The sequence below is a fragment of the Salvelinus fontinalis genome, chromosome 6 (assembly GCF_029448725.1).
Source record: "Salvelinus fontinalis isolate EN_2023a chromosome 6, ASM2944872v1, whole genome shotgun sequence".
Lineage (NCBI taxonomy): Eukaryota > Metazoa > Chordata > Actinopteri > Salmoniformes > Salmonidae > Salvelinus > Salvelinus fontinalis.
Genome location: NC_074670.1, coordinates 49,041,771 through 49,146,760, shown reverse-complemented (window position 1 = coordinate 49,146,760; position 104,990 = coordinate 49,041,771). Strand labels below are relative to the sequence as shown.

The window sequence follows — 104,990 nt, the reverse complement described above, 5'->3', positions numbered from 1 at the left end:
AGATATATAAAGGATGTTTCATGCTGAAAGCCTCATTTTAAACACAAATGGCATTCACTAAGCTGATGGTAAATATTTAGGATCATGTTTTACAGCTTTGTCATTAACATTTTTTATTCGAAAATCCTCTTATTTAGAAATTAGATATATTTTACACACACCTTTAAAAATCTGAAGTACGCATAAGGACCACTAGATTGCTTATGATAGATAACATAAAATCCTTGAAAGATACCAAAACGCTGGTAGTTTACTGGTAAACTTAGAAAGTTTCCAATAATATACCCTCTCTTTGCAACCCTAATCTGACCACACCAAAACAAATCACAGAAAGTAGTGTTTATTAGACACAAGTCAACTAATAAACTATGCATTGGTGTTTTTTTATTTTTATACATACAAATAATATAATAAATTTATAAAACATTCAATTCTATAAACATAAATGATACCTTAAAAAAGGCAAATGCTGGGAATACTTGCCACAATGCCTATACTTTCAGTTGTCATCACAGAAAATATTGAATAAAAGCAGTATTCATTATAAGAAATTATATAATACTGTAGAGGCAATGTTGCACTACAGTTCAATGCAAATAAGTTCACAAATTCCCCAAAAAACACAATAGTTTTCCTACATCCTCTCATTTGGTAGTTCAGAGTTCGGTAAATGGAACATTTACACAGAAAGGCAACTGGACAAAAGAGGCTATAGAATGAAATGAAATGAAATTTTATTAGTCACATGCGCTGAATACAACAGGTGTAAACCTTACAGTGAAATCCTTACTTACAAGCCCCTAACCAACAATGCAGTTTCAAAAATATGAATAAGAATAAGAAATAAAAGGAATAAGTAATTAAAGAGCAGCAGTAAAATAACAATAGTGAGACTATATACAGGGGGTGCCGGTACAGAGTCAATGTGCGGGGGCACCGGTTAGTTGAGGTAATTTAGGTAAATATTTACATGTTTGTTAGAGTTATTAAAGTGACTATTCATAGATAATAACAGAGAGTAGGAGAGTAGCAGCGGCGTAAAATAGGAGGTGGGGGGTGGGCAATGCAAATAGTCTGGGTAGCCATTTGATTAGATGTTCAGGAGTTTTATGGCTTGGGGAAGCTGTTTAGAAGCCTCTTAGACCTAGATTTGGCGCTCCGGTACCGCTTTCCGTGCAGTAGCAGAGAGAACAGTCTATGACTAGGGTGGCTGGAGTCTTTGATTTTTAGGGCCTTCCTGTGACACCGCCTGGTATAGAGGTCCTGGATGGCAGGAAGCTTGGCCCCAGTACTGGTCTGTACGCACTACCCTCTGTAGTGCCTTGTGGTCGGAGGCCGAGCAGTTGCCATACCAGGCAGTGATGCAACCCGTCAGGATGCTCTCGATGGTGCAGCTGTAGAACCTTTTGAGGATCGGAGGACGCATGCAAAATCTTTTCAGTCTCCTGAGGGGGAACAGGTTTTGTCGTGCCCTCTTCACGACTGTCTTGGTGTGCTTGGACCATGTTAGTTTGTTGGTGATGTGGACACAAAGGAACTTGATGCTCTCAACCTGCTCCACTACAGCCCCGTCGATGAGAATGGGGGCGTGCTCGGTCCTCCTTTTCCTGAAGTCCACAATCATCTCCTTTGTCTTGATCACGTTGAGGGAGAGGTTGTTGTCCTGGCACCACACAGCCAGGTCTCTGACCTCCTCCCTATAGGCTGTCTCGTCGTTGTCGGTGATCAGGCCTACCACTGTTGTGTCATCGGCAAATTTAATGATGGTGTTGGAGTCGTGCTTGGCCAAGCAGTCATGAGTGAACAGGGAGTACAGGAGGGGCCCCTGTGTTGAAGATCAGCGTGGCGGATGCGTTGTTACCTACCCTTACCACCTGGGGGCGGCCCGTCAGGAAGTCCAGGATCCAGATGCAGAGGGGGGGTGTTTAGTCGCAGGGTCCTTAGCTTATTGATGAGCTTTGAGGGCACTATGGTGTTGAACACTGAGCTGTAGTCAATGAATAGTATTCTCACATAGGTGTTCCTTTTGTCCAGATGGGAAAGGGCAGTGTGGACTGCAATAGAGATTGCATCATCTGTGGATTTGGCGGTATGCAAATATGATTGGGTCTAGGGTTTCTGGGATAATGGTGTTGCTGTGAGCCATGAACAGCCTTTCAAAGCACTTCATGGCTACAGACGTGAGTGCTATGGGTCGGTAGTCATTTAGGCAGGTTACCTTAGTGTTCTTGGGCACAGGGACTATGGTGGTCTGCTTAAAACATGTTTGTATTACAGAGGTATAAAATGTCAGTGAAGACACTTGCCAGTTGGTCAGCGCATGCTCGCAGTACACGTCCTAGTAATTCGTCTGGCCCTGCGGCCTTGTGAATGTTGACCTGTTTAAAGGTCAACTCACATTGGCTGCGGAGAGCATGATCACACAGTCGTCCGGAACAGCTGGTACTCTCATGCATGTTTCAATGTTATGTTAAGTAGTTTAGCTCGTCTGGTAGGCTCGTGTCACTGGGCAGCCCTGGGCTGTGCTTCCCTTTGTAGTCTGTAATGATTTGCAAGCCCTGCCACATCTGACGACCGGCGGAGCCGGTGTCGTATGATTCGATCTTAGTCCTGTATTGACGCTTTGCCTGTTTGATGGTTCGTTGGAGGACATAGCGGGATTTCTTATAAGCTTCCAGGTTAGAGTCCCGCTCCTTCAAAGCGGCAGCTCTAGCCTTTATCTCAGTGCAGATTTTGCCTGTAATCCATGGCTTCTGGTTGGGGTATGTACGTACGGTCACCATGGGGACGATGTCATCGATGTCCTTATTGATGAAGCCAATGAATGATGTGGTGTACTCCTCAATTCCATAGGAACAATCCTGGATCATATTCCAGTCTGTGCTAGCAAAAAAGTCCTGTAGTTAAGCATCTGCTTTATCTGACCACTTTCTTTATTGACCAAGTCCCTGGTGCTTCCTGCTTTAATTTTTGATAGTTAGCAGGAATCAAGAGGATAGAATTATGGTCAGGTTTTCCAAATGAGGGCGAGGGAGAGCTTGTACGCGTCTCTGTGTGTGGAGGAAAGGTGGTCTAGAGTTTTTTCCCTCTGGTTGCACATTTAACATGATGATAGAAATTTGGTAAAACGGATTTAAGTTTCCCTGCATTAAAGTCCCCGGCCACTAGGAGCGCCGCCTCTGGATGAGCGTTTTCCTGTTTGCTTATGGCAGAATACAGCTCATTGAGGGCAGTCTTAGTGCCAGCATCGGTCTGTAGTGGTATGTAGACAGCTACGAAAAATACAGATGAAAACTCTCTAGGTAGATAGTGTGGTCTACATCTTATCATAACATACTCTACCTCAGGCAAGCAAAACCTTGAGACTTCCTTAGATATCATGCACCAGCTGTTGTTTACATAGTCTGATCCCTTTGTCTTACCAGACGACGCTGTTCTATCCTGCCGATATAGTGTATAACCAGCCAGCTGTATGTTGATAATGTCGTCATTTAGCCATGACTCCATGAAGCATAAAATATTACAGTTTTTAATGTCCAGTTGGTAGTTCAATCTTCCTCGTAGGTCGTCAATTTTGTTTTCCAATGATTGCATGTTAGCTAGTAAACCGGAAGGCAGTGGGGGTTTAGTTGATCACCTACGAATTCTCAGAAGATAGCCCGACCTCTGTCCTCTTTTTCTCCATCTTCTCTTCACGCAAATTACTGTGATTTGGGCCTGTTCCCGTGAAAGCAGTATGTCCTTCACGTCGGGCTCGTCAGACTCGTTAAAGGAAAAAACAACTTCTGCCAGTTCGTGGTGAATAATCGTTGTTCTGATGTCCAGAAGTTATTTTCCATCATAAGAGACGGTAGCAGCAACATTATGTATAGAATAAGTAAAAAAATAAGTTACAAATAACGCAAAAAAACTAACAGAAAACACATTTGGTTAGGTAAAACATCAGCCATCTTCTCCGGCGGCATCCTACAAGGCACACAGAGTAACAGTCAGTTAGGTAATGTTCAATGCTTTGACTTTTCTATTCTATTCTCATTAAGTAAAATGTATCAAATCTGAAGGAGAGTGGTTTGACTAAATGTTTACCTGTGACCGGATGTGAGAGGACATGATGGGAACCACTGCCCTAGGCTGAGGCTCTGGTCGCGCGAGGACAACGCTAGTCTTCGTGAGCATGATTAGTTTAGTCACACAAGTCATCTTCCAAAGTCTGTTTACCCTTTTTTCACAATTAATAAAGAGTTGTGTAGAATGGCTTTTAGTGTAGGGGGAGCCCTTTCTGGTATGTCACTCCCTACAAATATGCGGAGGTCTCAATGTAGAGGTCCTGGGCTTGTGTGATTACATGTGGTCGGTAGATGTGAGGCCGGTTGGATGTTCTGCCAAACTCTCTAAAACGACGTTGGAGGCTTATGGTAGATAAATTAACATTCAATTCTCTGGCAACAGCTTTGTTGGACATTCCTGCAGTCAGCATGCCAATTGCACGTTCCCTCAAAACTTGAGACATCTGTGGCATTGTTTTGTGCGACAAAACTGCACATTTTAGAGTGGTCTTTTATTTCCCCCAGCACAAGGTGCACCTGTGTAATAACCATGCTGTTTAAACAGCTTATTGATATGCAACACCTGTCAGGTGGATGGATTATCTTGGCAAATGAGAAATGCTCACTAACAGTAAACACATGTGTGCACACAATTTGAGCAAAATAAGCTTTTTGTGCATATGGAACATTTCTGGGATCTTTTATTTCAGCTCATGAAAAATGGGACCAACACTTTACATGTTGCATTTATATTTTTGTTCAGTATAAAATCACAGATAGAAGGAGCGGTGGTTAGTTAGCAGTCATAGAGAACGATAGACAATTTCTAGTGCCCAAAAGTTTGTTTTAACATGGTCAGCGTCATTGAGGAATTTCACTATTTTGAAGTAGTCAACTGGGTGGGACTTCCTATGGGTTAAGGAAGGACCACATAATTCCATCCAGGGCATCAGGAGGGCTCACCCAATGAATTATACTTGTGAGCAAACATTCCATAACTGCAGGTGGCAGTATGCACCCTTTCCGTTTGTTTACCAACTCATAGAAGTAGTAGAATAATAACTTTTACTACTCCTCAGTGTTTCAAACAGGTGATAAGAGACAGAAGGTACTGTATGTAAAGACAAGAGGCAAGCAGAGATAGGCGTCTCTGTGTGTGTGTGTGTGAGAGAGAAAGGGAGTGGGGTACAAAGTAGTCCTACAGAAGGCACTATACTCATCCATTCAGATAAATGAAGCACTCAGCAATACCAGGAGAAACATGATTTTCTTGAGATAACCCTCCGTAGACTGTAGCCTAGTAGAGACATCCAGTTGGGTCCAGTCCTGCATGCGCTGTATATAATATCATAAACCCAATATCTGCAAGTGGGGTGATTTATAGATCAAATAATCTGCCAATCACTTTGGCAGTGTTTCGGGTCGTATTTGTATAGTGGCATTGCGCTTTTCTGAAAATTGCAATTTGCAACAGTCCGTGCGTTGTGTGAAATCAGTTATTTTAAATGCGACATGGAACGCTTCACTTAGAAACAAGTAGCAGCAAATGACGCAACCTCGCTCATGCGCATAGCAGACGAAGAAGCAATTAATTATCTTAACGCTGCTATGATCATCCACTATATGGGCTTGCAATATAGTTAATAATATAAAATAATAGTAGGCTATTGTGTTTTGCTGTCGTGCATAGGTGAGTGCAAATGTAGGCATATAATACATACTTTTCTCCATGTTGATTCCATGGAATAGCTAAATGTAAAATATGTTGTTGTGTGCTGTTGATAATAGCCTAATACAATATTAATTGAACATTTTGGTATCACAGGTAGTGTGGAATTAGGAGCAGTGCAACGTTCTAAATCGAGAGTATTAGCACCCTCTTGTGAAGTTGATTGATGGTGAATTGTGTTTACTGGCTCGGTAATTGTGGGGAGTAGGGCTGAATGACAATTCAGTGGCGGTTCTAGACCATTTCAACTGCGGGGGCCAAGCTGGAGCCAGTTGTACTGTTAGAGGGGCCAGTTACATTAGACGTTATTGTTGTCATATCGTTTTCTTCACTGCATTGCAGGCATTAGCAGGCAAAATACCATGTTCATAATCATCATCGTTGCAACTGTCTAATAACGGATGTAAAAAAAAAGAACGATAGCAAAAATTAGTTATGTATTTTTTTTTTCATACTCAATATTTAGGGGGGCCACAAGGGGGTCCAAAATTGTTGTCACTGCCCCCCCTGCCTCCCCCAGAACCGCCACTGTGACAATTATGTACAGTGGTGTTTTTAACTGACTGTAGGCTAGGCTACTGTTCTGGTCGTGTAGTGGTGTTTTTCACTAATCTTTCACAGTCGAAACTGCTTATTGTTGTTAGGTGAAACTCCTGGACAATGATTCAATGGTCATCATTCACTAGAGATACATTTTTTAATACCGTATTTGCTAGCCTATGGTGTTTTGTATTAAAACGAATGTTGCCTGTATATATGTTTGGGCTTCTTGCGGTCTATTTGCAGTCTATAAATGATATGTAATTATGTTCCGGGCCCCAGACTATTGCTGAAGAAAAATCTGCATGCGGCTGAATCTAGTTGATGATACCTGATCTATAGCCTGCTGCCAACCCCCCTGACCCAGTGGGTGTCTTTCTACAGCTGTCTTGTGTCTGTTCTCAGAACATGCACCTCTATATCCTAGTGAGTGCCCTTCTCAGCATTCCTGTCTCTTTGGGTGAGTTGGACTTTTTGCCGTTTTAGTATCATAGCATTTGCATCCAGTTGTAGATGGTTGTTTAACCTATGATTAGTTTACAGTAGTAATATGTTGGAAGAATTTGGTTTGACTCCAATCTCTCTCTCTCCCCCTAGCTTTCTCTTTGGGTGGGTCCAATGTCGTCGTTGTTGTTGTTGTCTCACAAAAAGTCACACATGGATGTGAAAAATTCTTTTTTTTCTTTTGATAGTGTCTGGCCATGTCCTCCTCCCTCCTCCCATAACTCACTCAATTTGTCCCTCTCTTTTTCAGGTTGGAATGAAGACTTACAGATAGTGTGTTCTGGTCGAGAGTTCCGCCTGCCGGTCTACTCAGGGTCAAGAATCGTGACCTTTACCCCCAGCTACCCTCCAGGACCAAGAAAAGTGCTTCTGGAGAACAACAATGTAGGTTGTGTGTGTGGGTTGGTTCTTCTATCCTTGTGGGGACCTCAAATTCCCAAATGTCCCCACAAGGATAGTAAAACATTCTCCCTTGTGGGGACATTTCCTACATCCCCATGAGGAAAAAGGCTATTTTAAGCTTAGGTGTTAAGTTCAGGGTTATGGTTAGAATTAGTGTAAGGGGTTGGGGGTTAGGTTCAGGGAAAATACGATTTTGAATGGAAATTAATTTTAGATCCCCACGAGGATAGAAGAACATAATGTGTGTTTACAGTGTGTGTGTGTCTTCTTCTATGCTAAACACTATTGTGTGTTTGTAGTTGAAGGACCCGCGGTTTGAGTGGACGAAAGATAGGACATTGCTGCTGAATGACGTCGCACACCGTGACCAGGGGCTCTACTCTATCAAACTGTCCTCTGGATTCACCTATGAGACCGTTCGCCTCACTGTCTCAGGTACAGGGGCTCAGGGGCTCCCGAGTGGCGCAATGGTCGAAGGCACTGCATCTCAGTGCTAGAGGCGTCACTACAGACCCTGGTTTGATTCCAGGCTGTATCACAACCAGCATTGATTGGGAGTCCCATAGGGCGGCGCACAATTGGCCCAGCGTGGTTAGGGTTTGGCCGAGGTAGGCCATCATTGTAAATAATTATTTGATCTTAACTGACTTGCCTAGTTAAATAAAATAAAAAATATATAAAAAACTCTGCCGCAGGGAATACCTCTCTCCATTTCTTTGTCTATTTTTTTATCTATTTCTTGCTCTCTATTCTATCTCTCTTTTTCTCTATGATATTGTATAATGATTAATTGTATCTGTTGAAATTGATTGTATGAACTTTGAAACATTGTATAACTCTCAAGATAATCTCTCTCTGTTTCGCTTTCTTTCACCCTTTCTCAGAATGTATAAAAACCTTCCGTTTGGGCTATGGGGAAACCTTTCAGCACAACATCCCTAAATATGGCTCCGTGTTGGAGTTCTCTCCCCAGCGTTCCCCCTCTGACTCCCAGACGGTATTACTGTGGAACCGGATGGACCCTGAGACCAGCGAGGTGGGCCGGGGGAGGCTAGGGTCAAGTGGGAGGGTCTGGGTGGCAGAGAGGGTGACCCAGGCAGACCAGGGAAACTACACCCTCCGAGAAGAGAATGGGAAAGTAATCTCCCGCAGCAAATTGATTGTCAATGGTGAGCACGAGAAAGATCAAAGATCTGGATGAAGGGGAGAGCGAAATGAAAAGGGTAATGGAGAGAGGGAGATGGGATCGGAGGCTAGGAGAGAAGAGATTGCAATATTAGATCTGACAAACAGTCCAAACTGACTCATAATCCAAACTGACTCTTAATTATATCTGATTCTTTCTTTCATCCTGATGCCCCTCATCGTCCTCATGTCCCCTCCTTAATTTCTCCTTTTTCTTTTCCTTTAAACTCTTTCCAATTCTCTCTCTCATTATCCCCTGTGTGGGTGCAGGGCACAACTTCAATGTCACCCGCTTCTTCAAGGAGTCTCTAAACCTTCCTCTTTTTCTCCCTGTCCCTCATGTCCACCTCATTTTTACCCCGTCCCTGCACCTCTCCAACCCCTCCAACGTGCCCCTTGAGTCCCGGTACTCTCGCCCCGTACAGCTGATCAGAGATGGCCAGATTGTGGACCAGGACCCCCGGTACTGGGGCCTCCTCTCTCTGGGGAGAAACGGGACTGTCAACGAGGTGGTCATCACCAGGCTGAGTGCAAAGCATGATGGGATGTATGAGATCCGAGATCAGGGCGGCAACCTAGTGTCGTCCACCATTCTCCATGTGGTCGGTGAGTGACAGTGGGTGTGTGAGTGAGCAGGAGCTTTCCCCTTTACATGATGCAGAGATATCTTTCTTGATCTCCCCGCTCCCTCACTCTTTCTCCCTTCCTTTTTCTCTCTCCAGATAAGACTGCTAGATGGAGAGCAGTTCTCAAGTCCATCAGCGTTCCTTCTGGCATGTTTGTGACTTTGGCTGGTTTCATCCTATTTATGAAGCGCTACCCTAACTGCAGCCTCACAATGATAATCCGAGGCCTAAGAGGTCACCATACACCGGCATCTAACCTTCCAAGAGTCAATGTCCAGGTGAGGGGATGTTCTGAATGAGCTTGACGGCTGCAGAGTGAGAGATGTTTGTGAGCTTGGTAGGTAGAAGAAATATGGTGGGGTTATGAGTGGTTATTGGAGGGTTTGTGTGTGCGCAATGCAATGAGCCTGTTGTCATGGTACTATGTTGTCCATCCATTTCAACTGTGTGATATTATAGAATTCTGTCAGCATGTCACAGTAAAAGTAGAACCAGTCCTTTGCGCCAGTTTGAATCTCCTCCTGCATCAGTTCCTTACACATTTAAATTGGGTCAATGGTCACATACAGTTTCATGCTTCTCTGTGGATTGTTTGTTTGTTTCGCTGTGCGTTCCCCTTTCTGTCTACACGATATATTTACATACTTGTTTGTCATCTGCAGGACTACAGTCTACCCAGCCTCCAGCCCTCTGGCATTCACAGTCATTCAAAGCAGATTGTAATGCCAAAAATGTGGAGCCCCAGACCTACACATTCGGTAGGTAGGCTGTGAAGTTGTAAATGTAGGCTCTTTTCACCATTATTATAGATTTCTACATTATGTGTCTATCTCAGGGTTACATTCCTGTCATGGACAGTGCACCACAGCCCTCCCCTGAGCCAGTGAGAACAGCGAGACAACAGGAGACAGCTAGACTTAGAGTTGAGACTGCCACTACTCACACTCCTAGTGACGAGGTACATACACACACAGTTTCTATTTTCTGTCTCACAATGGACAATTAAGTTATATTCTGCTCTTTCTTTTTATCATTGACTCCCTCTCTCTTCTCAGGAGACTGCTGACGGAGAGAGGGAGATCTCCTTTTCCATCGCTGGCACCTCAGACTGCCTCCACTCACCTGAAGACTGCTTTCAGTTCCAGATAAAGAAAGAGGGAGACAAGGAGAGCAAAGCAAAAGACTACTTCTCCACACTTCCACTGGACACAGATACCTTGGAGACTTGCAGCGTCTACACTTCTGAAAAACTCAACTTCTTATAGAGCATAGAGAAGAGGCGTGAATGGAGGTAAAGAAAGTGCGGGAGGAGAGAAAATAGTGGAGGGCGATATGATTAAACTGTTCACGGGTGATATTGTAATTATAGTGCCTTCGCTTTCAGAACCCTATTTGGATCTGTTTGGGTATTGCATATTACTTCATATAATTTCTTTATGATCATGTTGTTACGCACGCTTCTAGGAAGAGGGAACGCAACACCCTGCTACAACTCAACTCCCCGTGAAGTGAGAGTTATGGACTGTAGGCGTGAGAAAGGACGACAAAAAGGCAGAATTGACCGTTTACTAGGATTTTATTCCTTTACACGGTAATATGGGGAAAAGGGGCTGGACGGAACCAAAGCAAAGAAAGTAAAATGTCAAAGCCCCCCTCTCTCACCTGCCTACCCACTACCTACCTAACTTAGCACCACCTGGTGCACTAACTAAAATACAGGGGGTGGTCCGCCCAGGTCTTACCTAGTGTGCCTAGACAGTGAATATACTACGGGTATATGTATGCCCGCAGGCCTCTTGCCTAAGCACTCCCTAGGTGCCTTCCCCTTCCCCCCTGGGAACAAATGAAACAGAATATCAAACAATTACTCAAACAAACTAATAAACAAAAGACATCAAATAAGCTCTAGCTGAGCAACAATCTCACACGGAACATACCAACTGCTCCCAGCAACAACTAACACAGTACATACCAACAACCAACATGCTATGACCCTCTGCCATCAACCTCCTCTCTCAGCAATGATCTATATAACATTCAATCTCAGCCTGCAATGATCTCAGCCTGCAATGATCTCAGCCTGCAATGATCTCAGCCTGCAATGATCTCAGCCTGCAATGATCTCAGCCTGCAATGATCTCAGCCTGCAATGATCTCAGCCTGCAATGATCTCAGCCTGCAATGATCTCAGCCTGCAATGATCTCAGCCTGCAATGATCTCAGCCTGCAATGATCTCAGCCTGCAATGATCTCAGCCTGCAATGATCTCAGCCTGCAATGATCTCAGCCTGCAATGATCTCAGCCTGCAATGATCTCAGCCTGCAATGATCTCAGCCTGCAATGATCTCAGCCTGCAATGATCTCAGCCTGCAATGATCTCAGCCTGCAATGATCTCAGCCTGCAATGATCTCAGCCTGCAATGATCTCAGCCTGCAATGATCTCAGCCTGCAATGATCTCAGCCTGCAATGATCTCAGCCTGCAATGATCTCAGCCTGCAATGATCTCAGCCTGCAATGATCTCAGCCTGCAATGATCTCAGCCTGCAATGATCTCACTCTTCTGACCAACAGAACCCTGGCTTTTATAGCTTCAGAAGGCATTGTTAATTGGAGACAGCTGCGTCTTGACGAGGGGGCGGGGTGAGCTCTCCAATCATCAATTTGGGCCGACCAATCAGCTGCCTGGGGAGAATTTCAGGAAGCCATCTCCTGAAACACACACACTCAAATACAAACTACAACACAGAAACTGGGGAACGTAACACATGTCATTATCATTCCTTTTAAGAATGAGATGAGCAATATCCTCCATTTTGGCATATCACTCCTTTGTACAACTGGATAGGTAATGTTTCCAAAAATCAACCTGCCGATTACTTTGTGCTACCTACCAAGGAACCCTCAGGACCACACATTTAAACCTGTACTGTAAGCTATAGGTGACTGTATATATGTGTAAATATATGGAAGTTATGTTAGGATGGAGAAGAGATGTCAACGTTAAAGAAGAGATGAGGAATTGTCAGATTTTGTAATAGAATATGGGAATTGCCTCTCAATTTAACAGTATATCTAACTGCATGTGTTACCTACTATTAAACAAGTAAATTAACACAAAATAATAAAAATAAACTTTTATTAGATTACATATCTTTACATAACATATACGTTGTTTGCGAATGCCATAAAATGGTGTACATGATTAAATTACTGTTACATTATTTCACAAGGTATTCACATTGTCATTGAGGTTTTATAGAATGGACTATAATATGTTTGAAGTCATATACCTTTCCCAATGTTTTGTGTATTAACGTATCATTGGTTTGTTAGTCAAGTAATGAATGAAGCTCGAGAAAATAAAAGGAATTAAATCTAGTTATGAAAGTTGTCGTAGTCATGACAGTGGGGGAACGAAGAAGAGCTCGCTTTGGAGGACTGATGCTATCCCAGCGTGCACTGTTTTCGACGCGGCAATGAAACGCCAGCGTGCGAACTTGGAACAAAACAAAAATAAAGTAGGCACAATAGTTGCCTAAATAGTTGCAAGACTTTCAAGATAGTTTGCCATCAAGCGTAACACAAAAAAAATCGTGTTTAGCTACAGAGGGACGTGCACTTGAAATATGTCTTTGGTTTGCGCAAGTAAGTTGAATATGCTTCTGAAGTTGAATGAGCTAGATCGCTTACCTCGCACCCTGCTAGCTAACGTTAGTGTGGCTAACTTGCGAGCTAGTAACTGATGCCTTGTATTTGTAGTCTTGTCACTTTTCTGCAACATGGTATTCATGGTGGCTTACTAGTTATATTATCTATCCATGAAACAATAGCTAACAATTGTATGTATCCTCTTATGTTACCCCACTCAGTTTCCAATGAGGTCCCGGAGCACCCTTGCGTGTCCCCGGTGTCTAACCAGGTGTTCGAGCGCCGACTGATCGAGAAGTATATCGCAGAGAATGGAGTGGATCCAATGAATAGCCAACCACTGTCGGAAGAGCAACTTATCGATATAAAAGGTAAGCAGGGCAGGGAGAGATAGTTAACGTACTCGGTCGAATCGATTACATCAAATATGTATTTATGTACTGATTTTAGTTTTGGCTTAGAAGGAAATCGTAAGTAGGTTCCATGTATTAGAAGAGATGTTTTCGAGATAGATTTGAATCAATGTTGTGCCGCCTTCTGTTGCCCAGTGTCTCATCCTATCCGACCAAAGGCTCCCTCTTCTACCAGTATCCCTGCCATACTCAAGGCTCTGCAAGATGAGTGGGTGAGTGTCTAGGCAGACTGGTTTGTAGTCTACCTGTGGACAGTGTTACAACAGAATACTCTTCCTCTGTATTATTAAATCTTTCCCTTAATGTATTCTGTCTCTTTCAAGGATGCGGTCATGTTGCACAGTTTCACTCTGAGGCAGCAGCTGCAGACGACTCGCCAGGAGCTCTCTCACGCCCTCTACCAGCATGACGCAGCCTGCAGAGTCATTGCTCGTCTTACCAAGGAGGTCACTGCAGCCAGAGAGGGTAAGAGAGGGCCAAGGGATCTCTATAGTCTGAAGTCACTTCCTCACCTTCTCTCATTCACTGACCTGTGAAGGCAAAATGCTTACTCTTTGCCCATTCTCCCATTCAACAGCCCTGGCCACACTCAAGCCCCAAGCCGGATTGGTGGCCCATCAGGCTATGCCCGCCTCTCAGCCAGCCGCTGGGGTGAGTGATTAGCGCTGATTCCCATCCACCAAACAGGATTCCTGGCCATCAGAGATTGAGGATAGATGTTTTCTCTTTTCTAAGTATTGTACTCTCTGTTGTTTTGACTCCCTTTCTCAGGGTGGGGAACCAATGGAGGTTAGTGTGCAGGTGGGAATGACTCCAGAGATCATCCAGAAGGTAAGAGCTAATTTCCTCTTCATCTTTTTACCCCCTGTGATTAGTGTTCTCATTACTCTGAGACCCTCTCAATATGGGATAGGATTTGTGATTCATTGAATTCTCATTAGTCTCTTTCCTGCTCCTCTACTGTTCTGTTTTCAGCTTCAAGATAAGGCTACTGTCCTTACCACAGAGAGAAAGAAGGTAAGATTTTCATTCAAGAAAATGTCTGTCATGCGTTGTAGGCTTGCAGAGATGGATGATAAAACACTCAATCTTTTAATAAACTTATTTTGTCCCTTGTGTTTGCTCACTCCTCCCTTTCTCTCCCTAACCAGAGAGGAAAGACCGTGCCAGAGGAGCTGGTCAGGGCTGAGGATCTGAGCAAGTACCGCCAAGTGGCTTCCCACGCTGTGAGTACTGCGATCTGTAGGACTGTAATAACCTGTAGCTGGGCTGACTGTGCTGCTTAGCACTACTATCTGAGGTTGCCCTTAGCTGTCTGTCTGTCCATATAGTGACCATGTTCTTTTGAATGTCTCAGGGACTTCACAGTGCCAGTGTCCCAGGAATCCTGTGTATGGACCTCTGTCCTTCAGACACCAACAAAGTACTCACTGGTAAGTACCCCTGCTTTTTCTAACAGCTTTTTATTTTCTCTCTATCTCTTTTTCTTGCATATCTAAATAGAACTATCAATCAAATGTCATTGATGACTATCTTGTTGCCAGGTGGGGCTGATAAGAATGTGGTGGTATTTGATAAGAAGGAGGAGCAGATCATTGCCACCCTCAAGGGTCACACCAAGAAGGTCACCTCTGTCATCTACCACCCCTCCCAGGTAACAGACCTGTCTATACACCTGTCTAGCTCCTAACGTTTTATGGAAATTAACTCAATTATGCTTTATATGCTACTTTTCAACATCATGTATACAGTGAAATTAAAATAGAATATAAAGATAAGTTGATTTGTGGTATCTATATACCCCGGTCTAAAATGTGCTGTGTTGTAGTGTGTAAATCTCCCTTATTTCCTTCCTCACTTTAGTTTTTTTCTTTTATTTGTATTTTCCATCTTTCTTTCCTCTCCAGTCTGTGGTGTTCTCTGCCTCTCCAGACAGCACCATCCGGGTGTGGTCTGTTACTGGGGGCAACTGTATCCAGGTGGTGCGAGCTCACGAGGCGAGCGTGACCGGGCTGTCACTTCACGCAACCGGGGACTACCTTCTCAGCTCTTCCGAAGACCAGGTAAGTCCATTGTACTGGTAGAACACCTGAGTTCAGCATGTTGTTACAACTCCTGAGTCCACTGGTCTGTTGAATATAATGGCACCAGCTGCACTGTTGTCAAAAGTAAATGTAATGGCACCTCTGTGTTGGTGGATGTATGTTAATACTGCATTCTTCTTTATCTTTCTCAGTACTGGGCCTTCTCGGATATCCAAACTGGCCAAGTCCTTACCAAAGTCACAGATGAGGCTGCTGGTGTTGGTAAGTGGGTTTGTGGTCAGGTCTATGCGTATGGACACAAAAGATGGGTTACTATTTTTGTCTGTGTCTCATATCTCTGCCCCCCTCCTCCTCCTCAGCTCTGACTTGTGCTCAGTTCCACCCTGACGGTCTGATCTTCGGGACGGGAACCGCCGACTCCCAGATCAAGATCTGGGATCTGAAGGAGCGCACAAACGTGGCCAACTTCCCCGGCCACTCTGGCCCTGTCACCTCCATCGCCTTCTCTGAGAACGGGTACTACCTAGCTACAGGTCAGTCGCTCTCCAACCTCACAAAACAGTGTAAATAATGTTGGATTTCTCATGGATTCCCTGACCCAGTCTCTCTCTGTGCTCCAGGTGCCCAGGACAGCTCTGTAAAGCTGTGGGATCTGAGGAAACTGAAGAACTTCAAGACCATCGCCCTGGACAACAGCTATGAGGTGAGAATGAGAGACTGTGCGGAGTCTGTTAGCTACAGATATGGGTCAACTTCTCACTAATTTAGCTCATGTACTGCAAATAACATGGTTATTTCTTGCAGAGTTTTTCACTGGAATTTTATTTACTCTCTCTCAGGTTAAGTCTCTGGTGTTTGATCAGAGTGGTACATACTTGGCTGTGGGTGGATCTGACATCAGGGTGTACATCTGCAAGCAGTGGTCGGAGGTCCTCAACTTCAGCGGTGAGAAAAACAACTGAACAGAATATTTAACTCAACTTTCATCAGACCTTGTGTGCTCACTGTACAAATCATACATACACATGGTTAGGAGAAACTCAGTGTCCTATTGCATGCGTCATCTTACACCGAGTCACCTTAAACATATATCTTTTAAAACATTTTTCTTCCTCTTTTTCCCAGACCATTCTGGCCTGGTGACAGGGGTGGCGTTCGGAGACAATGCTCAATTCCTTTCCTCCGCTGGAATGGACAGAAGCCTCAAGTTCTACAGCCTGTAGATTAGTACAGACGGATGGATAAAGTGAGAGGAAAGAGAGCGAGGATAAGATGGGAGGGTTCTGGTTAGGCCTAATCTCGAATCTAGACCAGTGTGATCATTTTGACTCTGCTACACAGCTATCTGTTTTGTGAAATATAGACCGGTGACCAGGGGGTAGACGGTTGAATCCTTATGATTTATTTGATGTTCTTGTATTGGTGAGATCAGAATCCCTATCCGAGGTGCGTTCAATAAGGGAAATAGTTTGCGAACGTTGGCTAACGTTAGCAAACATATTCCATTTGTTTTGTGTTAGCCGCGACCGTTAGCTAACCGTCTGAGAATATAGTGTACGGCGAACGTAAGTGTCTGTTTCTGGTCTAAACTGCTGCTAAAAACAATCAAGTGGCCATGTAGACTTTCTACTATATTTAGTAGGAGTAGGTAAGTCGTTTTCAGTTTGAATATTGTTGCTAAAAAGCCACAGTAATCCTTAAAAAATGCTGTTTGATGTTTCACCGTAACCTATTGGAATGTTCATTCAAATCGTTCAACTGAAATTGTTACTCTGGCAGCAAGCCCTGTTTTAACTCGCCTCTGGCCTAGGCAGGAGCTTTTTAGTCAGAGTTACCAGCAGATTATGAATTTAGCATTTTGAAAATGGACCTGTAGTTATTTAGGATCCCAGGGTGGGTGGAGGAACGGGTGCTGCGGTATTTACTTTTCCCTTCATGTATTCTTCTTAAATCCCCTCCCCAGACGTCTGTTCTTCTCCTTTCAGTGGTTAAACCAACAACTCTCAGCTGTTGAAATATCATTTGTTGTAACTGTTTTCACATTGTGTAAGCCAATTCTCTATATTGCTGTGTTTATTCAAAGGTATCCTTTCCCTTCCACCCTTTTTACACTTCAATAAAGCAAGTTATTTTTGTAGTGACGGCCAGCTATTTGCTTGATCAATGGAATGTATTGTGTATGCCTCAAGTTGTCCTTTCTGCCTGTGAGGCACCAGTATGACTTTGATCCCAATAGACTGTGTGCTCTGCTTTGTACATGTTGTCTCTATGACAGGGGTGGATAGATCATCTAGCTGGTTGAAATTGACAATGTTTTATAAATAAAACAATGAAAAAGGTGACGGCTGGATAAAAAAAAAGTGAATATTTTCTCTGTTATACTAATCTATAATGAGCCTTTGGTTAATCGGTGGGCAATGGCAGGTGTGGTGATAATGATGATTTGTCACCACAGATGGTTTGTTAGTATAGCAGGTTAGGATCATTAACGTGGCTGGTTACTAATATAGGAGGTTAGGTGAATTAGCTTTGCGGTTAGAGCTTTAGGCCAGTAACCAAAAGGTTGTTAGTTCAAATCCCCAAGGTGAAAAATCTGTCGATGTGCCCTTGAGCAAGGCCCTTAACCCTAATTGCTACTGGGTTACTGTTGATAATGGCTGACGGGCCGTGATCCTACTCTCTCCGAAGGTGTCTCGTGAGTTGGGATATGCAAAAAAACACATTTCCAATTCACACGTGTATAATACATGCGAAATAGGACATATACGCACCCACCAAATTATTAACGTAGCAGGTTAGGAGAGTGAGGTTAAGGTCACAGGAAAAACATCCCCACAGCATGCTGCTGCCATCACCATACTTCACTGTAGGGATCGTGCTAGGTTTTCTCCAGACATAACCTTTGGCATTCAGGCCAAAGAGTTCAATCTTGGTTTCATCAGACCAGAGAACCTTGTTTCTCTTGGTCAGTGTCCTTTTTAGGTTCCTTTTTGGCATACTCCCAAGTGGGCTGTCATGTGGCTTTTACTGAGGAGTGGCTTCCGTCTGGCCAATCTACCAATCTACCATAAAGTCCTGATTGGTGGAGTGCTGCAGAGATGGTTGTCCTTCTGGAAGGTTTTTCCATCTCCACAGAGGAACTCTGCAGCTCTGTCAGAGTGACCATTTGATTCTTGGTCATCTCCCTTGATTGTTCAGTTTGGCTGGGTGGCCAGCTCTAAGAAGAGTCTTGGTGGTTCCAAACTTCTTCCATTTAAGAATGATGGAAGTTGCTGTGTTCTTGGGGACCTTCAATGCTGCAGAAATGTTTTGGTACCCTTTCCCAGATCTGTGCCTCGACACAATCCTGTCTCGTAGCTCTACAGGCAATTCCTTCAACCTCATGACTTGGTTTTTGCTCTGACATGCCCTGTCAGCTATGGGACCTTTATATAGACAGGTGTGTGCCTTTCCAAATCATGTCCAATCAATTGAATTTACCACAGGCAAAAATGAATTTACCACAGGCAAAAATTTCTAAATGGTTTTTGCTTTGTCATTATGGTGTATTGTGTCTAGATTGATGAAAAAAAAATGTTTTAATCAATTTTAGAACAGGGCTGTAACGTAACAAAATGTGGAAAAGGGGAAGGAGTCTGAATACTTTCTGAATGCACTGTATATTTTGTATTTCTCAACTTTAAATATTCAGCTCAATAGCCACTATTTTACAACCAAGATATTTGATATGGCTTTTGAGATCATATGGAGCAGCGTGTGCTCGGAATTTGCACACCGGCCATTGCGAGGTCTTAGGCCTAAGGTCTCATGGGTAATAGCTTACAACTGCACATTTTATTAGGACACTAAATTTACTGTTGGATGAATACATGGCTACTAGCAGTGGGTATTATATCTAGAGTTAGCGATTTAGTTACTGTTTTGAGTTTCCACTTCCTCAGGATTTGAACCCCAAATTATTTAGCCTATGAACAAAACAACAAATCGGGAAATTCTGGTGTCCTATTTTGACAGTAAAATATAGCAACTATATTCTAATTGTCAACCCAAAATTCATGACAAATTACTGAATTATGTTGCGCATCAAAATATCTTGAATCATGCATTCCTGCTTGGACGTGTTAGATGAAACAACTTAGTTATTGAATATCTCAGTAGCCTATTTATTATACTTCTTAATAAAGCATGAATGACTGGGACACCTCCACCACCTGTAAAAGTTATTGACACCAGTGGAAAATGTTAGTCTGGAGCCCTGTAATAGTAATTAACACTTAGGGTAGGTGTCGATTCACGGGAGCACAAATGACAGGCACTGATTTGCAATATAGCCTAAGTCATTAGCTTGGCTTTTATAACTTATATTTGTTACGCAGACAGATAGATGGTGAACAAGAAGAAGCACAGAGTGACAGCAGAGAAGATGCTGAGACAGATAGACAGCACAACATGGAGGCAACACATATGTCTAGAGCAGAGACCGTTATAGTGGTGAGTTGTATCTCCAGACAGAGACCGTTATAGTGGTGAGTTGTATCTCCAGACAGAGACCGGTATAGTGGTGAGTTGTATCTCCAGACAGAGAGACAGTTATAGTGGTGAGTTGCATCTCCAGCCAGAGACACAGTTATAGTGGTGAGTTGTATCTCCAGACAGAGACACAGTTGTAGTGGTGAGTTGTATCTCCAGACAGAGACAGTTAGTGGTGAGTTGTATCTCCAGACAGAGACACAGTTGTAGTGGTGAGTTGTATCTCCAGACAGAGACACAGTTGTAGTGGTGAGTTGTATCTCCAGACAGAGACACAGTTGTAGTGGTGAGTTGTATCTCCAGACAGAGACACAGTTGTAGTGGTGAGTTGTATCTCCAGACAGAGACACAGTTGTAGTGGTGAGATATCTCCAGACAGAGACAGTTGTAGTGGTGAGTTGTATCTCCAGACAGAGACACAGTTGTAGCGGTAAGTTGTATCTCCAGACAGAGACACAGTTGTAGTGGTGAGTTGTATCTCCAGACAGAGACACAGTTGTAGCGGTAAGTTGTATCTCCAGACAGAGACACAGTTGTAGTGGTGAGTTGTATCTCCAGACAGAGACACAGTTATAGTGGTGAGATGTATCTCCAGACAGAGACAGTTAGTGGTGAGTTGTATCTCCAGACAGAGACACAGTTGTAGTGGTGAGTTGTATCTCCAGTGGTGCTTTTACGTATTGTATTTGTTTTAAACATGATCTGGTTAAAAAAGAGGAGGATCAGATCTCGCCAGACACTGGAACAGAAGTGGTTGAGAAACACTGTACAGATCTCGCCAGACACTGGAACAGAAGTGGTTGCGAAACACTGTACAGATCTCGCCAGACACTGGTATAGAAGTGGTTGAGAAACGCTGTACTGTACTGCCAATGTTATGTGTCAGCACTACTGCCTGTCTAAGTAGGGTGTGTAGGGTCAGGGTGTGTGTATGGTGGCATGCACAGTGATGTGGGCTGGTGTGGATAAAATGCCAGGGCCCAATGCATGTCCCAGTCTGCAACTGCAAGTTTGTGTTTTTTTAACAAGGCTGATTGAGGAATTTGGGCTAAGATAGGGAAGAATAGAGAATAATATATATACTGCAGGGTAGAAAACTCAACATGTTTTTAAACGTCCACTTGCCATCTAACCAGTCTGTCTATAGGCCTCTGACCTATGTAAATAAAGTTTGGGAACATTAACAAATAACGTGACATGAAACCAGCGAACGGGAAGGGCGAGTCATTTCTCTCGCTCCTTCCCCTAAGAACTTCACCAAAGACAGTACTCGTGATTACCGTTCTCCTACCGGCAGGATATTATGCTGGCAGGATGATTGCAAAATGTATGTATAAAAAAAAGTCCCCCGGCAAAGACATGCTAAACTTTGACTAGCAATAAAACATTTTAAAAAATCCCAGCATTGCAACAACCTCTGAAGAAATATATGTATAATTTGACGTATTTTAATTTTGTATTATTTATACCAGAATTTATTTTGAAAGTTTACAAAAATACTGGTATATTGAACGCTTTTGTGTAGGCTATATTTAAAGAAATACACTTTTAATAAAATACAAATATATGTTATTGGAATTACTCAATAGTATCTGCAAAACTTAAATGGTTCTCTTGTGCTGGGCACCAGGTTTAATACAGAGTACTGGTGACTCCTTATACCTAGGTGTCTAGTTAGACTGTAAACTCTCCTTCCAGACTCACATTAAGCATCTCCAATCCAAAATTAAATCTAGAATCGGCTTCCTATTTCGCAAACAAAGGATCCTTCACTCATGCTGCCAAACATACCCTCATAAAACTGACTATCCTTCCGATCCTTGACTTCGGTGATGTCATTTACAAAATAGCCTCCAACACTCTACTCAGCAAATTGGATGCAGTCTATCACAGTGCCACCCGTTTTGTCACCAAAGCCCTATATAAACAACCCACCACTGCAACCTGTATGCTCTCGTTGGCTGGCCCTCTCTTCATATTCGTCGCCAAACTCACTGGCTCCAGGTCATCTATAAGTCTTTGCTAGGTAAAGCCCCGCCTTATCTCAGCCCACTGGTCACTATAGCAGCACCTGCCCGTATGTAGCATGCTCCAGCAGGTATATTTCACTGGTCATCCCCAAAGCCAACTCCCCATTTGGCCTCCTTTCCTTCCAGTTCTCTGCTGCCAATGACTGGAACGAATTGCAAAAATCACTGAAGCTGGAGTCTTATATCTCCCTCACTAACTTTAAGCATCAGCTGTCAGGGCAGCTTACCGATCATTGCACCTGTACACAGCCCATCTGTAAAAAGCCCACCCAACTACCTCATCCCCATATTGTTATTATTATTTTTTGCTCCTTTGCACCCCAGTAGCTCTACAGTCGTGGCCAAAAGTTTTGTGAATGACACAAATATTAATTTTCACAAAGTCTGCTGCCTCAGTTGGTATGATGGCAATTTGCACATACTCCAGAATGTTATGAAGAGTGATCAGATGAATTTCAATTAATTGCAAAGTCCCTCTTTGCCATGCAAATGAACTGAATCCCAAAAAAGCATTTCCACTGCATTTCAGCCCTGCCACAAAAGGACCAGCTGACATGTCAGTGATTCTCTCATTAACACAGGTGTGAGGGTTGACGAGGACAAGGCTGGAGATCCCTCTGTCATGCTGATTGAGTTCGAATAACAGACTGGAAGCTTTAAAAGGAGGGTGGTGCGAGGAATCATTGTTCTTCCTCTGTCAACCATGGTTACCTGGAAGGAAAAACGTGCCATCATCATTGCTTTGCACAAAAAGGGCTTCACAGGCAAGGATATTGCTGCCAGTAAGATTGCACCTAAATCAACCATTTATCGGATCATCAAGAACTTCAAGGAGAGCGGTTCAATTGTTGTGAAGAAGGCTTCAGGGCGCCCGAAAAAGACCAGCAAGCGCCAGGACCGTCTCCTAAAGTTGATTCAGCTGCGGAATCGGGGCACCACCAGTACAGAGTTTGCTCAGGAATGGCAGCCGGCAGGTGTGAGTGCATCTGCACGCACAGTGAGGAGAAGACTTTTGGAGGATGACCTGGTGTCAAGAAGGGCAACAAAGAAGCCACTTCTCTCCAGGAAAAACATCAGGGACAGAATGATATTCTGCAAAAAGGTACAGGGATTGGACTACTGAGGACTGGGGTAAAGTCATTTTCTCTGATGAATCCCCTTTCCGATTGTTTGGGGCATCCGGAAAAAAGCTTGTCCGGAGAAGACAAGGTGAGCGCTACCATCAGTCCTGTGTCATGCCAACAGTAAAGCATCCTGAGACCATTCATGTGTGGGGTTGCTTCTCAGCCAAGGGAGTGGGCTCACTCACAATTTTGCCTAAGAACACAGCCATGAATAAAGAATGGTACCAACACATCCTCCGAGAGCAACTTCTGCCAACCATCCAGGAACAGTTTGGTGACGAACAATGCCTTTTCCAGCATGATGGAGCACCTTGTCATAAGGCAAAAGTGATAACTAAGTGGCTCGGGGAACAAAACATCAATATTTTGGTTCCATGGCCAGGAAATTCCCCAGACCTTAATCCCATTTGGAACTTGTGGTCAATCCTCAAGAGGCGTGATGACTAACAAAAACCAACAAATTCTGACAAACTCCAAGCATTGATTATGCAAGAATGGGCTGCCATCAGTCAGGATGTGGCCCAGAAGTTAATTGACAGCATGCCAGGGCGGATTGCAGAGGTCTTGAAAAAGAAGGGTCAACACTGCAAATATTGACTCGTTGCATCAACTTCATGTAATTGTCAATAAAAGCCTTTGACACTTATGAAATGCTTGTAATTATACTTCAGTATTCCATAGTAACATCTGACAAAAATATCTAAAGACACTGAGGCAGCAAACTTTGTGGAAGTTGATATTTGTGTCATTCTCAAAAATTTTTGGCCACGACTGTACTTGCTCATCCATCTTCTGCACATCTATCACTCCAGTGTTTAATTGCTAAATTGTAGTTATTTCACCACTATGCCCTATTTATTGCCTTACCTCCCTAATCGGACTACATTTGCACACACTGTATATAGATTTTTCTATTGTGTTATTGACTCTACGTTTGTTTATCCCATGTAACTCTGTGTTGTTGGTGTCGCACTGCTTTGCTTTATCTTGGCCAGGTCGCAGTTGTAAATGAGAACTTGTTCGCCACTGGTGAAATAAAGGTGAAAATAAAAAATCCTTACTCCACCTACTCCTGCAACCCAATACACAGTTATACTTATTGTTTTGTAGAGAGAACCTTTCTACTTGTTTCAGCTAGAGTGGGGTGGGAAATTCTCAGTAGGGTCTCTACTAACCAAACTGTGTAGATTTTCGTATATACCTAGCAGCACTTCGTTCTCCACCCCATTTATAGCGCCCAATGCAGTATTCTGTAATAGACCGTACATGGGATACTTATTGGCTTGTAGAGAGAACTTTTCTACCTGTCTCAGCTAAAGGGGGGAGGGAAATACGCATTAGGGTCTCTACTAACCAAAAAAGGTTATCTTTGTATGGGGGCTTTCTCTCTATAAGCCAATATGTATCCCATGTACAGTCTATTACAGTGAATGTGTCACGGTCGTCGAAAGAACTGGACCAAGGTGCAGTGTGGTGATCGTACATATTCCTTTATTTAAGAATGACGCAGACAAAAACAATAAACCATACAAAAAACGACCGTGAAGCTAAAGGGCTATAGTGCCACAAACAAAGTTAACCTCCCACAAAGACAGGTGGGAAAAAGGGCTACCTAAGTATGGTTCTCAATCAGAGACAACGATAGACAGCTGTCCCTGATTGAGAACCCTACCCGGCCAACACATAGAAATACAAATAATAGAACTAAAGAACATAGAATACCCACCCCAAATCACACCCTGACCAACCCAAATAGAGACATAAAAAGGATCTCTAAGGTCAGGGCGTGACAGAATAGGGGCTATGGAGGGGGCCGGGAATTAAGTGCCCCTTGGTATGACACAGTCCCACTCCAAAACTAACCCTATTTGGTAGTAGAGACCCTACTGAGTATTTTCACCCCACTTTAGCTGAGACAGGTAGAAACGTTTTCTCTCTACAGCCCAATATTCTCAACATACCAGCTTCAACATTGTATTTTGTCATTATTGGTATTAATAAATTTAAAAAACATACATAATTTGTATCTGTTTCGTAAATTACCCAGTGCATTTTCTTATTGTCACAATAGAAGTGGTCATATAATTTTAATCAATCCTTTGAATTAATTATCCACATTGCAATGTTTTGAAATGCAGTTTTATTTTTGAAGGCAACGAAAGTGACGTCATCATTTGCGCTGCTGGCAGAATACTGGTGTACCGGTGACAGTAAGAATGTTAAGACACTGACTTTACCGTCAAAAGAAATTTGTTTGCCACTGTTTGTTGTTATTTTCTGTCATCTCGAGCTAACTCTCACAAGCAGCCATCACATTCGATCGAGCGGGACAGATTGAAGAGAACAGGTAAAGTTTATACATTTGCAACGTGCTTTGTTCTCAAAGGATAGATTCGTGTATGGTGGTCGGTCAACAAGTTGTCTAATTTCAGTTACAGGTATGTGGATAACTTGAACCTTCTGTTGTATGCTATTTGAGATACTGACATTGGAAAAATACAAGTTGCCTAATAATAACTGATTTATAGCCTAATAATGCACTATATGGAAACATCGTGGCCAAACAGGATCCGTTTTTTTTTGGTTTTGACTGACAAGAGAGGGGGGAACATTTGCCAACTTTTGCATACAATGTTGCCAACAATGTCTCATGATGACAGCAACTCTTCCCGCGAAATTGTTACATTAAATTCGTCTGGAATGATTGATGGTGGATGAATTCGCGGCATTTGTGGGTGGTGCATCTTTTTCTGGTAAAGCGAAACCGAACCTATCACTCATTGTGTAGTCTATTCGTTCAGTCTCCGAAAAGTCCTTGAAATTCCTCACTATGGACCTATTTTAGTTATCCACATGAAGGGTGGTCGTGTATTGAGACCCACGGCTAGATGTATTGACTTGCTGTCAGCATTTCATTAGTTGGGAAGCGCAGCTTGAGTGGAAATTCCACTGTTTTGCAATTCATGTGACTTTTTCAGTTAGGCAGAGGGGCCTGAATACATCCTTCCCTTTTCTGCAACTGCCTTCTGACACCTGTTTTTGAAGCCACGGGTGTAGGCCTATTGCTCTGGTGGTGTCCTACCTCAAGAGTTTAGCCTCTTGCCGTGCACTTTAATACAATTACCACAATATATCTCTTCTCTCTTCTCCTTATCTCGCATTACTCTTATCTATTTACTCCTTCTATCCAATCTGCTTTCCAACTGTGTCTCTTTCTCGACCTTACCCAACTTCCCCCTCTCTCTTGCTCTCTTCTCTCCCCCTTCCCCTCTCCCTCTAGGCCTATCTCTAGGTGGTGATGGGTTCTATGTTCCGTAGTGAGGAGGTATGCTTGGTGCAGCTCTTCCTCCAGTCTGGTTCGGCCTATAACTGTGTCAGTGAACTGGGAGAACTGGGCCTGGTCGAGTTCAGAGACGTGAGTTCTGTTCTCCCCTGATCTCGTTTGTCTCATATCTTCGCGTGACTAAAGATTCACTGGCTTAGAACTACTAGCTGCAACTAATATCTCAACCCGTCTTGCTGTGAATATCTATGTTTGACATTAACGACGTGGCAACTAAATAAAGCCTAGTGTGAATAACTTGTGAGTAACTAACTGTCTCTTTTGCTAATTCCCTCCGTGGTGAATCAGTTGAACCCCAATGTCAACTCCTTCCAGAGGAAGTTTGTGGGGGAGGTGAGACGATGTCAGGAACTGGAGAAAACCTTCAGTGAGTATCTAGATCTCTCACACTATCGTCTCCTAAACCACTCATTAAAACCCAAATCCTAATACAGGGAAAATTATGTTTGACAGTTTTCTCCTATGCATTTCTCTTTCTCTCTCTCCTTCGGTCTTTCTCTCCCTCCATCTCTCTGTCTTTTCATCCTTCTCTCCACTCAGCGTTCCTGGAGCAGGAGCTCAATAGGTCCCTGTTGCCCCCCTTCCATGGCCCGACCCCCTGCCCGACCCCCTCGGCCCCCCAGCCCAGAGAGTTGCTCACCATTGAGGAGGAGAGTGAGAGGCTGGCCAGGGAGCTCAAAGAGGTGTCCAGGAACAGAGACGGTCTCAGAGCCCAGCTGATCCAGCTCAGCCAGTACAAAGGAGTTCTCACCCAGACCCACTCCCTCACCGCCTCACAGGTCAAAACTACACCTCCCATCACCACCCTCTCTCAATTCAATTTCAATTTAAGGGCTTTATTGGCATGGGAAACATATGTTAACATTGCCAAAGCAAGTGAAGTAGATAAATAAACAAAAGTGAAATAAACAATGCAAATTAACAGTAAATATTACACTCACAGAAGTTCCAAAATAATAAAGACATTTCAAATGTCATATTATGTCCAAATACAGTATTGTAACGATGTGCAAATAGTTAAAGTACAAAAGGGAAAATAAATAAACATAAATATGGGTTGTATTTACAATGGTGCTTGTTCTTCACTGGTTGCCCTTTTCTTGTGGCAACAGGTCACAAAATGTCCTGCTGTGATGGCACACTGTGGTATTTCACCCAGTAGATATGGGAGTTTATCAAAATTGGGTTTGTTTTCGAATTCTTTGTGGATCTGTGTAATCTGAGGGAAATATGTGTCTCTAATATGGTCATACATTTGGCAGGAGGTTAGGAAGTGCAGCTCAGTTTCCACCTCATTTTGTGGGCAGTGTGCACATAGCCTGTCTTCTCTTGAGAGCCAGGTCTGCCCATGGCGGCCTTTCTCAATAGCAAGGCTATGCTCACTGAGTCTGTACATAGTCAAAGTTTTCCTTAAGTTTGGGTCAGTCATAGTGGTCAGGTATTCTGCCACTGTGTACTCTCTGTTTAGAGCCAAATAGCATTCTAGTTTGCTCTGTTCTTTTGATAATTCTTTCCAATGTGTCAAGTAATTATCTTTTTGTTTTCTCATGATTTGGTTGGCTCTAATTGTGTTGCTGTCCTGGGGCTCTGTAGGGTCTGTTTGTGTTTGTGAACAGAGGCCCAGGACCAGCTTGCTTAGGGGACTCTTCTACAGGTTCATCGCTCTGAAGGTGATGGCTTTGTTATGAAAGGTTTGGGAATCGCTTCCTTTTAGGTGGTTGTAGAATTTAACGTCTCTTTTCTGGATTTTGATAATTAGCGGGTATCAGCCTAATTCTGCTCTGCATGCATTATTTGGTGTTTTACGTTATACACAGAGGATATTTTTGTGGAATTCTGCATGCAGTCTCAATTTGGTGTTTGTCCCATTTTGTGAATTCTTGGTTGGTGAGCGGACCCCAGACCTCACAACCACAAAGGGCAATGAGTTCTATAACTGATTCAAATATTTTAAGCCAGATCCTAATTGGTATGTCAAATTTTATGTTCCTTTTGATGGCATAGAAGGCCCTTCTGGCCTTGCCTCAGCTCGTTCACAGCTTTGTGGAAGTTACCTGTGGCGCTGATGTTTAGGCCGAGGTATGTATTGTTTTTTGTGTGCTCTAGGGCAACGGTGTCAAGATGGAATTTGTATTTGTGGTCCGTGCAACTAGACCTTTTTTAGAACACCATTATTTTTGTTATACTGAGATTTACTCTCAGGGCCCAGGTCTGACAGAATCTGTGCAGAAGATCTAGGTACTGCTGTAGGCCCTCCTTGGTTGGGGACAGAAGCACCAGATCATCAGCAAACCGTAGACATTTGACTTCAGATTCTAGTAGGGTGAGGCCGGGTGCTGCAGACTGTTCTAGTGCCCTCGCCAATTCGTTGATATATATGTTGAAGAGGGTGGGGCTTAAGCTGCATCCCTGTCTCACCCCACGGCCCTTTGGAAAGAAATGTGTGTGTTTTTTGGCAATTTTAACTGCGTACTTGTTTGTGTACATGGATTTTATAATGTACAGTTGTGGTCAAAAGTTTTGAGAATGACACAAATATTCATTTTCAGACAGTCTGCTGCCTCAGTGTCTTTAGATATTTTTGTCAGATGTTACTATGGAATACTGAAGTATAATTACAAGCATTTCATAAGTGTCAAAGGCTTTTATTGACAATTACATGAAGTTGATGCAAAGAGTCAATATTTGCAGTGTTGACCCTTCTTTTTCAAGACCTCTGCAATCCTCCCTGGCATGCTGTCAATTAACTTCTGGGCCACATCCTGACTGATGGCAGCCCATTCTTGCATAATCAATGCTTGGTGTTTTGTCAGAATTTGTGGATTTTTGCTTTTCCACCTGCCTCTTGAGGATTGACCACAAGTTCTCAGTGGGATTAAGGTCTGGGGAATTTCCTGGCCATGGGACCCAAAATATCGATGTTTTGTTCCCCGAGCCACTTAGTTATCACTTTTGCCTTATGGCTAGGTGCTCCATCATACTGGAAAAGGCATTGTTCGTCACCATACTGTTCCTGGATGGTTGGCAGAAGTTGCTCTCGGAGGATGTGTTGGTACCATTCTTTATTCATGGCTGTGTTCTTAAGCAAAATTGTGAGTGAGCCCACTCCCTTGGCTGAGAAGCAACCCCACATATGAATGGTTTCAGGATGCTTTACTGTTGGCATGATACAGGACTGATGGTAGCGCTCACCTTGTCTTCTCCGGACAAGCTTTTTTCCGGATGCCCCAAACAATCGGAATTTACCCCAGTCCTCAGCAGTCCTCACCTGTACCTTTTGCAGAATATCAGTCTGTCCCTGATGTTTTTCCTGGAGAGAAGTGGCTTCTTTGCTGCCCTTCTTGACACCAGGCCATCCTCCAAAAGTCTTCGCCTCACTGTGCGTGCAGATGCACTCACACCTGCCTGCTGACATTCCTGAGCAAGCTCTGTACTGGTGGTGCCCCGGCCTAGGAACAGTGGGTTAACTGTCTTGTTCAGAGGCAGAAAAACAGATCCTTTCGGTTACTAGTCCAATGCTCTAACCACTAGGCTACCTGCCGCCCCAGGAAGATGCAAGAGCTAAGGATGATGTTAAAGATTTTAAGTATAGCCAATTGGAATTTCTTGTCTGTATATTTTATTATTTAATTTCTCTCGCTCTCTCGCTCTCTCTCACACAACCAGACACACTCCTTCAGAGAACATAAACTACTGTTTGGATGTGTTAAAGTCTCCCGAACCCTTTTTATTGTTTCCTTTTACAGGCTCCACCTCCTCTACGTGAAACAGTAGGCATATTGGAGCCTAACCGACAGGATGTCCACCTCCGGTAAACATCATTGGTCAAAGTGATTGCCAGTGTCCTTCCACCTTATTCTTTTTTTTTTACATTGGCTCTGGACAATGATTGATCTTCAACTTGGTCAACATCCTCTTTTGCCAACTTACCTATTTTTTTTGCTCGTCTCTCATCCTTCTCTCTTCTGCAGTTTTGTGGCTGGTGTGGTCCACCCCTGGAAAGTCCCATCATTTGAGCGGTTGCTATGGCGAGCATGCCGCGGTTACATCGTCGTGGACTTCAGAGAGATGGAGGAGCAGCTGGAGCATCCTGACACGGTGAGGAGAGAAGGAGAGGAGGAGGAAAGAAATGAAGAGAAAATGTATACTTAAAGTAAAACTCCACCCTATCTTTTGGTGTTTGTTTCATTAGTCCATAATTGATCAAGTTGCATCATATGCTAAATGCATAATACCGGCTGTATTTCTGTGTTTTGGAAGTTAAATATCTTGAAACAAATACTAAATTAAACAAAAACCAATTTTTTGGGGGGTGGAATTTTCCTTTTAAGTAAGAGTGGCAAACAAGATGGTCAATGCATCAACATTTCTAATATGTGATGGGATTGCAGGGGGAGATGGTGCAGTGGACAGTGTTCCTCATATCCTACTGGGGAGATCAGATCGGACAGAAGGTCAAGAAGATCTGTGATTGGTGAGTAAAACCTGTCCACTTCTTGTGGTGTCATTTACCACATTGCGGTGGTCCATGTACATGCTTGTTTAATGACCCTTGTCTTTCTTGCACCTCCTTGATAACTTGCATTTCCAGCTTCCACACGCAGGTGTTTGCATATCCTGACAGCCCCACGGAGAGAGAGGAGATTCTCCAGGGACTGCAGGGCAGAATTGAAGACATCAAATCAGTAAGTCAGACACTAGCGCTGTATAAAATGCACTCACCTTCAACTTTGTTGCTCTATCACTAAACTTCACTAGACATCCTTGGGTGCAGCAAACAGAGCGAACGTTTACTGTCTGTAAAGCTCCCCCGGACGCCATCTCTAATCCACACCTCCCCCTTTCGTCCTTCACCCCTCTGCCCTCCCCTCCTCAGGTCCTCTTTCAGACAGAGCAGTTCCTCCAGCAGATGTTGGTGCGTGCAGTAGCGGTGTTGCCCCAGTGGAAGGTGCGGGTCCAGAAGTCTAAGGCAGTCCAGGCCGTACTGAACCTCTGCAGCCCCTCCGTCACCAACAAGTGTCTGATCGCTGAAGCCTGGTGTCCCGTCAGCAAGCTGCCCGAGCTACAGAGCGCCCTGAGGGAAGGAGGGGTGAGCGAGGGGGAAGGAAACAGGGACGGGGAGGTGGGAGACACAGAAGAAGGGAGAATAGAGGAGGGACAGAGATTGTGTGCGGTTGAGTAACGCAACAAGAGCGAGTTAGTTGTATGTTGTTGTCACGCTGTTTAAGTATAGGCATGGATGTCATTTTACACAGTACCCTAAACGTGTATGACTTTAAGCCCCCTCATCTTCTCTCTGTCTCTACCCCTATCAGAAGAAGAGTGGCAGCGGGGTGGACTCGTTCTACAACCGCCTCCCCTGCTCCACGCCTCCTCCTACCCTGTTTCCCACCAACTCCTTCACTGCAGGCTTCCAGAACATTGTAGACGCCTACGGAGTGGCCAGTTACCGCGAGGTCAACCCAGGTATCAGCCTAATCAATACATCAACTCATTTAGCGGTCACTTCCAACCTCTAACCAGCCAACAACCCAGGGAAGAACCAGCTCCTCTGGTATATGTCAACGATCAGAACTATTATGCCCCCCGTTCTCTCGTTCGCCCCTCTCTCTGTTTTCTCCTCTCCTACTTTCTCTGGCTAACCTCTCTCCATTACCCTCGCTCTCCTTTCCCCATATCTCCCTCCCCCTTTCTCTTTTCCCCCTCTCTCTCATTCCCTCCTCCCCCCTGTCTCTGTAGCGGTGTACACCATCATCACGTTCCCCTTCCTGTTTGCCGTGATGTTTGGGGACGTGGGTCACGGTCTGCTGATGTCCCTGGCTGCCCTCTGGATGGTTCTGGAGGAGAAGGACCCCAAACTCAGGAACAACACTAATGAGGTCACACAAACACTCACACACACACACACACACACACACACACACACACACACACACACACACACACACACACACACACACACACACACACACACACACACACACACACACACACACACACACACAGTCACACCTTTTCATACACACCCTTTAAATTGTGAGACTGACAAATATACTGATTCAGAGGAACAGTCCTAATATAATGTCTCTGTGTGTGTGGTTTAGATTTGGCGGATGATGTTTGGAGGACGTTATCTGATCCTGTTGATGGGACTGTTCTCTGTCTACACTGGGGCCATCTACAACGAGTGTTTTAGCAGAGGACTCAGCCCCTTCAGCTCCGGCTGGCATGTAGGACCCATGTTTGAGAACGGAGAGTGGAAGTAAGGACACACACTCACACATGCATAACAGCGCCACAATCACTTTTCTGATTGTCCTGTATGTTATGTTTACAATATGAGTTTTGTGTCTCTCTCTCTCTCTCTTGTTCTCTTTTTCTCTCAGTCCAACAACTGTTAAAGAGAACAACTTCCTGTCCCTGGACCCTAACATCACTGGGGTTTTTACTGGACCCTATCCCTTTGGCATCGACCCGGTATGGAAATGCACCTCACACTGCCTCCATCTTTCTCTCACTCCTCCATCTATCTCTTCCTCATCTCTCAGTAATGATTGTTTCCATGACTGTTCTTATGAGTAACTGTGCTGTCTGTCTGTCCCTCTCAGGTCTGGGGTATGTCCAACAACCACCTGACGTTCCTCAACTCCTACAAGATGAAGATGTCTGTCATTATCGGGGTCATCCACATGACCTTCGGAGTCTGTCTGGCCTTCTTCAACTACATGTGAGGGAACGTGTGTGTGTGTGTGTGCCTGTACGGGTTGGGGTCAATTACATTTCAATTCAGGAAGTAAACCATATTCCAATTTCAAGCTTTTTTCCATTGAAAAGCATTGTAGAGAACTAGAATTTGAGTGTACTTCCTGAATTGACCCCAATCCTGGTGTGAATGGAACGGCAAAGGAGTATCACTGTAATCTAATACATTTCTCACCATCCCTCTTGCTATCCCTACCCCTCTCTCTCTACTCAAACCCATCCTTCTACCTATGCATTCCTTACTCATAAACCTACGATTCCCTCTCTACCCATCTCTCTCTACTAATCCCTCTCCCTCTACCCACCCACTTCTCTCTTTGTCTCTCTCTATTCATCCCTCTCCCTCTCTCCCCCGTCCCTCCAGACACTTTAACCAGTTGAGCAGTGTGTTCCTGGTACTGATCCCAGAGCTGTTCTTCATGCTGTGTCTGTTTGGTTACCTGGTCTTCATGGTCATCTTCAAGTGGCTGGCCTTCGACACGACCCACTCTAACTCCGCCCCCAGCATCCTCATCCACTTCATAGACATGTTCCTATTCGCCGAGAACAAGGACAACCCGCCCCTCTACGGAGGACAGGTGTCTGTCTGAATGTGTCTGTCTGAATGTGTGTGTTTTGTGGGGAAACCTGGTGCCACTGTACAGGACTGGTATGTTTGTGAAAGGGCACACAACGCGCTCACTCCAATGTACTTATTTGTCTAAAGTATGCTTAATGTTAGCTGAGTCATTGAAAATATAATCTATAGGTAAACAATAGTATGGCAGCATGCTCTCTCCAAAATACAACCTGCACTGTGTGTGTGTGTGTGTGTGTGTGTGTGTGTGTGTGTGTGTGTGTGTGTGTGTGTGTGTGTGTGTGTGTGTGTGTGTGTGTGTGTGTGTGTGTGACGTTCTAACTCCCTCTCTCTGTACTGTAGGTGGTGGTGCAGAAGGTTCTGGTGGTACTGGCACTGTGTTCTGTTCCAGTCCTGCTGCTGGGGAAACCCATCCATCAATACATCACACACAAGAGGAAGCACCGGCACATGGTGAGCAACTGTGTTGTGTGTGTCTTGTCTGGACGTGTGCTATGCCTATTGATTTGAGTGTCAGTATCTAGGATGACTTTGTTTAGTCTTATGTGTATAACATCTGTATGTGTAATATATGTAAACTCAGCAAGAAAAGTCTTTCAAAAGTCTTTCAAAGATAATTCGTAAATATCCAAATAAATTCACAGATCTTCATTGTAAAGAGCTTATACACTGTTTCCCATGCTTGTTCAATGAACCATAAACAATTAATGAACATGCACCAGTGGAACGGTCGTTAAGACACTAACAGCTTACAGATGGTAGGCAATTAAGGTCACAATTATGAAAACTTAGGACACTAAAGAGGCCTTTCTACGGACCCGGAAAAACACCAAAAGAAAGATGCCCAGGGTCCCTGCACATCTGCGTGAACGTGCCTTAGGCATGCTGCAAGGAGGCATGAGTACTGCAGATGTGGCCAGTGCAATAAATTACAATGTCCGTACTGTGAGACGCCTAAGACAGCGCTATAGGGAGACAGGACAGACAGCTGATCGTCCTCGCAGTGGCAGACCACGTGTAACAACACGTGCACAGGATCGGTGCATCCGAACATCACACCTGCGGGACAGGTACAGGATGGCAACAACTGCCCGAGTTACACCAGGAATGCACAATCCCTCCATCAGTGCTCACATTATCCGCAATAGGCTGAGAGAGGCTGGACTGAGGGCTTGTAGGCCTGTTGTAAGGCAGGTCCTCACCAGACATCACCGGAAACAACGTCGCCTATGGGCACAACCCAACAATCACTGGACCAGACAGGACTGGCATAAAGTGCTCTTCACTGACAGGTCGCGGTTTTGTCTCACCAGGGGTGATGGTCGGATTCGCGTTTATCATCAAAGGAATGAGTGTTACACCGAGGCCTGTACTCTGGACTGGGATTGATTTGGAGGTGGAGTGTCCGTCATGGTCTGGGGCGGTGTGTCACAGCATCATCAGACTGAGCTTGTTGTCATTGCAGGCAATCTCAACGCTGTGCGTTAGAGGGAAGACGTCCTCCTACCTCATGTGGTACCCTTCCTGCAGGCTCAACCTCACATGACCCTCCAGCATGACAATGCCACCAGCCATACTGCTCGTTCTGTGCGTGATTTCCTGCAAGACAGGAATGTCAGTGTTCTGCCATGACCAGCCCGGATCTCAATCCCATTGAGCACGTCTGGGAGAGCTAGGGTGAGGGCTAGGGCCATTCCCGCAGAAATGTCCGGGAACTTGCAGGTGCCTTGGTGGAAGAGTGGGGTAACATCTCATAGCAAGAATGGGCAAATATGGTGCAGTCCATGAGGAGGAGATGCACTGCAGTACTTAATACAGCTGGTACTGATACTGACTGTTACTTTTGATTTTAACCCCCCTTTTGTTCAGGGACACATTATTCCATTTCTGTTAGTCACAGTTTATGTCTGTTGTTGAATCTTGTTAAGTTTGCTGAAAATAAACGCAGATGACAGTGAGAGGACGTTTCTTTTTTTGCTGAGTTTATTATGTATTAATATATGTATTTATATACAGTATCTATTATAATCTCTGTGAGTGGGTCTGATGTGATTGTGTCTTCCAGGCAGGAGACAGACAACCCCTGTTGGCTGAGAACAATTCCATCAATGCTCATCAGGGAGAGGTGGGGAGTCACAGAGAGGAGGAGGTGGTGAGAGGGGGAGCTAGTCATCAGTGTTACCCATGCTAGCTCTGTTTCAATGTACTCATAGCCCAAGCTAGTGTCACAAGTAATAACATATTACTCCGTCCAACTTCTCTACCCTTTTTCCCTGTCTTAAAAAAAAATGCGTCTCTAGGATTTTGACGCTGCTGATGCGTTCATGCACCAGGCCATCCACACCATAGAGTACTGTCTAGGCTGCATCTCCAACACAGCCTCCTACCTACGACTGTGGGCCCTCAGCCTTGCACACGCACGTGAGTCACACACGCACACACACTTTCCCCACTGATTTACAGTGACTTACTGATCGCACACTGACTCATTTCTTCAAGAGTGCTAACTCATTCTAGCGCCTACTCAGTGTGTCCCCTTTCACCCTCCGTCCCTCCAGAGCTTTCGGAGGTGCTCTGGGTGATGGTGCTGCATAACGCCCTGACCTGGCAAGGCAACATGGGATCTGTAATCCTGTTTCTATTCTTCCTCGCCTTCGCGGTGCTGACAGTCTCGGTCCTGCTGGTCATGGAGGGCCTGTCTGCCTTCCTGCATGCCCTGCGTCTGCACTGGTGAGAGAAGGGGGACGCAGACAGGGAAGGGTAGAGTTGGGGGGTGAGAATGAGTGAGAGATGGTGGGAAGGAATTAGACGAAGGGGAGAGGAGTGTGTGAATGGAGAATAAGATAACATATATTATTCATGAAAAAAATGTAATGCAATATTGTCTGTTGAATTTTGAAAATGTTGTCTCTCTCCTAGGGTGGAGTTTCAGAATAAATTCTACAGTGGAACTGGCTACAAGCTGAATCCTTTCTCCTTCTCTTCCATAATCCACGCCTCGTCCGCTCTGTGATCATTTAAACGATCAATGAATTATGATTGCCAAATGGTTATATTAACTTGCTCTACACCTATTACACTGCACACATTTCAGAATGATTGCTGTCTTTTTTTGTACGCTTGGCGTTTTGTAAAATGTGTTCAATGTACAAGAATGCATTTAGGCCTTTGCACTATGGTATGGAGTGTTTATGTGCCTATTTCAGCATGCATGCTGTGTCATCAAAATCAGATTTTCTTTCTTGTTCCTTCTTTGCACTGATCATGGGGTGGGTCTGTAAATTCACTCTGGCTGTCTACTCTGATTTCAGGAATTTACAAACACGCAACACCCGTTGAATATGACTGGTGTCTGCAAAAAATAAATAAATAATTGTTGCCAGCAGCACAGTTAGTCACCAATGCCCTAGATAACACGGAAATAGTCTAACCAGCTCTGCTAGGGCGAATAAAATAGTCAGTGAGGTGTTTGTTCTCTCATTTGTGTCTGGATGTAGCTAGCAAGCTAGCCAACTTTAGCCAGTTAGCTCGGGTGACTGCCATTGTGAGGTCAGAACGCTCGGATAAACCCTACTCCTCCAGCGTGCGCTCTGAACACCCCGAGAGCAAAAAGCTCTGAATTCACGAAAGGGCAATCTAACAACGCTCTGAATTTATGAAAGCCCAGAGCGCACTCCAGAGTGAATTTACGAAGTGTCCCAACTTCCAGTAATGTACCCTTAGATAATATGTTGTTTAAATAATATATTAACAGTAATACATTCACAGCCTCCCTGTTTATCGTTCAAAGCATTATTTGAAAATGGTTGAATAACTCAGGAAATGGGTGCTATTGACTTTCCCACATGACCGTGATCTCAAAGTCAGTAAAGATAAGGCACACACCAATTGTCTTAACTCATCTGTTGTGGTCTTGAAGAGAGTCCACATAGACATGATTTTGCTATGATGGTGTAGTATTATCTAAAATAAGGTCGCACGACAACGAGGTTCTAGCTCCAGCATGTTTACTAACCTAACCCTCGCATGTCATACGTAGGTACGGATATCCCCAAGGGACATCCTACGACAGATGGTAACATGAACAATTCTTTATGGTACTCAACACCTCTTTCTTATGTCATATTTGAACACGGTTAATAATTATGGAAAGGGAAACTTGTAAACTCATGTGTCATTCACATTCTGTTTGATCTGAGCAGAGAACCATCTGAATGAAGATCATTGTTTTGCCAATGTTCTGCCGCATTCTCTGTATGATGGTTCACATCGTACTGTCTGTCTCTTTGCACTATCACTGTGTTAAACTCTAGGGCTGAAATGAAATTAAAGCCAGTTTCTTCCAGACGGTTCTTCTGTGGGTATGCGATTTGACTTGTTCCTATTGTAGAAATTAGGCAAGTCAGACATTTTCTTTAAATTAATTGTAAAAATATATAGAATTGTATTTCTTTTTTATTATCAAATCAATACAAAAAGTACATTAGAACACAAGTATATATAAAGTATATACAAGGACATTTGGGCTATGGGGTACAATATCACATTACACAAGGACCTTAAGGGGCACACATACACACATTGATAATTCTATCAGCTTTTTTGTTGGAGTATTTAATTGCCTTAAAATATAGTTTAATTTAATTTTGCAAGGTAATAAAATGTGGTGTTTTGTTTGTAAATTTACATTGGTGAATATGACATTTGGCCAAAAGAATAATGAAATTATATACATAAAATTGTTTCAACTTATTTCTATCATAAGTAAAGAATCCAAGCAACACATCTCTCCATAATAGTGTAAAATCTTCATAAATGTGTTCAATTATAAATCTACTGATGTCTTGCCACAGATTCCTTATGGATACAATGCCCAAAAAGATGCAACACTGTTTCTTGGTGGTCATTACAAAAGGTACAATTAAAAAAAAAAATTGGTTGGTAGGATAATATTTATGAATAATTTAAGAAACTTCCTTAATTTTGTTAATAAGTATGTATGTGTGTGGCAACATCCAAACTTTTTTCCAACAGACGTTATCAATAAAACCATTCCAATAAGGCATGACATAAGGTATACACTACCGTTCAAAAGTTTGAGGTCACTTACAAATGTCCATGTTTTTGAAAGAAAGCACTTTTTTTGTCCATTAAAATAACATGAAATTGATCAGAAATAGTGTAGACATTGTTAATGTTGTAAATGACTATTGTAGCTGGAAATGGCTGATTTTTAATGGAATATCTACATAGGTGTACAGAGGCCCATTATCAGCAACCATCACTCATGTGTTCCAATGGCACGCTGTGTTAGCTAATCCAAGTTTATCATTTTAAAAGGCTAACCCTTTTGCAATTATGTTAGCACAAGTGAAAACTGTTGTTCTGATTAAAGAAGCAATAAAACTGGCCTTTAGACTAGTTGAGTATCTGGAGCATCAGCATTTGTGGGTTCAATTACAGGCTCAAAATGGCCAGAAACAAAGAACTTTCTTCTGAAACTTGTCAGTCTATTCTTGTTCTGAGAAATGAAGGCTATTCCATGCGAGAAATTGCCAAGAAACTGAAGATCTCATACAATGCTGTGTACTACTCCCTTCACAGAACAGCACAAACTGGCCCTAACCAGAATAGAAAGAGGAGTGGGATGCCCCAGTGCACAACTGAACAAGAGGACAAGTACATTAGTGTCTAGTTTGAGAAACAGACGCCTCACAACTCCTCAACTGGCAGATTCATTAAATAGTACCTGCAAAACACCAGTCTCAACGTCAACAGTGAAGAGGCGACTCCGGGATACTGGCCTTCTAGGCAGTGTGGGCGTGGATGGTACTACCTACATCAGATGTAGGCCTCTCTCCCCAGACAAGCTGGAGATACCTCTCCCCACTTCGTAGGGCATGATCCAGATCCATGCAATGCCCTATCACTGCGGGGCCAATGGGTTTAGTCTCTGCCTCGAGTCTAGTGAGCGTAGAGGAGACCTCCCTACCTACAATGAGTGGTGTCCCGAACTCAGGCAAGCCTGAGGCCTGGTAGTGTCAGCTAATGGTAAGGCACATGCAATCTCCACTACATGCTCCAAGAAACGTGGAGGAGAGCTCCCACATAGAATGTATAGAGTCCCGCACCCAGGCGGACGCCTGAGACTTGGCAGTGTCCATAACCGCTAAGCACATTCCAGCTCCATTTAGTGCTCCACTATTAGCGGGTCCAGCCGAAGCCAGCGTTCGATTCAAACCTTCGCGGTTTAGAGTTAACAAAGTATACGGGGGACGCGTATTAAACGTTTCACCACAGCCGCTCTGTGATCAGACTGATGCCAGCAGTACACTTTCATCAGCCATCTCCCAGGACTTAACTCCCCCCTCCCAGCCAAAGCCAGGGATGCGTTCGAGCCATCATTCTCTGATTGGCTTCCTGTCAAGGTCAGGATTCGTTTACAAGAGCCCCACAGCAAATCATTGAGTCTGGTGGAACCTCCCTCACATTTTCATGCTTGACCGAAAGCCCCATATTCCAGGACTGACTTCCGTTTAACGATCAACAGCCATCACCATCTGCAGGACTCTCTTTGCGTACGGACTAGTACCGAGGTAACTCCCGTTTGGTTTTCATCGTTAGCAACACCTGAAAACAGGTGACATACAGGGAGGGATTGGAAGAGCCCTGCTATCTCCCTTATCTCCCTTACTAAGGCTAAGGACTCATTAAGAGAGTCATTGTTACTCCCTCCGTTTACCCGCGCTTCATTGAATTTCTTCACTTTACGAAATCACATCACGTCAACACCCACCTCGGGCCTTCACAATGCTTTGTTTTAATGAAACAGTCGGATTCTCTGAGTCCACACCAGTTCTAAGTCAGCTGCTAGGCGCCGGCCGATGCGACCCGCTGGAGACCCAACGTGAACGGGGCTGGCGAGCGCCGTAGCTGGGAGTTCCCCCACCCGGTCCACCTTTGGCCCGCCGACGGACACCACCCCGACGAACCACCACACGCAGCCAGCCCCTTGCGAGACCACGCACGATATACCGCGAGATGAGCCGCACAACGAACTTTCAGCGGTGTCGCGAGGAGGGCGACGGAGCGACTGCTCCCCCAGCAGCGACTCGATCCCCGCTTCGCACCCCAGCCCGACCGACCCAGCCCTTACACGGAACCCAAACCGGCTGCGCGCATGCGCCATCGTGCATAAATGTATTTTGTCCCCCCACACCAAACGTGATCACGACACACAGGTTAAAAATATCAAAACAAACTCTGAACTAATTACATTAATTTGGGGACAGGTCGAAAAGCATTAACCATGTATGGCAATTTAGCTAGCTAGCTTGCACATGCTAGCTAATTTGTCCTATTTAGCTAGCTTGCTGTTGCTAGCCAATTTGTCCTGGGATATAAACATTGAGTTGTTATCTTACCTGAAATGCACAAGGTCCTCTACTCCGACAATTAATTCACACATAAAACGTTCAACCGAATCGTTTTTAGTCATCTCTCCTCCTTCCAGGCTTTTTCATCTTTGAACTTATATGGTGATTGGCATCTAAACGTTCATAGTATTACCACGACGACCGGCAAAACAGTTCATCTTTCAATCACCCACGTGAGTATAACCAATGAGGAGATGGCACGTGGGTACCTGCTTCTATAAACCTATGAGGAGATGGGAGAGGCAGGACTTGCAGCGCGATCTGCGTCAAAAATAGGAATTACTTATATTTTAGCCCTTGGCAACGCAGACGCTTGTTGGTGCGCACGAGCAGTGTGGGTGCAATAATTGAATAACATGGATTTCTAAATTAATTTTGCAACGAGCACACGATGTGTCTGGTCTGGTCAGCATGTTAGAGCCAATCCTTATCCCGAAGTTACGGATCTGACTTGCCGACTTCCCTTACCTACATTGTTCTAACATGCCAGAGGCCGTTCACCTTGGAGACCTGCTGCGGATATGGGAATGGCCCGGAGTGAGATTTACACCCTCTCCCCCGGGATTTTAAAGGGCCAGCGAGAACTCACCAGATGCTACCGGAACACTTTCCAGGGCTTGGGCCCCTCTCTTGGGACAAATGTAACATTTAGAAAAATGAATGTAAAATCGTGTGAGATGAAAATTGAGAAACCAAAGGGTGTGCAATATAGAAGGGTAGTCAGTGGACATTCTGAACCTTGTTTCAGTCCAGTAGGTCACATGACCAAGGAGCTATTGAAATTAGAACGTTTTAAAAATGTATGTAGAAACGTGTGAGATGAAAATGGACAAACTAAAGGATGTGCAATATACAGTATAAGGCTTGTCAGTGGATATTATGACAGCAGTTTGAGGGTTGTAGGTCACATGACCAGAGAGCTATTGAAATTCGAAAAACATTGCAAATTAATGTAAAATCATGTGAGATGAAAATGGATTAACAAAAGGTTGTGCTACGTATACGGCTACTCAGTGGATATTCTGAAAGTAGTTTGAGGGTTGTAGGTCACAAGGAGCTATTGAAATTTGAATTGTTTAAACATTATTGTAAAATCTCATGAGATGCAAATGGACAAACAAAAGGGTGTGCAATGTATAGGTTCACTGAGTGGACAACCTTGTTTGAGGTGTGTGGGTCACATGACCAAGGCCCTATTGAATTTCAAAACTTTAAATAAATAATTTTAAATAGTGTGAGATGTAAACCGACGACAAAAAAGTGTGTGCAATGTGTGTCTATGGCATCGGGTTAGCTATAACCAGTTTTGAAAGTTTTAGGAGTAATGATTAAAGAGCTATTGAAATGTGAAAAATTTGATTTGTCACTATGTGACGTCCCTAACTGATGTTGGTGGACGTAAGGAAAACTACAGGCAAATATCCATCGAATATCCAGTCTGAATCTGTATTTACCCCGGTTACAGAAAAATCCCCAAAGCCAAATTTCTCAAGGGAGTGGAAGAAGAACTGATGCTCCACTGTGTTAAATGCTTTATAAAAATCAAAAAATAATATGAAGCTATCCTCGGTTATTAGGTCTGAGTAGTCAAGTATGTCTAATACTAGACTGATATTGTTAGAAATATCTGTCCCTCATAAAGCCAGACTGTGTTTCATCAATTATTGCATCCAGGACTTCTTTAATTATTTTTGCAATTAGTAAGGCTAATATCTTATAGTCATTATTATGAAGACAAATTGGACGCCAGTTATTGATGAGCAGCACTTCTTTTTTAGGCTTAGATATAAGTGTTATTAACCCCTGAGTCATTGTAGGAGGGAGAACATTGTTTTTAATACTCTCTAAGAGACGAAGTAGGAAAGGAGCTACTTGTTCAGAAAATAACTTGTAAAATTCTGCCGTAATCCTATCAGTGCCTGGGGATTTCTTGTTTTTTAGATGTTTGATAGAGCCGAGAATATCATCAACTATGATGTGTTCACCACACTGTATAGATTTTATATCATTGATAGAGTGAACATTATTCAGTAAGTCAACAAACATATATGTGGATTCCTGAGAGCAGGTAGAGCTATACAATGTCCTGTAAAAATTGCTACAGTAGTTAGCGATACACATTTGGTCATCTGTAATGACACCTTCAATGTTTAAATGATGGATAGTTTTATTTGCAGAGCGCAACAGTGTCTCTCTTTTGCGAGGAAGAACCGGATGTTGTCAAAGGTGACGAAGAAGGAAGTGGTCCATACAAAGTGTCAAAGATGGCGGCACACATGTCAAGGCTAATGCTGCTTAAATAATATACACAATTATACTGTTTTCTCTGCGGTATGAGTCGCTAAAGTGGATAATCAAGTATAGACGGCACGTTATTACTCATATATGACCACATAAGGAACGAGAGGATGGCAGTTTTGGGTGATTTAAGTCGGACCGTGCGGTTTTTACTAGGTCAAATTCAAAGGTGCGGGCAGAGTGGGTCTGCAATCAATCAATATCAGAAATCAGGTAAGAAAACACTGCTCCTCGTTGATGCGAAATGTGTTATGTGTAAATCATCATGTTTATGAAAATGTCTATTGGGTTAGCATGTTCCTAATGCTGCTTTATACACCACCATGCTCTTCTTTTGATCCCCCTTCTCTCTCCAGTCCGCTGTATGAGCCTGGCGGCGCCCAAGCTTCAGCCCACTGTAGATGATAATGAAGCCGTGAACCCGACATTTGTGAACAGAAACCCGCGGAACCTGGAGCAGATGGCTCTAGCGGTGAAGGACAGGGGCTGGAGAACAACCTGGCCCTCCCAAACGTTCTACCACAGGTGTGTGTGTGTGTCTCTAATCTAAATTTATTGGTCACATACACATGTTTAGTAGATGTTATTGTGGGTGTAGCGAAATGCTTGTGTTTCTAGCTCCAACAGTGCAGTAATATCTAACAATTTCACAACAATACACACATCTAAGTAAGGAACTGTGTGTTCATACTTTGGATGAAGAGATTGACACTAGATAGGCAGACATACAGATTGACACTCCTTTTATAACCCCTTTTGTCTTTACCCTACTCTTCTCTGCCATCTCTCTTCATGCCCTTACCCCTTGCTTCTCCACCGATCCCCCACTCTTCTCTCCTCCTTCAGGTTGGTTTTCTCTCGCTCCCAGCACTATGTAACAGCTGAGGTGTTTGCCAACGGTGATGCAGTCCCTGTGCTGTCGTGTTCCACCAAAGAGTGGGCCCTGAAGCGTGAGCTGGGTTCTACCCGTTGTGTGGCAGCCAGCCAGGCTGTGGGTGAGGTGCTAGCACAAAGGTGTCATCAAGCTGGAATCACTAGGATGGTGTACAGACACATCCCCTGGCAGTTTCGCTCTGATGCTGTAAGTACGGGTGGGGGGTTGTGACATCCCTTGACAGTACAGGTAGAAGTGTGTGTGTGTGTGTGTGTGTGTGTGTGTGTGTGTGTGTGTGTGTGTGTGTGTAAAACAGGCTTCATATTGTTCAGTGTTTGTTGAGTAGTTGGATACAGCCAAGGTTAGGAAGATCCAGAGCCCTATACTATGAATCTGGTTTGAGGAGTTAGCCGAGGTCCACCTTTTAGGCAGGTCAATTTCTACGGCAATGAATTCTTCATAGCCTTCCTGCTCTGGGGCAGGATAACTCCACTTATCCTGAATGAAGCGTTTGAGTCGTGAGTTCAGGACCAATCAAAGAATACTTAACAAAAATATAAACGCAACAATTTCAAAGATTGTTACAGTTCATATAAGGAAATCAATCAATTGAAATAAATGCATTAGGCCCTAATCTATGGATTTCACATGACTGGGAATAAAGATGGTTGGTTACAGATACCTTAAAAAAGGTTGGGGAGTGGATCAGAAAACCAGTCAGCATCTGGTGTGACCACCATTTGCCTCATGCACTGTGACACATCTCCTTCGCATAGAGTTGATCAGGCTGTTGATTGTGGCCTGTGGATAATTGTCCCACTCCTCAACAATAGCTGTGTGAAGTTTCTGGATATTGGCGGTAACTGGAACACGCCGTCATGCACGTCGAACTAGAGCATCCCAAACATGCTCAATGGGTGAAATGTCTGGTGAGTATGCAGGCCGTGGAAGAACTGGAACATTTTCAGCTTCCAGGAAATGTGTACAGGTCCTGCGACATGAGAGCTGCAACAAACACTCAAACTGGACAGTTTTATCTCAATCTCTTCATTCAAAGTCTGTCATGCACACTCTTACTGACAGTTGTGGCTGCTTTGCGTGATGTATTGTTGTTTCTACCTTCTCTCCCGTTGTCTGTGCCCAATAATGTTTGTATCGTGGTTTGTGCTGCTCTCACGTCTACTCTGAAGTGCAATTGTGCAATATCGCAATTCTACCATATTTGGTAGTGAGTGGAAACGCCAAGCGGATGCTTCACATTTATACTTCCAGTGAAATGTCTCAGTTCTGTGGATCTACCGCTTCGAATGTTATTCTGGTGTACCAAAATGCAACGTCGGTGTGATCGAAGCGTAACCCGGACGACACTGGGCCAATTGTGCGCCGCCCTATGGGACACCCAATCATGGACGGTTGTGATACAGCCTGGAATTGAACCAGGGTCTGTAGTGACGCCTGACTAAGATGGTGCCGTAGACAGCTGCGCCACTCGGGAGTAATGAGAAGATGCATTTGAAACTTCACGCACAGTTAAACTTTCGTATGACTTAATTAAATTTTGAATCGATAGGAGTGGGGAAAAGGGGACTTGTGCATTGATAAGCACACCAAAGACACTTTCAATAGCCCATTTCATACCATAGCATGCTGAATTTGCAGGTTAACCTTTTTCATTTTGATTTCGGCACAAATGAAAATGTGGCACTAACTGGCCCATGGATTGATGTTTCAGCATTGTCACAATGAAGCGTTTGGCGTTCGAGTAGCCATGTGCGACATGAATGCACAGTTACAAGTCCGGCTTGAGTAAGCCGGCGGGTGCACGATCAATATCTACATTCGTAACATGGATGAAGCCTGAGCTGGAATGTGGCACTAACTGAACCTAGCTAATTTCAGAAAAGCCTAAGTACATCTAGCTTGATTTGTAGTATACCCCTCAGGGCTCCCGAGTGACCCAAGGAACTGCATCTCAGTGCTAGAGGCGTCACTACAGATACAGCCTGGATTTGAACCAGGGTATCACAACCGGCCGTGATTGGGCATCCCATAGGTTGGCGCTCAATTGGCCCAGCGTCGTCTGTCATAAGAACGTGTTAACTGACTTGCTTAGTAAAATAAAGTGTTCGTGTGTGTTTCTCTTTTTCAGGTTCAGTCCTTCCGGACAGCAATGAAAGAGGGAGGAGTCACCCTCAGTGAACCGCGGCAGAAATTCATCGGGAACTAACTGCAAAGGTTCCTAATAGCCTATAAACAAAATATTCTCCCTGTTTGTCTTGACACAAATGGCCCATTTTCACAATTTTTGTTACGCATTGTGTATTTCAATAAAGGCAGACAAATTAACGTGACATGGTTTCAGTATAATCATTTATTAATTCACTCACAGTATAGCTGTAAACAAATGTAAACGCAGCCATAGATGACAGATACAGGTCATTTATCTATTTAATCTTAGAACAGCAGAGATTGGCTCAGGCAGCGTCAATGGCATGATGTGGTGGTGGAAACCTGTTTTATAATGGTTTAATTGTGAGTATAGAAAGAGTGTGCTCAACCTAAAAATGTGTAAACATCATTGGTGAATATACAAATCAAGGCCAGCTGAATACATTTTTTTTAATGATTGGATCGATACAGAAGCCAGCATAAAGAACAGAAGGTCCATCCAGTCAACTGCGGAAAGTTCAGAAACACCATAATGCTGAATCTACCTTGATCATCTCAAAAAGTCCCAAATAGACAAACACTCATAAAAAAAACTACCCTTAACACCCCCCCCCCCCCCCCCCCCCCCCCCCAAGCATGCACCTGGTCATAATCAGCAACGCCAGAGCATACACACAGGAACACATTCAATGCAAGTAGCTACATACTGCACAATGACATCATCCCAGTCAAGCAAGGAACAAGACTAAATACATTTAATCAATATGAAATAATGCCACCACCTCAGAAATAGCAATATACTGTAGATATTATAAATACTTTCAATTAGGGTCTTTCAGGAAAGAACTTGGTAATTTTGGTCCCACGTCCAAGGCACTCATACAGCAAGGCTATTTGTGGAATGACAGTGTGACAAAGAAATAAACATCAAATAAATTGAACACCCAATAATTCTTTTTTTAAATGGTAGAAGTTTTCTAAAGATCCTCAGTAAATATTTGGTCTTGAGATTAACTCAAGGACAACGTTGATTGGCACAGAGGAACACATTGGCATACAGTTTGGTGCCTTTGGATTAGTCCAGAATAACAGCTTAAAACAGTCACTCAATATTATATCTCCCAGTTGTTAATACTTTTGAATGACCCGCTATTTCGAAACATCTGAGAAAATTGATCATTGGGCCCATATATATTACCATGCAATCTTCATAAACTTTAAAAAGATATGGTATGTGCGTAATTAAAAATCGAATAAAGTAATAGAGAATGGCACTTAATGCATACAATAATCCCAATTGGCAGCACACAGCCTCTAATGTCTGTCTTCTCTGTGAATTTAAGGAATCATTGCATAGATATCATTAAACCATAGATATGCCCTGAGGAGAGAGAGGGCGGGAAAACTCCACATATGCATGTGGTATGATACGTACTGAAATACAGAAGAAAAATGTACATACATTCCAACTTCTATGGACCGTAGGTAAGTCTAACCAGAAACAACGTTTTTGTCATACACATATTGGTGTCATTAAAACAATGAGCCATCACTACCAATTGCGTGTAAATGGTTTGGTGAACAGTGATACATAAACACAGGTCACCAACCTTTGAGTCAAAATGCAAGCCGAGATCTACCGCTCAGATAACAAACAAATGAGCCTATGCAACGACCAATTAAACACAGTTCTGTAGCAATGACGTTTGTGCAGTAGGCTATAGGCCCAAAACATTATCACTGCATATTGCCTACCCTTGAATTGCCCAGCCAATGTTGTTCTTCTCAGACCATTTTTAAAATTATATTTCAACATTGTAGATATATGATCACACTGGTAATATATAAATTGTTGTTTTATTTATGGAGGCACAGCTAAGTGAGCATTATATATATACATTTTTTTTTTTACTGGACTGATGGCCTGTTTCTGATGGTTAGTCTGAGGGGAGGAAGGGAGCAGCGGACCCTCTCTCCGCTGAGAAAAAGGGACAGTCTTTATCCATCTGGTGGGAAATTTAAGTCGCACTGCATTCATGTTGACCAGAGAAAGTGAAATATTCCTCTATATTAAAAAAGACAAGTAGAAAATAACGCAAGCTTATCGAAACACGCATTCTTATGTCTTATAAAACGGTTGAACAACGTGTTGACAGCAGTGGAGGCTGGTGGGAAGAGTTATAGGAGTATGAGCTCATTGTAATGGCTGGAATGGCACAGAGTCAAACATTTGTTTTCCATGTGTTTGATACCATTCCATTTATTCCATTACAATGAGCCCATACTCATTCAAACAGCAGCTCTTTGCTGTATTCGTTGAGTCCCTCTAGTCATGGTTTGAAAAGTTTTTAAATCTCACATTATCAACTTTGCTGTGGGTTCGAGGCTTCTTTTTACAGTCTATGGCGCGAGGAAACTGCAGACACGGTGATCTGAGCTATACGATTGGCCAGCGGTAGGCCTATAACTGCACTTGATTTGCTCTCTGGGCCTGTCGAGTAAGTGGAGTTCTACCTTCAGACACATGAAATGGTTAAAAATGTGAACACTTTACCTTCCCGGCGCTCGGGCTGCTAAATCAAGTACACCTACTGTCAAAAGTGCTAGAGGGAGGAAAAAAAGGAATCCAAGGCCTTATCGTTGTTTTTCTACAGTGTTTGGTGATCGACTAGAATGGCTTGGAGATCAACCAGTCAATCGTGATCGATCGGTTGGTGACCACTACATTCAAAGAACCAAACAAGAAATATTGTGCAAAATGCATGACTGTTAAATAATCTATAATATAATGATGATAGTTGGAGTCTAAGGTCTATAACTATATTAGGGTAATTCTTTCATGTTTATAGCTTGAAAGTTGGCAGAACATTTCATCTTTAATCTTAGTGTCTCCTCTAGGCTTCTCATTCTCCATCCCCTCTCCCGCCGCCTCGTCTTCTGTTCCTCTTTACCGCACCTCCGTTGTCTTGGCATCTCCTTCCCCGGTCTCAGGTTTGCTTGGCTCCGCCTCTTCCAGTTTTCTGAGTCCTGATAGGCGGCTTGGCTCAGGTGAAAAGTCCACATGGGCCCTTTGATGCATGAGGCCTTTCCGTCTATAACTCCGCCTCCGTTGCCCTGGAGACCTCCGGTGACTGTTGGCAATCTACGCCAGCGAATGATAAAGGTTAAGAAAAACTGTTGCCCTTTCTTCTCTATCCTTCCCCGTCTTTTACCTTTCTTACCTGTTCATTCCTTAGGTCCTCGTCTTCCAGTTCGTTGATGGACTGCATGAGAGAGAAGAGGTTCATCCTGCCACTGCGACTGGGGCTGTGAGAAGCCACCTAGAGAGGATGGGAGGGAGGGTATTAGAGATGGATAAACAGGTTGGTTTTGACATTGATTCAGTGTAATACAAATGTTAAAGAAGCTATTGTCATGTCACTACACTTGTGAGAGAGGTCGCCCACCTGTACAGTGATGAAGGGATTGGGTACAGACGGTTCCGTGGATGGAGCAGCCGGTTCTGTGGCTGGAGCTTCTGGGTCAGTCTCAGACATTTGGGCAGGCTCTTCAAATACCTGGTCAAGAGAGGGACAGAGATTTCTGATTGCTTCAAATAATTAAAATATAATAAAATTGCCACAAAATAAAATTCATCTGGATCTTGACAATATCATCCTAACCATAAATATTTCCTAACCATCTCCATTTCAACTTCATCTGGACTTTCCAACTCTTCTTCTTCCTCTTCCTCCTCCTCGCTCTCTTCGCTTTCCTCCTCCTCATTGCTGTGTGAAGCAGCAGACTGCGCTCTCTCAATCTTCCGCTGCTCCTTCTCTGCCCGTGACTTCCACCTCCAGAGAGCGCTGTGGCGCTGCTGACTGGAATGGAGGGTACAGTAAACATACAGGCGATGTTAGGTTAAACACACACACACACACACACCCACGTTAATTAACCTGGCGTTGAGGATGCCGCTGTAGGTGTGGAGCTGCTTCATGAAGCCGTCGTTGGGCTGGACGATGGGCCTGCGTTCCGTGACGTAGGACAGAGCCACCTCCAGGGGCCAGCGCTGCTGCTTCATGGCGTAGGCCACCACCGTGGAACCAGAGCGAGACACACCCATCTTACAGTGCACTAGCACCGCCTGGCCACTCTGCCTATGGGGGGGGTGAGGAGGATGTGTTATCATTGTGTGACTAAAATGAACAGTGCCGTAGCCTAGTGGTTAGAGCGTTGGACTAGTAACCGAAAGGTTGTAAGTTCAAATCCCCGAGCTGACAAGGTACAAATCTGTCGTTCTGCCCCTGAACAGGCAGTTAACCCACTGTTCTTAACTGACTTGCCTAGTTAAATAAAAGTTAAATAATAATTCCCACAATGTTCTAGAATAGACTGATCGACGTAAAATCCATATCATTACAGTGCAATGCAGGGAGAAGGTCTAGGAGTGAGAGGAGGGTGTGACTACCTGGCTGTGTTGATGAAGGAGTATGTGTCTTTCCAGTGTGACAGCAGGTCTGTAGCCTCCACGTCGTACACTCTGATATTCATGTAGCTGAAGGATTCTGGGAAGAAGTTGTCAATCTCCCGCGTCACGTTCAGGATGTAGCCCACACTGCAATGTCATTGGCAGACAGTTATCCAGCAACAACACATTGGTTTGCTTACGCACCTTATACAAGTCAATAGCAAGTGTACACACACACACGCAGTGAATTGAAGGTTTACTTGTTTTTCTGTAGCTCCTCAAAGTTGGCAGCATTCCACTCAGAGCCCTAAAAGACAGACACACACAGAGCCTAATTCACCAGCCTGGAGAGGAGAGGGTCAGAGCTTTCTATTTACCAGCTGTAAACACTAGGCTCGAGTCATGTGACCGACTCTTGGCTACAGCACACTTCCTGTGTTGATCATCCCTGAGGAGATTTCGCAACTTAAATCCCCTAGAGTCCATTGATGCACCAGTGTGTCAATCTAAGTAACATAATTTAAAAAAATCCCCAACAAAATCTGTCAGTTTAAACTAGAGATCTGTCACCCTTCCGCATCTGTGGTGGAAAGTGGCAGAGCTACAACGCTGTTTATCAGACCAGGAGAAATCCTGAAAAATCGGTCTTCTCACAAAAACGTCTGCAGCATTTCGAAAGGTTTGGCCTAGAATATAACCACTCTACGACCCCCACAAGTGTCACGAGACGAGTCTAAAGCAACCCATCGAAATGAATGGAGGTACAGTACTTTTTACCGCTCCTCATGATCAAGGTTAGGGATTTGGGATCGGGTAAGCTGATCGGATCTGTGGTTAGGGGCTACTGCTGTGTGGCATAGGTCAAAGGTGACCGTATTAAAAGGGTCAGATGGGACTCACCAGGAACAAGTAGTCAAATATTTTGGAGGGCTTGTCCATCTGCGCCATGGTGACCATCATCTCGTTGTCGATGTATTCCTTGTAGTTCTTCATGTCCATGCCTATCCTGGTCTCCAGGGCACTGCGGACCTGGAGAAAGGAGGAGGATGGCCAACCGAACAACAGCACGACGCCATGTTTGCTCCCAATGAGCATTCAATCCATCCATGAGGTTAAACTAAACCATTGAGCTCTGGTTCTGACTTGACCGGTTTAAATGGCTTGTGTTAGAGATAAGGTGTCATAGATATGGACACAGACTCTACAAGTCATTTAGGTCAGACTGTAGACCGTAGACTCCCTGTACACTACCAGATGAATTATGATCAATTCTATCAAGCGATCTACTTCGGTTGCATTTCATTGGCAACTATTCCGTTCGCCTGTGACCATGACAAGTATCGGGATTACTTCATGAAATGTATTATGGATATTATATTCCATCTCCATCGGTCTCTCTCCGTGGTACCTGTTTGGAGGTGATATTCTCTAGGTCTTCTGTTCTCATGATGTCTCTGAGCTCCTCTTTGATCTGCCGCTCCACAGACACCCTCTCTGTCGAGCTGCATACAGACAAGACAGAGAGAGACAGAGTATGACTACCTGCATCCCCTTCCACATCTAGCTGACACACACACACACACACACACCTCTGCCCGGCGCTGTCCCTCCTGACTGACTCCAGGCCCGTCATGGCTCCCCACTCGTTGAGACAGAGACGGTCAGACTCCACATGACCGTAGTAGTATTGGGCCCAGTCCAGCCCACAGCCTGGGATCACTGCCCCCTTCACCGCTCGCTCGCAGCAGCCATGCAGCGCCTGCAGCACTGACCTGGGGACAGCGGAGACACACACATCAGGGTCTACACAGTGGAAGGAGGCAAAAGACGCAAATTCAGACAAGGCCATTATGGACGAAAGCGTAGAGGTTTTAGGTCATTCTATTACAGTACTGCAAGGGAGTATCGTATGTGTGTGTTTACTGTATGTCAGACAATATTCAACCGACCACAGTCTGTAAGGAAACAGAATTGAATAAAACCTACCACATAGTCTGTATGGAAACAGGCTTGAAGATTCTCGTCTTTTCTGCCGATGTGACACTGAAACCACTGAGAAGGTGAAAAAAAAGGGAGGGAGATTGAGAGAGAGAAAGAGTGCAAGACAGATGGTGTGTGTGTGTGTGTGTGAGAGAGAGAGGATCATTGCAGTGTGAAGGTATGATCCTGCTAATGGCAGACACCCAGTCAGTGGGTGTGAGAGAGTCATGGTGTGACAGAGACATCACAGAGACAGCATGTGAGCCCTATTACCTCTACACAGAACAAGACAGGGCTACAACATCAACTTAATGCGGTTTCTTTTTCCTGGGTAAAGATTGGAGTAATCTGATCCTAGATCTGTGGTAAACAGAATCTTCTCCCTTGAGAACACTGCCGACACTGCTGCACACCCAGGTCAACGAAGCAACACATTCCCACCACACACCAGAACAGCCAAAAGCTCTACATAATGACCAAAAAGAGCTTCTGGACATGAATACAACGATTACTAACCTCAACTTGGATGAGGAGCTCTATTTCAAAGAATCGGAGGCGAAGGACATAATGCTCATCCCAAACTAGGCCCAGGTCACTGGGAGGAGGCGGAGCTACAGAGGTCGCTGTGCAGGATATCTAACGAAACTGCGACGGCGAGTGGATAAGTCACCATTAGCCTCTGTTCTATTGGCGAACACCAACGTGATCTCTAGAACTGTAATAGCCTATGTTTCACTGAGTCGCCACTGAACAAGGACATGGAAAATATAAATCTAGTTGGTTTTCTATACATCAGTAGGACAGAACAGCTGCTTCCGGTAATCTGAGGGGAGTGGGAGTGTCTCTTGGTCAACAGCAGTTGGTGGGTAGGTGATTTCTAATATTAAGGAAGGTTCTGCTTGCTGGAGTTAGATTACCTCATGATACGCTGTAGACCACACTATTTACCAAAAGAGTTGTCATCTATATTTTTCATAGCTGTCCCTTTACCACCACAAACTGATGCTGGCACTAAGACCTCACTCAACAAGCTATATTTGGCCATATGCAAAGAAGAAAATGCTCACCCAGATGCAGCGCTCCTAGTGGCCAGGGATTTTACTGCAAATCCATTTTACCTACACTACCGTTCACAAGTTCAGGGTCACTTAGAAATGTCCTTGTTTTTGAAAGAAAATAACATAACATATTAATATAACATCAAATTGATCAGAAATACAGCGTAGACATTGTTAATGTTGTAAATTACTATTGTAGCTGGAAACTGCTGATTGTTTATGGAATATCTACATAGGCGTAAAGAGGCCCATTATCAGCAACCATCACTCTTGTGTTCCGACTCCGGGATGCTGGCCTTCTAGGCAGAGTTGCAAAGAAAAAGCCATATCTCAGAGTGGCCAATAAAAAGAAAAGATTAAGATGGGCAAAAGAACACAGACACTGGACAGAGGAACTCTGTCTAGAAGGCCAGCATCCCGGAGTCACCTCTTCACTGTTGACGTTGAGACTGGTGTTTTGCGGGTACTATTTAATGAAGCTGCCAGTTGAGGACTTGTGAGGTGTCTGTTTCTCAAACTAGACACTAATGTACTTGTCCTCTTGCTCAGTTGTGCACCGGGGCCTCCCACTCCTCTTTTTATTCTGGTTAGAGACAGTTTGTGCTGTTCTGTGAAGGGAGTAGTGCACAGTGTTGTACCAGATCCTCAGTTTCTCGGCAATCTCTCGCATGGAATAGCCTTCATTTCTCAGAACAAGAATAGACTGACGAGTACAAACTTGATTTGTACCAAATGCAATGCTCATAGCTTTAGAAATGTTTAGGACCAGTTTTTTACTGGCCACCCATTCCAAAACAGACTGCAAATCTTTGTTAAAGGTTTCAGTGACTTCATTAGCTGTGGTTGCTGAAGAATATATGGTTATATGGCCAGTGGCAGGTCATTGGTAAAAATAGAAAAGAGTAGAGGGCCTAGAGAGCTGCCCTGCAGTACACCATACTTTACATGTCTGACATTAGAGAAGCGTCCATTAAAGAAAACCCTTTGAGTTATATTAGATAGATCGCTCTGAATCCACATTATGGCAGAGGTTGAAAAGCCATAACACAAGTTTTTTCACCAACAGGTTATGGTCAATAATGTCAAAGGCTGCATTGAAATCTAACAGTACAGCTCCCACAATCTTCTTCTTATAAATTTCTTTCAACCAACCATCAGTCATTTGTGAGTGCCCTTCTCTATAAGCATGCTGAAAGTCTTTTTTAATTCCTTTACAGAGAAATAGCATTGTATTTGGTCAAACGCGATTTTTTCCCAACAGTTCGCTAAGAGCTGGCAGCAAGCTTATAGGTCTGCTGTTAGAACCAGTAAAGGCTGCTTTACCACTCTTGGGTAGCGGAATTACTTTGGCTTCCCTCCAGGCCTGAGAACAAAGACTCCTCTAGGCTCAGATTAAAGACATGACAGATAGGAGTGACTATAGAGTCAGCTACCATCCTCAGTAGCTTTCCATCTAAGTTGTCAATGCCAGGAGGTTTGTCACACTAACTTTACAAAATTAAAATTTGCAATGCTTTTCTTTCATCATTTGTTTTTTTTTAATGCCTGAATAGGATCACTCACTGTTCATTGTTGGCAGTAGTCATTAAAATAATTGGCAACATCAAATGGTTTTGTGATGAATAAGCCATCTGAGTCGATGAAAGATGGAGATGAATGTCTTTCTACCCATAACTTCATTTAAAGTACTCCAATTTTTTTTCATCATTCTTTATATCATTGATTTTAGCTTCATAATACAGTTTATTCTTTTTGTTGGGTTTAGTCACACAATTTCTTAATTTTCAGTAAATCAGTCAGTCAGATTTGCAGTCGGACTTATTAGCCACTCCTTTTGTCCCATCTCTTCAACCATACAGTTTTTCAATTCCTCAATCCATGGAGCCTTAACAGTTCTAACAGTCAGTTTCTTAACAGGTGCATGTTTTTTTAATAATTGGAAGAAGCAATTGCGTAAATTCATCAAGTGCAGCATCTGGATGCTCCTTATTAATCACATCATAACAACAAACATCCTCATAAGAGTCATAAGAGCAAAATCTTTTGTATGATCTCTTATACACTATTTTTGGCCCATCTGTTGGAACTTTGGCTTTCCTGGATATAGCCACTACACTGATCACTGCGTCCAATGGGTACTACAGCTTTAGAACAAAGTTCTACAGTATTAGTAGAAATGTGATCGATACATGTGGATGATCTTGTTCCTGTAGTGTTTGTAAACACCCTGGTAGGTTGATTAATAATCTGAACCAGATTACAGGCACTGGTTACAGTAAGAAACCTCCTCTTGAGTAGACAGCTTGATGAAAAGCAGTCAATATCAGGTCCCCAAGAAAGTAGACCTCTCTGTTTACATCACATACACTATCAAGCATTTCACACTTAGATACTGACTGTTCGCACTTGGTGGCCTATAGCAACACCCCAAAAGAAAAGGCTTTAGATGTGCCAAGTGAACCTGTAACCACAACACTTCAACAACACTTGACATAAGAGCTTCTCTAAGCATTACAAGGATATGGCTCTGAATATATACAGCAACACCTTCCTCATAACCATTTCGGTCTCTTCTATAGATGATATAGCCTTGTATTGCTACTGCCGTATCATCAAATTAGGCTTCTGGAAGGGAGGGTGGACAATGAGCCTGTCATAAAGGATGTAAGCAAATGTCCAAGTACGCTGGCAGCTTTCATGGCTGGGATAAATTCTTTCCTCTTCTGGTGAGCATCTTCAGGATAGTCCTCGTTGAGGAAAATATACATTCCTCTCAAGTTCTTGGCTCTTTCCAGAAAAGCTACCTTGTCCTTGAACCTCACAAACTTGGTGGGTTTTACAGTCCTGTGGGAGTGCTCCACCTCAATCTTCCTGTGGTCCATCTTCCATTTTTCAGAGATAATTTCCCTCACTTTGTCCTCAGACTCCATCCAGGTCTCATGTGGAGATTCTGCAATTCCATCCTCAACCATGTTCCACCTCGATTGTCCCTCGAGATTTCTGATTTATCAGTCATTGTTATCATGGATTCACACACAGAGCGGATGTCCTCTCTCAATGACTTACAGATTGCTGTGCTCCTGCCATTCTCCTGTTTGAACTCACCGAGCTGACCCTGGGAGAACTGCAAACTGTTCTTCAGGTCCTGGACCTCTCTGGTCAAGTATTCCATTATTTTATTAGTTGAATCCACCAGTATTTGGACAAAACACTTGAAGCTAATTTCTTGATGTTGTAACAACTGCTTATATAACTGTTTTTATTCGTTTAAAAGATCCTTCACGTGTGATAGACACATCACTGTCCTCAACGGTACTCCCGCCGGCTTTGGTCTTTGTCATGGTAGCTAGCAACGTAGGTTACGCTGTTACTCCTCGCAGTTCCAAACAGGGAACTCGGTGTCCACGTCACTAAGGAACTATCATGGTCCAAACCCACCAATACAGTCATGAAGAGAACATGACAACACCTCATCCCCCTCAGGAGGCTGAAAAGATTTGGCATGGGCCCTCAGATCCTCAAAAGTTCTACAGCTGCGCCATTGAGAGCATCTTGACTGGCTGCATCACCGCTTGGTATGGCAACTGCTTGCGTTCTGGGCCGAGCGCCCTGCCATCCAAGACCTCTATACCAGGCGGTGTGAAAAGAAGGCTCTAAAAAGTGTCAAAGACACCCACCACCCAAGTCACAGTCCGTTCACTCTGCTAACGCACGGCAAGCGGTACCGGAGCGCCAAGTCTGGGACCTAAAGGTTCCTGAACATCTGCCCCAAAGTCATAAGACTGCGAACAGTTAATTAAATGGCTACCCGGACTTTCTATTTCTCACCTCCTACCTACATGTACTTCAATCAATCAATCACCTAACCAAACATACAGGTACATATTACCTTAATCAATCACCCTAACTACCTCGGTACGTACCGGTGCTCCTTGTATATAGCATTGTTATTGTTTATCTATTTGTTAATTTTCTAACTTTTTAACTGCATTTTGGGGAAATGGCTCATAAGTAGACATTTCACTGTAAAGTCTGCACTTGTTGCATTCAGCACATGTGACAAATAAAATGTTATTTGATTTGATTAAGAAGTACTTATGCAGTGAATGCAGATGTTTTAAATGTTGCCCTAAGGGGTGACATAGGGACAGAAACAGAATGATCCAAGTACATAAACAGAAAGAGATTACTCATTGGTATTACTATGGTCTGGCCAGCCACCAAGATGCCAAGCCAACCGTGCTGTGACACAGGCTCAGCTAGCTACTTCCTAGTTTCCTCATTTGTCTCTTGCACTCTTTCAGTTCACCCCTCCATCTTTCTCTTTCACTCACAACACATTTTTAAACTCTTACCCATCTCCGTCCAGATACACTTGTGTGTCGCTCCATACCGGCACAACCAGACCGATAGTACACTGACATCTGAAAGATACAGAGACAGACCATTTTAATACATTTGTCTTAAATTTGGCAACATTTAATAGATGTAGTTTCTATCAACATAAGTCATTCTCTAGACTGGTCTAAGGTAGGGCGGGGCGAAATGGCCAAAATATATCACAGTATTTTAAAATTGGACTGTATGACAGTATTTTATGTTTTTGAATAATAAAAGTTGTACATTTGCTTTGAGTAGTGTGTAATCCTAGGGTTGCAACACGTATATTCTAAGTTATTTCAATGGGTCTTTCTCTATTCCGATTGTTTAATACTGTTCAATTCAACAAAAATTATTTTCAACAATTTCTGCATCCATTTGAGATCATTTCCACACTGCCACGTAGGGCTGCAAGATATGGGCAAACAATCTAGACATTATTTTTAACCAAATACTGCACTTACGATTTAGAGCAAAAACACTTGGGTTAACTTTTGGAATTATGGAACAAGAATGATTATTCTAATTCTATAGTTAGAATAGTATAGTGGGCACTTTGAATACGGTGTTGGTTGATATGACAACGAATGAAAATGCCAGGGAGGTGTTATTGTGACAGGGTAGGAACCAAAGTGTTGATAAGTGTTCACTATCGGACCCTATAATCTTTGGCTACATTGAATGTTTTCTCTTAACTACTTCATATAGCTAACATTTTCATGCTTTGCATATTCCTCTTAGATTTAGACGATTCGGTTGTACAAACAACATACTGATTTAGGTCTACACCATCACTGGTATTGTCAGGCTGTATAGCTAATTACATTAGCTCTGACTTAGTACATGTATTAGTTAGCTAGCCAGCTAACTAACTAGCGATTAGCGGCAAACAAGATTTAGGCCCATCTTGCTAAGACAAACAAGCTGTTTGTATATGTAAGAAACGCAAACTAAGTGTAATTATAGAACGCTATGAAGAAAAGTGAAAACAGCATCGTTGTCATCAACATTGCTGCATTGACCATGCAGACTGAACGCAAGTGTCTCGTGGTCGAGGAACAACAAATGCCCTCCTTGAGTGACAGGAGGCTGGGCTAGGTCTGTGTGGAAAGCGGCATACATATACATATATATATATACACATATACATATATATATATACATATATATATATATATATATATACACATATACATATATACACACATATATATATATATATATATACATATATATATATATATATATATATATATATATATATATATATATATATATATATATATATATACACACACATAGAGAGAGAGAGAGGAGCAACTTGACTCAAGTAGTGAACTATAAAAATGGACGTTACACACTGCGCATCACATTTAACAAACCAAACATTCAAATACCGTTATACAAGGTAAAGTAAAAACCCAAACCGGTCCGTGCATTAGTACCGGTATATCGTAAAATACGGAATACCGCCCGGCAAAAGGTCTAAGGTAAAAACAGCAACCGCTGTACACCTCTACTGAAACAATGATAACAGCACACACACCTGTCTGTGTCGGGGAAGTCCATCCCCAGTAGAATGCTCTCCTGTTTGTTACTGAAGGTGGAGACTATGATCAGATACCGTACCCTGACTGAACTCACTGACTCCAACCTCACCGCCTGCATGGAGATGGGGAGGTGAGAGAGAGGGGAGGAGAGAAAGGAGGGATAAGGGATGACATGTACAGGTAGGGTTGAGAGAGGGGTAAAGGGCATTTATACACTGAACAAAAATAAACAACTATTTCAAAGATTTTACTGAGTTACAGTTCATATAAGGACATCAGTAAATTGAAATAAATTCATTAGGCCCTAGTCATGTGAAATCCATAGATTGGGGACCACAGGTACCTTAAAAAAAAAAAAGTAGGGGGCCTGGATCAGAAAACCAGTCAGTATCTGGTTTGACCACCATTTGCCTCATGCAGCGCGACACCTCTCCTTCACATAGACTTGATCAGGCTGTTGATTGTTGCCTGTGGATTGTTATCCCACTCCTCTTCAATGGCTGTGTGAACTTGCTGGATATTGGCGGGAACTGTAATATGCTGTCGTACACGTTGATCCAGAGCATCCCAAACATGCTCAGTGTGAGACACGTGTGGGGCACACAATGGGGCACTCTGATCACAACATTGACATCAGCAAACCGCTCACCCACATGTCTGCCATCTGCCCGGTACAGTTGAAACTGGGATTCATCCGTTAAGAGCACACTTCTCCAGTGTGTTAGTGGTCATCGAAGGTGAGCATTTGCCCACTGAAGTGAGTTACAACGCGATGCTGGAGGCAGCTTACGGTAGAGAAATGAACATTCAATTCTCTGGCAACAGCTCTGGTGGACATTGCTGCAGTAAACATGCCAATTGCACGCACCCTCAAAACTTGAAGCATCGATGGCATTGTGTTGTGTGACAAAACTGCACATTTAATGGCCTTTTTTTGTCCCCAGCACAAGGTGCACCTGTGTAATGCTCATGCTGTTTAATCCGCTTCTTGATATGCCACACCTGTCAGGTGGATCGATTATCTCAGCAAAGTAGAAATGCCCACTAACAGGGATGTAAACAAGTTTGTGCACAAAGTGAGAGAAATTAGGTTTTTGTGTGTATGGAACATTTCTGGAATCTTTTATTTCAGCTCATGAAAGAAAGATATATAAAACGCAACATGCGTTGGTCCTTTTTGTTCACTATATATGTGTGTAGGTGGATGTTACTAGCCTGAGTGCCAGTCTGGTGTGCTATCATGCCAACACCTTGTCATGCCAAACAGGTTTGGTTTGACAATGAGTAATGGAGTTGGCAAGAGCACAAACAGATCTGGGACCACCAGGCTAGGATGTTACATGTTGGAGGTCTATAAGGGTGAGTTACCATACTTTCTATAATGTAAAAAGGCACTTTGAGACTAAGTGAAACGCATTACATGAATGTGACCCATTAGCAGAAGCTTTTAACATTACATTGCAGAGTGTTCCAGGCATTACGCCTGTTCTAGTCATGCTATTGTAACAAATGTGGTTTGGTGAACCACACAACAGTAACATTGCCTGAGACCTGAAGACTTGCTGATGCCCAGGCATTATCTAAGCACTAACACAGCTTAGTGGTGTGCAGACTACAGATGACCCAAGTTTAAACCCAGTTCTTCACACACCTTGTCCTTTCAATTGTCTGCTTATTCTATACATTCTGCCTCTGGGCTTGTGACTGCTGACAGGTCTCACCAGTTTGATAGTGTCCTCTGGTCTTAGTAGTGACACCATGGCGTGCAGCTGTCTGTGCTGTGTGTCTGAAGCTCCGCCCCCCAGCTTCAGAGGTGAAGGGGAGTGATTGGGCGACATCTCTTCATGTGGCCCCTCACCCTCTCCCTCTTCCAGGAGCAGGACGGCCCCTTTGACCAGAGCAAAGCTCTCTCTGTTTTGGAGGATGGAAGACTGAATTACTTTGAAAGATGTTTGCAATCAAACTTCCATATGACAACATCCAAACTACAGTGCATTTGGAAAGTATTCAGACCCCTTGACTTTTTCCACTTTGTTACGTTACAGCCTTATTCTAAAATGGATCAAATTGTTATTTTTTCTCAGCAATCTACACACAATACCCCTTAATAACAAAGAAAAACAGGTTTTTAGAATTCTCTTCTTTTTTTTAAACAAATGTACACTGCTCAAAAAAATAAAGGGAACACTTAAACAACACAATGTAACTCCAAGTCAATCACACTTCTGTGAAATCAAACTGTCCATGCACATTTGTGGCCTGCTGGAGGTCATTTTGCAGGGCTCTGGCAGTGCACCTCCTTGCACAAAGGCGGAGGTAGCGGTCCTGCTGCTGGGTTGTTGCCCTCCTACGGCCTCCTCCACGTCTCCTGATGTACTGGCCTGTCTCCTGGTAGCGCCTCCATGCTCTGGACACTACGCTGACAGACACAGCAAACCTTTTTGCCACAGCTCGCATTGATGTGCCATCCTGGATGAGCTGCACTACCTGAGCCACTTGTGTGGGTTGTAGACTCCGTCTCATGCTACCACTAGAGTGAAAGCACCGCCAGCATTCAAAAGTGACCAAAACATCAGCCAGGAAGCATAGGAACTGAGAAGTGGTCTGTGGTCTCCACCTGCAGAATCACTCCTTTTTTGGGGGTGTCTTGCTAATTGCCTATAATTTCCACCTTTTGTCTATTCCATTTGCACAACAGCATGTGGAATTTATTGTCAATCAGTGTTGCTTCCTAAGTGGACAGTTTGATTTCACAGAAGTGTGATTGACTTGGAGTTACATTGTGTTGTTTAAGTGTTCCCTTTATTTTTTTGAGCAGTGTATATTAAAAAAAAACAGAATTATCAAATGTACATATGTTTTCAGACACTTTACTCTGGCTGGGCCACTCAAGGACATTGAGACTTGTCCCGAAGCCAGTTTTGCGTTGTCTTGGCTGTGTGCTTAGGGTCATTGTCCTGTTGGAAGGTGAACCTTCGTCTCAGTCGGAGGTCCGGAGCGCTCTGGAGCAGGTTTTCATCAAGGGTCTGTCTGTACTTTGCGCCGATAATCTTTCCCTCAATCCTGACTGGTTTCCCAGTCCCTAAAAACATCACCACAGCATGATGCTGCCACCTCCATGCTTCACCATAAGGATGGTGCCTGGTTTCCTCCAGATGTGATGCTTGGCATTCAGCCCGAAGAGTTCAATCTTGGTTTTATCAGACCAGAGAATCTTGTTTCTCATGGTCTGAGAGTCGTTTAGGTGCCCTTTGGCAAACTCCAAGCAGGCTGTCAATGCCTTTTAGTGAAGAGTGGCTTCCGTCTGGCCACTCTAACAAAGGCCTGATTGGTGGAGCGCTGCAGAGATGGTTGTCCTTCTGGAAGGTTCTCCCATCTCCACAGAGGAACTCTGGGAGCTCTGTCAGAGTGACAATCGGGTTCTTGTTCACCTCCCTGGCCAAGGTCCTTCTCCCCCAATTGCTCAGTTTGGCTGGGCGGCCAGCTCTAGGAAGAGTCTTGCTGGTTCAAAACTTCTTCCATTTAAGAATGATGGAGGCCAAGGTATTCTTGGGGACCTCTAATGCTGCAGAAATGTTTTGGTATCATTCCCCAGATCTGTTCCTCGACACAATCCTGTCTCTACGGACAATTCCGTTTCTGCTCTGACATGCACTGTCAACTGTTTATAGAAACATTTCAAGGATGATCAATGGAAACAGGATGCACCTGAGCTCAATTTCAAGTCTCATAGCAAAGGGTCTGAAACATTATTTACATAAGTTATCTGCTTTATATTTTTTAGTAAATATGCAAAAATTTCTAAAAACCTGTTTTTGCTTTGTCATTATGGGGTATTGTGTATAGATCGATGAGGATATATTTTTTATTTTTTAATACATTTAAAGAATAAGGGTGTAATGTAACAAAATGTGGAAAAGGGGAAGGTCTGAATACACTGTACATACAAATTAAATTCACAACCCAAAAAACCCCACTAATCTACCTTTTCTGAAGTCTCCCTCTTCTTGGGATGCTTTCATCCTTTAAAAAATGATATGAAAGATGATTAATTTACTAACAAACTCCTTAGCCCAGTGGCGTAACTACATCGTCACATGCCCGTGCTAGATTTATCAGTGGACCCCCAACGTAAATCAGAAGAGCAACAAAGTCAACAGACCAGATGAACTGGAAAGACACTCACACTTACAGGTCGCCAAAAATAACTAACTGAAAGACATGCACACCAATAAGCCACACCTCCAAATCCTTGTTATAATACCATTGGACAGTATTTGCTTACGTCCCAGCAATCTTTGCACCCCCCCCAAAAAAATACATTGTAACTATTCAGTGAGGTATGTGAACCAAATAGATTTGTCATCAAATATTTGGGGATAAAAAAAATATATAATTACAAAGAACCATGACTGGGATGTTTTGTATGCGAATCCCTTGTAGGTGTCTAATAGCATGAGTTCTTTCGCATTTTTTTCATGTTAAACAACGCGATTGACTAATGATGTCCGGTGTACAAATTATAGGGCCCAACATGAAATGACTAGGGGGTCCATGCGAAACTTGATATTGAGAGCTTGACATCCGCCACTGCCTTAGCACAATTTTTTTTGTGCAATCATGCCAACTCCCTGTAAATCATTGTCATGCCAAACTTCACTTGACAATGACAGCAATGTAGAACGCAAGAGCACAAACAGATCTGGGCCCAGGCTATAAACAATTTACTTTTTCAATCTACAATCTATTAAAAATACCATCTTGTGTCACATATTGAAGTCCGCTGACTACAGAGTGACAACCCTCTTCAGATTTAATAAGGGATTTATTTCATATATAAAACCAGTTATGTGGCATCGAGAAGTGGGTATTTCAGTGTTCATGTACTGAAAGAATGAGCAGGATCAAGAGTAAAATGTGCATTTACAACGATAGGGAGACGATAGGGAGAGAAAGAATAAGAAACAGAAGAACAGAAAAGACAAACGGAGGGAAAAGTGAGAACAGAATGTATGAGGGAGGGGTAGCTGCAGTATCAAGAGTTCAGCAGTGTGAGAGTGAAACTTGAGACAGTAACATCAAGGTGATTCCTCACAAAACCAGGAAAATACCATTTCACAAAATGTCTTCCATAGAATGTTTCTTTGGAGGAAGGATTGTTGACATATATATGTATATCTAAAAGTATCATTGAGAAATAATTAATCAAAGTTGGCATATTTATGACATCTTGGAAAAGTGAAAGACTAAAGTTACATACATGGGATGCTTTAGTGAATTTCAGAATGTCTGGAATAGAAAAGGCAGAAATAAAACAATTCAATAAGCATTCGCAGCCAGTGATCCACATTGTCCTATGCAGTCGTTAAATTCCTATAGAAGGTGGCAAAGGCTGAGGATGTGTGTTCAACAGGCAGACAAGTTTCAAACCATTTTAATGCATTCAAATAATTTGTGAAGAACTTTAGTGTTATTGTGGCATACGGTGGCCTCCTTTAAGACTCCATAATGTTTCATCTGAATCTGCCACAAAACTAAAATTGGTGTTGTATGAAGCTTTATCGCTTGCTCTGTAAAATCTGTAGTATTTTACTTTCCATAACAATTTTGGTACATTAATTTATTAACACTGAAAAATATAAACATGAATATTCAAAATATGCAATTTTAGATTTTTCAATATATTTTTTAACATAATATACACTACGGGCATATCAAGGTTCCAGAGTAGGATCTCTGCTACTTTTAAAGTTATGGCCCATTTTTAATCAGAGAAATTGGCATTGTAACCAATCACAGCCCTCCTTTTACTTGTATCATTGCACATTCTGCAGATCACCAACAGAGGGCGACCATTTTGAATCCAATGTTATATTCAGGCTGTTGGTAACGCTTACAAATTGGATCATAACTCAAAAAGTAACAGAGATCTCACTCTGGAACACTGATACGCTGTAGAGTATCTTATGTTCAACAATATATAGAAACATTTGCTTAATGAAAATGTGTATATTTTCTATATTAATGATTACTCAAATTTTTAATCCAAGCAAATTTGAGAACAAGGCTACCTAAATTCTACCAGCATATTGATTGCGCTATGAGCATGGGAAATACCCTCGACCACTGCTACTCTAACTTCTGCGATGCATACAAAGCCCTTCCCCGCCCGCCCTCATGCAAATCCGACTACGACGCCATCTTGCGCCTACCATCTTATAGGCAGAAACTCAAAACAGGATGTACCAGTGACGAGAACCATTCAACGCTGGTCCGACCAATCAGAAGCCACGCTTCAAGATTGTTTTGATCACGAGGACTGGAATATGTTCCGGTCAGTCTCAGAGAACAACATCGACCTATACGCTGACTCGGTGAGTGCGTTTATAAAGAAGTGTATTGGAGATGTTGTATCCACTGTGACTATTAAAACCTACCCTAACCAGAAACCATGAATGGATGCCGGCATTCGCACAAAACTGAAAGCGCGATCCACCACATTTAACCATGGAAAGAGGTCTGGGAATATGACAATATAAGTTTAGTTATTCCCTTCGCAAGGCAATCAAACAAGCGAAATGCCAGTACAGGTACAAGGTGGAGTCGCAATTCAACGGCTCAGACACGAGACGTATGTATGTGGCAGGGTCTACAGGAAATCACAGACTACAAAAAGAAATCCAGTCTGGATTTCGCAATTCAACGGCTCAGATATGAGACGTATGTATGTGGCAGGGTCTACAGGAAATCACAGACTACAAAAAGAAATCCAGTCTGGTCACAGACGTCAAGCTTCCAGACAAACTAAACACCTTCTTTGCCTGCTTTGAGGATAACATAGTGCCCCCGTCGTGGCCCGCTAACAAGGATTTAAACATGTTAACCCTCGCAAGGCTGCTGGCCCAGACGGCATCCCTAGCCGTGTCCTCAGAACATGCGCAGACCAGCTGGCTGGTGTGTTTACGGACATATTTAATTGCCCCCTATACCAGTCGGTTGTCCCGACATGCTTCAAGATGGCTACCATTGTTTCGGTACCCAAGAAGGCAAAGATAACTAAATGACTACCGCCCCGTAGGACTCACGTCTGTCATCATGAAGTTCTTTGAGGGGCTAGCAAAGGATCATATCACCTCCACCTTACCGGCCACCCTAGACCCACTTCAGTTTGCATACCGCCCCAACAGGTACACATACGACACAATCGCCATATCCCATGTGGACAAAAGGAATACCTATGTAAGAATGCTGTTCTTTGACTACAGCTCAGCATTCAACACCATAGTACCCTCCAAGTTCATCATCAAGCTGCAGGCCTTGGGTCTCAACCCCAACCTGTGCAATTGGGTCCTGAACTTTGATGGGCCGCCCCCAGGAGATGAAGGGAGGAAACAACATCTCCACTTCGCTGACCCTCAACCCTGGGGCCCCACAAGGGTGCGTGCTCAGCCCCCTCCTGTAATCCCTGTTCACCCACGACTGTGTGGCCATGCATGCCTCCAACTCAATCATCAAGTTTGCAGACGACACAACAGTAGTGGGCTTGATTACCAACAACGACAATACAGCCTACAGGGAGGTGGTGAGGGCACTCGGAGTGTGGTGTCAGGAAAACAACCTCTCACTCAACGTCAACAAAACAAAAGAGGTTATTGTGGACTTCAGGAAACAACAGAGGGAGCACCCCCTTATCTACATCGAAGGGACAGCAGTGAAGAAGGTGGAAAGTTAAGTTCCGCGGCATACACATCAGACAAAATTAAATGGTCCACCCACACAGACAGTGTGGTGAAGAAGGTGCAACAGCGCCTCTTCAACCTCAGGAGGCTGAAGAAATTTGGCTTATCACCCAAAACCCTGACAAACTTTTACAGATGCACAATCGAGAGCATCCTGTCAGGCTGTATCACAGCCTGGTACGGCAACTTCACCGCAAGGCTCTCCAGAGGGTGGTACGGTTTGCACAACGCATCACCAGGGGCAAGCTACCTGCCCTCCATGACACCTACAGCACCCGATGTCATAGGAAGGCCAAAAACTTAATCAAGGACATCAACCACCTGAGCCACTACCTGTTCACACCGCTATCATCCAGAAGGCAAGGTCAGTACAGGTGTAGCAAAGCTGGAACCGAGAGACAGAAGCTGTTTTTCAATCTCAAGGCCATCAGACTGCTAAACAGAAATCACTAACTCAGAGAGGCTGCTGCCTACATTGAGACCCAACCACTGGCCACTTTAATAAATGAATGATCACTAGTCACTTTATACAATGCCACAAAGTAATGTTTACATATCTTACATTACTCATATCACATGTATATACTGTATTTTATACCATCTATTGCACCTTGCCTATACTGCTCGGCCATCGCTCATCCATATACTTACATACTTAAACATTCACCCCTTTAGACTTGTGTGTATTAGGTAGTTGTTGGGGGATTGTTAGATTACCTGTTAGATATTACTGCCCTGTCAGAACTAGAAGCACAAGCATTTCGCTACACTCGCATTGACATCTGCCAACCATGTGTATGTGACAAATACATTTTTATTTGATTTGAATTATTTCTATAAAATTGTTACATAACTCGAAATACTCCTCATATTACAGAGCAAGCGGTAAAGCTTCATACGACACCAATTTTTCCTTTGTGGCAGATTCAGATGAAACATTATGGAGTCTTAAAGGAGGCGTGGGTAAGGCCAAAATGGAAAATATTCCAACTTCCATTAATTATTTCTCAACTATGCTTTTAGATATAAATGTCAAATTTGTGTCAAGTATCCAAAAGGAACATTCTATGGATTACATTGATTATGGCGCTTTTTACATGGAAATGCCCACACCGGAAGTTGAAAAGTAGTTGAAATTTGGTCAGTCCAAATCTGAATCAATCATAGATGTCTGTTTCACAAGTTATGCCAGTAGAGTAGAGTTCAGTACATTACTAGAGCACAGTATAATTTACTGTACTGTATTGAACTATACTTTACTGTGATGTCCAAACTACAACTGGTAGGTGGTCACATAAAACTGAGGGAGATTTTAGTGTCATTGTGTTACCAAACTTTACATCGGTTCTTCGAGTAAATATGTTTTTTCGTTTTTAAATGAACTGGAAAATGTAAAAACTAGTCCTTCTGCGTAGTTGTATGGTTTGTTTAACTTTGGAATCAATGATTTTTGTTTGTCGTACTTTTAAAGTGAAAAGTCGTTCGGTTACAGTCATCATCATGCGGTTACAGTGGAACTGCCCAAAAGTCAAACATGTCAACAATCCTTCCTCCAAAAGGACCATTCTATGGATACATTTTCATGAAAATCCCCCCAAAAATCATGGTCTTTTTTTGCCATCACACAATACCTGTTATTCAACTGACATGTCCAGACAGACACACACAAACAATTGTAGAGGGTAGGCTGGAGAGGAGCGTTGAGGGTTTGAAAGGAAGAGATGAGTTAACAGTAGTAGAGATGACAGAGTAGCAGTATGCAGGGGGACGGAGGAAGACAACGTTATGTCTGCCTGTCCGGGGAAGCTGGGAACAGAAAAAAGTGAGAATGCCAAAACATCAGGCGACACACTCGTAACATACCAGCGAGGCCTTGGAAGTAACAGTTTAAATTAGCCTGTTAAAGTTGCTCTAACTGTTTAAAGAGACGTGAAAGAGAAACACAGAGAGGGAGTGAGAGGAGACACGATAAGGACTGGGGTGAGTGAGTGAGGTTATCATTTGAAACACTGTCAGTGTGGTGGTGAGGGTTAGGCAGATACTCTGTGATATATCACAGCCCATAAGCTGCGTGATATATCACACAGCTTATGGCATGTTTGCCCTCTACTTAGTTATGTCATCTCTGCTTGTCAATACAAATCACTGCCTTGGCTACCAGACAGCATCAAATACCCTTTACATGATCAACAATCTACAATGCTGTGATGATGACATCGCAAATGAATACACCAAGCAGGTTATTGGACAGCCTCAGGCAAAGACTGTTGTTCATTAACCAAAGCAAATGGATTCTGGATAATAGGCAATAGCAGGTTTGGCCAGTGTATCGAATCGCACACTGTAAAACAGAGCATTATATGACGTGAAGTGAAGGCGCTGCCATGGAAAATAAAAGGCTTGTAAAGCTGCATTGCGATATGTGTGGGGCTCGCGGGAAACTCACCGGAGCGGTGGAGATGGACGGCGAACGATGCAGGGTCAGAAGAGCCATGGCAAGGCACCCCTCGGTCGGTCGGTTTTTCACGCGCACGGATCAAAACAAGAGGCGAGTGAGAAACAGCGGTTTCCCTCAAATGTGTGGGCGTGGAGGGTATAGGATGTATTCACACAAATCTGGAACGAAGTTGGAGCTGATGATTAAATACCAGTTTATAAAGATACATTATCTGCAGACACAATGGATAGTGGAGGAGACACACATTGACATTTGACACGTAACGTTATAGGCATTGATGGAAGATATGCCATTGTAGTTACATGCAAAGCATTCCTTCACAACGACCACGTATGGTGAAGAAATGAATGCGCGCTGCACTGCGGCCGAACGTACATCTACAAAATAAATAGAATGTTGCTACAATGAAACAATGTGGCTAACTAACTAGACGTTTCTGAAAAATAGCAACATTTGAGAATCTAGAGCATGAAGTTAATTCATATGCTAGATGTCATAAGGAAAACATGTAAAGCATCAACTCAGTGAGTGGACAATCTGCTCTATTGATCGTTTGCAAATCAACAAGCTGTTAGCGCGTACAGTGGATAGGCAACTGATTCATGCTAGCTAACTAAAAACAAGTGTGAAAGGGATACCGTTAAAGATAGAGCAAAAGTTCCTCTTTTACCTGCCTCCGACAAACTGCCTCCTTCTGATGCTTCTCCCTCACATGCAGTGAGCTTGGATATTTGTATTTTTTAATTCCTTCGCGTTGGCAAAAGTTATGCGGCACTCTGATATCCAAATTAATGGAGAGTTTACTATTTCATAGAACAAGGAAGACATCGGCAAAGAAAAGCAATCTACAAGGAGGGGCATGTAGGATTGCTTTTCTTAAAGGGGAAATGGCAAGATTTCTATTATGATGAATATGCTATTGATTTAGGTTGTTTTGCTTTTGTGAGTTATCTGCACGAATCCGGTTATTTTAGTTATGTATAGTGTAGGCTACTTTCCACAAACCATATACTTGTTATATAACTACGTAACAGCTGTAGGCCTATAACAAACTGTATTGACAGATTTCCAACTCATTAACTGTTACATGTGCTACTGCACAAACAAACAAGAACAATGATGATGAATTTTATTTATTTCATATTGATCATCTTATTATGAGTATCTATTTATTCATTCATTGGACGTTGGATGCCCAGAAATCAGTAAAGGCAGTGAAAGGATGAATAGGTAAAAATCTGGTGATGTGCCCTTGAGCAAGGTACTTAACCCCGATTGCTCCAGGGTCGCCATTGATAATGGCAGACCCGGGCCATGATCCCACTCTTCGAGGGTGTCTCAAGTGGAGTTGGGATATGCACAAAAACATATTTCTAATTCACACACAGTGGTGGAAAAAGTACCCAATTCTCATACTTAAGTAAAAGTAAATGTAATTTATAAAATGTACTTAAGCATCAAAAATAAAAGTATAAATCATTTCAAATTCCTTATATTAAGCAAACCAGACGGCACGATTTTCTTGTTTTTTTTAATTTATGGATAGCCAGGGGCACACTCCAACACTCAGACATAATTTACAAACGAAGCATTTGTGTATAGTGAGAACACCAGATCAGAGACATGAGAGATGACCAGGGATGTTCTCTTGATAAGTGTGTGAATTGGACCATATTCCTGTCCTGCTAAGAATTCAAAATGTAACAAGTACTTTTTAGTGTCAGGGAAAATGTATGGAGTAAAAAGTACATTATTTTCTTTAGGAATATAGTGAAGTAAAAGTAAAAGTTGTCAACAAAAAAAAAGAGTAAAATACAGATACCAAAAAAGACGACTTAAGTAGTACTTTAAAGTATTTTTACTTCAGTACTTTACATCACTTTTCACATGCGTGTAATACACACTTGTACATGTGAAATAGGACAAATTTAAGTACCCACCCAATTATTATAATTTTTTTAGATCAACAACAAGGGATTGGACAAGGAATTGTCCTGGTATTATGGAAAGCAGGAAAACAAACAAAAACAAATCAACAGACAGAAATAGCTTTAACCGAAATGAGAGATCACATATGGGATGTACAGCCAAAGCAAGATTTTGTTGTCAAATATGACTCTCTAAATGCCTTCAGAATTCTGGCCAACGTTGACTCCAATGCTTCCCACAGTTGTGCCAAGTTGGCTGGATTTCCTTTGGGTGGTGGACCATTCTTGATACACATGGGAAACTGTAGAGCGTGAAAAACCCAGCAGCTCCTGACACAAACTGGTGCGCCTGGCACCTACTACCATACCCAGTTTTATCTCAATCTCTTCAATCAAAGACTCAATCATGGACACTCTTACTGACAGTTGTGTCTGCTTTGTGTGATGTATTATTGTCTCTACCTTCTTGCCCTTTGTGCTTTTGTCTGTGCCCAATAATGTTTGTACCATGTTTTGTGCTACTACCATGTTGTGTTGCTACCATGTTGTTGTTATGTTGTGTTGCTACCATGCTGTGTTGTCATGTGTTGCTGCTTTGCTATGTTGTTGTCTTATGTCTCTCTTTATGTAGTGTGGTGTTGTCTCTCTTGTCGTGATGTGTATTTTGTCCTATATTTATCATTTATTTATTTTTATTTTAAATCCCAGGCCTCGTCCCCGCAGGAGATATTTTGCCTTTTGTAGGCCACCTTTGTAAATAAGAATTTGTTCTTAGATGACTTGACTAGTTAAATAAAGGTTAAATAAAAATACATTTTAAAAAGGCAGTTAAAACCTCTTAAGGATCTAACCTTTTTTTTCAATTTTCACCTAAAATGACATACCCAAGTCCTGTAGCTCAGGACCTGAAGCAAGGATATACATATTCTTGATACCATTTGAAAGGAAACACTTTGAAGTTTGTGGAAATGTGAAAATAATGTAGGTGAACATAACACATTAGATCTGGTAAAAGATAATACAAACCAAAAACATGCGTTTTCTATTTTTTTGCTTGTTCCATCATCTTTGAAATGCAAGAAAAAGGTCATCATTTGATATTGCAGTTTAGGCGCAATTTAGATTTTGGCCACTAGATGGCAGCAGTGTGTCCAAAGTTGCAGATTGATCCAGTGAAGCATTGCAATACTGCATAGTATTTTGTATCAAGTCTGTCCAAATGTGCCGAATTGGTCAATTGATACATTTTCAAGTACATAACTATAGAGAACATACAAACATGATATGGCTATGCAAAATGTAAGTTTACACACTCCCAGGAATGTCATTCATGATGGATCATTATACAGTACACTAACTTTCACGCATCTGTAGAACCCAGTTAATTTTTGTATTTTTATTTAACAAGGCAAGTCAGTTTTAACTTTTTTTCACCTTTATTTAACCAGGTAGCTAGTTGAGAACAAGTTCTCATTTACAACTGCGACCTGGCAAAGCAGTGCGTCACAAACAACAACACAGAGTTACACATGGAAGAAACAAACATACAGTCAAATAATACAATAGAAAAAGTCTATATACAGCGTGTGCAAATGAGGTAGGTAGGAACAAATTATTATTTACAATGACGGCATAATTGCCTCGTTCAGGGGCAGAACGAGAGATTTTTACCTTGTCAGCTCGGGGATTCGTTTTAGAAACCTTTCGGTTACTAGTCCAATGCTCTAACCACTAGGCTACCTGCATTTGAATATATAAATGTATTTTATCAAACAAAACTATGCTACATTTTTATCTCTGGGACCCTCAGGATGACAAATCACCTTCAGAGGTGAATGTATCAAACCAGTTCCCGTGATAAAAGTTTTTGTTGTTGTGCACTCTCCTCAAACAATAGCATGGTATTTTTTCACTGTAATTGCTACTGTAAATTGGACAGTGCAGTTAGATTAACGAGAATTTAAACTTTCTGCCCACATAAGACATGTGTCTATGTTCCCAAAAGTGTTCTGTTACTTACAACGTCATTCTAGTCACATTAGCAAACGTTAGCGCACGTTAGCATCAACCGCCCCGGTATAGGGACACCGATCCCGTAGAGGATAAATTGTTAACAAGCATGATAGCTGTACTTATAGTTTATGGTTTATGTAGCTTGTTGGCCATTAGACAGTCAGCGTTTCTCAACAAGTTCAAAGCACGTGAATGCATCCAAATGGTATTTACAACTTCACAACTGGTCAATTCCCTCCTCCCACCCTCCTCCCTCCCACAAAGCAGCATTATTCCCTACACACTGAGTGTACAAAACATTATGAATACCTGCTCTTTCCATGATTTAGACTGACCAGGTGAATCCAGGTGAAGCTATGATCCCTTATTGATGTCACTTGTTCAATCCACTTCAATCAGTGTAGATGAGGAGACAGATTAAAGAAGGATTTTTATGTCTTGAGGCATTGTGTAAATGTACCATTCAGAGGGTGAATGGGCAAGACAAAAGATTTATGGTTTAAAAAAAAATATTAGTGGATTTCTTAAAAAAATGTAAGTTTTGTTGTTGCATTTAACTGCCGGAAATGCTGTTGTCAAGGTTATTTCCTTAGTAGGTGACGTCAGAGATCAACATGTGGGAGAAGTGGGAGCTCATGTCATGTTCAAAACTGCTGGGAACTGGGAACTCAGAAATCTCCAACATCCGACTTCAGTGCATTCAAGATAACTGGGAACTCTGAAAGAAACTATTTCCGACCAGGATTTTTTTTTAATAGTCATCTTTTATTTATTTAACTAGGCAAGTCAGTTAAGAACAAATTCTTATTTACAATGATGGCCTACCCCGCCCAAAACCTAACCACGCTGGGCCAATTGTGAGCCGCCCTATGGGACTCCCAATCAAGGCCGGTTCTGATACAGCCTGGAATTGAACCAGGGTCTGTAGTGACACCTCTAGCACTGAGATGCAGTGCCTTCGACCACTGTGCCACTCGGGAGCCCCTGTACCTGTGACAGTGAGGCGAACGGTCTCATAGGTGAATCTAGAGGACAGTTTGATAGAGTAGAGCCCCTGGTCACGGTGTGTGACGTCCTTGAACTATCAACACACAATAGTGCTTAGAATAGAAGAACACACACACACTTAAACACACGTTATGTTCTTCTATCCTCGTGGGGATCTAAAATTAATTTCCATTCAAAATCGTATTTTCCCTGAACTTAACCCCCAACCCCCTATATTAATTCTAACCATAACCCTGCTTAAAATAACCGTTTTCCCTATGGGACTCCCAATCACGGCTGGTTGTGATACAGCCTGGAATCAAACCAGGGTCTGTAGTGACACCTCTAGCACTGAGATGCAGTGCCTTAGACCGCTGCGCCACTCAGGAACCAACTCAACATTTTAAGTCAGAAACTCAAGCATCTTTCTAGAGCTCCAACTTTCTGACCTGAAGATCACTGACGTCATGAATTGATCTGTTTCCCCCCCCTCCCCGGATTTCCCAGTTGTCTTGAAAGGACCAATAAAATTATAGATGAGTTTCCGGTTAGGAATTGCCAGTTGGAGGGCTGTTCAAGTGGAACGCAGCATGCAGTTACAGGGGATACAAATTAAAGTGGTATTTGTGACCTCTCTCTAACCAATTAATTGTACACACGTTATGTTTTATGTGCTAGTCGGAACTTGGAAACTCTGACATTTCCGACTTGCTAACTGATTGAACGCGGCACGTGTATAACTACAACCAGTTAGCATGTCGAGCATTTCTGAGTTTCCTAGATCCGACTAGCACGTAAATCCGGTATCTCAACGCAGCAAAAGCATCCAAGAGAGATTCTCGTTTGGAAAAATAGACAGTCCTCCATAATTTCTCCTCCGTGACCCGTGTTCGAGGAGCGTGTCATTTCGTTAGTAGGGTCGTCACTATTTACTACAGCCACAAACTCATAAGCCCCGGCTATTTCTACAATTGATCTTCTTAAAATGTTATTTTAAACCTAACCTTAACACAAACCTTAACCACACTGATAACCTTGTGCCTTACCCTAACCTTAAATTAAGACCAAAAAGGGAAAAAATGTTTTAATGAATTTGTACGATAATAGACCATTTTGACTTTGTGGCTGTGCTATCTAATGGACACCCTTTAGTAGGCAAACAGAAGTGTCCTCTCCTTAAAAGCCACCTTTTATCAAGGATACTCATGTAAATCCTATTTTTAACGCAGAATCATTTTTAAATCTGCTTTTGTTTTGTCAGAGTAGAAAAACATGCACAAGTTTAAAAACAATATGCTACTTATTGTTTTATTCATAAAAATGTCTCGCACAACTCACTTCATTTTTTTGATCACTTTACACATTTATTTAGGGATTTCTGTAAACCTCATCTGCCTAATGACGCGGGAGTGGGGAATGGTTTCCAATAGTTACAATAGCCACTATTGGAGAGAAGGTCAGAGGGGCGGGACCTCTGGCTTTCTCATCCAATGGATATTGAGAAGGAGGAGATTCTCCCAATGAGTCTCAGGAATCGAATGCAGTACTGCACATGCGCAATGTTGTTTGCCCTACACTTGGTAAGTGGTGCCACATAGCGCACTGTGTGAAGTGTTCCTTTAGTGCACACGTTGAAATGTCATTGTGAACATTAAACAATCAGCAAACTTAGCTACAACTGTAGGGAGATTCGGAACGTTATTTCAAGCAGTTCTTCTGACGTTTCCCGTCCTTCGGAGGATGCATACTGCACAGAAAATCATGAAGGTTTTCATAACAAGACGCATCCCACAGGAGGGATTGAAGATTCTGTCACAGGCTGGAGTGTATGTAGCCAGCAGATCCGATTTGCTCGCTTACGGCTGCACTAGGGTCGTACAGCATTCCTGTGTATATTATGACACTGCAGAGATGGCACAAGATATGGCTCGGAAAACATATCTCAATCCAGGGATGAGAAATGCTTTGAACTCCAAATTGCCCCATTATCCCAACTGTTACACCAAGAAGATTGAATGACTGCACATTTTTGGGAAACTGTCCTTTTTGTCCTCATGCTACATAGCAGAAGCCGCAGCAGCCATTTTGGAATGGCACTGTCAGCCAATCTGCTCATCTGCGGTTCAACGTGACCTGACATTCCATAATGGCTGCTGTTGCAACTGCTAGTTGACAAGAGGATTAAAACGTCAGTTTACTTAATTAAGGATTCTTGATGTAACAGTTGGGATAATGGGACAATTCGGAATGTTGTCCAACCCTAGTGCAGCTGTAAGCAAGCAGGTCAGATCTGCTGGCGAGAGTGTGGTAACCTATAGCCAGGTACAACTAATATAGCCAAGTACATATCAACTCCATGGAGTTGCGATATACTTGGCTAATTAGCCTAATGAGTTTTTCATTCGCTGTCACTTTTCATCTATCATGCATGCCTGTGTCTGTGTGATGTCTAAGGATTTGTGTCATAGTAGTGCTACTTAATTCTAGTGCTAGTCTACTTACTGCTGTATAAATGCATTGCACACATTTTCACACACATATGAAGTGGAGGGTAATTGTTACACCATGTGTTCTAAAGGTGAAAGTTCACTGGAGTTGTTGATGACCTTTATTCCAGGTCACACATTATAGCGGGTACTCTGAACTTGTAATAAGGTTCCTAAGGCGTTATAACACTTACAAACATCTATGCAACATTTAATAAAAGTAAAGAGGTATAATAAAGATTAAAGCGAAGGGTTAGGTCATCTATAAGGAGAAGAAAAAGAGACGGACACCTTGAAAAAACAGACACACCATCCAGAATACACGGCGAATACTGTATTATGAAGGAAATGTTCTAAATTGTCTTTGACTCATCTTAATCTAGTCTCTCCCCTTTTACCTCCCATCTCCCTCGTTTCCATGGAAACAGATGTAAGGTTTCACTGTGGGACTCGGATGAGCCTGTTCCAAGGGCGGAGCTTCTGAAGGGCGTGGCGGGGGCCCATGGCCTGCTGTGTCTCCTGTCGGACAAGATCGACACTGAAGTTCTGGACGCAGCAGGTACACTGGACATATCCTGGATCAGATGAACTCAAACAGCACTTCTCAGTATTTTCCATATTATGGAATTCACGATGCTGCTAGACATGTATTAAACAGAATATGTGTTGTATGATAGTTCCCATTCAGTCTTTTCCTAACACGTAACTATGGATTTGTCTCCAGGTCCAAACCTGAAGGTGATAAGTACCTTATCTGTCGGATTTGACCACATGGCCATGGATGAGATCAAGAAACGGTAAGACTAACTATCAAATGCCTTATCCTCACATCGAAGTCAGCAGCTCTCCTTGTGCCGTCCTCTCCATGTTCTGTGCAGAGGGGTGCGTGTGGGCTATACTCCAGACGTCCTGACTGATGCCACGGCGGAGCTGACCGTCGCCCTGCTCCTGGCTACAGCTCGGCGGCTACCAGAGGGCGTGGTGGAGGTTATAAAGTACCCAATAAACACACAGATACATTTCCCTCAATTAGACTCCAGCTCTGACATTTTGTACAGTGATACTTTATGGATGTGTTGCCTAACCAAACTTCTATCTAAAATGAATATGAGTACAACAGAATGTGTCCTCAATTCAGTTTTTTTAATCTCTCTCTCTCTTTCTCTCTCTCTCTCTCTCTCTCTCTCTCTCTCTCAGTGGAGGCTGGAGCACCTGGAAACCTCTGTGGTTGTGTGGTTATGGTCTGTCAGGCAGCACTGTTGGTGTCATTGGACTGGGACGCATAGGTAGAGTGACAGTGATTGCTGGATTGACCTACTGGATTCTGTGACTCCTGCCCTTAGTGAGGTCTATACAATCAATATAGTAGCTGAAAGGGCAGGACAAAAGGGCTTATTCATTGCTTGATTGATTGCTTGTCTGGTGTCAATGCTGTTTTCCCTCAGGTATGGCCATAGCCAGGAGGCTGAAACCGTTTGGAGTGAAGAAGCTCCTGTACTCTGGAAGGACAGCCAAATCATATGCTGCTGAAGTGGAAGGAGAATACGGTGAGCAGGGGTGGAAGGGCTTGGGGAAACAGCAAAGTCAGAGGGGGTGAGAATCAGATGAGACCTTTATTTGATTGTTTCTTCCTCTCTCTTCTGCCCTCCTCTCTGTTGCAGTGCCCTTGGACACGCTGGTGTCTGAGAGTGATTTTGTTGTGGTGTCCTGCGCCCTCACACCAGATACCCAGGGGCTGTGTAACAAGGACTTCTTCTGCAAGATGAAGAACACTGCTGTCTTCATCAACACCAGCAGGTACTCCATTAAACACGTAGCGCAGTGCCAAACCAACCACACTGACTGGGTTTTGAAATTAACACTGTTTAAAGATATAAACATAGAGCTAACTTCCACTGTGTGTGTGTGTTATAGGGGTGCAGTAGTGAATCAGGAGGATCTGTATCAGGCTCTGTCCAGTGGTCAGATAGCTTGCGCTGGGCTGGATGTCACAACCCCAGAACCACTCCCCACCGACCACCCCCTCCTCACCCTCAAAAACTGTGGTGAGTTAATAGGGTCATGAGAGAAGCGGAGGGAGGAAGGCAGTTTACTGAGGCATCTCTGTTGTGTCGTCTATTGGTTTCTCTCTGATCGTTGTTGTGATGTTTCCAGATGAATCAATCCTATTTTTTTCTTAAGTCTTCTCATTGAAATCAACCAGTTATTTTGCGACCAAATCTCTGCAGTGCGATCATGTCCCTGCTAATACATTTCCCCTCCTCTCTCCACCTGCAGTGGTCTTACCCCACATTGGCAGTGCCACCTACTCCACACGTGGCATCATGGCAGAGCTGTCCTCCAACAACCTGCTGGCAGGCCTACAGGGCACAGACATGCCCAGCGAACTCAAATTCTAGTGCTGCTCTACAACTATTCAACTCTGCCTCTGTCCTCCTTAGAATAATTTTGGTCACCCAATCAGTAGTCATTACCAGGAAGGTTAGAGCCGTAAGTGACCAGGAAATAAATCTGTGTTGGAGTATTAACATGCTCTCCAAACATGAAGGTCAACTTTTTCCTCTTGCTCTTAGATCTTACAATGTTTATAAGAAATAACTAATTTGTGGTATGTGACTTGAATTTTGAAGGAGGAAGTGTATAGTATTAGCGTTTGAGAACATGCCTTGGCACTCTAACAGCGCTCCTAAGAGTCAGCCATGGCTTCCTTTGAAACACGTAGATAAGCACTACAATGAGTGCACAGACTACTAATTCATTACAGTGGCCTTCTCGTTCTTATGAAACACTTTCTGTCAAATGTAATCGTACAAAATACTTAACCAAAATAGTAAATGAGTAGTTGTGATGGTAATGTTCTGTTGTTCTCATTCCAGTTGAGATGTGTGTTTAACATGTTGAGATGCATCTCAGTTGTCTAGTTGTGCATATGATAAACACTCCATCTCCAATTCATTTGTTTCAAATTCTATGGTAAAACACTCCATCTGTAGTCTAACACGCTGTCACTCTGGCTTTGTTTTTTAATAAAGCGTTATGTTCAATGTAGAAATGTGTGAACATATTATTTTCCCCATTAAAAATAATTCTAGAGCCTTGAATAAATAAACAATGAATAAAGTTACCAGAATAGAACATATGGGCTCCCGAGTGGCGCAGAGGTCTAAGGCACTGCATCTCAGTGCCAGAGGCGTCACGACAGACCCTGGTTCGATTCCAGGCTGTATCACAACCGGCCGTGATTGGGAGTCCCATAGGGTGGCACACTATTGGCCCAGCATCGTCTGGGTTTGGCCGGGGTAGGCCGTCATTGTAAATAAGAATTTGTTCTTAACTGACTTGCCTAGTTAAAGACATTAAACATTAAAAGACAGTAGTCAGGGATCAGTGTGGTTCCAATGTAGCTAATTTCCATCCCTCTTCAATAGTGATCCTACTTAGAAATAGTGTGTGATGTAATGTATGGTAAATATTCTCTCAAAGAGTTCCATTCTCTCCCCACATGTTCCATGATAACACGTTGCATTTGATGTTACAGTCATCTTCTAGAGTATATAGTGCAGTAGGAAAGTATACAGAAGGTTTTCAGACCCCTTCGCTTTTTCCACATTTTGTTACGTGTTACGCCTTATTCTAAAATTGATTAAATAATTTCCCCCTCAATCTACACACAATACAACATAATGACAAAGCGAAAACAGTTTTTTTTTTTTTTACGTTTGCCAATTTATGAAAAATATAAGTATTAAGTATTCAGACTCTTTGCTATGAGACTCGGAAATGAGCTCAGGTGCATCCTGTTTCCATTGATCATCCTTAAGATGTTTATACAACTTGATTGGAATCCACCTGTGGTAAATTCAATTTGATTGGACATGATTTGGAAAGGCACACACCTGTCTATATAAGGTCCCACAGTTGACAGGGCATGTCAGAACAAAAACCAAGCCATGAGGTCAAAGGAATTGTCTGTAGAGCTCCGAGACAGGATTGTGTCAAGGCTCAGATCTGGGGAAGGGTACCAAAAAATGTCTGCAGCATTGAAGGTCCCCAAGAACACAGTGGCCTCCATCGTTCTTCAATGGAAGAAGTTTGGAACCACCAAGACCCTTCCTAGAGCTGGCCGCCCGGCCAAACTGAGCAATCGGGGGAGAAGGACCTTGGTCAGGGAGGTGACCAAGAACCTGATGGTCACTCTGATAGAGCTCAAGAGTTCCTCTGTGGAGATGGGAGAAGCTTCCAGAAGGACAACCATCTCTGCAGCACTCCACCAATCAGGCCTTTATGGTAGAGTGGCCAGATGGAAGTGGGGATGTTTTTTAGTAGCAGGAACTGGGAGACTAGTCAGGGTCGAACGAAAGATGAACGGAGCAAAGTACAGAGAGATCCTTGATGAAAACCTGCTCCAGAGCGCTCAGGACCTCAGACTGGGGTGAAGGTTCACCTTCCAACAGGACAACAACCCTAAGCACACAGCGAAGACAACGCAGGAGCGGCTTCGGGACAAGTCTATGAATGTCCTTGAGTGGCCTAGCCAGAGCCCGGAATTGAACTCAATCGAACATCTCTGTAAAGACCTGAAAATAGCGGAAAATAGCTGTGCAGTTTACATACACTTAGGTTGGAGTCATTAAAACTAGTTTTTCAACCACTCCACACATTTCTTGTTAACAAACTATAGTTTTGGCAAGTCGGTTTGGACATCTACTTTCTGCATGACACAAGTAATTTTTCCAACAATTGTTTACAGACAGATTATTTCACTTATAATTAACTGTATCATAATTCCAGTGGGTCAGAAGTTTACATAGACTAACTTGACTGTGCCTTTAAACAGCTTGGAAAATTCCAGAAAATTATGGCTTTAGAAGCTTCTGATAGGCTAATTGACATAATTTGAGTCAATTGGAGGTGTACCTGTGGATGTATTTCAAGGCCTACCTTCAAACTCAGTGCCTCTGCTTGACATCATGGGGAAAATCAAAAGAAATCAGCCAAGACCTCAGAAAAAAAATTGTAGACCTCCACAAGTCTAGTTCATCCTTGGGAGCAATTTCCAAACGCCTGAAGGTACCACGTTCATCTGTACAAACAATACTACACAAGTATAAACACCATGGGCCCACGCAGCCGTCACACCGCTCAGGAAAGAGACGCGTTCTGTCTCCTAGAGATGAACGTAGTTTGGTGCAAAAAGTGCAAATCAATCCCAGAACAACAGCAAAGGACCTTGTGAAGATGCTGGAGGAAACAGGTACAAAAGTTTCTATATCCACATTAAAACGAGTTGTATATCGACATAACCTGAAAGGCCGCTCAACAAGGAAGAAGCCACTGCTCCAAAACCGTCATAAAAAAGCCAGACTACAGTTTACTACTGCAGATGGGGACATGGAGGATGAAGCCGTTGCTGAAACTGTGGTCCTCGGCGGCGAGGACCTGCTGGAAGGGGACAGTGGTTACTGAAAACATAAGGGGGGAGGAGGACGCAGAGCAGAAAGAGGAGGCGTTTGTTGCCTCTAAGCTTTGAAGTGACCTAACAATCTAACAATCTAAGCTAGATTGGGAGTTGGATGAGCTTGCATCATCTCCCTTCGGGCTGAGTATGTCTTTCTCTTCGTTTGCTGGCTCATCCTGTGTCCTCGGATGGGAATGGAGGATCATTGAACACACCTGGTGTGTCTGGATAGGAGGAGTTCACCTGCTCACTCTTCACCACTACATCCATCTTCTGATCATTATCCCTCCTCTCCCACGTTCACTTTAAACATGATCCCTCCATTCACCAGAGAACCCTCTGTGTGACCCTCTCCCCCATCCCTCCCACACTACTATATGATTGGCTAGGAAGCTGTATCTCTTCTTGTATTACTACTCCCCGTCTCATACTTTATTATTCCTTGTCACCCTTGGCGAGCCCTCCTCGTGATTCTCCTCAGAGAGCCTGCCCCCGTTCTGCTTGCTGTCCAGCCTCTCCTCCTGAAACACTTGGGGAGACGAGTTATTGCGTTTGTGAAGACGGCGTCTGGGGAAAGCAGCATGTTGCTCAATGCCTCCACCTGCTCCAACCCCTCCATCCCTGCCTCCAGCCGGGCTAGCCTCTGCCCCGGTTTCCCTGTTGTCGAGGCTCCCTTCCAGAGCTGATGTGACCAGTCTGAGCCCCAGCTGCTGGAGTAGGACAAATCTCTGCTGCCTGGAGTTGACCCCAGCCATGTCTGCTGCCTGGGATGGAGATTGCCTCAGGTGCTGCTGGTCCACTGCATGGCTGAACTGCTGCTACTGCTGCACTTATAACCTCCAACCACACGGGGGTGATGTGAGGAAATTGTGTGAGGTGGAGGTGAGATGGCACTTGCAGGCCTTGACCACAGTGTTGAGGTGCAGGTGGGAGGCAGCCAGGAGCATGCCCGTTATATTAGATGCCCCCAGAGTGAGAGCGGAGGTGTAGATCATGTCCAGCAGGACAGAAAAAGCCTCAGGAGTCACCACCTCTGGGTCCAGCTCCATCACACTGTCTCCTTCAGCGCCGCCTCCTTCATCCCCCTCCACTGCATTAAGAAGGGCCCTGAAGTGTGTACTGCAGGCTGCCAGGATGGAGCGGTGGGCCCTGAAGTGTTGGCCCCCCACACACACTAACACGCTGGTGTTTTAACTGCTGTAAGATGTGCTCGAAGTGACCAGGGAAGTCCATCTCAGCCTGAGGGATACACATGAGGAATGGTCAAACTGAATGGTCAGGCAGAGACAAGACTCAGTGTCAGTGAACTGATGTAACTCCTGATAGATCTCATAAACACTAAAACCCAGACAAGCTTGGGTAACGAGCAATGGGCAGCTCTGTCACAATAGATGCAATGCTAGTAATAACAAAAACTATGATGCAAATGTAATGTCTATGGACTCATTTGATTGGTCTAAAGGTCTGACACTGTAGACCACTTCTGTCCTTACAAATATCAGTTACTAATTATATGAAAAACAGAATAAAACAACAACTAATTTATTGTGCAATGTCCCGATGCTCATGCCTGGAATAACCTATGAAAGTGCCACCTACTTTCTGGTGCCAGTCCCATACTGTTTTTGAATAGGCTTCTAGGTTAAATCATCAAATTCATGAAGATGTGGTCATTTAAGATTTATGTAAAATTATAATATTCATGGATTAATTTTACTTCTACATGAGGCCTTTCATGAAGGTTTTCAAATGTGTTTTGTTTTGAAAACCTTCATAAAAGGCAGTGGGTAAAGGTACATTTATCCACAAAAACATGAATTTGAATCATGAATTTGATGATATAATCTTGACATACATTAAAAATCAGTACGAGACTTGCACCAGGAAGTGGGCGGGACATTCATAGCATATCCAAGGGTTATTCAACTACTGTATATTCTTGGGGTGGGGGCAGATTTCATAAAGGATGTTAACAGGGAGGCCAGACATTTTCTACATGGACTTACTCTTCCTAAAACCAGTATAAAAACCAATGCACAAAGACAATTATAATCTTATAAAGCACGTTTAATTCAATTAAATGCGGCTAAATTCAAATTGTTGAAATAATGGAACACATTTGTATTTATAATGCAGTTGACTTGCATCACGTTAATTAATTTCTACTTTCCTGTCCGTTTTACATACACAGGTTGAATTTTTGTTTTTATTTAGACATAGGAAACCATTTATGAATGGCTTATCTCATTTGACTAGCTTTTTCCGAGTTGTCTCTCCCCCACACCAGCAGAGAACGGGCACCTATAACAAACTGCAACACCTCTGTGGGGACTTAAACTCCTCAAATCTCGTTGCAAAACTCCTACATCGTGGGAGGGATCTGTACTGATGACTGAATATAGTTGAGCAGTGTAGGGAAATGGAGCATTTTGTTTGGGCTCAAATCAGAGGACAAAAGAACACATTTATTTAGAAAATATGTACGTTTTTCAATCATGTCAATAACTGTTTTATCCCTCCCACGTAGTCGCAAATTAAGTCCATTCAAATGATTGAAGATGTCACACCCAAAGGCTGCTCTCTTGAGAGCAGTGTCGACCCGTCACTAAACAAATAGTTATATTGACTGCATCCAAGCTAGCTCGCTCATTAATGTCTTAATCGAAATTACTGATTGCCTCTTGTCCGCTTTTCGTCCCCTTATGCCATAGTTTGTACATCTCAATTTTCATTAGAAACCACATTTGTTTTAGCAAGTCAGCCATATCAGCTATGTTTTTTTTAAAGGCAGTAAATGAGGCTGAATGAACTGTTTCGCTGCCAGACCAGGCTCCGCTGATAGCCAGGTGTAGCAGTGGTAAGACGTTGGGACAGCTTTATGTAGGCCCTAACAGTTTGTGGGCACCGTTTGACACCGTTATAGCACAATTAACGTATTGTTTAGTGGCTTTGCTGGCATGCATCCCACTTTTCTTTTTTGCCCCACCAATATTTACATGCTAAAATCGCCACTGCTTGAGAGCATTACCCTTGCTTAGCCACCGAAAGTCATTATGTAATAGAAGATCATTTTTATTTATTTATTTTATTTTACCATTATTTTACCAGGTAAGTTGACTGAGAACACGTTCTCATTTGCAGCAACGACCTGGGGAATAGTTACAGGGGAGAGGAGGGGGATGAATGAGCCAATTGTAAACTGGGGATTATTAGGTGACCATGATGGTTTGAGGGCCAGATTGGGAATTTAGCCAGGACACCGGGGTTAACACCCCTACTCTTACGATAAGTGCCATGGGATCTTTAATGACCACAGAGAGTCAGGACACCCGTTTAACGTCCCATCCGAAAGACGGCACCCTACACAGGGCAGTGTCCCCAATCACTGCCCTGGGGGATTGGGATATTTTTTTTTAGACCAGAGGAAAGAGTGCCTCCTACTGGCCCTCCAACACCACTTCCAGCAGCATCTAGTCTCCCATCCAGGGACTGACCAGGACCAACCCTGCTTAGCTTCAGAAGCAAGCCTGCAGTGGTATGCAGGGTGGTATGCTGCTGGCATATGCTCATGGAGCTCAGCAAACTACGAAACAAGCAATGTTATGCTATATGTTGATCGGATAAAGTTTATGATAGTCATAACTGAGTGTCCATTATGTTTTTTAACTCACCGCTGAGTTAAACGCAAAGCACACTGGTGTATCAGGCAGTGCAGTGATCTCATCTGCGGTGAAAGAGACAGTTAGCAGCTCTGATTGGCTGTAACTGGTGTGTTGGGTGATATTGATCGACAGAATTTAAAGGGCAGGATTTTATGGATATTTATGAGTCTCTATCTACATAGAACCCGTCGGGTGATTGGTTGAGTCTTCTTGAGTGCGTGCTTGACTCTGAGCCTTACCAAAACGAGGTGGATAATTTATATCGCCTCATATCTGAAACCAGTAGTAACCACTTCACTGACAGTTACCATGAAATTAAAATACAAATCTGACAATAACATTGTCTCTGAGGGCTTGCTAACTAGCTACGGCGTTTGATTCATATCAGTCGTTTTCTTATGAAACAGCTCAGATAGATAGCGAAATCCCAATTCGCGACGTTAGCTAGACTCATAGATTAGATATGATTCCATCATTGGTAACAACAACTGGCTAAATTACTAGTTCGTTTTCAGCCAAATATGTTCAACTCGTTGCTAGTTTATCTAGTGACCACCGCATTTATAAGGACAGCTACTGACTAAAATGTAGCTAGCAAGCTGGCTCACAATGGCCATTCACTAGCCTACAGGCTACCTTAGCCAACTAGTTAGAGGTGATTACACCACGGGCAACAATAAATGGACATAAGTTCGTTTTCAGAGAAATATTTTCAACTCTTCAATTTATCCACTGTCCACCACATTTAGGATCGTATACTGAACAATAATATAAAAGCAACATGTAAAGTGTTGGTTCGATTTTTCATCAGCTGAAATAAAAGATCCCCAAAAAAATCCAGTTTTTTTCTTTCAAATTTTGTGCAAATTTGTTTACATCCCTCTTAGTGAGCATTTATCATTTGCCAAGATAATCCATCCACCTGACAGGTGTGGCATATCACAAAGAGGATTAAACAGCATGATCATTACACAGGTGCACCTTGTGCTGGGGGCAATCAAAGGACACTCTAAAATGTGCAGTATTGTCACACAACACAATGCCACAGATGTCAAGTTGAGGGAGCATGCAATTGGCATGCTGACTGCAGCAATGTCCACCAGAGCTGTTGCCAGATAGTTGAATGTTCATTTCTCTACCATAAACCGCCTCCGATGTCATTTTAAAGAATTTGGCAGTACATCCAACCAGCCTGACAACTGCATACCATGTGTAACCACACCAGCCCAGGACCTACACATCCAAATTTTTCACATGCGGGATCGTCTGAGGGAGGAAGGGGTGCTCAGGAGTATTTATGTCTGTAATAAATAACTTTTGTGGGGAAAAACTCATTCTGATTGGCTGGGCCTGGCTCCCAAGTGGGTGAACCTATGACCTCCCAGGCCCACCCATGGCTGCGCCTTCTTGCTCGCACTTCATTCGTGCATGCATCCCGTCCCTTAAGTTTATTTTTTTATTTTTTTATTTCACCTTTATTTAACCAGGTAGGCTAGTTGAGAACAAGTTCTCATTTGCAACTGCGACCTGGCCAAGATAAAGCATAGCAGTGTGAACAGACAACAACACAGAGTTACACATGGAGTAAACAATAGACAAGTCAATAACATGGTAGAAAAAAGAGAATCTATATACAATGTGTGCAAAAGGCATGAGGTAGGCAATAAATTGAGTAATTACAATTTAGCAGATTAACACTGGAGTGATAAATCATCAGATGATCATGTGCAAGAAGAGATACTGGTGTGCAAAAGAGCAGAAAAGTAAATAAATAAAAGCAGTATGGGGGTGAGGTAGGTAAAAAAGGGTGGGTAGTTTACAGATGGACTATGTACAGCTGCAGCGATCGGTTAGCTGCTCGGATAGCAGATTTTTAAAGTTGTTGAGGGAGATAAAAGTCTCCAACTTCAGAGAATTTTGCAATTCGTTCCAGTCGCAGGCAGCAGAGAACTGGAAGGAAAGGCGTCCAAATGAGGTTTTGGCTTTAGGGATGATCAGTGAGATACACCTGCTGGAGCGCGTGCTACGGGTGGGTGTAGCCATCGTGACCAGTGAACTGAGATAAGGCGGCACTTTACCTAGCATAGCCTTGTAGATGACCTGGAGCCAGTGGGTCTGACGACGAACATGTAGCGAGGGCCAGCCGACTAGTAAGTAATAATATAAGACAATATTTTGCAACCTTATCTGAAGAAAAAACCTGCATTTGAAATAATTGAATTGTCTAATGTTTACACTGATTCAGTTTTGAATGAAATTGCCAGCTTCATGGTCAGAATGCTGATGTCCTCAAAAACAAGACAAGAGCGCCCCCCATTCGGCATATTCAGGTAATGATGGTTGCTGTACTGCGCTGCTTGAGAGTTCTTCTCCCTTGCCTTCATGATGCTGGAGTCCAAGGGGCAAGCAGTTATCTACGAGTGAAGCAAATTTGGCATAATACCCTCTACCAGCCTATTTGTTGTATATTCTATACCTGAGGATCTACAGAATATCTTCAAATCAAAACAGTTCAAGGGGTCTTGCTTTCGCAAGACATCTATACCTGATGATAATGGAAAAAAACATGCAATCAATATTTAAACATGTCTTCCCTTTATTGCATGTGATGACCAACAAAATTCAAATGTCCAATTACACAACACTCTCATTGAGGGACCATGGAAAATATTGCCAAAACAAAACTGGGATGTTCTCTTATTGAGCACTAACATAAAAGGCAACCATGAAAAATAACAGAGGACACATCGATGACTCCAAATTACAACATCTTAATGTTCAAGTGCAATGGGGGACACAACGTAATGTCTCCACTGTAGCCTATAAAGAAGTCTTCCATATAGGATCCGTATGATGGTGGTTAGCTCGCTGCTTTGTTAATTGTTCCCGTTATGGTGACGTCCATAGACCTTGTTGCATTAAACTGCCTGAGTGGGAATACTGGAGTCAGTTGGTCTCAAATGCTGTCCAACTTCTTCAAGATATACGGAGCTGTGTGGGGGCAAAGGAAAAAAGTAGTCAAACCAAACTTAATGACTTACTAAATTATCCATAAATGTTCCTTTTTGATTGAGGCGCTGTTTATGGTCAAAAAGATCTATCAAAGATCTTGGGGATATTATCTAGATTAATGACCATTCATTCTCATGCAAAGACCAGAAAGCTGGCTCCCAGGTCAAAAGAGGGGAAACCATGTTTAGGGGTCACAACCTGATGGATGATTTGTAAAGGATCACGTCTAGTGATGTCATTGATTCTCTGTACATTCTCTAGTCTTAACACTGAACAGGTGAGTAAAGTGAGTGCGACATGCATTACAGTCTGTGCTATCCTGGATCCTTGGGATCGCCCTACTCCATTGAAGTTGACATTTTAAATGGTTAGGCAAGGGTTAAGTTTATGGTATGGTTAGGATTTAGGGATAGCACTGACCCATATATAATACAATATATTGTGAGATAATGGCAGTGTTCGAGAGTTTAAAAACCGTAACGTATCATGGGTAAATTGTGACTGACTGATCTATAAACAAGAATGAGTAGTTATTTATGATGCAAGGTTCTTTGTAAGTCGGCAGTCGCTGACACTGTCGGCTGCAATGCAGAACAAGCACAACGTGTGCAACCCGAGAGCAATGTGAAAACCGATACTTACTTGCTCTGAGAAGGGCAATATAGATTAGAAAATTGCGCACGGACGAGATTACATCCTGTCGCATCTTTTTCTTCATCTCCTCTGGGTCCATTTTCGGCTCTAACCCCTCGAGTTTAAACATCTCGGCGTGGTCTGTACAGGTTTTATACTCTATCCCTCACCTGGTTGTGATTTTATGGCTGAGGTTTCCTTAGTATTATGCTGGCCCTTTGGCTTGATTCTCGGAGCCCTACTCGTGCTTGTTTGGCCGACGCGTGACTGTTTAAACCGGAAATTACGTTTAAGGGTTACTTTAAGTACAATGGCCGTAGAGGTACAAACTCTACAATGGGGGGAAGGCAAAGCAATAAATATGTATTTATGAGGAATTTCTACTAACCCAAGACTTGCCTATTTATCAATTTAAAAGTTTGTCTAAAATATATATTTTTAGAGGTGACTAAATAAAAAACATATTTTGTGATTGTTTTTTATTATTGTTTATTACAATATACTGTCATTCTTACTTCTTTACGGCCACAGTTTTTTCTCATAGTATTACCATCTTTATTGAATGTGTTAATATCAAGCGTGATCTTTCTTGCCTTCAATCAAGCTGACCTTGTGAGGGAGGTCCTCAAGGCCGACGGGGAGGGAGCGAACAATAATGAGTGTGGAGGAGAGGGAGGAAAAATTGATAGAGCGAGAGAGAGCAGGAGAAAACAAAGGGAGGGAGGGAGTGGGATATTTCTGAGCTCAGGGCCGGGGATTAAACGGTCGAGAACAGTCCCAATACGATGACAGTACGCACCACACAGTCCGGGACACGTATTCTACCGATTCCGACAAGCTATTCTGTCATCTCTCTTTAGTCACTTCATTGGGCCCTCCCGGTTCACAACCCCGGTCTGTCTCTTTCTGTAGAACACGAGGTGAGTTCGTTTTTCGTGATTTGATTCTCCTCTTTATTGTCAAACTGACTGTGGACGAATGGTGGAGAAGCCTGGGTGTATGCTTCTGCGTGCACCTTGCATTGATTGGAAGAATCTCTTGCGATATTTTTCACATAGAAAAAATACATCAAATCCTATCTGAATGATTTGGACCTCGTGCTGGTCCCGGTTCCCCGTGCCTCTGTTTCGAAGAGCAGGAATAGAGAGATCTAAATCGGATTAAGATTATTTTAGGAAACAATAAAAAATTGACTTTTTTTTCTCTTTGTTTCCGGGCTAATCTGGCATGACTGCTGTCACCGATTATATCTCGGGTCAGTTTGGTCCTTGCGGGTGAATAATACGAACACAACATAATACACGTTTATATCTGGGTTATAAAACCTTTCAATATTTGATTTCGACCTATCCAAAATTGCTAATGAATTGGGGGTGAAACTATTGTGCGATGGGCTATTGATATTCTATTATATTTCGTTTTATTATTGCATGCTGAGCAGCGCACTCCCATGCATTTCGTGTTGACGTGGTTATTTTGTCGTTGATTCATAACCATCCTCCTCTTATCCATCTAGGATACTCACACATGCATTCTGTATGGCCAATACGCAACCAGTGGAATTCTGTGCAGCATGAAATTGGTGTCACTTAATGGAAATGGTCAGAGAGTACAAATGGAAGAGTAGATCCAGAGATGGTGACCGGCGTCTCTAGTGGTGTAGTAAAACGCCTTTATATTAAATGGCCAATATGTCTTGTTATCAATGAGCGTCGGGCTGTTGGCGAAGTGTGGAGAGAGACAGAATCAGCCTTTTCCCCATGCGCGTATCCATAGGTTTGTGAAAATGCGACGTTCATTCAGTGCACTTTTCCATTCCGTGCGAAGCAAGAAGAGCGCAACACAACTAGACCGGAACAATGCGTTTGCCGTTCTGTGTCCTTTATTTAATGCATGACATGATTTAATATGACCACTGATTCTGATTATATATAGGCCAGACATGTCCTCTACTGTACACAACATGTACATGCGGCCCAGAAGATGATGTATTTAATGTCACAGAATATTAGGCTATCACTGACTAGTTAATGTTCACATATGTACCGACATTCCTATACACTCACACATGCTGACACACATAGCCTGCATCATCTCACACATGGGTGGTTGTTGTCCTGGTCTTGTGCTGCCCTATGGGCGTGACTGCTCAGTGAGGGTGCTTGAGTGTGTGTCTGTGTAGGTGTGTGTGATTGTGAGTGTGTGAACACATGTGTATATGTGCAAATGTGTGTGTGTGTGTCTGTGTCTGTGTGCTGCTATGCCAGTGCTGCAGGCGTTGTGCATGATGACTCAGGGATGCATGATGACTCAGGGATGCATGATGACTCAGGGATGCATGATGACTCAGGGATGCATGGAATAACATGTGATGGAACTGTTGCTCTGAGGTCACTCAGCCAGCGGAGAAATGTGACTAGGATGACACTCACATCAGGAAGGACTCACTGCCTGTCTGTCTGTCTGCCTACCTAACTGCCTATCTGCCTCTCTCCCTGTCTGTCTGCCTGTCTGTCTGCTTGTCTGTCTGCCTGCCTGCGCTGGGATCTACCCCACCAAGTGCTCTTCTGCCCTACTTACGGCTGGCTCCCTCTTACCCTGGAGCCTCCACATCTCAAATGGCAGCCTATTCCCTACATAGTGCACTACTTTTGACTCAAGCCACAGTGGCATCATTTAATATTTAGCCCTTGTTGTCTCTAGGGCAGTTTGAGTTGTGTGCTGGTGTCTGTTCCAACCGATCAGTCAGCCAATCGATCACCAGACCAATTGATAATGGCGGTCGTTAAGTAATTAGATGCATGTTATTGCCCCAGACACATTTTGGCAGCCAGAGACTGTCGGGTTGTCAATATTTTTTTTATCTGAACACAAATCTGTTTAATGGTTGGGCTGTCTTTCTGTTTGTCTTCTCAAAGTGTTATAATGGGTTGGATTGTCCAATGGACCAGCACTGAGACATACTGTACACCATAAATCCACTGTACACTAGAGTCCCTTCCAGACATAACAGCACCATGATCTATGAACATGTAAAAAGGTTTGGCCTAGACATAAGAGAAGCAGAGGTCACTCATCCCAGACTTATGCCCAATCCCAAATCAACCCCAAGCCCCTTTTACATGATTGGATAGTTTAAGATAACTTTATTTGTCAATTGTACACAAGGTTCAACCAAAATTTGACTTCCACTTTATTCCAACCCCTCCTAAACATATATACAGATTGAGCTTCCACGCTGGAGCAGTTGTTGTGGGGAGTTAATTACCTTGCTCAGGCAGGCAATCACATATAGGGTTTGGTACCAGCAACCCTCCGGTTGCCAGCTCACTTCCTGCTGGATCTTTCCCATCAGACACATGATGTGAACTGGCAACCTTCCGGTTGCTGGCTCACCTCTCTAACCGCTAGGCTACCTACCGCTCCATAGGTGGCAGCAATATAGAGAAAATTCCATCTCGCCAGTCAGAGGGCAAGGTGGAGCTGGTATCATATTGTTTACAACCATTCTTTGAGATCAGACCTGTATACATGAAATGCCTATAGGCCGGGCTAGGGACAAGGGGTTGATTTGGAGTATGATTTCTATTCCCCCACTTACTTCCCAAGCTCTTCTTCCCAGACAGATAGTGACCGATCCAGGGAGTCCTCTCTCTGACCCAATGAAACCCCCCCCCAGACAAATAACTGGAACACAGCAAACTATTAATCTTCCAATGGCCTAGTATTTAATAGTGCATTGGGGAACTCAAGCTCCCCCCGGTCACCGTTGCAAGTGGGGATGAAATGAGTGGTGCACGGCAGGTTCTATCTTAATGATGCTAATGGAATGAGCGGACAGGTGGAACGCAGGACGGGGCGGTAGATTTGATTAGGTCTGGAAGGGAACAGAGAAAACGGATCATCTCCAACCGAACAAAGAAGAACAATCTAATGGAGAGCTCCTGGTGAATAAACAACAGGAGTGGTCGTCCTTAATGACGTTTCCTAATTATTAATCGTCTCTTTATTTATATTTTTATATACAGCCATTTGATTTATTTGCTTGTTTGCACAGTTATATGTCTTTTTAAAGGCATATTATATAACACAACCATATAGTGTCTGGTGTTGCGTCGTGCCTGGATACAGCCCTTAGCCGTGGTATATTGGCCATATACCACAAACCCCTGAGGTGCCTTATTACTATTATAAACTGGTTACCAACAAGAGTTGGTAGTAAAAATAAATGTTTTGTCATACCCGTGGTATACAGCCTGATATACCACGGCTGTCAGCCAATCAGAATTCAGGCCTCGAACCACCCACTTTATATTATATTATAGAACACAACCATATAGTGTCTGGCTTTCTTTGATGTATTAGTTTGTACTCTGCACAACCCCTCTCTAATCCTGTTCTGACTCTGTCAACCTGTTCTGGGCTAGTTTGGTCTGGTTTGGTCTGGTGCAACTCCGTGTCAGACTGAGGTCCTGAACAGATCTGTCTCCCACTGTGCTCCTCCTCATGGGTGGAGGGAGGGGTCGTCCACTCAGGCAGAATTAGGCCTCAGACGTCAATAGCAGACAACTGGTCGATCCCAAAAAAGACCTGTGTTTTTAGTCATAGACCAAGGCCACATGCAAGGCCACATGCAGCCACACAGTGAAAGGGTTTGTATTGGAACATATACCACTACTCGCCCACATATAAAAGCTCATTAAAGTTTAAGGATAGGGACAAGGATAGATATGTTAATCAAGGTTTTTAAGGATTGGGACTTCTCCACTTTTAGTGATTAAATACTGTATTTAGGATGCGTGTGTGTATCGCCTTTGACTGAAGTTTGGTGACCTACTCAAAGAGGAGGGTTGGGCGAGGTTTTGGCCGGGGTAGGCCGTTATTGTAAAATTATTGCAAAATTATTGTAAAATAAGAATTTGTTCTTAACTGACTTGCCTAGTTAAATACATGTAAAAAGAGGACACTTAGGCTGCCCAATTCTGATCTTTTTTTAAATTCACTAATTGTTTTTTTGACCAATGAGATCAGTTCTTCTTTTTTTTTTTTAAAGATCTGATGTGATTGGTCAAAAGACCAAAAATATCAGAATTGGGCTGCCTGTGTAAAAAAAGCCTGGATTGTTGCAAGATTAAAAATAAATAATAATTGCACTTTACTGCTGAGAACATCAAGCAGGTGTTTAGGCCTTCCTGTCAGTTTCCACGTTATCAGTCAATGGGACAGGGCTTGTGTGGGACCCTCAGAGGAAGGTGACAGGGCCCGGTAGGAGAGCTCCACGAGGGGGACCCCCAGAGGAAGGTGGCAGGGCCTGTGGATGAGCTCCATGTCAGGCCTTTCTGTAGATAGATTTGTCCTGTACTGTCTGTTGTGGTTTTGACCCAGTGTGGCCCCGCCCCGGTCCGGTCTTGGCCTGTCTTGTCTTAGCATGCCTAATAGGATTTCAACTAGATGCTGTTTCCTGTCCAGCTGGCAGCGCCTCCCATTCAATAATACCTCTCAGAGAAAGAAAGAAAGACAGAAAGAGAGAGAGAATTCAGGGAAGATAAACAGAGACTTAGTGTCTCTATGTATGCGTGTTTGTTCGTTAAAAGTTTAAAGGGTTGAGCTAGATTCGGTCACAAGAGATGCTGTGTGGGTTTCCAAACAGAAAACCTTATCAAAAGTGATTGTTCCACAGTTGAGAGTGAGAGGAGAGTGATAATTGAGTGAGAGAAAGAGAGAAAGTCCAAGATGGTGAAAGTGCCAGAGAGAGAACGAGAGAAAGTGGAAGGGAGAGAGAAGGAAAGAAAGCTAAGACAGGCTGCAAGCTATGCTAATAACGGTCGAGATGGAGAAAGTGGCAGAGAACGAGAGAGAAAGAAAGTAAGAAAGCCAAGACAGGACACAAGCGGTACTGATGAAGTCTGTGGACAGCTTGGGGGACACTTGCTGTAAACACAGCAGTCATGATTACTATTGATTCAGAGCCAGATTAGGAGCAGTCTTATCACGATCCACAGACAGACAGACCCAGACAGAAAGACAGGCAGGGATATCCCAACCATGATTTTAAGTACTGATCTCACGTTATTACGATGCATTTGCTTCACTTAAAAAGCAACCCCTGGATTTCCACATGATGTCTTTGTTCGTTTTTATAGGTTAGTGTGCGTTTGAATCACTGAGGCTGGAGACTTATATCTCCCTCACTAACTTTAAGCTTCAGCTGTCTGAGCAGCTTACCGATCAATGCACCTGTACACAGCCCATCTGTAAATAGCCCACCCAACTACCTTATCCCCATATTGTTATTTATTTTTGCTCTTTTGCACCCCAGTATCTCTACTTGCACATCATCATCTGCACATCTATCACTCCAGTGTTAATGCTAAATTGTAATTATTTTGCGACTATGGCCTATTTATTGCCATACCTCCCTAATCTTGCTACAATTGCACACACTGTATATAGATTTTTCTATTGTGTTATTGACTGTACGTTTGTTTATCCCATGTGTAACTCTGTGTTGTAGTTTTTGTCGCACTGCTTTGATTTATCTTGGCCAGGTCGCAGTTGTAAATGAGAACTTGTTCTCAACTGCCTACCTGGTTAAATAAAGGTAAGATTATTTTTTTTTGCATATACATTTTTACTATCCTGTTTTGAAGGTACACTTTTTTTTTACACTATAAAACCTCATTAACAACTTTTAAAAAAACAAACATCCTTTATCTGTCACACTGCAGGAAAATGTTAACAATGCTGAATGTAATTTTTATTAAAAAATGATTTAACGATTGACCGTTCATCAATGTCCGCTGCTGGCCTATGTTTGTACTATATTGTGGGGAAATGCTACAGTGACCAGCCTTTCCTCCTCAATAAAACAGCAAGCTGTTATTTTCTCTTAACTCCACATCGACATCTCGTCTCCTGTGCTGCTGCGCCCTCCAATAAAACCCTCTTTAAAATTCCTCCCTCTTCCCCCCTCACTACAACCCCCTCCAATATCCTGTCCATTTCTCTTTCTCCCCCTTGGCCAATTTCGCTTTCACTCTTTCTCTACCCCCTTCCCCTTCTCTTGGGCCCCTGCTCCCTCTGCTCTTCTTTCACTCTCCACAGTCCACCCCTTCTTCACCTCTTCACCCCCTGCACCCCTCTCTTTCCATTTCCTCTCCTCTTTCCATCACTCCTCTTTTGGTGCATGTGTTGCCAGAGGAGGCTGGAGGAGGTAGGAGGCCAAGCTAGCTGCATTAGCTCTATGCATTATTAATCTGCCCTGAATTCTATGTGGGTCTGGGTCTTTTCCCGAGCTGCGCACTGGGGACCAGGCCTGGTGAAAGAGCACTGTGTTTGGGACACAGGGCCTGGTGATGGAGCTGCATGTCAGGGCCATTCAGGGAACAGGAGCCCCTGAAATGAGAGAATAGAGAGGCACTAAAGGAGTGTTTAATCATGTGTCTTTATTCGATAAGGCAAACATTTATTCAGACCCAGAGCGCCACTATATTAGATTTCCCTTTGTAGAAGTGCACAAAGCATGCTTTGAGCATATTTTGCTCACTTCAGCTATTCACAGTTGACGTTTGTATAAAAGAGTTGTCCTCCTTTTATTATTGCTGTAGCTTTGTTTGTCCGTGATCCTTGGGCACAGCTTCTTTCAACCGCAGTGGGATTCACAGTCTTTCCTCTAGCAGTTTCTAAAAGGGGCTAGTTGGTCCGTCTCTGAACTGGGTTGATATGAAATTTTAATTCAGACAACCAGACAAAGTTAGAGTGCCTCTTCTCCATCACACCATGATGTGCTTTTCAGGCTACACTGCTTTGATTGCAGCACGGAGGCTTGGGGGTGGGGAAAACAGTGGTGGCCTCTTTAATAAAAAAACACAATTCTGCTTATACTGGCTCTAACAGGAGGATAAAGACTAAATGTCTGCTTGTTCAGTGATCTTATTATGACAAACACGTTACGATGACATTGCACTTTTGCATCATATCACTTAACCCAGAAAAGGTCATTGTTTTGCGAAAGGAATCGAAAGGCAATGACAGTTTAACTGATTGATTCGTTGATCCATTCTGCACAGGTGACTACGGGTATTAAAAATTCTGATTGGGTCTGATGATCACAAGGGCCCTCCTCCACCTCTTCTCGGCTAATCCCGATGGGACTCCGGAGCTGATGTCACAGAAGGCAAGAGGGTTTTCCTGTTCGGGAATCCAGAAGAGACAATCCATACCACGGTGAGTGACAGACAGACAGACAGACAGACAGACAGACAGACACTTTAGTCAGAATGCTGGGTATCTGGTCATAGCACCTTCACTAAATGTTTCAATACTTTGAGATGGCTCCTTCATCTCGTTCCTTAACGTCTGCAGTATATTTTAATATATTAACATTAGCATAACAATCTATATGCTCCTATTTGCCGATCGCTGCTGGATTATTTGAGAGAGTTTAAGGAGTGAGTAATGAGATACAAAAGTTCATTGTGTATTACTTTGGCAAAAAGTCTGAAAATACATGATGTATTGTATAGCCAACATAGGAAAAAAAGCAGTCTGCTAAGAGATTTGGGGCAGCAGTGAACACACTCCTCCAGTGATCCGGGTGATCATGTATTTATGGATGGTGTCTGCAGCAGCAAAGAGAAACTGTCACCCAAGATGACTTCCTGACTCGGCAAGGGCAGAGAGAGAGAGAGAGAGAGAGAGATGAAGAGAGGAGGGAGATAGAAAAGGGCAGAGAGAGAGAGAGAGAGATGAAGAGAGGAGGGAGATAGAAAAGGGGAGAGAAAAGGGGAGAGAGAGGTTTCACCGGAGTCAGCACTGCAGCATGGATACACACACATACTAACAGATACATCTGTAAGTGCACACACACATGCACACGCACGCACGCACGCACGCACACACACACACACACACACACACACACACACACAAACATTGATATTGTCTCCTGTGTGTATTTGCTACAGGAAAGAGTTTGGTCTGGAATGCTTCATCTCTCCCTTGTAAAATAAGAAGGACCTCTCTCAGGAGACACAATTTTCCCTAACTTTAACCCTAACTCTAATCCTAACTTTAACCCTAACTATAACCTTAACCATAAAACCTAACCTTAACCCTAACTCTAACCTTAACCAGAAAACCTAACCTTAACCCTAACCCTGAACCTAATTATAAGCCTAACACTAATTCTAACCTTAACCCTAAGCCCCCTAGAAATAGCATTTGCCCTTGTTGGGACTAACAAAATGTCCCCAGTTGGTCAAACATTTTATGTTTACTAACAAGAATAGTTAAACACGTCCACACACACACCTGATCAGCACAGTGTCCATCTCAGATTGATCGAACAGGTTTCGATAATGTGTGTCTCAGAAGCAGCCGGTCTTTCAGGCCCAGCTGTCAAAAGCGAGTCACCCCTCATCCACATCAATCTGGATCAATCCGAGTCAACGGGGTGCCAAAGTTACACCCTGTCCAGGTCCTCTCCGAACGAGGACATAATCATCTTACAGACCCACAGCATTGGCTTCAATAAGGGCAACACCAGAGGGCTAGCCTTAGCCGTAGCACCTAAGAGCCTTCACTTCAACGGGGATGACGTTAGCAGACAGGACTAGCCTTAGCTTAGCGCCTACGCCCATTCAGTCCAATTGGTAGGATGTTAGCGGCCTGGCATAGCGTCTGACATCATTCACCTCAAATTGTTCACGGGTCTAGTCTAGCTTTCAGCACTTTCAGTGTACTGCAGCGAACGACTGCACAAGTCGGCTCACTCTACAGTTTCTGAAGAAAATATCTTTGTTGAATTAATCCTCCATCCCCCTATTGATCAGCGAGAGAAACGCAAACAGTCTGCTGCGTATCATTCAGAACCCGAGCCGGTGAACATTAAGTCTGATATCGCCAGCTAATCCCTCTGATTGATAGAACATTAGCCTGAAGTTGGCAGTTACTTTCTTCCTCTTCAGCCAGCTCCTTTGCCATTGCATGGCGTGGCACGCATGGCAAGACAAGGAGGTTGGCTGAAGCACAGACACTCAGACTGAACCGGACTAATAGCACTCAGGGGCTTTAGTTACTGAAGCAGAACGAGCAGACCGGAGGTTTCTGAAACAGACAGTCAGACCGGGGATAACGACGGCTTCACTCTGAGCTCGAGGAAAGTTTACCGGGTTTTCGTGGAACTGATTAGCTTCAGTTGTAGATGGAGGTGGTGGTAGAGGAAAGGCACTGGGCTTCATCACCACATTCATTATCGTTAGCCACTATTGATCTCTCTCTCTCTCTCTCTCTCTCTCTCTCTCTCTCTCTTTCTCTCTCTCTCTCTCACATGCCAAAGTCTCACCCCTCTCCCTCTAGCAGGGTTGCAGAGGAAGCTCTCTCTCTCTCTCTCTCTCTCACATGCCAAAGTCTCACCCCTCTCCCTCTAGCAGGGTTGCAGAGGAAGCTCTCTCTCTCTCTCTCTCACATGCCAAAGTCTCACCCCTCTCCCTCTAGCAGGGTTGCAGAGGAAGTTCATTCACCTCACAGTATGATACCATCTATAAATTACAGTGGTGATGGTCAACCTAAACCTTTGTTGAGTGCTAACATTAGAGACAGACAATACAACATGGATCTCAACAAATTAACAATAGATTGATTTTATTTAACATATAATGCAATTTAAATGCACTTTACCCAGACTTTGCCTGTCTATGTCCAATTTTAGCATCATACTGAACCCAGACTGTCCCTACTGAATATACACTACTAACTTGAGTTTGGATCCTCTGTTAAGTTGTAAGTACCCAGTGCAGTCAAAAATTTGATTTTTTTTGTGTTTTTTTATATATTTACAAACTATGAGGTTGGAATTATACTGTGAAATACCACCTGAAATTTCTGCCTGATTTTTGGTGGGATGGAGTTTTAGCCTACCTCTGGAGACCAACGAGTTCCAAAACCGCTCTGCCAATAACTGCTAGCTTTCAGTTTCCCCCTGCTTACTCAGACCACTCCCAGACAGTCCAAGCAAAATTCTTCCTTGAGAAATAGCTACAAGCTATTTTTGTTTCTTTTTGACCATTGTAATTGAAAACGATCACAGTAAGGTACTTCATTGTTACCCTGAAAATGATTTGATATTGAGATCAAAACAGCTGCATTGGACCTTTAACATCAGAGACATCAAATAAAACATGTCAGTGAATTATCAGAGGGAGAATACGTCCAAGGTGAGGAGGGCTATTGATTGGCTGTTGGGGAGGAAACAGTGCCGAGCGGTGGTGTTGGCCGTGAGTTGTGGTCGGACTGAACGAATGCTGACCACATTCATCTGGGATTGATTAAAACACAATGACCTCTCTCCCTCCTCCTCCTTCTTTCTATACCTCCCTTCATCCCTTGTTCCCAGCCCTCTCACGTCCCTGCATAAAGGGCAGGCTGAACAGAAAGTGCACTACTGCAAAGTTGTCAGTAGTGATAAATACAGAGACAAGCAGCGTCTGTGTGTGTGTGTGTGTGTGTTGTGTGTTCCTTCTTAAAGTGGAACTGACAGCATTTTAGCATGTCCTATATATCCTGTAAGCCTGGTGGTCCCGTGTGTCACATCTTGTTGAGTGTGACGTGTTTCGTCTTGTTCATGCAGAGTTGAATACCCTTCTGTCGCCCTCCTCCCTCTATCTTGTTCACATATCTGATTATTCGTGGTATCCAGGGCAAGTGACAACCTCTGCAATATAAACATGATGAAATCAAAATGCAGATCTGGCACGAACGTAATTGGGGTACCGAGTGAAATGTCCACCACAGCACCACACTAAAAAGCGCTCTCTTCCTTTTTCTCCTTGCATATTTTTCTTTGCTTCAATGCCTTCTGTTTCCCTTATCAGTCTCTCTCTCTCTCTCTCTCATCTCTCATCTCTGTGTGTAGTTAAATGGAGGAGAAGGAGAGGAGTAGGAGCCGGTCTCCTTCTCGTAGCCGTAGGGCCAGCCGGGTGCAGCAGGTGGTGGGGACGTTAATCAGACGCACCCGAGAATCACTAAGCAGGTGCAGTATCAACAAACACATGCACACACGTATACACTGAACAAAAATATTAACACAACATGCAACAATTTCAATTTTTTACAGTTCATATAAGGAAATCAGTCAATTGAAATGAATTCATTAGGCCCTAATCTATGGATTTCACCAGATTGGGAGTACAGATATGCATCTGTTGGTTACAGATACCTTAAAAAAAAGGTAGGGGTGTGGATCAGAGTTGATCAGGCTGTTGATTGTGGCAAGTGGAATGTTGTCCCACTCCTCTTCAATGGTTGTGCGAACTTGCAGGACATTGGCGGGATCTGGAACACGCTGTCGTACACGTCGATCCAGAGCATCCCAAACATGCTTAATGGGTGACATCTCTGGTGAGCATGCAGGCCATGGAAGAACTGGGACATTTTCAGATCCTTGCGACATGGGGCCGTGCATTATCATGCTGAAACATGAGGTGATGGCGGCAGATGAATGGCCCAACAATGGGCCTCAGACTTTTGTCACGGTATCTCTGTGCATTCAAATTGCCATCGATAAAATGCAATTGTGCTCGTTGTCCGTAGCCTGCCCATACCATAACCCCACCGTCACCACGAGGCACTCTGTTCACAACGCTGACATCAGCCAACTGCTCGCCCACACGATGCCGTACACATTTGTCTGCCATCTGCCTGGTACTGTTGAAACCAGGATTCATCCGTGAAGAGCACATTTCTCCAGCGTGCCAGTTGCAATCAAAGGTGAGCATTTACCCACTGAAGTCGGTTACGACGCCGAACTGCAGTCTGGTTAAGACCCTGGTGAGGACGACAAGCTCGCAGACTTGCTTCCCTGAGACGGTTTCTGACAGTTTGTGCAGAATTTCTTTGGTTTTGCAAGCCCACAGTTTCATCAGCTGTCTGGGTCTCTGGTCTCAGATGATCCCGCAGGTGAAGAAGCAGAATGTGGAGGTCCTGGGCTGGCGTGGTTACACGTGGTCTGTGGTTGTGAGGCCGGTTGGACGTACTGCCAAATTCTCTTAAACAACGTTAAAGGCTGCTTTATGGTAGTGAAATTGACATTAAATCCTCTGGCAACAGCTCTGGTGGACATTCCTGCAGTCAGCATGCCAATTGCACGCTCCCTCAAAACTTGAGACATTATGACATTGTGTTCTGTGACAAAACTGCACATTTTAGAGTGGCCTTTTATTGCCCCCAGCACAAAGTGCACCAGTTGAATGATCATGCTGTTTAATCAGCTTTGTGATATGCCACACCTGTCAGGTGGATGGATTATCTTGGCAAAGGAAAAATGTGCACTAACAGGAATGTAAACAAATTTGTGAACAAAATTCGATAGGAATATGTTTTTTGTGCGTATGGAACATTTCTGAGATGTTTTATTTCAACTCATGAAACATGGGACCAACACTTTACATGTTGCATTTATATTGTTGTTCAGTGCCTCTATATATATTTACATGAAGAATGTGGATGGGCCATTTGTTATGCATGCTTAGGAAACAGCTGACAGGGCGGGAAAGAGAGGGATGACTAGCCCCCTTGCAGCGAGTCTAATTTAATGTTTAACACAAAGACTTAACTCACATAGTCTCACACCGGCTGCTCTGCCACTCTCAATAACCCCTGACCTCTAACCCCTGTTTAAACCCTGTTTGACCTCTCAGAGAGCGGATCCTTGGCGATGGGAGGTCCAACCGCTCAGGCAGCGTGTCCAGTCAGAACTTCCCGGTGAGGCTAACGGTTCAGATCATCAGAGACCCGGTGTTGGACTCCAGAGGTCATGGGTTCACCTTCTCCAAACAGCACCCCCTGCTGGTCAGGGACGTGTCTACAGGTACGCTGTGTGTGTGTGTGTGTTGTTGTTGTTGATAAGGGACTAGACAGCCTACTCTGTACTCACTAAGTCTACGGGTTCTAGGTTTGCCTAATGGTTCTGTAACTGGAATGAATGTGTATATTAATGTGACAAGGAAGCGTATGTGACCAGGTGTTGAATGCATGTACCCAGGAGACAACTGCCTTACCTAGGTCAAGGGCCTTGACTCCTCTTGGTTGGCCAGAGCAAGCGGATTATTATTTGTTCAGATGGTGACGAAAACAAATATGCACAAAAAGGAAAAATACCAAAGGCATGCCCAAATGAAAGACTCGACAACAAACGAAAGGCCTCGTGGCCACCAAACAAACAAGCAGCTTCACGGCTTGCAAGCTGGGACTCTGACTGACCAACCCCTTAATTGGCAGCACCTGCCCATATCAAGGCTTGGCAGCACAACACTGGCAGAGAGGCTAGTAGAGAGGCTGGCAGAGAGGCTAGTAGAGAGACTGGCAGAGAGTCTGAGTGTGGGAGTGGCAGTTATAGTGAACTGTAATGTGCTGTCTAAACCTAGTCCATGTCAGTGTGTGTTTGTTTTTACTAGGACTTGATGCGGTGGTACATATCAGTGATTTCTTTTATCTATGAAATTTCTGTAAATGAAACGTGTGTCTACGTCCCAATTTGTTTTTTTTTTACGGGTTGTCTATGTCTGTAAACAGTGTCCCCTCCCTGCTCCTGTCTTGGTTGGACCAGGTCCCTCTTGAAAAATAGATTTGATCGCAATGAGACTAACCTGGATAAATAAAGGCTGAGTAGAAAGGAAATAAATCAAATGAGAGAGAGAGAGAGAGAGAGAGAGAGAGAGAGAGAGAGAGAGAGAGAGAGAGAGAATGCTTTCCCTCAAGTATGGCCACCTGCTTCATCATGCCACGGTAGACCCGCCCACAGCAAGGCAGATTTAGAATGCCAGGCACCGTGCCAAAAAAGCCACGGAAACAATACAGCCACCTGCTCATCCGTCTTAGATTTGATCACTCATTCACCCTTCATCTAGGTGGAG

General features: G+C 43.3%; 8 protein-coding genes and 1 pseudogene across 17 annotated transcripts in view; 6 read left to right on the top strand and 3 right to left on the bottom strand.

Annotated features, from left to right (window-relative positions):
• Positions 1-5,514: 5,514 nt before the first annotated feature.
• Positions 5,515-12,413, top strand: LOC129857994 (uncharacterized). Of its 7 annotated transcripts, none has more exons than XM_055926817.1 (7): positions 5,517-5,748; positions 6,700-6,775; positions 6,913-6,924; positions 7,070-7,203; positions 7,521-7,656; positions 8,106-9,012; positions 9,129-9,218. In XM_055926817.1, the coding sequence occupies exons 2-6, from the start codon at positions 6,724-6,726 to the stop codon at positions 8,420-8,422; spliced, it is 651 nt and encodes a 216-aa protein (XP_055782792.1). In that variant the 5' UTR covers positions 5,517-5,748; positions 6,700-6,723; the 3' UTR covers positions 8,423-9,012; positions 9,129-9,218. The 7 variants fall into 7 exon arrangements, with proteins under 7 accessions (XP_055782788.1, XP_055782792.1, XP_055782791.1 ...); XM_055926816.1 differs by having other exon boundaries at positions 5,521-5,736; positions 6,721-6,775; XM_055926815.1 differs by having other exon boundaries at positions 5,524-5,736.
• LOC129857993 (pre-mRNA-processing factor 19-like) lies at positions 10,233-17,278 on the top strand. Of its 2 annotated transcripts, none has more exons than XM_055926812.1 (16): positions 10,233-10,323; positions 12,905-13,054; positions 13,232-13,308; positions 13,420-13,561; positions 13,674-13,747; positions 13,868-13,927; positions 14,072-14,113; positions 14,248-14,322; positions 14,454-14,529; positions 14,641-14,750; positions 15,004-15,159; positions 15,333-15,402; positions 15,501-15,674; positions 15,762-15,844; positions 15,981-16,086; positions 16,267-17,278. In XM_055926812.1, the coding sequence occupies exons 2-16, from the start codon at positions 13,009-13,011 to the stop codon at positions 16,362-16,364; spliced, it is 1,389 nt and encodes a 462-aa protein (XP_055782787.1). In that variant the 5' UTR covers positions 10,233-10,323; positions 12,905-13,008; the 3' UTR covers positions 16,365-17,278. The 2 variants fall into 2 exon arrangements, with proteins under 2 accessions (XP_055782787.1, XP_055782785.1); XM_055926810.1 differs by lacking the exon at positions 10,233-10,323 and adding an exon at positions 12,502-12,680.
• Positions 17,279-24,979: 7,701 nt separating this feature from the next.
• Positions 24,980-37,859, top strand: LOC129857992 (V-type proton ATPase 116 kDa subunit a 3-like). 2 transcript variants are annotated; one of them, XM_055926809.1, is made up of 20 exons: positions 24,980-25,172; positions 26,106-26,240; positions 26,457-26,535; positions 26,709-26,947; positions 29,915-29,979; positions 30,140-30,266; positions 30,560-30,642; positions 30,760-30,853; positions 31,045-31,257; positions 31,484-31,634; positions 31,908-32,047; positions 32,273-32,430; positions 32,555-32,645; positions 32,777-32,895; positions 33,295-33,508; positions 33,850-33,960; positions 35,573-35,632; positions 35,808-35,928; positions 36,066-36,237; positions 36,427-37,859. In XM_055926809.1, the coding sequence occupies exons 2-20, from the start codon at positions 26,124-26,126 to the stop codon at positions 36,518-36,520; spliced, it is 2,448 nt and encodes an 815-aa protein (XP_055782784.1). In that variant the 5' UTR covers positions 24,980-25,172; positions 26,106-26,123; the 3' UTR covers positions 36,521-37,859. The 2 variants fall into 2 exon arrangements, with proteins under 2 accessions (XP_055782784.1, XP_055782783.1); XM_055926808.1 differs by having other exon boundaries at positions 24,981-25,172; positions 35,573-35,659.
• A 5,310-nt stretch (positions 37,860-43,169) lies between these two features.
• On the top strand, positions 43,170-46,466 carry mrpl18 (mitochondrial ribosomal protein L18). Its single transcript, XM_055926807.1, has 4 exons — positions 43,170-43,454; positions 43,598-43,766; positions 44,088-44,322; positions 46,265-46,466. The coding sequence occupies exons 1-4, from the start codon at positions 43,352-43,354 to the stop codon at positions 46,340-46,342; spliced, it is 585 nt and encodes a 194-aa protein (XP_055782782.1). The 5' UTR covers positions 43,170-43,351; the 3' UTR covers positions 46,343-46,466.
• On the bottom strand, positions 46,458-70,760 carry si:ch211-203d1.3 (protein phosphatase Slingshot homolog 3). Its single transcript, XM_055926806.1, has 17 exons — positions 70,570-70,760; positions 69,888-70,057; positions 63,688-63,725; positions 61,424-61,613; positions 59,699-59,814; positions 58,128-58,196; positions 52,721-52,786; positions 52,324-52,506; positions 52,143-52,236; positions 51,635-51,763; positions 50,995-51,041; positions 50,735-50,881; positions 50,223-50,423; positions 49,964-50,144; positions 49,731-49,841; positions 49,506-49,604; positions 46,458-49,426 (listed from the first exon to the last, which is right to left on the bottom strand). Exons 2-17 carry the CDS (start codon positions 69,933-69,935, stop codon positions 49,232-49,234), a joined length of 1,914 nt encoding a protein of 637 aa, XP_055782781.1. The 5' UTR covers positions 69,936-70,057; positions 70,570-70,760; the 3' UTR covers positions 46,458-49,231.
• A 5,613-nt stretch (positions 70,761-76,373) lies between these two features.
• On the top strand, positions 76,374-80,365 carry LOC129857989 (glyoxylate reductase/hydroxypyruvate reductase-like). Its single transcript, XM_055926805.1, has 9 exons — positions 76,374-76,653; positions 77,742-77,872; positions 78,038-78,110; positions 78,192-78,308; positions 78,511-78,599; positions 78,759-78,860; positions 78,975-79,110; positions 79,228-79,358; positions 79,591-80,365. The coding sequence occupies exons 1-9, from the start codon at positions 76,568-76,570 to the stop codon at positions 79,710-79,712; spliced, it is 987 nt and encodes a 328-aa protein (XP_055782780.1). The 5' UTR covers positions 76,374-76,567; the 3' UTR covers positions 79,713-80,365.
• Positions 80,366-82,677: 2,312 nt separating this feature from the next.
• LOC129858623 (zinc finger and BTB domain-containing protein 5-like) lies at positions 82,678-84,004 on the bottom strand (annotated as a pseudogene).
• Positions 84,005-89,011: 5,007 nt separating this feature from the next.
• On the bottom strand, positions 89,012-90,358 carry LOC129857988 (mitochondrial import receptor subunit TOM5 homolog). The gene is made up of 2 exons (XM_055926804.1): positions 90,088-90,358; positions 89,012-89,424 (listed from the first exon to the last, which is right to left on the bottom strand). Exons 1-2 carry the CDS (start codon positions 90,206-90,208, stop codon positions 89,390-89,392), a joined length of 156 nt encoding a protein of 51 aa, XP_055782779.1. The 5' UTR covers positions 90,209-90,358; the 3' UTR covers positions 89,012-89,389.
• A 414-nt stretch (positions 90,359-90,772) lies between these two features.
• LOC129857986 (FERM and PDZ domain-containing protein 1-like) overlaps positions 90,773-104,990 on the top strand; it is a 29,957-nt gene continuing 15,739 nt past the window's right edge. For both annotated transcript variants that reach the window (XM_055926801.1, XM_055926800.1), the window contains exons 1-4: positions 90,773-90,998; positions 98,148-98,304; positions 101,993-102,109; positions 103,776-103,945. In XM_055926801.1, coding sequence (XP_055782776.1) covers positions 101,997-102,109; positions 103,776-103,945 — 283 coding nt within the window. In that variant the 5' untranslated portion in view covers positions 90,773-90,998; positions 98,148-98,304; positions 101,993-101,996. The remainder of the gene's footprint in view (positions 90,999-98,147; positions 98,305-101,992; positions 102,110-103,775; positions 103,946-104,990) is intronic.

Coding starts and splice junctions, on each gene's coding strand:
- LOC129857994 (XM_055926813.1), top strand. CDS start 6,934: ATGTCGTCGTTGTTGTTGTTGTCTCACAAAAAGTCACACATGGATGTG. Junction 7,204..7,520: donor TGCTTCTGGAGAACAACAAT/GTAGGTTGTGTG, acceptor GTGTGTTTGTAG/TTGAAGGACCCGCGGTTTGA. Junction 7,657..8,105: donor CGTTCGCCTCACTGTCTCAG/GTACAGGGGCTC, acceptor ACCCTTTCTCAG/AATGTATAAAAACCTTCCGT.
- LOC129857993 (XM_055926810.1), top strand. Junction 13,562..13,673: donor GGTCACTGCAGCCAGAGAGG/GTAAGAGAGGGC, acceptor CCCATTCAACAG/CCCTGGCCACACTCAAGCCC. Junction 15,160..15,332: donor TCAGCTCTTCCGAAGACCAG/GTAAGTCCATTG, acceptor TATCTTTCTCAG/TACTGGGCCTTCTCGGATAT.
- LOC129857992 (XM_055926808.1), top strand. CDS start 26,124: ATGGGTTCTATGTTCCGTAGTGAGGAGGTATGCTTGGTGCAGCTCTTC. Junction 26,241..26,456: donor GCCTGGTCGAGTTCAGAGAC/GTGAGTTCTGTT, acceptor GTGGTGAATCAG/TTGAACCCCAATGTCAACTC. Junction 35,660..35,807: donor GTCACAGAGAGGAGGAGGTG/GTGAGAGGGGGA, acceptor ATGCGTCTCTAG/GATTTTGACGCTGCTGATGC.
- mrpl18 (XM_055926807.1), top strand. CDS start 43,352: ATGGCAGTTTTGGGTGATTTAAGTCGGACCGTGCGGTTTTTACTAGGT. Junction 43,767..44,087: donor TCCCAAACGTTCTACCACAG/GTGTGTGTGTGT, acceptor CTCCTCCTTCAG/GTTGGTTTTCTCTCGCTCCC. Junction 44,323..46,264: donor GGCAGTTTCGCTCTGATGCT/GTAAGTACGGGT, acceptor TCTCTTTTTCAG/GTTCAGTCCTTCCGGACAGC.
- si:ch211-203d1.3 (XM_055926806.1), bottom strand. CDS start 69,935: ATGGCTCTTCTGACCCTGCATCGTTCGCCGTCCATCTCCACCGCTCCG. Junction 58,197..59,698: donor GACTTCCCCGACACAGACAG/GTGTGTGTGCTG, acceptor TGTATCTTTCAG/ATGTCAGTGTACTATCGGTC. Junction 49,605..49,730: donor ATCCCTTCATCACTGTACAG/GTGGGCGACCTC, acceptor CATCCTCTCTAG/GTGGCTTCTCACAGCCCCAG.
- LOC129857989 (XM_055926805.1), top strand. CDS start 76,568: ATGCATACTGCACAGAAAATCATGAAGGTTTTCATAACAAGACGCATC. Junction 78,111..78,191: donor ATGGATGAGATCAAGAAACG/GTAAGACTAACT, acceptor TGTTCTGTGCAG/AGGGGTGCGTGTGGGCTATA. Junction 78,600..78,758: donor CATTGGACTGGGACGCATAG/GTAGAGTGACAG, acceptor GTTTTCCCTCAG/GTATGGCCATAGCCAGGAGG.
- LOC129857988 (XM_055926804.1), bottom strand. CDS start 90,208: ATGTTTAAACTCGAGGGGTTAGAGCCGAAAATGGACCCAGAGGAGATG. Junction 89,425..90,087: donor TATTGCCCTTCTCAGAGCAA/GTAAGTATCGGT, acceptor GCCCCCACACAG/CTCCGTATATCTTGAAGAAG.